This window comes from Myodes glareolus, chromosome 14, assembly GCF_982192425.1.
Source record: "Myodes glareolus chromosome 14, mMyoGla1.1, whole genome shotgun sequence".
In the NCBI taxonomy this organism is placed as follows: domain Eukaryota; kingdom Metazoa; phylum Chordata; class Mammalia; order Rodentia; family Cricetidae; genus Myodes; species Myodes glareolus.
In genome coordinates, this window is record NC_142039.1 from 57497512 (window position 1) to 57641690 (window position 144179).

The window sequence follows — 144179 nt, forward strand, 5'->3', positions numbered from 1 at the left end:
GGCTCTGGAGTTGTTTTGTGGACTATCCATCGGGGCTGCACCCCACAACTCTGCCTTTGATCGGTTATGTTTATCTGTGATGGTCTCTGTCTGTTGTAAAGAGAAATTTCCTTGATGAGAGATGGACTTGCCTGAGACTCACCATGTAGCCCAGGCTAGCCTAGAAAAGGGAGTCTTGATTGCTTTTTTTGCGGTCATGTCATCAGAATTTGTTTGGCTTGCCCTTTAAATCTGGTGTTCCTTGGATTCATTCTGCAAAGTCTTGACTCATTAAATCAGGTCCTCAGTCTGCACAGTAGGAGGGCTTGTGCTTGCTGGGTATGGGAAGAGCCTATAGATGCTCTTCCGTCTCAGGTTTATATTGCTCGATTTCATGGATCTATTTTTTCCTCTCATTTTTTCAGCACTCTTTAAAAGAAACAGTGCTGGGTGGTGGTAGTGCACCCCTTTAATCCCAGCTCTGGGGAGACAGAGGCAGACATATCCCTGTGAGTTCAAGACCAACCTGGTCTACAAATCAAGTTCCACGGCAGCCAAGGCTACAGAGAGAAACCCTGTCTTAAAAACAAAACAAAACAAACAAAACACACCAAGAGAAAGGGAGGGTGGAGAGAGACATAGATAGATAGATAGGTAGGTAGATAGATAGATAGATAGATAGATAGGTAGATAGATAGATGGATGGATAGATAGAACACATATAGTAGTACAGGGTTAGACAGCGGGTATGGTAAAACCAAGAATAAAAAGTGTGACAAGATGTGTAACTAGCAGCTACTGTGGCGTGAGAGGAGGGGACGCTGGAGTCGTTGGAAGCACAAAGGGACTGACAAAGGATCCACGAGTCAGAAGTTGGGTAGACGGGGCAGTGATGGGCTCATTTAGAGACAACTGGTTAGGTACCAGATCATGTCCTTGCCCCTGGGAATGCTGTCCAGGCAGAGAGCACAGACCCTCTCATGGCTTATAGTGAAGCAGGCAGTTGAAGGAAGAGACATGTTGGCCAGGAGTGATGGCACACACCTGTAATCCCAGCACTCAGGAGATCGAGGCAAGAAGATTGAGAGTTCTAGGCTAGCCTGGGCTACACAGTGTCTTAAGCCAGGCATGATGATGGATGAATATAATACCAGCACTGGGGAGGTGAAGGTGGGTGGGTCAAGAGTTCAAGGGTAGCCCTGTTTACATAATGAATTTCAAGGTCAGTCTGGGTCTCACGTGATCATCAGTGAAATAAAACAAAATACCCCCTCAATCCAAAAAATCAAACAAGGACAAGCCAATGTTAGATCAGAGAGGTCTTGCTATCTGGGGAGCCTAATCCCTAGTGTGCAATGGGGGGAAACCAAACACTCCTGCAAAGTGACATTCAGATTACATTTCATCAAAGTGAGTGAACACAGAAGAGAACGATGCGGGACTGGGCAATCAGTCTGGAGTCTAGACCAGGAAAAGGAGCCCAGAGAAACAGATTGGGAAGGAACGATGGGAGCCAAAGATAGCAGAGAGGTTGGAAACAGTACCCAGCACTCAGGGAGACTTAGCTGAAAGGGACAGGACCGTCTTCCCTACATGACTGGTGGCTGACTAGCAGTGCACGCAACCATGGTGAGCAACATCAGAAGACAGGGAATCTGAGGATGAAGAGTAAAAGCAACAGCAAGTCTGGTTTGAGGGCTATTCTATCCGTGATTGCAAGAAGGTGGTTGATAAGATATATGTTTGGAACTTAGCGCCTGTCCGAAGTGTAAATGCTGGATCTGGGATATTGTGCATAAAGTCGTGGATGAGGGCAAGTAAAGCCGCAAGAAGAGAAGACCAAGGTTCTAGAAAACCCCATCTTTAAAAGGGACGGACAAAAAAGAAGAGCAACAGCGGGGGAGAAACCCTGGGATGCAGGGTGTGCCAGAGTGAGGGCTAGGAGGTCATCAGGAAAGCAAAGAAGGATCCTCGAAAAGATGATGATGTGTGCAGGCTAGGGCCTCGCAGGAACACCCTGCGCCTTAACCTGCGTGCTAAACCAGGACTTTATCCCATTGCTGATAAACTTTATCCCATTGCTGAAGACTAAGCATCAGAAGCTCTTCTAAAAGGTGCCTGGTGCCCACACAGGAGCCCCAGACCTAGAAAATTACCCAGGAACTATGGCTAGGGAGATGCTAAGCCAGTAAATGCTTGGTGCCAGCATGAGGGTGTGACTTAGGCTTCCTAGAACCCACATAAAAGCCAGGTGAGGCAGTGCAGCCAACAAACCCAGTGCTGCTGGGTGGGACCAGGAGGGGAGTGCAGAGATAGCCAGTTCCTGGAGACCCCTGGCCAGCTAGTCTAAGCAGTCAGTGATCTCCAGTTCGGTGAGAGACCCTGCCTCCAAAGATAAGGTGAAGCACAATAAAGGCACCCAACATTGAGTTTTGGCCTCCAAAACTTGTCCTTTGTGGAGAAGCATTCACACACACACACACACACACACACACACACACACACACACACTTTTTTTTAAAATTAACAATGGACATAGTATAAATGAACTTCTAAGAGCAAAACTTTAGGGTAAAGGAATGAACTACCAGGAGGGAGTAGGATGTAACAATAGATCAATTCTGGTGTTGGGATTATGTACTAAACCCTCAGGCAGCATTAGCCTGAAGATCTAATAGATCTGGGGATTCAAAGATCCCGGTAGTGTTTGCAGGAAGGCTTGGTCTCCGTTAGATGTGAGCTATAAATTTCAGGACCACTTAGGACTTTCCTCTCCCCAGACTTGGAAATGAGCATGACTCAAGATATTCTTGTTTCCTTTAAATAAATGCGTGCGTTTGAAAAACTGTGGTCCCCAGTGTTTATTGTTCATCACTACCGTGATACCACTGCCTCTAGCGGCTTTCAGGGGGCAGAGTAAGGAAATAGTTCAGTGAACCACATGGTCATCCATCCCTGTTGGCACCATAGACTTCTCCCTTTCCTTCCTCACCCTTTGTCTTTCTTCTCTTCGTGTGAAAACCTGGCATCCAACGTTTGAATGTTAGTTCTATAAGCAGTCAGTTTGTATGGGAGTGGCTGCAACAACGTACTAAAGACAGTCAGGTTTAGCCACATGTGCACGCTCGTTAATCCTTAGAATAAATCCTATGGGAAGTGTGCTGCAATGATCTGGTTTCAGAAGTCACTTTCATGGTTTTTGTTTGTTTTGAAGGATATACCTAAGGTCAGGCTCATTTGTTTCTGTTTGTATTCAGTTTTCGTGTTTCCAGTCCATTACCGTGACAGAACAAAACAGGACGTATGTCTGTTTAAGAAGGAAAAGCTAGCCAGGCGGTGGTGGCACAGTTATTAGTTAGAAGATAAGCAGTTGTAAGAAAACTGGGCACTTATGTACATGCTATATCCCAGATGGCCACAAGGTGACACTGTTCTGCATAATTTCTCTTTCTTTCCTTCCTTCCCCTTTGTCTCTTTTGCCTTCCTTCCTTCCTTCCTTCCTTCCTTCCTTCCTTCGTTCTTTCCTTCCTTCCTTCCTCCTTTCCTTTTGTTCTCTCTCTCTCTCTATGGGAAAGTTACACAAATTTATTTAAGGAGAGGTTTTGTTTTCTTCATTCTTTTGATTTATTGGAAGTCTTCATATATGAGTACCCTGTATTTACATTATTCCCACCCCTGCTTCTCCCTCCTCAAATTACTCCTCTGTCCCTCCCCCCAACTCCCTCTAGAACTCATGACCTCATCTTCTAGTTATTTCTATTATATGTATTTTGGTATAGTGTCTCATTCTGTAATCCAGGCTGACCTGGAACTCACCAAATAGCTCTAGATGGTCTCAAATCACAGCAGTGTGTCTGCTTCAGCTTTCAGAGTGCCGGAATCACAGGCACACGCTGTCACACCTATCTGGATCTTTGCTTTTTTCTTTCACTGAGAATGGATTTTTTTCTCACACAATCCTGATTATGTTTCCCGTTTCCCTATTCTTCCCAGTTCCTCCCCACATCGTCTCCTATCCAGATCTACTTCCTTTCTGTCTTTCATTGGAAAACAAACAAGAGTCTAAGGGATAGCAACAAAATAAAATAAGATAAAATAAAATACAGTATAATAAGATAAAACAAACTAACCCATCTGAATTGGACAAAACACACTGCAGGAAAAGGGCCTAAGAGAAGGCACAAGAATCAGAGACACATTCATTTATACACTCAGGAAACTCATAAAAACACTAAATTTCTTTAAGTTTAAGACTTCTTTAAGTTTTTAAACACGAAGCCATAGTATATCCACAGAGAACCTGCTGAAGACCTGTGCAGCCCTGTCTGCTGCTTCACTCTCTGAGTTCAGATGAGATTCGTTCTGTTGATTAAAGGCCTTGTTTCCTTGGTGTCCTTCATCCCCTCTGGTTCTTACACTCTTTCTGCCCCCTCTTCTTCAGGGTTCCCTGAGCCCTGAGGGGAGGGATTTGGTGGAGACACCCCATTAGGGCCAAGTGTTCCATGGTCTCTCACTCTTTGCACATTATCTAGTTGTGGGTCCCTGGATTTGTTCCCATCTGCTGCAGGAGGAAGCTTTTGATGTTGACTGAGCAAGGCACTGATATTAGTATAGAAGAATGTCTGTCATCAGGAGTCATTTTATTGATACTTTTGTTTTTTAGGTCAGTAGTATTTGGTTTTATCCTGGATTCATGGACTATCTCATCTAAGTTCTTGGTCACTCACCCAATCAGTGTCCAGTATGTGTTCTATCTAGTGGAGTGGGCTAAGTCAAACCAGATGTTGATTAGCTCCTCCCACAGGCTTTGCACTACACTAGCATACTCGAAGGCAGGTAACCATTTTATATCAAAGGGTTTGTCGTTGGGCTGGTATTTACATTTCTCTTTTGGTATCACGCAGAGCACATTCCTATACCAAAGACAAAAGAGCAGAGGGATGAAGGCTCTATGTAGGCTTCAGCTTGTCCTCTGCTTGTTCAGTAAGCTGTGTAGGTGTTGTCTTCAGCAGTGGGGCCTTGTCCTCAGATTGTGGAGAGCAAGCTATAGTCTTGGCAATAGCCTAGGTTGTTTGGGGTTCCCCTGAAACTCCTTTGACCAACAATTCAATTAGACGCAACCCAATCCCAGTACTGGAAGCTTCACTTGATGACACAAGAAGTCCAGTTGGGGCTTGTTGGGAGCTGTGAACCCCCCAGATCCTGAATTTCTGGTAAACAACTTGTAATGCTTGCAGCTTCTCTGAGCACAAGACTCTCAGGAGTTCCTGATGGCAGGGGAGTGGTTTCTGGTGGGTTTGGCTGGGGCGTGGCTATCAGTTAAGGATCCCTATATAAGCTGCCCCTGAACACAATAAAGGGGGCATTTTTGGGGCATTCTGGCATCAAGGATGATCTGTGTCTCTGTCTGTGAGTCTTTGTGTGTTTCAATCTCCGGCCCCTTGCCCGGGTCATGAACTGTAGAGCGCAGATGGGCATGGTCCACTACAGGGGCTGATACCCTGTAGGTACACAGGTTCCCCATTTTTTAGCTTTCTATTGAGATGGAAAATCCTTGAGCTAGCAGCCTTAATGTTGTTTGCCGTTGCCCCAGGCTATTGGTTCGTCTTTGTTATCTAGGATACGGGCAACCTGCTGAAGCGGCGACCTGCTGAAGCAGCTCTCCAGCTATGGCGAGCTTTTTGAGCAAGCCCAAAGGTAGCAACTGCCTGCCAGAAAACTGTAGGCTCGTGGCCTCTGTCAGCTTAAAGGCATTTGTGTCTGGCCCAGCCTTAGTCATGGGCATGCGCAGCCTTTGCTCTGTTGGCACCGATCTGAGCCCCACATAACATTACATACAGCCTCCGACGTAAACCTGCCCTTCGCCCATCCATTTGTGGCAGGCACCTTTTGGCATCGCGGCGTTCCGCGCCTTGGCCGCCAGTTTCCTGGGACTCCAAGAGTTGTCAGCCGCAGTTGCGCAGCCTGCCGGAGTCCTGTGTACAGACCCTGTACAGTCTATCGGCCTCCGCACAGGTGGATCACATTCCGCCTAGCATGTAGCTCATTAGCTGCGGGTAATACCCAGCTCCATCTACGGCTTGGGGCTCAAGGCTGCTGCGCTCTCTTATTTTGTCAAAACTCTCTCTCTTTTTGGCTCTTTTGCCTTTAGTTACTCAGAAACTTTTAATAGAACTGTTAGACACACCTTTGAATATTTTCTCAGCCCGAGGCCCGCAGTTACATGGCCATCGGCTATTGCTAGCGTGCTTGCTTAAGCTGGGTCCTGGGTCCTGTAACCTTGGGAACGGATTTCAGCCGGGAGCTAGCTGCGCCCAGCCAGTTCTCTTTGGCAAAAATTAAAGTTCCCTGCGTGTGAGAGTCAGGGACTGAGTTTTAAAATAGTCTAAACAGTCTCTTGAGCTGTGTCATTTTAATCTTGGTACCTAGTCTCTTTACGAAATTTTAGCAGCTGATTTGCCCACTGGCCTTCAGCTCTGGATCAGACCTTTCGGCACCCATACTTCTAAAAATCAAACTCATTCACCCCCTTATCACACGTGCACAATTGCACATTACAAAACTGGCCAGATTCCGGATCGTGGGGGGACCCCTACCTCTTTGGGTTTCTCGTGGTAGATCCACAGACGGCAGAACGCGGTTCTTCAGTCCTTATTCAAAGCCGACCAAGGGACGCCATCTGTAAGCTTCCGCACTTTTCTGTGGACACCCGAACCTCGAAACAGTCCCACGAGAAGGGACGATTGTCCTAGGGGTTTGAACACATGACACACACACAAAGAAACCAGGCTCATCTGCCAAGGAGCAAGTGGCAAATGGCAGCTTTATTAAGCATAAGTCGGGTATATATACTGTGGGGCAGAAAGGCACCAGCCCCCCATCAGGAACAAGGAAAGAGAAAAGTCAGGGGGCCGCACCCAAGGTCGGAGAGCAGCTGAACAGAGAAAAGAGGAACCTTTCCTTCTCTGACCAGGGAACCTTGCCTGTGGGCGAGAACCTTGCTTGCAGGTGGAATTACCATGACAGTAGAGGGAGAGTTCTCTCTAAGCTACACCCTTGGGCTGTAGGTGAAATTAACATAACAAGAGAGGGCAGTTCTATGCTACACCCTCAAGCTGATGCAGTGGAACCAGGAAGCAAAACAGCCCTGCATAGCGCCTCGGAAAAATGGGGAACCTGTGTACCTACAATACCCCATTATTTGGTGATTTCATTTAGACCACCTTCATATACGTATATGTCTTAGGAAGTATTAGGTTTCCATATTACTACTTAAAAAGCCCTTAATTTTAGCTGTCTTTCCCTGTAATCCATCCCCTGTTCCCATCTCCCCTCCCACATAATCCTCCCATCTGACCCTCATTCATCCACAACTATCTATTCTATTTCCCTTTACTAGCAAGATCTATCTGACCCCCACCCTAGTCCTTTAGTGTATACATCACCATTGTGGTTTTACAAACTGTAGCTTGGTTATCACGGAGTTAATAACTAATACCCACACATAAGTGAATAAACACCATATTTGTCTTTCTGAGTCTAGGATCGCTCAGTATAATTTTTTTCCTAGTTTCATTCATTTACCTGTGAATTTCATGATTTTATTTTCTTTAAAGACCAAGTAATACTCTACTATGTAAATGTAACACATTTTCTTTATTCATTTCTCTGCTGAGGGACGTCTAGGCTGCTTCCAGTTTTAGAACTTTTGGTTTGGTGTTAGTTACTAGTATGAGATCTTTCCAAATTTTTTATGTATGCACTTAGTGCTATAAACTTGACTTTAAGAGATGCTTTCATTGTATCCCATAAATTTAGGTATGTTGTGTATATATTTTAATTCAATTCTAGAAAGTCTTTCATTTCTGTCTTGACTCATTTTACACTTAGTAGTGAGTTGTTCAGTTTGCATAAGTGTAATCTTTCTGTTGTTCTATTGTTAATATCCAATTTTAATCTGCATTGGTCAGACAGGATGCAGGATAGACTTCAATTTTGTTGTGTTGTTTGGGATTTGCTTTATGTCTAAGTATGCCGGCAGTTTTGGAGAATGTTTCATGAGGTTCTGAGAAGAAGGTATGTTCTTTTGTGTTTGGGTGATACATTCTTTAAATACCTGTTCAGTCCACTTGGTTTATTACAGTGGCTCCCAACCTGTGGGTCATGACCCCTTTGAGGCCACATATCAGATATTTGCATAAGTAGCAAAATTATAGTTATGAAGTAGCAGCGAAATAATTTTATGGCTGGGAATCACCACAACATGAGGAATTGCATTAAAGGGTCACAGCATTAAGAAGGTTGAAAAATGTTGTAGGAGGCCATTTTTTCATTTCCCGGCCACCCAGACTCCCAAAATAATCACTCAAAACTATATTATCTGCAACAGTGTTTGGCCAATAGCTTAAGCATATTCCTAGCTAGCTCTTACATCTACAATTAACCCATTTCCATTATTTTATATTTTATCATGAGGTTTGTGGCCTACTGGCAAGGTTCCAACTAAAGGCTTGCGTCTTTTTCCTCTGGCAGCTCCATGGCATCTCTTGACTCTGCCTTCTTTCTCCCAGCATTCAGTTTAGTCCCCACCCCAGCTCTACTCTGCCCTATCACACAGGCCAAGACAGCTTCTTTATTCATTAACCAACAAAAGCAACACATAGACAGCAGGCCCTCCCACACCAGAGAACTACTGGTTTATGATATCAGGGAGCTGCAGGTTTATGATATCTCTGTTTAGTTTTTGTCTGAATGGCCTGTCTGTTGGCAAGAGCAGGGATATTGAAGTCTCCCACTATCAATGTGTGAGGGCCAATATGTGATTTAAGCCGTAGCAGTGTTTCTTTTCTGATCCTCTCACCTCAGAGAAGTAGGATCACAAGCACACACCGCCACACCCCACTCACAATGTACCACACAATGTGTAATAAACAGCTAAGAGGAACGGACATGGAGTCGCCTTGGACATTTACCTTGTGCTTATGCATGTGCATTGAAAAACTTCTGTGCTCATTTAAAACTTTCAAGTCTATCTTCAACCTTAGGAGAAGCTTTAGACTTATAGAAAATCATCAAGTGTGCTATTGTGACTGTCTTAACATTTCTGTGACTCCCTTGACATGACTAATAGTGATACATCAACATCAAATAGACATTTTCTTTTGTTTCTCTTGTCTCATTTTTTTTTCTACACTTGCTTATTTGTCTCTGTGTGTTCCGTGAGTGGATGTGGATGCTAGAAGACAATTTTCAGGAGTTGATATTCTCTTTCCACTATTTCGGTCTCAAGGCTGGCTCACAGGTCATCAGGCTTGGTGGCAAATACCTTTATTGCTGAGCTATCTGGCTGACCACATATTTTCTTTTTTATTTTTTTTCTTAAAATAAAAAAAAAACCAAAAGCCTTTTTTGCACTTATTGTTCAGGGGTGAAGGAATGTGTGTGTGTGTGTGCACAGGGATGGAGGAGTGTGTGTGTGTGTGTGTGTGTGTGTGCACAGGGGTGGAGGAGTGTGTGCATGTGTGTGCACAGGGATGGAGGAGTGCATGTGTGTGCACAGGGGTAGAGGAGTACGTGTGTGTGCACAGGGGTAGGGGCATGCATGTGTGTGCACAGGGGTGGAGGAGTGCATGTGTGTGCGCACAGGGGTGGAGGTGTGCATGTGTGTGCACAGGGGTGGAGGTGTGCATGTGTGTGCACAGGGGTGGAGGTGTGTATATGTGTGCACAGGGGTGGAGGAGTACATGTGTGTGCAAAGGGGTGGAGGAGTGTGTGTGCGTGTGTGTGCACAGAGGTGGAGGAGTGAGTGTGTGTGTACGCACAGGGATAGAGGAGTACATGTGTGTGCACAGGGGTGGAGGAGTGTGTGTGTGTGTGTGTGTGTGTGCATGGGGTGGAGGGGTGCATGTGTGTGTACACAGATGTGTGCTGTGGTGTGCTTATAAAGGTTTGAGAGAAGCATTCAGAAGTCAGTTTTCTCCTTCTACCATGTGAGCCAGAGCATCAAATTTTAGTCATCCCTCAGGTTGGGTGGCAGGTCTCCTTTAACTGCTGAGCCATCTTGATGGCCCAAACTAAAGTCCATAGTGTTTATCTTATGTTTTCTTTCTGGTCTGGGATTTCATCCAGAACATACATTCTATTGAGTTGCATGTGCAAATTCTTCAGAATCAAGATAGCACTTGCTCTAGTAACTATTTTTTGCATATATTTAAGACACTGGATCATGATTTCAAACTGCTTTTCAAGGACATTCACTGCACAGACAGCAAAGTGCTTTTAAGACTTACAAAAGAAGAAATCCGGCTACATGCTACACATGGAGGACTCCCACTAAAGAAGTAAGCCAGTCACCAGAAAACCAAAGCCATGAGACTCCACTGTGATAGCGTGTCTAAAATACTGTAGAAAGAAGAATGGGCTTACAAAGGCTAGAGGGGTGTGAGGGATGAGGAGTTCTGGTTCAATGGTTAGAAAGTCTAAAAGAAAGTGCAAACCCTTCCCAAAGGACTTCTAAACAAGTCACTTCATTTCCCCCTTTGAGTAGGGTTTTCACTGTACCGACAGTGTGTTGATTCTTACTGGTGTTCATACTTGCTGTTGTTTTTTTTTGTTTTGTTTTGTTTTTGTTTTGTTTTTTTTTTACAAGAGCAAGAAGGACAGTAAACAGCATCCCCGCTGAAAGGCATTGCAGAACCGGGACCCTCCACACCTTTCTCATGTTGTTCTCAGGGGCTGTAGAGTCAGAGCGGGTCCATATTTAGAAGATCAAAAGACACAAGTCCAAAACACCTGGTAGAACAGACAAAAAACATCTGTAAGGGACACTCCTGGAATCTCAGCGGGCCTCAGGCGAGGGCTGGGAACCCAAACCTGGCCTGTCAGCAGCAGGTGCATCGTTGTCCGGCTCACCTCGTTCCATCTCCGGATCAGTCCCCGGGCTGTCCTGCTTGGGAGGAAGTCATAAATTATATCACATCAAGTATGTTGCTTCTGTCAAAAGGGCAGTGTGGAACTGATCGTTATCAACATGTTCCTAGGGCCATTGATTTTGTTTATGGTTTTGTTCATTGACTTAGAAAAATTTCCAGTAACGCGATATCCAGCCACTGCCCCAGAGAAAGTTCAAGGGCTCTGAAGTACGATTTTAAATCTGCTCAAGGAACGTGATGAAACTTAGTGACAGATGAAATGCTCGTTCTCACCCTTAGCCTCTCTGAGTTCTTTAAAGGAACAATTCTCGAGTTGCGTCATAATGGGATTTGTGGGAGATACGTTTTGAAGAAAACACCCCTAGAAACCTATGCGGCTCTTTTTCAGTGTGGAAAGTCACTCTGACTTTTACATTAAAAGGAATCGCTGCACAAGCCTTTTTGCATGGCTTCTATAGGATATCTTTATGAGGTTTTAAAGGTCTGTAATATTTAAGGACATTTATCGTCCTTTATGGAAGAAAGTTTATAGTGTTAACTATATACATTAAAAACCAATTCATCAGGAATCTAGGAATTCTCATGAACACGTGTAGAATAGAATGGGAGGACTTTAGACTCCGCCTCTCTAGACTCATTTTACTGGAGGATGACTGTTCATACAGAGGCTACTGTTTCCTTCTGGGAAACCCAAAGAATTCATGTTTAAAAAAAATTGAAATAAAAAGTCCAGTGAGATGCCAGATCTTGGGTACAGACTCTGTTGTGTTTTTATAATTGTGTGTCCAGGTCACCACAACCTTGGTCAGCAGATGGACTTGTCACAGTCCCCTGACATTCTTGGAGCCCGCGAGCTCTCACGTGCCTCTTCCTCTCTACCCATGACAACTCACTGTATAATCTCACAAGAGCCGACTCATAGAGCTTGTGCTCTTTTATGTCTCATGACTTTTCCTCAACACATGATTTTTGGAGGTTACCTGCAAAGCTGCGGTGAGCCGTAGCTCACTCTTGAATTCCCTGGTCCAAATTGCCTCTTGTTGGTCTGTGTTGGGTTAGTACAAAGCTGCCATGGTAACCCTTTACATATTTTGGGGAAATATATTTTTAATTGTTTGGGGGATGTCTCTGGAATTTCTGGGTCATAATGAGCATAGGTTGAATGGTTTAAGATGTCTGCATTGTGGGGAGACTCTGCCAGTCATGCTTAAGAGTTCAAGTCCTTCATTTTTCAATATTTATCATTATTCACTGCAACAAATTAGCCATTCTCCTGCCTCCCTCCCAATCCCTGCTTTAATTTACATTTTTCTGGTGGTCAATAGCACTTGGCCTGTGCATTTCATTTAATGAACATACTTATTGTTCTTGGATTTTGGTAAAGCGATGTTCAAGTGAGTGATGATGTCTATAAAAAGAACTTTATATTTGAGGACATTTCTTCCAACCTGTTGTCTACCTGCCCTGTGGTGGCATTTGGTTTTTGTTTGTTTTTATCTCAGCTCTTTAATGTTCAGTTCTAGCCTTTTTTGTTTGGGTTTTCTGGCTGTACGTATTGAGGGGGTGCAGCATGACAGTTGGGTTCACGTACACGCTGTGTAATAGCAGAGTTGGGGTACCTGGCACACACAGCCCTTTAGATATTGACCATTTCCTCATGCTGGGAGCCCTTTGGTGCTTCCTTTTCAGTTATTTGCAAAGCACATGTTAAATCGTTGCTAAAAGTCCTTCTAGAACCATTTCCTTGTCAGAACTATACTTAGGTATCATAACCAGATGTTTTACCTTGGGCATAGTGGCTAAACCCTAATCTATGCTATTCTAGCCGGCGACTGTGACACAGCAGTTTCTGGTTGCTTCTCTGGTAGATGCCCTGTAGCTCAGGGAATTCCACAGGCTAGGTGGGAATTCTGTTCCGGCCGGCACTGGCTCCGTTACTTCAACTAAATGAAGCTTTAACTACATCTCTATTATTCTATTCTTAAATAAAACTCTAGATCCAAAGGCTGAGGTGAAGACTTCCTACCTCAGGGAGGTTAAGTAACTTCTACCTAACCTTCTCTCCTTTCTGGCATCTGCCAAAAGCCCGTGCTTCCGCTTGCCAAAACAAGCAAGCAAGCAAGCAAGCAAGCAAGCAAGCAAGCAAGCAAGCAAATAAACAAACCTCCCCACCACTACTTGAAATCCCTTCCTACTACTTCCTGTATGTTGCTCTGTCTCTTCCAGACACCCTCTGATGCTCTATGACTATTTTCTGTCAATTAGTTGCTAACTCAGCCTCCTGACTCAGGGTTAATTTGATTTAATTAACTCAAATGCTAACTCGGGGTTCACAGTGTGATCGAATATCCCCCAACAACAAGATCCCTATTATTTTCCCTCTCCCCACCCCTCCTTAGACACCAGCAGCCGTAATCTTCCTTCTATGAAGCCCATGTTTTAATCTTCTACCTGGGAGATTGTTGTGCCCAAGTTGAGACCCCCCTCCCGACCCCCAGAGAGACCACTGGAATCCAGTCAAGTCCAGAATGCATATTGTTTGTTTGTTTGTTTTTTGTCTTCCCATGCTTTATTTCACTTAATGTAATACCACCTCATCCTATCCACCAAAGACAGGATTTCATCCTTCTGTGGTTGAGCAATGCTCACAAAGGATGTTACCACCTTTTCACGATCTGTCCTTCTAACAGTGATGGTCTGATCCTGTGGTTTAGCTACTGTGAGCAGCACTGCTCCAAAGAGCAATACAGGTCTATCGAGCTGACTTTGACTTTGTTTCCTGTGTGGTGACACTGGCTAGTAGAATTGGTGGATGGTGTGATCATCTTGTTATAATGGTACTAAGCTTTTTAAGGATCGCCTACACTGTCATCATCAGGGTCAGGAAGAGTTACCTTTCCGTACATGTATATGTATGTATATATAAAACATATACAGTAGTAACATAATGCATATAATAATAAGTAGAAATATTATACAATATCATTATATAATAAAATATAGCAACATTATGATTTATAATATTATGTAATTGTTATTTATGTATAAATATATAGTATATTATTTTTATGTAGGCATCTATTATCACATATAATACATATGATTATATAAGGATATAATTATATAATAATAGATGACAATATAATAATAAATGTATATAATACCTGTTATATATATATGTGTGTGTGTGTGTGTGTGTGTGTGTGTGTGTGCATGATTTCCCCTTTCTTTCCATCTGGCCCACGTCTCTTTTTGTTGCTGCTGCTGCTGCTGCTGTTTTGCATCTAATCATTCAACCCAGGGTGGGAGGAAATCCCATTTTGTTTTTTCAGATACTGAATATTATTTCATTTACACATTGGCCACTCTTATATCTGCTTTTGAGAAATGTTAGTTCATATCATTTGCTTGTCTTTAATCAGCTTGGCTTGCATCCCCACCCGTCTTGAGTTGTTAAAATGCCGAGGCTGTTCTGGGCATCCTTGTCAGAGGGACACACTGCGGAAATACTCCTCTGACTGCTTCTGGCCTCCGCTGCCGCGCGCACCTGGCCTGCAGGAGGCTTCTACTGTGGTTTCATCCCCTCGTTGCCCATTGTGACTTCCAGATGGACTTTTAAAAGGACTTCCATTTTAGATAGCTTCCCACTGAAACCCTTGTATCTTTAGTTGCTATGACTACCAACCCCCCTCCCGCGCCGTCTTTTCATATTTCTAACAGTTTTTTCAAAGTTCTCGTTGTTATTCCTAATATCTGTGACATCTTGGATGATTTTCTATTGTCAGCTTTTCCTTGTAGTCTTGAGCTATTTCCCTACTTATATACATTCCTAGAAATGTGTCTGCTGTCTATTATGGGTAACTGGTTTTACCCTGACCCCATCTATATTGGGACTGACTTCAGGGCCTCACAACAAGCTGGCTAAGTGTGTGCTCTGTGGCTGAGCTACATCCCAGTCCCAGGTTCTCTCAATTAAGGGAAAGCTGATTTTTGTTGTGAACAGTCACTTCTACTCTCAGTGACTCATTTGAAACTCGTGAATGTTTGTTATTATCGCTTTGTTCTGAGGTAAGATCTCACCTTTACAGGGAGTTGAAGGCCGATTTAGGCAATTTAGTGAGGCTTGTGTCAAAAGTATAATAAACTTAGGCCTGGTGGCACATGTCTTTAATCCAGCATTTGGGTGATAGAGGCAAGAGGATCTCTGTGAGTTCAAGGGCCAACCTGGTCCACACAGTCAATTTCAGGCCAGCCAGGTCTACATAGTGAAATCCCATAGAAAAATGGACAATAGATAGATAGATAGATAGATAGATAGATAGATAGATAGATGATAGTTAGATAGATGATAGACATGCAGACAAACAGATAGAAAAAGGTTTGAAGATGCAACTTAGTTGGCACCTAGAAAGGGGGTGGGACTTTGATGAACATTTGCATATTTGATTCATAACAATTCTGTGGGTGGAGCCACACTCAGGGTGATTATAGGATAATCTAAGTCGCATGGTCAACCTCAAAGATGGTAATCAAACCACCCAAACTGACGATTCTAAGTTCAGAGATTCCTGTGATACTACATTTCAGTGCCCAAAGCTGATGTGGTCTCCAGTTGCTGTCTCCTTCAGTACACAGACACCAACGAGAGGACGGTGTTTGGGTGGATCTTTTTTTATTGGATAAATCAAATTGGGTTGAGTTACTAATATAAAATTAGCCCTTTTATATTTTGTTATTAACAATTCTTATTATGTTGTCTCTGTCGTCTCTGTGTGTGTGTGTGTGTGTGTGTGTGTGTGTGTGTGTGCGCGTGCGCACACGTGCTGTGTATACATGTCCATATGGAGGTGTACTACAAGTGTGTGCTTGTACATGTGGAGGTCAGAGGTGGATGTTGTGCGTCTTTCTCAGCAGCTCTCCACCTTCACTTTGAAACAGGGTCTCTCGCTAAACCTATAAAACTCATTGATGAGCTCCAGGAATCCACCTGGTGGCCCCCAATGCACATTGCAGATGCTACTGCCATGCCTGACGTTTCTGTGGGTGTTGGGAGCAAACTCAGGTCCTCCCGCTGTGTGGCAAGCACTTTGCTGACCGGGTCAGCTCCCAGCTCTGCACTCTTTGTTGTTATTGTCATTTATTTTCTGAGGTGAGGCCTCACATTGTGGCCCTGGCTGGCCTGGCACTCACAGACTGACTTCCTCCTGTTTCTGCCTCTGCCTCTGCCTCCTCCTCCACCACTGTCTTTGGAGTGCTGGGGTTAAAGCTGTGCACCACCACGCCCGGCAGCCTTTAACATCTTAAATTACTTTTTGTCGGATATTTAGTTACCACCAAAAAAAGAAAGAAAAAAAAAGAAGAGAATGGTGATGATGAAGAGGAGGAGACTATGAAAATGTGAGAGACATTTGCAATGTAAATTGACCTTGTAGTGTGGGCAAGCTGTATTCAGTCATTTTAGGGACTTACAATAAAATATTGATGTTTCCCAGAGGAGAGAACCTGTCCCAAAACTGCAGCCTCAGATCCTGAGTATTCCTTGTCCGTCAGTCTGCCCTATAGATTTTAGCCTCACGGTCATTTTTAAGTTACAAAAAGAACAAAACAAAACAAAACAAAGGATCTGAACCAGGAAAAACAAAAACAAAATCAAAAAACCTTTTTTTTGTGTACTTGTGTATCACTCACACATAAACATGACACACCTGCGTGCATATATGTGCACATAGGTGCTCACCTTATGATGAACTTATACTCCAGTAGCCCCATTTTATATTGTAAATGTTCTGACAACACCCTACCCGAGCACCCTAGGTTAGCAACACACTAGAAGACAAGCAAGCCACCCTTAGGTGGCTTTACTGGGAGCTCAGGTCATGCTCAGTGTCATAAAAACTAGTCCCCAGGTATCTGAGAGCAGGAAAAGGACAAATTCAAAATAGAGCCATGTTTCTTACTGAATGCCTTTGATTGTACACCATTGTAAAGTCAAAACACTGTAAGTTGGAAACTATCCAGTGTGTGTGTGTGTGTGTGTGTGTGTGTGTGTGTGTGTGTGTGGCCTACTGGTTCTGTTTCTCCAGACAACACCCACCAATGCAGAATCTTCCTGAATTTTCTGATCTGAGTTGTCCAGGATGCCAGTCCATTAAGTGGTACAGGGGTTAGAGTCTGCTGGGTCTGATACCAGAATGACTTAGGTAAATCTTCTGCCTACCTGTCTGAGGTTTACAGAAAGTATCACTCCAGCTGTTTGGTCCTAGGTACCTTGATTGACAGATGAATTGTCCTCCACAGTGGGATAGCTCACTACGGCAAATGTCCAATCCAAACTGGAGAATTTACCCTTTGTAACAATGGACAGCTACATATTAGAATGTATTTCTACTTAATTTGGACTTTCCTCTAGGAAACATTCAATCAGTCCTTGGTCACTGGGAATTCCAGTTTATGCATCTGTACGATGTTGGATTATTTACCTTTTTGGACATTCTTACTTTATTTACCTCTATTGACTATATTTACCTTTTTGAAAACAACTTGGAATTTAAGTTTCCAGCTCAAGGAATAGTCAAATCAGACTGTGAGGTCTGACCAGTCAGCAGCCACTTTTGATCTACAATCTATGTCGAATTCCTGAGACTCACCTTGAATTTATTTTCCTGGCATTTGCACAAACTGACACAGGTCACTGGGGACATGGGTTATTCTGTCATCGCTTGCTACTCCCTTGGTTCAGTGACTGCCTGGCGGTGTAGCATTTCACAGACTCAAGGCAAGTTGTCCTCATCGGAGAACTGGATCTCCAGGGTGTCCCAGGCATAGCAGACAGTCAGATATTTCACACGAGGAACAGGAATGTTGCTAGCCACCGAATAGCTAGCAACAGGGCTAAGGACTACCCAACCCACCAGATTTGTTAGGAAACACAAACGCTTCCGTAGATTACCTTTGTGTGCTGTCGGTACTCCTTTATCCAAATAAGTTTGGTTTTGTTAGCACAGAAACCAGCAAGGCTAGTTGAAATGTGTCTAAACAGGTGCTGATTTTAATGTGTTTGTGTAGTGAGTTGCTCTTAGCAGCAAGTTACAGGTCTGAACATCTGTCCTGAGTGATTCACGAAACAGAAGCTGCCTGGTGGAAACTGATGTTTGAAAAGCCACCTGCAGAAAAGTACCACAGTTATTCCTCCTGCCTCTGCCTCCAGAGCGCTGGGATTACAAGGGTGTGTTTGAACAAACCACAACTTTTACCTCAAAGGAAATGAGAGATAATTTATTATAGAGCTACATATAAGTGACCATTGGGTTTTGCCCCCAATATCATGTTCCAACACGGCAGTAGCAGTTTAGGAATGCATAAATGAAGGTATTTGAAAAATACATTTGTGGAAACAACAAGTAGGCAAGTTATACGGTAAGGCAGAAAAATGCTTATATGGGCCCAGAAATTTATTTTTATGCTACTTGATAACATTTGTAGCCCTTGGGGCAGTGGAGACTTGGGGTCTGTTTGTACATCCCAGAAAGATTTACTCTACAATAAGTAATAAATGGCTACTAAGGGGATAAGGTCTCAGATCTGTCTTCAGGTCTGCAACATTTCAGCTCTGAACATTCCAGAAGTTCCCATCAGTTCACCAACATTGTGGAGTCTTTGACATGGGAGAAGCTTTGCATTTGTATTTTATTTTTAAATATACTTGATTTACGAGTTTATCAGTTGATTTATGAAAAAGCCTGTAGGGTAACAGAACACTTGCTAGGCTTCAGACATTTCTCTCCAAGTCCCCATTCCGAAGCTACTTAAACCGCCTCTTGATGCTGCCCGCAGCTGTGGGAAGTTCCCTAACCGTCTAAAATGAAAAGGGGAAAGGCTAAGAATGAGAATCGGGACCTTTGCTGGACCTAAGGAAAGTCAGGCCTGTGACTTGCAGGCCTCCAGCTCACTCTTTTGTTCATTGGGAAACTCATACTTCTAAAGCCTCTGTGGTGTGGTGGGTTTCAGAATGCTGTGCAAAGCTCCTGCATCCTGTCTGTCATTTCCCACTGATGTCCTTATGTCCTTAGCTTACCCTTAGACTAACTCTGATCTCTGTGTGTGTAGATATATGTGTGTATATAAAAACATACAAAATGAGTCATCTCAGCTCTTGGTAGTTACCCTTTTGAATGTATTTTCTTGCATGCACTCCATTATCATGGGGTGTGTACCCTGGAATCCTAAAATTCCTCACTATCAAAGTTAAAAGACTGCCCTGTCCTATCCAAGTAACCGATCACAGAGCCCATCCCAGACAGACACACATCCCATGCATCTGCTCCGTCTGTCCTGAAGGGATCTGCCTCTTGAGGAGAGGCCAGGGAGCATCTAAGGACCTGGCAATCTTCCAGAAGTTTCACGGGGACTCTCTTTGAAGGAGGGGCTGCCTGCATGACTGCATCCGGAGGGTCTAAAGCTTGCGGGTTGATGGGCATTGGGAGGTTTTCAGAAGCGTAAGTGCAGCTGGCGAGGCTGCTGACCTCCTGCATGCTGTCACTGTGTTTCAGGGCCGGGTGCTGGTAAGCCTGGTAGGCCACTGTGGTGGTGATCACGGTCTGCAGGGCCTGGGCTCCTGCTGGTGGCCTTGGCAGGTACCTGCAGGGCAACTCTGGGTTGTAATAAGGGCATGTGGTCACAGCCTGGCATTGCCCATACTCAACCCTCTCTTCAAGGCCAGGTTTCCCTTGTGTAGGTTTCCAGCCATGGTATTTAGCTGTGAAATCCAAGCTGCTCTCATAGCTGCCATGTGAACTGACATTATACTGCAGAGAGTTTAGGTGAACCCAATCTGTGTCGTCAGGGATACCGGAAGGATCTTTATAGAGGGTGGAATATGGACTTGGACCTGGACCCACAGGACCTGCCAATTCATAGCTCCAAGGTGGTCTGGGCAAATAGATGCTTGAATTTGAGTGTTTCTGAAAGGGCAGTACTACATCTCCTTGAAAGGTGGGGAGGTCACAGGTAACTCCGAGAACATCAGAGTTTGGGAAGTAAGGGCAGGACTGGTCTGTCATAGAGAAGCTGGTATCAGCAGTCATATCAAGCAGTTCTCTAGGTTCCGGGGCAGGCATGTTATTGAGGTTTCCACTGATGTCCTGAGGGTTTCCTACCTGAAAAAAAGGCATAAATACAGACATATGACACACGCCATGACATATAATATGTAAATGAGTTGAACATTGTCATCTACAGAAACAGCCAACCACATAAATAAATACACCTGCAGTTGGGCTCTGTGTAGTGAGCCATGCTTCTCTAAGGTTCACAATTTGGTCCTGGGGTCCAGAGGTTGCTGATGGATGTACTGAACTAGGAAGGTTCCCCAGTAGCTAGGCAGGGTGGGGCTGAGCAACAGATGGATGTGCCTGTTCTCATCCGAGTGCTCCTAGTAGTGGAGGTGCAGGAACCACTCAGACCTGTCTTAAATCCTTCCCATTCCTTCCCAACCAGACTGCTGCTTGACTTTCTCTGGGCCTTGGGTCAGCATTTTAAATACAAGTTTTAGTTGTCGCCAGCTCTTCAGGGGGGTTCTGTAGCCCTGGAGTGCATGAGTTCATAGATGAGCGCTTGGCCCGAGGAAGGGCTTGAACAATGTCAGGGGCTGCTCTGTTCAGGCTCTCTGCCTGCTCGGCATGCTTTGGTAGAAATACAAATTTGATCAAGTTGAGTAGGGAAAAACTTATCTGTTCCTTCAAAAACACTGCTGCTAGTACTTGGATCTTAAGTGTCCCCCATGTGTTTTATGCTTGGTCACCAGGGTGAAACCATCAGGAGATGGCAAACTCTTCAAGTACTGAGATATAGTAGGAGATTATAGGTCACTGGGGGAGTGTCCTCCACGGAGGTGTGAAGAATTGGCTCCCTCTTCTCCTCTGTTCTTCTTTGTCTCAGGTGATGAGGGAAAGAGAGTCTTCCATCATGCACTCCTCATTGTGATGACGAACTGCCTTGTCGCTAGCTCCAAAGCAAGGCTCACCAGAACCAGACTGAAACTTCCAAAACCATGAGCCCAAACAAACCTATCCTCTCTACACCAGTTTATTGTCGTGAATGTGTTGTTACAGCAGCAGAAAACTAACACGAAATGTGAGCAGCATTCTCAAGGTCACCCTATTGATTCAGTGTTGATATGCGCCTACAGCAGTCTCCCCGGAGCACAGTTTCGCTTTTCGAGGTTTCAGTTTTTGGGTCAATAACCCCCCACTCTCCCAGTGGACATTTCAAAAATTCATAGCTTTATAAGTTTAAAATAATTGAATTACAATGTCTTGCTCTAATTGTTCCTGTGTTATAATTATTAATGCACTGGTGCGCTGGTTTACAAATTAGTCTTTACTGTGGCGTGCCTGTAAGGGAACGCTACAGAATATTAGGGCAGATTCAGGAGTGCACTGGGAGAGAAGGGTGCTCCATATTTATTACTGTGGGACAACTACCTGGGTACAACTCGGCAAACTTCATAATGTCCTCGCCTGTCGGGATCACTCACCTATTTTAAAGATGGTATTAGAGCCCTGTGCTAAGTATTGATTTAATGACATATGTTAAAGACATGTAATTTTCATATGAAATTAAGCCTTTGCAGTGAATACATGGCATTCATCTTTCAGTTCTCTGACAGTGTCCCACAGGTGAGCACAGACCCCGGGTGGTGTCAGTCACCATTACCTCAGGCTCTCTGGAGCTCCTCTTCTGGGGTTGGTAGAAAGAGGCCATCTGCCTCTTGAAGGCACTTCTTCTAGCTTCAGTCTCGGACTTACTCTCTGGTCTGGGGTGATCGTGAACCCCTTTGGCCTGTGTTAATGAAGACATCCAATTGTCTGTCCGTTTTTCTAGAAGGAAGCCAGCTATGCTGGGAGCTGGTCCAAACCGGATGATGCCGTTCCCTGATTGTTCTATTTATTTATTTATTTGTTTATTTATTTATTTATAAACTTTTCTTCAAAACTGCAAAGTTATTCAAACTAAAACAGCACCAAATACTAGACATCGTAGCTGGGCGTGGTAGTTCCTGCCTGTTATCCCAGTATTTGGGAGACTAAAGCAGTAGGTTCAGCGTATGTATGAGGAAATCCTGGGCTACATAGTAAGTTCCAGGCTATCCTGGGCTATCTGTCAGGACCCTGTTTCTCAAAGGAAAAAAAAAGTCAACAAGGACAATAAGTATCTTAAAAGGTAACTGGCAACCCACTTATACTCTCAAATGAGTGCGACTGGGTTCATATATCTGACCATAAAGAGCACACCAAGTCATGCAAGGTGGCACATGGCTGTGATTCCAGCACACGGCTGGTTAAGATCATGAGTTCAAGGTCAGCTTGGGCTACCTAGCAAGTGCCAGATCAGACTTGGTTGTTCAGGCAGTCCCTGTCTGGGAAACAGCAAAGTCTAGCCAAGAGTCCATCACTTGATTTCTGGGAAACCAGAGAACTTACAGGGTATCGGTAGTTTAATCTCCAGGACAGATTTGTGGCAGTTTGGCCCACGTTGTATGATAGAAATATTCAGTACAAATGGTGTTTTGGCCCGCCCCACTTACCTGAAAAAATATTGCGTTGCCATCAAGTCGCCAGAAGTTGGTGACTGGGTATCCACTGTGCCCTCGGCAAGGAACCAGCTCCAAAGCTGAGTGGCAGTTGGGACAAGCTTTCTCTGCAAATCCCAGAGGGAGAAATGTAAAGCTCAACCCGCAACCCAGAACCTTCTGAAGGAAGCAAGGTGACATCAACCGGGAACAGAGAACCCAGGACTCCAAAGCCACCCTTCCTGCGCCTTCCCGCCCTCACTCTGCTGCTTCAGCCGGGCCTTGTCGCAGATGGCGGGCCGCAGCTGCAGGTGCGAGCCATCCTGCAGGGCGCAGGCGCGTGCACACACCACCACGCCCAGGCAGGACTTCTTGAGGATGTGGCCATTATGGTTGTTGGTGTTGCGCATAGCCCAGCCACTCAGGTGGCGCTGAGCCTTCTTCTCCTGGCTGCTGTAGATGAAGCGCACGTAGCCATCGGGCCACTCCCGGAAGTGGTCAAAGTGGGCTGGTTCCTGGGAAAAGATGACCAACAGGAGAGGGCTTAGGGAGCCCGAATCACAGGCACCCTGCCTTTAACTTCCTCCAAGCTCTGGAAGACAAAACAGGTTTATTTGTTGTTGTTTGTTTGTTTGTTTGTTTTGTAACTCCAGAAATCCTCATGCCCCCAAATTATTCTAGTATTCAGTGACAATCACCAACCACATGCCTGGCGGATCTTAAATAATGCATGTTTATGAAGTACTCATAGGGTTTCTAAGTGGCATATGCATATTAACATATCCGACTTTCATAGTACATGTGAGCATTAGAGACAATTATCAGGTCCATTTTATAGAATAAAATGGAGACCAGAGAGGTCAATTGACTTGTCAAAGTTCACGCAGCTACCAGGGCCTGCCTACAAATGTCTGAGGAGCCTGGGCTTCTTGTGGCTAACATTCCATTTTCTGGTGTGTTTAGATGCTGAAACATTTTTAAATCTTCAGAGTGCTTTCCTGCACAGTTTAATTTGTGATTATCTTGAGGTCAGTACTTTTTCTCCAAAAGTGCTTGGCACTCTGTTCTAAACCTGTCAATCATGCCAACCATGGTTCTGGGAGAAACAAACCTCAGGCAGCAAGCTCTTTCTGTACACTCGCCTTAGTTCTGCAAGCTTCAAACGGTCTCTGATGAAGGCACTAATCCTCAGAAGAAATTGGGAGTTTGGGGGGACTAGGGACCATGCCTGATACTGGACTACCTGCCACTACCTGAGCAACATAGAATTGCCATCCTCCTCCTCAACAAAGAACCATAGTTTGGGATAATGTGTCATATCTAAGATATAGATTATCAATTTAGCAACTGTGTCTGATGGCCTTTGCCTCATGCTTTATTTAAAATATGATAAATGTCCCCTTTTCTTTTTTGAGGCAAGCTATCATATAGCCCAAGCTGGCCTCACTATATAGCTGAGGATAACCTTGAACTCTTGATCCTCCTGCTTTTACACATTGAGTGTTAGGCTTATGGGTGTGGCTGTGAGCCACCACCCCCTTGACTTTCTTCATGCCCTGGAAGATAAAAGTGCACTTTAACTTCTGAATTTCACAGCTCAGCAAACGTCAAAATATAAGATAAACATTGTGCTTATTGAAAAGCTATTTTTTGGATCTACAGACTGCTCTTTTTTTTTTTCTGGACAACAGTCAATATTTAAACTGATGGCCCAAACCTCCAAGACAGAGGAAATGCTTCCAGTTAATCTCTTCTAGGAGCTATGGACACAGAACGCGGCACAAAGAAAACCAAAAGACAAGGCGGGAATGACTGGCTGCACATATTTTCTCCCCATGCATTGAACTGAATGCAATTTGGGGACATTTTTCTCCTTGCACAATCTCAGGTGATATAGAGCAAGGCAAAATTAAAATATTTACAACTGCCTGGCTGTTCTGAAGCTTTCAACTCTTTGCCTCCTTTCTGTATTTGAAAGACTGAGTTTATGCTTGTTTCTAACTGTGTGTGTGTCTGTGTGTGCGTGTGTGTACCTGGAATTAGGTTTCGTTTCCTCTAATATGACGACAGCAGTCACACACACACACTCACACACACACACACACACACACACATACACACACACATGCACACACACACATGCACACACACACATACACACATACACACACATACACACACATATACACACATACACACACGCACACACACACACACACACACACACACACACACACGGGATGACAGTAGACCTGAGGGAAATCTGAGGTCATTATCTAACGTTATTTAATTTCATTGCTTGAGAACAGGACAGCAGCCTGAGACTAACAAAAATTCAAGGTCTCTCTCAAGGTCACATAACCAGTTTTGCTCACTCACCCAGTTAGTCAGAAGGGTGTGTGTGTGTGTGTGTGTGTGTGTGTGTGTGTGTGTGTGCATGTGTGTAAGAGGGGGCTGTTTTGTTATTGCCATTTATGTTCCAGTTTGCCTGTTCATCCTCACATGCTCCATATACCCTTGATTAAGAACCAGATTCTCTGGACCGGTGAGATGACATAGCAGGTAAAGGACCTGCCTCGCAAACCTGACCATCCCAATTAAAATTTGAATCCCATGAAAGAAAGTGTTTACTCATGAAAGTCATCCTCTGACCTCCACACACACGTGCATCATGGCGTGAACATGCTCACATGTACATGTGCATGTACAGGATATGCACAATAAAATTCCTCCCAAAATAAAAATACTTCCTTTTCACCAGGACATCTACACATCTTTGAGGTCATGTCCTTATTGCATCATTTGGATCTGATTCACTTTCAAAATGCAAGATGAGATTGTTTCCTATGGAGATTTACGGTGACGCAAGATAGCAGCAATGGGACATGCGTACTGCAGTCTATTTTCAGAGCAGTTGCCCTGTGAAACACTAAAGAGCGCAAGCTGAATGCAAGCAAGTCAAACTCTCCACACATATGTACATAGAAATAATGCTGAATTCTACCAGAGGCTCCACAGCTTACCCACACACCTCTCTTTTCTGGGTATCACAGCATAGAGGTCAAATAAACACCAAGTCTCAAGCCCTGAACCTGGACTATACTAGAATCCACCTTCACAAATGCTAGGAAACCAAATCCTCTCCAGCCCCTAAATGCGCCTGTGCACCCGTGAACACTACACACACACACACACACACACACACACACACACACACACACACCTGCAGGACTGACTTGAAAGTCATTAGTTTTAACCAAACACAAGTTGCCTAGTTCATTTCCTGAACTTGGCTCTGATAATGAAAAACAAATTCACCCTGAATGGATGATGGCTTAGCCAAGTGAGTGTGGGACCAAGATGGCTTCACGGGTGGCGGAATACTTTCCGTAAATTACTCCAGTCTGGATATTTGTTTCCGACTCCAGTCACCTCCCAGGGTCTGAATTGGTCATGTGAGAATCAGTGATCCTTACATTTGCTGAGATTTCTCCAGAATTCTCTCTCTTGAACTTTGAATAAGCAAATAGGAGTGGATTTTTGTTGTTTTGTTTTGAAATGAGGTTTTGTTAAGTAGCCCAGGTTGGCCTTGAATTTGTGGCAATCCTCCTGTGTCAGCCTCCAAGAAAAAGAGACTCGGTTTCTGCCTTGGCTCAGAGAATGGAGGTAGTGGCCTGGCGTGACCGCTTAGGAACATAGATCTGTATTTCTGCTGCTTTTGTTTAGAGTTTCAGAGATGCGCGAGTAAATTGTTCTAAGTAGACACATCTCTAAACTGAATTCTGCTTTCTGGAGAGTCCAACTTCCCTGAGTATCTGAAGACTCTCAGAAGTCTGTGTGAGGTCTCATCATGAATTAACCTGCAGTTTCCCTTCTTGCTGGACAGTGTCACTGCCACAGTGTCCCCCTCACCTGAGGCATCTGTGGATCATTGATGTCCCACGTGAGTTTCATCCCGTAGGAAAGCAGGGAGTCTGCGTCCTGAGTGGTGTCTGCTGGCATCTGCAGGGGCCTCCAGGGCTCTCCAACCAGGATCCTGAAAAAGAAATAAAAGCAAGGAGTACACAGGGTGACTCCGTCCCCAAAATGAGAAGTGGACTGAGGGGGGTGAGTGAGAGGAGGAGGAGGAATAGAAGGAGGAGGGAGGAGAAAGGTGAGGGGGCAGAGAAAGACAGACGGGAGGGGGGGAGAAACACAGAGAGAGACACACAAGACAGACAGACAGACAGACAGACAGACAGACACACACACACACACACACACACACACACAGAGAGAGAGAGAGAGAGAGAGAGAGAGAGAGAGAGAGAAAACCCAGGTGGTGCCTTGTCCTTGGTTGGTGCTGGAATGTCTTCCTCTGAAGGCCAGCATCTTTGAACAGGTTCATATCTGACCCACCTGGTTGCTCTGCCTCTACAGGACAACCTCTCCAGCACCTGAAGCCCCAGCAGCCAGCAGCAGGCTTCTCCATCTAGCCAGAGCCAAGAATTCAGGGAGAGTTAAAGTGAATTGCCAAGCGAAGGGAAACTGAAGCTAAGGAGGTGACCGAGGGGAGTAAGTAGGACAGCTTCATTTTTGCTGCAAACCATCACCGACTGCTGTTAACCACTCTGCTACTTCTGGAGGGGGCTTGGATTGAGGCTCTGGAAGCAAAGGGTTCCAACAAAGTCTCCCCAGAGCTTTGTGCAGTGGGAAAAGTGAGGGAGCCTGGAGAGGCAGCAGTGGACACCTGCAGCCTAGGGCTCAGCCTCCTCGGAGCTCTGGGTTCTTGCAGAAGTTGCTGTTCCCAAGTCTGCGCTGAGCCTTGCTCAGAGAGTAAGTTTAGTATTCCAGTGAGTTCTCAAGTCTAGGCACAGGTCAGGCTGGGACAGTCCCAACCGCCAGTAAAAGTACTGGGAAGTGAATCTGGAGGCTGGGGTCACGTGAATGTAGGATAGATGGGGAGGGCGGGAGGAGAGTCAACTCTGCAGCTGGAGCTCTGAGCCCCTCTCCTCTCTCTCGGTCAGCATTCACAGTTAAAGAGAGAGACCAGGGGTGTGTGAGCTCTCAGTTGTCGCCCATAAGAACACCCATGTTAAACAGACTGTATCGCCACCGTCATTACTATTCCCAAGGTATCATCTTTATCCTCCGTGGCTTTGGAGGACCAGAGAACCGTTGTCTAGATTGTCTAGAAAGCTTAAGGCTCCCCCAATCAGGCCACTTTTCTCTTTTATCTGTCTCTTTTTGATTGCTCAAGCACCTGGGACACTCAACATAAGAAAACCTCTCTCTCTCTCTCTCTCTCTCTCTCTCTCTCTCTCTCTCTCTCTCTCTCTCTCTCTCTCTCTCTCTCTCACCACTGCTGCAGTGCAGGATCCCGGACCACGAGCAAAGATGGGCTTCCAGAATCTCCTCTCCCGGCTTGCTTTGCAGCCGGCACGCTTCCATTGTCGTCCGCAGCCAAAACAATGAAAACGTAAGTAAGTAAATAAGTAGATAAGCAAATAAAGACATAAAATTAAGAGAGCAGATCCCACAGGTCGCTGTTAGAGGAGGTGTTCCCAGCTCAGGTGCTCACTGGCATCTCAGACCCAGCAACGCAGCGTGAATTCCACTTTACTTGGGCCGTGCCAGATAAGCGCCTCCGGCGGGATTCTGTGCAAACCCCGAAAGGGCTGATGCGTTTTACCGCCGGCGTTTCTGTGCTATAGCCTCAAAAAATAGGGATCTTGCAAGATCCAGGGCCTCTACCTCCTAGTCAAGTGCTTGCTCAGTAGAAAGTCAGTCTTCACCACAGCCTACCACGGGTCAGGACCGGGAGTGAGAGAAGCGGGGAGGCGCCCGCTGGGAGCATTTCCTGAGCTTTCTTCCTCTGGCTCCAAGTTGGATTCTTATTTTAAATACAAAAGGTCCTATCCAGATGTGATTTATCAATCTTCAGGACGTCTCACCGAAGTCCGTTTCTAAAAGTCGCTCTCGCAGGGGACCTTACTGAAGTGTATCTGGGGACAGCAATGTGTCTCCGCTTTTGGCCCTCATATTACCAACGGTGGAGGTCCAAGCCACTTCTGCCATTCAGTTGCTTTATTTGTTGGCTTGTCTTTCAAAATTAAGTTTAAACCATCGATTGTTTTAAAACAAATTTAAACCTTCAAATTAAATGTGACAGCTTAAGACAGTTTATGTTTCTGAATATATTAAAAATAACTTCAAAAGTGGCCATTTAACACGACCGCTGAATCTGGCCACACGGTAAATATCGTTAGAATGTTCCTTCGCTCTATGCTTTCGGAAGATTGCTAGAGCCGATCAAAAACATAAATGATGGGCCCACGAGTCAGCTTAATGGATGGAAGCACTCGCTAAACAAGCTGAAAGGTCTGAGTTGGACCCGGCAGAAGAGGAGGGAACAGACTCCTGGAGGTTGGTGCTCTGACCTCCGCCACACGAATAGAACACGTAACTTATATGTTAAAGGCAGACTAATTTGTTTGGGAAAAGCTAGGAAACAACCCCCCTCCAACGTCCTCAGCCCAGGGTGATGGTGCAATCCTGTAATGCCAGTAGCTGAGAGAAAGATGCAAGAGGATCAAAGGTTTGAGGCCGGAACAGGTTACTTGAGACCTGGTCTCAGAAAACAAAACGCAACAGCAAGAAGGTATTTAGTTTGTGAAGAATTCAAACACGTGCTACACGTTATCCTATAATTGTGTGGGGGCAAAATATATTAGTAAAAGAAGCTAATCAAAGTGAAAATACAAATAAATTATGGTGTATTGATGTTTTGCATTGCTTTCAATAACATCTGAAGATTGGGATGCATTGCCACTGTAGGATTCGGGAGTATCTAATTTCTCCCAAATTCTGAAAATGATATTTCCTGTCTAATGTTAAAAATTGATTTTTATTTTCTGAAGTGAAATACATTTCAGTTGGATTTTGATCACCGCTTCTTAGAGATGATGCTTTCTTCCCCATGTCGGTATTTGTACTGCTGTAAGATATTCTGCCTTCCTGTCTGCCGCATTCTTGACCGCTATTTAATATGCAAGAATCTGTTATTCTTGGAAGGAGCAAACCTCTGAATTTGCAAGGTTTAGGTTAAAATAGGAAAAATAACTGCAGTGTATTGATATCACATTTTCTGGGAGCTGATCTGTTCGGTACTGGTTAGATAAACTGCCACGCTTTCAGTTTACACAGGGATTTAAACAGGGATTATAGATTCACGTGGTTTTTGTTCAAGCAGACAAACGTCTTCTGTAGCTTCGGAGTCAGATGGAGCTCCGGCCGGATCAGTCTAGAGTGCAGAATGAGACCCTGAACTCAAACCAAACCCAAGCCCCCACAGAGACTCGGGCTAACAACTCGGTTAGATTCCAGAGGGCAGTAAACGTCACTGGCTTCAGCCACAAGGGTGCGAGTTCAGAACTTCTGCAGGTGTGCGTCCAAGCCCACAGCCGGATCCTGTTGTTCTAGTTACACGTGCTTTCTAGAATCACCGGAGGCTTGTAGAGTTCAAGAGCAGGTTCATCAAATTGGAGTTCTTGGAGAAGACTGAGCTCCAAGAATCACCGGCGACTGTCTCTCGCTTTGATCTCAGTGGGGATCTTGGACCATCTGAGGCAGGAGTGGTAGTGTGGGGCTGGTAGAGTAGGCACTGCGGAGGAGGCAGCGTCCCTTGAAACCTCGAGATGCCAGAGGTGAGTGACATCTGGGGAGGAGCCCAGCCTCCCTTTCTGGGTCCCAAGACTGAGGGAGCATTGTCCTCCCCCGCACTCTGCTAGGCAGCTCCCACGGGCGAGTGCAGTGGCCCAGCACCTTGCGTTTAGCGGTCCAGATAAGTCCTTGGGGGGCGGGGTATCAGGGTACCCTGGGGCGCATCAACCGCTTGGGTTTGCTTGTCGCTGACTGTCAGCGTTCCGAAAGGTGGGAAAAACAACAGGGATCCTGATTCCAGGCTCAAAAAGCCACTGGGGAGGGAGAATGGAGACCTGGAACCACACAGCTCCTTTGAAAGAGCTATGGAGCGCTTTTCGCTTCTACAGACCTCTTTATCCCTTTCCGGGTCTCGGTAACCCAGCCACCACTAAGAAAAGGACAGTCCTGGCAACAGATAGGGTCTTAATTTCCCTCGAGCGCCCGCTTTTCAGCTCTCGATTTCCTGCCACTGACTGTGAAAAACTTCAGTCTTCTAGATGGACACGGGACTTTGATTTCTCCTATTTATACATAACGATGGTAACAAAACTGCAAAATACACTTGACATTCATTAGGGATTTTGATTAAGTTCCTAGAAATAAGTGTTATTCTAAAGTAGATTTTTCTTTTGTCTTATGTGAGACGGGGTTTCGTTTGCCCAGGCTGCTGTAGAGTTTCCACATAGCTGAGGATAATTTTGAACTCTTGATCAATCCCCCAAGGGCTGGGATTACAGGCGGTACCACCGCAGCCAGCTACAGGTGACTTAAAAAGAGCCGTTTAGCAGAGATTTATCTTGTGTATCCTGTACTTTCCCATGAAATTGTCAGGGGCAAATGAAGAGGCTGGGGGCTGTGTGTAAAAGCAGAAGCATCGACCAGGCAACACCCCTTAATGAAAATGTGCCAGCTCACTTCATGCTTGGAAATCTCTTCTGTGTGCTGTGGCTCTTTGAACCTTGAAATTTCGCTACCTAAATCCGAATGTTAAACTTTATGTCATAACTATAATGACATTTTGAATCTAATTCCTTATTATGACTTGTAATATGAATTTTGAATGTGAATTTGAATTTAAACATGATTTTTTTAACTTAAAGCCCCTTTCTAATTTATGGTGCTCTCTATAAAGTTTATGTTTATCCTGTATGGATATTTATTCAGATTTTTTTATTTTGCTCATGAGATGGTGCTTTGTTTACATAGATCATGTCAAAGGAGATAACATTAAAAAACAACATTATCTTATTTAAACCCATGACTAGTGATAGGTACAAACAACAACAAACTCTGCCCAAAAAAGCAACATAAACGTTTCTTTTTATTTTTAGAACTTTAAATATGCTTTTGACTTTTATGTTTTTAAAGACTAACTTTTTATTGCACACAGGGAAATGAAAACCCTCTGCAGTCTGTTAAGGAGGGTACTGGAACTGACAAGATCCAAGGTGCTTTCTGGGTAATGATAAAGCTTACTTTCTTTCTATATGTGTTATAGCTGGGAGTCCTGGGTGGCTCCTCAGCACTATTGTTCATTAAGCCTGGAGCAGAGAAACCTTGGCTTTCTCTATTGTGGTACGACATTATAACCATGCCTGTGGGACTTCACTTGAATTATCCCTCCAGAACCCTATGGTAAATTATTCTGTGTTTAGCACCTATTCCAGGTAGAAGTAGCCAGCTCTGAATAAAACAAATTCCATGCCTATCCTCAGGGAACTTAGAAACTGCAGAGAGCCAAACAACAGGTGCAGAAACCTAATAGGAGCAGGGTTGTAGGGCAAGAAAGCATCTGAACTGCTTCATTTAAGGTGGTCCTGGAAGCCCTGCTTTTAAGTTGGTACTTAACCCGCTTCTGGGGCAGGAAAGTGAGCTTCGTTAAAGGGATGGTGGTAAGGATGGGGAGTCTGGATATTACTGTGTGAAAAGACTTGAGGCAAGGAAGACCTTGCTTTATTCTAGATATTAGTTTTATTTTTCTTTCCTCTGTTGTTTTTCTGACCTTTGGTGGGTGAGCCTAGACTTGAATATTTTGGTTTAGACTCTGCAACATTACCGAGTGCTTTCACCTGTTTTCCTGTAATCAAAGCACAGCTTCCCTCCAGTCCATAGTTCTTCAGCTCAAACAGAGTCCATAGGGAGCCTGAACTATTAGGAAACTCAGAGGAGGTGCAGTTGCTGCAGCAGTCTCCAGCCCCGCGCCTGCAGCCTCTGCAGGAGCCCCACCAGCCCCGCGCCTGCAGCCACTGCAGGAACCCCACCAGCCCCCCCCCCCCCGCACCTGCAGCCTCAGCAGGAGTCCTCCAGCCCAGCATCTAGAACTTTTGTCTGATGCTAAGGAAGGCTCTGACATTTTGATAAGTAATTATCAGTAGACTATTTTGCTATTTTGTAGTTTCCATGTCTAGACCTTTTGTCTAAAGCGAATGAAAACTAACATCTTATTGAGTGCTTGTCAGCAGACACTTTGCTATTTTCTAGTTCAAGACTGATCTCTTAATTGTATTTTTGCTCTATGTTGTTTCACACTAAATTATAATCATTATTTGATTTGATGGTGTTGCCACAGAGGGTCTTTCCCACGCTAGTTATGTGTTCTACCACTAAACTATATCCCCAGCCGCAAAATTACATTGATTCATTTCTTTGGTGGTGCTGTGCCTTGAACCCAGGTCCCTGCCTGTGCTAGGAGAAAGTTCTACCTTTGAGCTACATCTCCAACTCTCAGAGAACCTTTGTTGAGTACACCATTATTTTGAGCTATCGATATAAGGCAAATGTGCTTTGGAAAATTAGTAATCCACAAATCATCTCTTTCCCAGCTTCAGTCTCTTGTTACTGATGCGTTCCATGACAAAGAGCTTCATGTAATAGAAGAATGTCTGCAGCAGAAAGAGAGCTATGTGCCTCAAAAATATAACCACCTCTTCCTACACCATCTTGACAGATCAATACATGAGGCAAGTGGTTTGGTTTGTCTGGGGACTGAAACCCCAATGTATGCACAACCGGGAAGCATTCTGATTTGAAGTTGCTGTGTTCTGATGCCCAGGAACTGGATAAAAAGGAGTTCCAGAATTGTTCCCTGCTGCTGAAATGTATCCAGAGATTCCTTAAAGATGAAGAGAGCCAAAAAGAACCCTTGTTAATTCAGCAAGGACTGATCCCAAAGATAAGTGCCCTTCACAGTTAGGAGAGGTGGGACAATTTAGAGAATCAGTGTGAGGAACTGAGGGTGCTGCTCAAGAGTGGGAGGGAACACTTGCCTAAGGTGTGCCAGGCTCTGGGTGGGGGCTGGGTGAGTAAAATAAAAAGTAGTATGCTGGGGAGGTGGTGATGCATGACTTTAATCCCAGCACTTGGAGGCAGAGGGAGGAGGAACTTTGCGTTCAAGGCCAGCCTGGTCTACAGAGTGAGTTCAGGACAGCCAGGACTACACAGAGATACCTTTTCTCAGACAAAACAAACCCAAAATGAGAAGCTAGTATGAATTTAATTAGGTAGTTTGCTATTTTTTTCTTCCTTTGAAATCAAATTGGAAGAAAAAAATAGAGTCCATACTTGTCGCTTCTGCCCCATGCACTCATACTGTGTGGAGCATTTCAGTCATCCTTGTATCTGAAGTTCTGGGGATTGAACCCAGACTCTGCATAAGCTAGGTAAGTGCTCTACTACTGAGCCAAGGCCTCACCCCCCAGGCAGAGCATTTTGAGGACATATGGAATCACGCAGTTGTGTAATGAATGGCTGCTGTACTTGATAAGCCTATGTAGTGGTGGCATTGTGCGAGGGGAGAGGGAACAGGGTCGACTTAAACCAGGCTGGTCTCACACTTGATGAACTTGAACTTCTGCTCTCCCTGCCTCCAGCTCCTGAGCAGGGTATAAAATATAAAACGCAAGACTTTCTGCATGATACAACTAGGTCATTTCTCAAGTTCCTCTTTGGTTTGAAAGTTGTGTCTGTGTGCAGGTACCTGTGGTATTGAAGGTACCAAAACTCTGGAGCTAGAGTTCATGGGTGGTTTTGAACTGCCAGATATGGGTTATGGAAACAAACTCTAGTCGTCTGCAAGAGTAATTATTCTTATTGCTGAGCCATTTCTACAGCTGTCTGTGTATCTATTTCAACATATTCTTAGGAGACAGATGCTTGCTTACAGCCCCAGGCTAGCCTCAAACTTATAGCAGTCTTCCTGCTTCAGGCTCTCAAGTGCTGAGCTTGCTGTGTGCTTCTAAGCTCAGCTGGTAATGGCATGCTAGGGATCATTTTAGAGACTTTGGGGAAGATGAGGTGAGCAGGGAGCGAGTCTCTATTTGAGTAGACTTCCTGAATATGATCAAACAGAGAGAGCGCATCGAAAACCCCCATTGATCTCAACACACCTCACCCTTCATTCTTTCCAAATCCTCCATCTAAAAAAGCAAAGAAAACAGAAAATGGAACAAAGATATTTTTGCTTATTCACGTCACATGAGTGACAACATTTTACAGCTTTCTCAATTAGCCAGGTAACGATGGTGAGTCTGTATATTAATGGCAGCCAGAAGCAGAGCCATTTGGAAATCTTACTGCAACCCTCATCTCTACATAGTGAGGTTTATGCTGCCCTATTTATAGGAGAGAAGGTGGGAGGGAGAGAGTGGCTAAAAGCAATCAGGAGCACTCTCTTTTTCTACCTCCTGGGGTGTCTAGCTCTTAGAGTTTGCTGAGATCTGGTTGGGCCAAGAAGGAATCATTTTAAAATAAACTGCCACACATTCTGGGGCTGTCCCTCCCAGGGAAAGAGTAAACTGCAGGTTTCCCCAAACTCTTCTCTGGGTTTTTAAATTGTATTTAATATACAATTAAAAATACAATAAAAATGAGTGTATGTTGTGTGTCTAGGGAGTGTGTGCATGTGTGCTGCTGTGTGTGTGCATGTGAGTGTGTACATGTGTGCCACAGTGTATGTGTGGAGGTCAGAGGACAGCTTTTGAGTGTTCTCTCTTCCCTCCAAGGGTTCTGGTAAGGAAACGCAGCTCATCAGGCTTGATGGCAAACAATTTTGCCTGCTGGCTTTTGAAATGTTACAGAGGACGTTAAAGACTATGCTTTAGCTGGGCCCAGTGGCTCAGATCTGGAATCCCAACTATTCGGGATTCTAAGGTGGGAAGATTGTAAAGTTAGTCTGGGCTGCAGAGTGAGTTCAAGAGCAGTCAGGGTGCTTAGACATTGTCTCAAAATAAAAGGTAAAAGCTTTTCCTCCCTTGGGGCGTTTCCCACTCTTGGGAGTTCTTTATCATTTTTTCCCTAATAAATCTATGTTAGCTTTTTCCAACAGTAAAAGAAAATAACAGGTAAAAAGAGAACTAGGGATATAATTCAGTGGTAGAAGACTTGCCTAGCATGGGTGAGACCCAATACCCAGGACCAGTAAAAACAAAAGGCATGATTTAATTTTGTGTTTGATATTCCATAACTCCTGATGCCCTGACTGGTGCAGATAATAGGGGGCAAGGAGGAGGAGATGAACCTCAAAGGAAACAGAGCAGACGTGTTCCACAAGCACTCTGGAGTCTAAGCTGATTGCTAGGGAGTTGGGAATTGGAATACACCCCAACCTGGTTTTCCTAGTTAGGTCTTAAAGATGATGCTAGATATTTCATTTATTTCTATGACAAAATGCCTTAAGCAAATTCAGGAAGTGTTTGCTTTGGCTCGTAGTTCTACGGTAACATCCATCATGATGTGAGTCATGGCTGGAGGAGCTTGTGGCAGCTATTCACTGTACATTCAATCAGGAAGCCCATAAATCTGAATGCTGGTGCTCAGTTCTTATTGCTTTTATTGAGCCTAGGACCCCAGTTTGTAAGACAGTGCCATCCACGTTCATGCTGATCTAGGACCCCAGCTTGAAAGACAGTGCCAACCACGTTCATCTTTATCTTCCCTCCCTGGTTAATTCTTCTGGAAATACCCTCACAGGCACACCCAGAGCTGTGTTGCCATGGTGATTCTAAATTCAGTCAAGTTGGCAATGAAGGTTAAGTATCACAAATGTTTTCCCAATACGTAAAAATGGGGTCACATCAAATCCCTACTGGATTTTGAAATGGAAGTGTTCATGTTCTATCCAAACTCTCCTTGGTGATGAGATTGTTACAATTATCCGGTGCCTTATGAAGGGTACATTACTTCATGTGTGTTTTGACCAACTAGAGCAGACAGACATTTTCAAGGAGAAAGGGATGCTTGACTCTATACTGTAAAACTAATTGTAGGCTCAGCACACAGTATACTTAGGAATTAATTCTACAGAGAGTAAGAATTCCCTGCAGAAAGCTTATATGTAGTTCTGTCCCTAAGATCCAGGGGAACTCGGCACTGTATCCCTACGCCATTGTTATTGTCTGGTCAATGATATACTATTGGGCACAAAAAGGGGATACAGAATACTTTTTATTCTTAAGTATTGATCAACTGTACAGTACCACCCCTTTCCAACTGTATTCAAGAGTTGTCCTTCAACGGTTTATGTCACTAATGCTATGTTCAGCTGATTATTTATGCATGTGTTTTCTTACCCCTTCTGTGTGTGTGTGTGTGTGTGTTTTTTACTAGAGATTGAACCCAGGACTTTGCATTCTAGACAGGTGCTCCGCCCCTCAGCTACATATCCAGATCTGGTTTTTTATGTTTATGGGTGACCAGTCTCAGCAAAAATAGTCCAAAGATGACCCACACTTTACTAAGTACATATATTTCAAGATGTCACAAAAGTTATTTCCAACAACTAAGCACAGAAGCATAGCATGAAATTGGATTTATATTCCCATGGGAAAAATAATCCAATGAGCCAAAAGCTCTTGGAAGAAGAAAGATAACAAGGCCTGAGATATATTTTCTATAGCCATGCATATATTTTCTATAGCTTCTGCTGCAATGTCCAGACAGTTCATCTTCTTACTTAATTTGATTTTTTTTGAGAGGATTTTTTTAGGCTGGTCTTGAACTCACAGAAGTCTTCCTGCCTCATCTTCCCAAGTCCTGGGCTTATGAGCGTGCTCCACCACACCCAGCTCATCTTTTTTGATTGTTTGCTTTCTATAGCTTACTTCTCAAAGCCACGCTATTTGCCCTGCTCTGCACAGGCTCACCTCACCTTAAGCTCTTTGCAGCCTCTTTTGTGGGTGTCTTGGCTCCAATCCTGGTCAACTGTCCCATTCTTACTGCTGTGTGTGACCTTCCTTATGGTAATTCTGGACCATATGCATCCTCTCTGACTTGCTCTTGGTGGATAGGAAGCCTGTCTTATGTGAGAGAAAAGGTTTTCAGGCTGCTTTTTTGGAGTAAAAGGAGTGGTGGGCTGCGTCCTACCTGGCTCCAGGCCATGCGGCTAGCTTAACCCCCAAAATAACCACACAGAAATTGTATTCATTTAAACACTGCCTAGCCCATTAGCTCTAGCCTCTTATTGGCTAACTCTTACATCTTGATTCAACCCATTTCTAATAATCTGTATGTCACCACGAGCTCGTGGCTTACCGGGAAAGATTCAGCATGTCTGACCTGGTAGCTTCATGGCGGGCAACTCTCTCTGACCTTGCTTTCTTCCTCCCAGAATTCAGTTCTGTCTACCCCGCCTACCTATGTTCTGACCTATCAGGCCAAGCAGTTTCTTTATTAATTAACCAATGAAGGCAACAGATAGATAGAAGAACCTCTTACACCACTTTTTCTCTAGCAGGAGATTATCTTGTAAATCTTGTGGAGTAGGTGGTACTCACTTGGACCATGTGGTTCCATCAGCCTCTCTTCTGTGCACATGGTTTCCTGGTTTGAAAAGGTAACAGGATTTCTGATGACAAAAGACACCGCCTCAGATGCACTGCTGACAAAGGTGTTGGGAGACTTCTTCGACACTGCACTGGTAAGGACAGAAGCACTTCGAGGGGTGATGCCAACAGTGGGGGCGGGAATCGAAGTGATTGTAAAACTTCCTTCTGTCTTAAGTTTGGATTTAAAAAAGAAATCTTTTGAGAAGTTGGCTTTTTATAAGATGTGAAGTTGGCTTTTTATAAGATGTGGATTAAAAAAAAACCTGCCACATTTATGACTAAGTCATTGTGTGAAAGAGTAACAGACATTAAAATATTCAACCAATGACATAGGAAACTGAGTAGTCATTTATATATTCAAATATGTTGTTTGTTTGAGTATAGGGAATATGTTCATTCTAATGAGGTAACTGATTCAGCCTTCTAGCAGATGTTTTCCTTGTGTCTCTGTGTTCAGTTTCCATCAGTTAGTAGCCATGCCTTCGTGCTGGAATGTGTGATGCTTTGGAATAACGAGCTGTACTTTTCCTTCCTTTTATCAGATCATTTCCAGGCACAGCAGGAAAGGTACGTATATGAGCAGTTACTAGTTGGCTGGTTTTCATCAATAAATACTTTGGCACTGATGGCTTAAGTGACAGCAAGGGTGAAATTGAGACACATCTGGGTTGACCAACCTCTTGACATAGTCCTACTGCGATGCTGGACAGTGTTCTGTTGTGAAGCGTGTCTCAGTTTTCTGCGATGTATTTTGCTTAGTGGCTCTTGTCACTGCTGTGTGACTTTCCTCTATTCAGCTGATGGAAGGCCGCGCTGTCTCCAAAGCAACAAGGGTTTAGCTCTGGTTTGGATCTGGTTTCTGCCTAGGTTCACATGCTAGAGACCTGGTCCTGTCGAGCCTAATGAGAAGTAGATCACTGTGGCAGAGCTCTGAGAAGGGTTTTTAGGTGTGGGGCTGGACTAGAACGCATGAGAATGGAAACTAATCACTGAGTTGTAATTACTTATTAGAAAGAGTTGACCTGTTGCCTTTTGCTTTCGTCCTCTCTGCTTCCCACGTGACTCCTTCCACACTGGCTGTGTCTCTGCCACTGTGACTCCATCCACCATAGGTTCCTCCCCAGAAGTTACAGGCTATGCTGCCATGCTACACCCCAAAACACAACATTTATTTAGGCTCATGGTTTTAGGGTTGCCTGGTGTATAAACTCAGGTAGAACATGGTGGTAGTTTTGAGTATGTGGTGGGGGTTTCCCAAAGGCTCTCTCTCAGATATCACACTGCGGGGAATGCTTCGATGTGAAAATTGGAGAGGAGACAATGACAGTTCATAGCAACAACTGCTCACTGCTTGGGGCTCACTCTGGCCACTCGGGTGGGTGAGGGTCTAGCTTTCCTGTAAGAGGCAAGTTCTCGCATGTTATCTTTGGCAGTGCCCTGTCAGATTCTGCAGAGTGGGTGTCTAATTCCCACCATCTGAGGCAAAAGATGTGTCTACTGGCCACATCCCCACTATCTCCTGCCTCTGTGGGATTAATCTCTCTTTTATTCGACTAGTATTTGTATCATTTTATCGTGCATGTTCCATTTTGGGGGTTCCTTTGAGCATTGCTGCAGGGGTTGGTTGTGTTTGAACACTTAGTTCTTCTCTGGTGATGGGCGTGCTGTCAGTCTAGAGTTATCCCTGTGGTTTCCTTAATCCACATCAGCATGATGCCTCCCCACCTCTGCTCCTTTAGTACGTGTTCATGCTCACATCCATGTGTTTTATCCTGTCTTCCCTTCAGTGTTAGGCCCATATCATCTGTCTTTGTAAAATGACTGTCCTTTTTGCTTGATACAACAATATTATTTACAGGAGTTAAGATTTTTTTTTCTCCCCAAACCTTTTATTTCAAGAACTCTCCATTCTCAAAATTTGAAATTATTTTCATGGCAATGGGGAGTAAACTCATAGCCATCCTCTTCACGCAGGCTAGGCAAAAGCCCTGCCACTGAGACCCACTACTGGGCTGACCTTGACCTGGAACTGTCTCTCAGGCCAGCCTCAGACTTGTATCTTCTCGTCTCATCTCTCTGAGGAACTGGGAATTTAGGGCTATGCCGCCAAGCCTAGCTTCGCTATTTTTGAAAACTTAAATTCTGTGTGTGTGTGTGTGTGTGTGTGAGAGAGAGAGAGAGAGAGAGAGAGAGAGAGAGAGAGAGAGAGGGAGAGAGAGAGAGGGAGAGAGAGAGAGGGAGAGAGAGAGAGGGAGAGAGAGAGGGAGAGAGAGAGAGGGAGAGAGAGAGAATGAATGAATGAATATATCTCTATGTAAGTGTGGGTTCCTACAGAAGCCAAAGGTGACAGATTTCCCTGAAACTAGAATTATAGGTGGTTTGAGCAACACCAAACTGCCGTGGATGCGGGGAACCAGGCAGTGGTGGCTCACACCTTTAATCCCAGTATTTGGAAGTCGCATATCTCTAATCCCAGCACGAAGGAGGTGGAGACAGGAAGAGAGATGACTGGGTGAAGAGAGGAATATAAGGCGGGAGGAGACAGGAGTGCATTACATTCAGTTTGAGGATTCGTAGAGCCAGGATCTTGCCTATTTAAGAACTCTAGTAGCTGGCTGCTGCTGCTCTGATCTGCCAGCTTTCCTGCCCTAATATTAAGGTTGTGATACATTTTCTCTAGCTCCTCTCAAAATGAAAACACTATGCTTGGCATTTTTGCTAGTTAGTAAGATATGTACAGACATGTACAGATTGTTGCTGGCCAGTTGGGCTTTGTTAGAACCTTTGACTCTAATCTGGTGGGCACAAGGCCTGACTGAGTTTCTGCTTGTCTCAGTTTATCTACTCATGCTAGTGTGGCCTGTTTGAACTGAAGACGGCACTCTTATACTTCCCTGTTTGGTCTCCTACAATTTATGAATTATACTGGAGTAAATGGTATATTCTTTGTGATAAATAACTTACACATTGAGATGATACAACTGAACCTACCAAAATTATACTCTGACTTGGCATTAATTTTTTGTTGTGTTCACTATTATTTCCACTTATTACCTTAATGTGAGTCCAAAACTGCAAAAGTTGCTCATTTAGTTATATATAAAATAGTATTTCTCATTCTGTTTTTTTCTGATATATAAATAGCTGTGGAAATTTCTATGGTTTATTAATGAAGACCAACTTATTTAAAAGTTTCTGCTTCAGAGTTATAGACCGTATGGCATTTTAATCTGTATAGTATGTCTAATATTTGAACTATAATATAATACAAATTCATATAAACCACGTAAACAGCACAACCCACATGCTGGTACTTAGAGCATTGCCCATCGTGGACAGAAAGTGGCTTAGTTCAGGTTACAGTCCTGACGGTGATGCTACCCACACTTTGCTCGGGCTGCTGTTACAGTCCTTTGTGGGTATTGTATAAACAAGTCTTGTAACCTGGGGGTTACTGTGACTGTAGCTGACTGTACTGTGACTGTAACTGCCTGGCTGTAACCTGCCCCTTGCCTAGACTGTCATTCCCACACTGGATACTGCTCCCAGCTTGTACTCATTCCTGCTGCATAGGAGTCGGCTCCGACTCCTTCCAGCGTCCATTTGATGCTTTCACAATTGCGCTTTCAGGAACAATCCAGATGTTGGATTCCTTCGTACTTAGTTTAGGACGGCTGGTGGCAGACGGCACCATGGAGCTCTCCATTCATCAGGAGGTGAGTCGTCACTAAACGGAGAGTTCACAGTTGCCCTGGGAAACTCAGAGCAGGCACGGGCGACTTTTCATTTTGTTCCTTTGTGGTGCATGAATCGTCCCTTCCGATTCTGAACAGGCCCTGAGTACTCTGAACTGCATTTTGGACGCTGCACCCCGGGAAGAGAGAAGAAAGCTCTCTTCAGCAGAAGACACGTGCAGTCTTATGTAAGTGACCTCACACTCAGGTGGTGGTGTAAGCCCCAAATCTCTGTACTGTTCTTTATCCTCCGCATGCCCACCTATGCCATTCCTTCCTTCAGCGCGTGCCTTGTGAGCTCACCCATTATTGGGCTGGAAGGGACTGAAGACCCAGGGATAGACTGTGCCCGATTCTGTTCTTAAATGTGCAGGTTTTCTTTTTTGTTTGTTGTTTTGCCTTTGGCAATGAATCTGTGGGCCAAAATGCCTTCTCAGCTGGTTATGTAACTGTTCACGGTGTATATACTCTTTTTGATATCTGTCTGTATCCTCCTTGCAAGTATTTTATTGGTTATTTTTGAATCTCTGTTCATCAGGGATGTTGGCCTACAGTTTTCCTTGTGTGTGTCTACTTTATTTTGGTATTAGAGAGATACTGACTTTGTAGAAGGAGTCTGTATGTTCTTCTTCTGTTTCAATTGTCTTAAATAGTTAAAAAGGACTGGCTATAGATCTTTAAATATTTTTAGAATTCTGCTCTGAATCCATGTAGCTCTGGACCTTTTTTTTTCTGGAAGGCTTTTTATTGCTGTTTTATACTTCTCATAGTTATAGATCTGTTTAGATTATTGATTTTTTTCTTGGTTTAATATTGATGGTTTAGCTGAATCTAGAAAAACAGTTGTTTCTTTTAAGTTTTTTCAGCTTAACAAAGTAAATTTTTAAAATATTCCCCTACAATATTATAAATTTCTTTGCTGTCTGTTGTAATGTTTCTCTGTTCATTTCTGATTCTGTTAATCGAGTTCTCTTTTGGTAGTTGGGCCAAGGGTCTGTCAATCTTGTTCATCTTCTCCAATTACCAGCTCTTAGATTTGTTGATCATTTTTGTATTATTTTCTTTGTTTCTATTTTATTAATTTCTGCTCTGATCTTTATTATTACTGTAGACTGAGTTTAGATTTAGTTTGTTCTCCCCCCCCCCATTTTCAAGTTGATTAATTAAGTCACTTATTTGTGTTTTCTCTGATATTTTAATGTAGGCACTTAGAGATATGATGTTTCCTCATAGGACAGCTTTCAAGGTGTTCCAGAGGTTTCGATGTGTTGTGTTTTCATTTAGTTCCAGGAAGCTATTTCCTCCTTGATTTCTTGTTTCACCCATTCATTGTTTAGTAATAAGTTGACAGATCTCCATAAGTTTGTGTATTTGCTAGCATTTTTTTGCTATCAATTTAAATTTTTATTGTATTGTGTTGAGACAGGACATAGAGAGTGGTTTCAATTGTTTTGAATTTGTAAAGATTTGTTTTGAGCCAGGTGGTGGTGGTGCAGGCCTTTAATCCTAGCACTCGGGAGGCAGAGGCAGGTGGATCGCTGTGAGTTCGAGGCAGCCTGGCCTACAGAGAGAGTTCCAGGACAGCTTCTAAAGCTACAGAGAAATCCTGTCTCAAAAAATAAATAAGTAAATAAAAAAGATTTGTTTGTGTTCCAGGATGTGATCTATTTTAGGAAAGTGTCTGTGTTATGCTGAGTAGAATGTGTGTGTATTGTTTGGATAGAATATTCCACAGATAACTGAGATAACTATTAAATCCATTTGATATGTAGTGTCAATTAATTCTAAAGTTTTTTCTAGTTTTCAAATGACCCATCTATTGGGTCTCCTACTATTCATTAATTAATTCATTAATTCATTGATACTAATCCATGTCTTTACTTTCAGTAGTAGATTTTATAGTGAAATTGGGTGCCTCTGAGTTTGATGCATATATGTTTCAGATAGAAATGCCTGCTTGTTTACTGTCCTCTTGGTTAGAATAAAATGTGCCTTCTTTATCTCTTCTGATTAGTTTTAGTTTGAAGTCCGTTTTGTCAGATGTTAGGATAGCAATGCCTGCTTGCTTCCTGGGTCTATTTGATTAGAGTGCTCTTGTCCGTCTGTTTACTCTAATGTGGTGTCTATCTTTAAAACTAAGATGTGTCTATTGTAGGCAGCAGAGAAGTGGATTTTGTTTCTTGAGCTACTCAGCCAGTCTGTCTTTTGATTGGTGAATTGAAGCCACTGATATTTAAAGTTATCACAGAAAAGTGTATGATAGCTGTGCGTTATCATGTTGCTTGTGTTCTCAGTGGTATTTTATCTTTTAGTAAGGATGGCTTTGTATTTTTTTTTCCCCATGATCTTTTGCTATGCTCTTTCCTCTCTTCAACCTGAAATAATGTTTCTGGTATTTGCCTTAGGTTTGGTTTACTGGGCATGAATTTTTTAAAGCTGTTCATGTCATTTTCTTTTCCTTTTTCTTTCTCCTTCAATCACGGTAGATAGTTTTGCTGGGTGTGTGTGATTTGGGACCAGCTACCGTCATCATTTAGGACTTGGACTGCATCGCTCTTTTGGATCTCAGTCTACATCGGAAACCAGCTGTTATTCTAATGGGTTTCCTTCTCCGTGTGACTTGTGTTTCTTTCTTGCAGCTTTGAATACACTTTCTTTGTTGTGTAAACTTGGTGTTTTTCCTGGGATATGCTGTGAGGATTTTCTTCTCTGGCCTTGTCTATTTGGTGTGCTGTGTGCTGTCTTCTATCAGCATGGGGTCTTTAGGGAAGTTTAGTTTAGGGAAGTTTTCTGCTATGATCCTGTTGAAGAGCCAGTCTGTGCCATTGATTCAAATTATAGGCATAGATGAGGGAGAAGAAAGTCTGTTTTTTCATAGTGCTCCACATTTCCTGTGTGTTCCTTTTCTGTGTTAAAAACTCATTCCCTTGTTTATTTCATCTGGCTCCTCTATTTTACCTTTGAGATCCAATATTCTGTCTTCTGCTCAGGTCACTCTAGTTCACTCTAGTTGCAAGTTTCCTGTTGGGTTTTCTAGGTGGGCTCTTTTTTTTTTTTTCCAGTTCTATCTTCATTTCAGCTGGAGTCCACTTCAGTACTTCCATCTCCTGACTGAATGCTATCTCAAGTCGTGGGTTGTCTTGCTCACTTCCATCGGCCTTATATTTGTGTTTTCTTGGGCCTCACTCAGGCATCTCTCATTCTTAAGTTCTTCCTCTTGGATTTTATGGAGCTGTTTCTTTGTGTCTTTAAACTCCTGACCTGGATTTCATCTAGGCAGTTCTCCTTGCAAACATTTCTGTAGGACTGGTGGGCTCTGGAGAGAAGATGCTGGTTTGATCTTTCATGTCGCTGGTATTCCAGTGATGAGATCTGGGCATGTGCCATTTCTTTGCTAGTTCTGAGCTTATTATGGACGGGGCTGATTGGAGGAGAAGATGTGGGGGTGAGGGTGGAGGTGGCGTGTGTGGGATGAGGTCAGGTGGGCAGAGGGGACTGGGTGGTATACAGGCTGAGCTTCCTGTTCCAAGCCCAGACAGAAATGGGGTACATGCCTGAGTGGAAAAGTTACATATGACATTGGAGAGCTCTGTGGTTCGATGGATTCATAGCTAGACTACTGGCCCAAGTCTGTAGCTCTTTTGTAAGGCAGGCAGGCAGGCAAGGTCCCTAGGCTAGTGGGTTGTGGGACCCAGGCTAATTCTGGTATATGGTGGAAAAGGCACGGATAAGGAAGCCAGGGGTACTCACCAGGCCAGCACCTGAAGGAGGACATGGGACATTTGAGTGGAGAGTAGGGTGGTAGAGACAGTGCAAAGGACCCTGCATGGGTGGATGCAGGTAAGGCAGGTCCTAGTGGGAGCTCAGAGTCGGCTGCACGTTAGAGGTGGTGGGACTATGCAAGACTGGGAGTGTCGGACCCCGTAGAAACCTAGAGTTGGATGCTTTTCAAACTTGAAAAAGATGTCCAGACTAGGCCGCATCACTAACTGTGGGACCCTAGCTAGATATGGCGAGTTTCAGGAAAACTGTGGGGTGGTGAGGGCAACTTACCAGGCTAGACCTTAGAGGAGAAACATGGATGTCTGTTTATTTTTAATGTGGCTTCTATAGCTAGAACTCGGGGCCCTATGCTTGTGAAGTGTGCTCTTCACTGCCTAAGCTTTCTCCCAACCCCACAAGACATCTTTATTCTTTAAAGTGAGTGATTTTTCCAACTGTGGTGGTGTGGTGTACCTCTGACATCCCAGTCACTCAGGAGACTGAGACAGGATCATCAGGGTAAGGTTGGCTTGGGCTTAAACAGTGAAATGGTCTCAAAGCACCAAGGGCTGTGGATGCAGCTGAATGATGCACCTACTTAGCATGTACAAAGCCTTAGGCTGAGCCTCACTGCCACCCGGCCCGCTCCAGCCATACACAAAGAGTGTCAGATACTAAGGAAAATAGTGTGTTTTAGTGTTTGGTGGACACACTAGAGTGGATGGATACACCCTAGCACACTGGAGGAGAATCTGAGATTACAGTGTAACAGCAATGTAAAATGTATTCACTTACTTTCATTATGTTTCAAAATTCAGTTGAGTATTGCGTCAATTTCGTCATAGGAGAGGCACAGGACCAAATGTCTAAGCCCCATCAGGTTCAAGCTGTATGTATGATGAGTAATCCCACGGACTGCTGATTGGTGAAAGGGAACAACTAGAAGTGGCTCATGCCTGTAGAGGCTGAGGCAGGGGGATTGCTCTGAGTTCAAGGTTAGACCCCCCATTGCGGGGGGGGGGAACCTTCCTACCCCAATTCCAAAAAACTCTAAGAAACCTCAAATTTTAGAAGCAGATCATCCAGTGTACCCTCAGATCTTAGGAAGCTAAATTTACTTCATGAAAGAAGAAATGAAATCTCAAAAATATGGTAACTTCTAGTTTCTTTGAAAATGTATATCAGGGGGTTGGAGAAAAGGCTCAGTGGTTAGAGTGCTGGCTCTTCTTCCAGAGGACCTGGGTTCAGTTCCCACCACCCACATGGTGACTCACAACTGTCTGTAACTCCAATTCAATGGCACCCAACACCATCACATAGACACGCATACAGGGAACCAATACATATAAAATAAAATAAAAATAATTATTTAAAAAAATTTTAAAAGTGCATATTGGTCCTCAATATATGAACTTGAAGAAAATTCCCATTAAAAGGTATTTATATGCACATTGTGGAAATTCTGATACTGATTTCAAAAATATATATCTTGGTTTTAGTTTAGGTAAGGCTTTACCTCTTGATGTTCATCTCAGTAAAATGTAGTTTATGTAAATATTTCAGGAAAGAATTGGCAAGGACAATCTTGACCGTGGGAGGTAAGAAGTGTTTAAAAATTTAAATGCCTAGAATATTGAACACTGGAAGATGTATGAGGATTAAATTCCATTTGCAGATAAAAAAATTAAGATTTTGCTATTACTTCTGAGAGATTCTGGCCTGCTGGGAAATCATAATAACTAATGGACACCTCCTGGCCAGTTCTGTCACATTTTAACATCTCACTACATGGGCGTCAGTGAAGATTCTTTAAAGTAAAAGCCATCAGAGTCACAGGGAAATCCCTCCATGCCCATGTCCCCTCTTCCTTTGACTCGGAGGTTTTTTTCCATTCTCAAACATAATTTTTATCTGCATAAGAGTTACACGATTGTTTTATAGATTTAAAGACAGTATGTGACTGCCACCACATCAGTTCATCTGATTACACCCCTCTTTTCACCTTTATTTGATTTGAGGATTGGGCTATGGATGCAGCTTAGCTGCTAGAGTGCTTGCCTACGTGCACAAAGCTCTGGGTTTGAGCCCTAACTCCCCATCAGCCAGTGTGGTGGCATGTCTGCACTCACAGTGTCTGGGAGGTGCGGGGGCGGGGACAATCAGGAGTTCATGGTTATCCTTGACTGCATAGTGAATTTGAGTTCATCCTGAGCTACAGTAGGACCTTAAAAAAAAATAATTATTTGACATTTGAGTATGTAGTCTAACTGCAGTAGAATACTGTAACTTTAATAAGATTGTTTTTGCTATAGAACTAATTTAAGGCTATTTGATCTAACTTCATATTTAACAAATGTAAAACCTATATATATATATAAATATATATATATATGTATATATTCACATTATTAGGGATTGAGCTCAGCACCTTGTACATACTATACAAGCAACCATTCTACCACTGAACAGTATTCCCAGTGCTTAGAAATGGTATTTTAAAGATGTTCTCCATATGAAACCTATTCATATTTCCCCCTAGCCATCCTTGAGTATACTTTGGATGGTCATAATGACTCTGAATGCATTTCGTTGCACTTCACTGAGTGCCTTAGCTTTAGACTAAGTGACTTATTTTCTGTCACTTTGTACCCAGAATTTACCTATGTCTACTGTGTTTTGACTCTCTAGATTATAATCAGCAGGTTGCTCTATCCGAGGCATTGTGTAGAATGACCGTCGGAACACTGAGGAATGAGCTTGCTCTTCAGTGGTTTGATGATGCAGTCCTGGCTGAAGCTTTCAAAGAAATTAAGAACCGGGAATTTGAGACGGTGAGAATTCTGGTCATAAGAGTCTCTGTATGTAGTGAGGATCCTTTCATAATTTTTCTGAGTTTTATGCTTAGGGGAAGATTTAATTTTCCTAAGGATGAAAAGAAATTCATTGTGTGCATTTATGTGTGAAGGAGAATGTGTGTGAGGGCAAGCGCTGTTGGAAGCCAGAAGATGGTGCTGAACCACCGATATCTAAAGTTACAGGCAGTTGTGAGCCACCTGCTGGACGCACTGGGACCACAATAGCATGATCTGCAAAAGCAATACAAGTTCTTAACCACAGAGTCACCTTCCCAGTCCCTCACTGTTTAAAGTATGGCCAGATTGCAATCCTTAACTTTCTGTTCCCCCATATCAGAGAAACAATTTGAAGGTGGCATAAACAAATACTTGGGGACCACATGAGAAGATGCACTTCCTTAGAGGAAACAGGTCAAGGAAACAAAGAAACAAACTCTATTTGATGAGTCCAGGAAAGGAAAACATTTAGGAGCAGGTGGAGATCTTAAATGGCCCTTGCAGAGTAGGGATACAATTGGAGAAGAAAGAGCAAAGAATTGGAGCCTTGAATAGAGAGGCTCTGACCGCGGCAGGTGGCTGGCACTGGCGTTTGTGGTAAGGATCATAGAGTGGTTATGCTGGGTGCCATCCAGCCGCTGCAGTTTGGAGGCACAGAGATTTGTGCGGGGTTGGTGTGTGTTTGTTTGTCTTGTGAAGTCTTAGCTTACTGTGATTGTTCCTAAAGGAACACAACATAGCTTTTAACTTTGTTGTGTATCTGTCTTCTACAATTGCTAAAGTATTTTCTTTATTCTTTGCAAAATATCTTTAAATTAGGGTTAGAGTCTCAGCAAAACGTAAAATTCATCTCAAGTGTTCATTTTAATGAAGTCTTCTAATCAAAACCCTTGTGCAATCAGGATTATTCCATGATTCACATTGTATTATATTTGAACCTTTGTATTGTGTATCTTAGAGTCTAAGACTGGCAATATGCACAGAAGATATTTAGCCAGATGCAGTATGTTCTAAATGTAAAAGTCAGGATTCCAGTCTCTTTTGGCCAACTTGAGTTTTAATTCTACCTCAAATTAGAGTTCCATCTGCCTGACTTAGGTGATATTTGCATAGATATAGACAAGGTCATGGACTAGCGATGTCTTAGAATTTCATCTGCGAAGTGGGAAGAAATTTCACCTTAAAATTAGGAGTTTCTTAGCGTAACTATTGCGATGAAACGCTGTGACCAAAAGCAAAGCAACTTGGACAAGAAAGAAAGGGTTTATTTGTCTTACATGTTCTGAATCACAGCCCATTGAGGGGAGCCAAGGCAGGAACACAAACTAGACAGGAATCTGGAGGCAGAAGCTGATGCAGAGGCCATGAGAAGATGCTGCTTACTGGCTTGCTCCTCAAGGCTTGCTCAGTTAACCTTTTTTTAGCATCTAGTACCACTAGCCCAGGGGGTGGCACCACCCAAAGTGGCCTGGGTCCTTCCACATCAATCACTTAATAAGAAAATACCCTGCAGATTTGCCTCTAATATGTTTGGCAGACATGTGGGAAGATAAATATAGGATTTCTTTAAAGGAAACTTAGCCAGGAGACAACCTGAAATTTTGATGGGACTTATGGAAGCAATTTCTCAACAGATTGGTCCCTTGTTTAAGACGACTTCAGCTTGTATCAACATAATATAAAACTAGACAGTGCAAGCAGAATTCACCGAGAAATTGAGAGTGCCTGGGATGATGTGAGCAACCAGATGCTCCCTTATCTGCCTCTGAAGACGATGAAAATAAAGTAATTAACCTTGTTTTTAAAATCGTCTCTCCAACTACCTCCCAGCCCATCGGCTTCTCTTTGGAATGGATTTTAGAGGAAAGCCTTATGCTGCTCATGTCTATTTAGGGCCAAATATAGCTCTGAAGGGTGAGAAACAGTCCACTACAACAGCCAGTCTCTGGAAACAAAAATGAGAATAAATCCGGACCCGTGTCTCGTTGTCCTTAGAATATCAGGGCAATGTATTCAGTGATTGTTGCTTAGGAGAATCCTAGAGGTAGTTCTTGTTCTTAGAGTATATGGCATAGATGACCTACAAAGGAGAGGCATGGGAAATATGAACACATGAATTCACCTAAAGTTAATAGTTTATATGGCTTATGCTAGGCAGGTATTAGGAAAGCGTGTGCTAGATCGGTTAGTCAAATCCTGAACTCTAACTCAACAGGGAGATCTATTTTTCTTGCTCATTTTTTTGCTCAAATGAATCTATCATGTACTTGACTTTTGAGCCCTGGGTATTCTTCATCTGAGTAGGCAATGCTGGGGGTGCAAGGAAGCGCACCTACAGCCGTCTCCTTGCGGACAAAGCCTTGCTAACATAAGAGAAGATTTAGGGTTGTGAAGATTTAGGGTTGCTTAGGAAAGTAGTGAAGATAGTGTGCTTTTGAATTAAAGACTTGTATTGCTTACTTTAGGACTGTCGCCAGTTTCTCAATTTCCTGAATAACCGACTTGGTGATGAGAGAAGGTAACATGTATCTTGAAATTATCTTATTGACTAGCTGCAATCTGATACAGTTTTTTTTTAAAAAAATAATGTCTGGGATCTTTTTAATTTTAAGAGAATATAGCATTTTACTGATAGAACTAAGTGCTTAATTGGTTAGAAATTTAGGAAGAGCTTGGTGTAGTGGTTCACATTATAATCCTAGCACACAAGAGGCTAAAGTGAGTGGGGTTTTCTTGTTAGCTTTTTTTCAATTCATTTATTTTATGTGCATGAGTGTTTAACCTCTGTGTATGTTTAGGAGGTGTGTGCCTGGAGGGCATCAACTCTCCTGGAGTTGGAATTATAGACAGTTGTGAGCCACAGTGTGGGTGTTGGGAACTGAACCCAGGTCCCCTGTAAGAGCGGCAAGTGCTCTCAATCATTGAGCCATCTCTCCAATCCTAAGAGTTCCTGAATTTCTTGAAGAATAATTTTGAAAAGACTAAAGGTGTTTGAGGATAGGCATATCACTGGCAGGGTTTCTCAGTGTAGCTTTGGAGCCTGTCCTGGAACTAGCTCTTGTAGATCAGGCAGGTCTCGAACTCACAGAGATCTGCCTGCCTCTGCCTCCCGAGTGCTGGGACTAAAGGTGTGCGCGTGTTATAGACTCCTGCTGGAGAGGTGAAATCTCCCTAGAGTGGATCTCTGCTTGCAGAGTTGCAGCCCTCTTGTGTCCTGTGTAGACGATACTTCACAGTTGTGAAAACTTAGTATAAGACATCTGCAGGTCGTTTTGAGTTTTAATTGTAAGATGTTTTGCAGGGTCTATTCATTCCCGTGCTTGGCGGCTTTTGCTGATGAGCAGGAGGTAGGTCTGTCTGTCTGTCTGTCTGTCTACCTGTCTACCTCTTCTCTTTCTCTAAAGAGTCTTAAGGGTAGTGTGAATAAAACACTATTAAGTGTTCATGGTTAGGACAGACCTGTTGCCAGTACTTTAAAGGGCAATTTACGTGTGTGTGTATGCTCAACATACATATGCATGTATGTTCATGTGTACATGTGAATACATGTAGAGGCCAGAATAACTCTGGGTGTCATTCCTCAGGTCCTGGGCATATAGGGGCTTTTAAAAGAGGATGCTAGTTTCTCTTAGTGGTCTTACCTTCACACTGATCTGACCATGTCATAACCAGGATGCATTTTTCAGAAAGCTTAAGGGGTTTGCGTTTACACCAGGAGGGAGGATTTCAGAGCTTGGTGTCTGGGAGTATCAGTCCCTTGTTTCATTTTAGTGGATGATACTTGAGGCTTAACACCTAAGGTTGTCATCTGGCTTCTACACACTTGCATACCTACACACATGCATATCTACACCACCCCCACCCACATAAACACATATGCACACAAAGGGAAAAGTCCAATGGCCATGGTGATGGCTCATTGGATAAAGGAACTTGTGTCAAGCCCAAGACCCAAGTTCAGTCCTTGAATTATGCATGGTCGGAGCAAACTGGCTCCTGCAAGCTGTCCTCTGACCTCCACATACATGCCACAGCATGGATTCATGCACAAGCAAACATACAATACGATGGGGAAGAAACTTAAACTACCCCACACCTGTCTTCATGCAAGGCACAGGTAAAACACAAGTATACGTAGGCTAGTGTGTAAAATTCCCTTCAGGAGGCGAGTGTCAGTTTGTTTGCTGTATGAACAAGTCCGCTCCCCAAGGTAACTCATTGTGGGCATGCTAACATTCCAAAAGCAGAACCACTCTGGTCTAGGTATTTCAGAGGAGCGGTGCTCGCCCTGCACTCCCTGGCATTTGTCTAGAAAGCATCTGGGGGAGGATTAGAGACATTGCTAGTGGAGCCTTTGGACAGAAGCCTGTGGGGAGTCGGGCAGAGAAAACATCTACTCTTTCTAGAACACCACATTGCTTGAATCCTCGATCTTTATTCTATGTATTTATTTTATAATGATAAAACAAAAGTAGTTTGAGCTCGAGTGTCAGCTGGTCTCTGATGGTCAGCTGGCCACTAATTTGTCAGTGGTTTGCTCATAGTATCTTTTTTGCTAGAAGTTTCCATCTCTCTTCAATGTGGTTTACTACCGTTTTAACACAAAACAGGTTCCCCCTACCTCCATGAATTCACCAAGAAAAACAATAATGTGGGTAGAGCCATGTGACACACTTAAGTATCTATGAAATATTGAGGACAATAGATCTTCCCAGGAATGGAGTGTGAGACAGACCCACTTTCTGATTCGCAGAGGGTTCTGTTAATAGGAACTGCGGTGGTTCTGCTCCAGGATGTTCGTAATTTAGATTGCACCCGTTGACGTGAGATTCCTGTGTAACTTCTGCTGAAATATCCCCCACAGTTGAGAAAACCAGCAGATGAAAAACTAGAGGAATTTTGGATTGATTTCAATCAAGGAAGCCGGAGCGTGACTTTTTACATAGATAACGGAGAGGTAAGGGACTCATTCATTCCCCAGGAGCCCTAAGCGGTGAGGAATTCTTTGTATAAACACTACTGTGCAGTCACGACGTTTACTCTGTCTTTTTCTCAAGAGTGCTTTGTGGGAGCCAGTGCACCTTCCGAAGGAAGCAGTGTTCAGGTTCAACATAACGGGTAAGATGATGCTGTAAACGTCTTCCCCCAGAACTTTCAGCGCCGCTTCTGTTGATGTTACAGCATTTAGTTAATCCTAGAGCGGATTTTGATCACATTCTTATTTGGCGTCTTCTTTTCTAGTTCTTTATTTTTTAAAGATTTCTTTGTTTATTTATATGCTCGTGTCTGTCTGTATCCAGGAACACGTGCATGTGTACCAGTGCCCACAGAGGCCAGACGAGGGGGTCAGATCTTCTGGAGATGGAGTTAGAGGTTAGAGGTGTTTGTAAGTCACCTGATGTGGGTACCAGGGACTGAACTTGGGTCCTTTGAAAGAGTAGAGTAAGCTTTTCACCTCTGAGCCATCTTTCCAGGCTCAGAAGAGAGGCTTCCTTATGTGGGAACTGAACCCAGCCCGGGGAGATCAGAGTGCCAAATCCTATGCACCAGACCATCAGGGAGTGCTTAAAATTTTCTACTAACCTTATTAAATCAGAGAGTGGATTAGTCTCAATTTGCAATTTAACTGACTATTTGAAAGATATTAGCATGTAATTAATATAAAAATGATTGTGTTATTGTATTTCGGTTTTTTCCCTATTGTATGTCCTTATCTGTGTTAAATCTTTACAGTCTGATATAGGTGCTATACTAGCAGGTCATGGTGGTTTGTATGAGCTAATGGTTTCAAGTGGGCTGCCATCTTGATAGCCCAGGTGGAGGCTGGTCAATCTTTCCTTTCTTTTGACTCTGGTAGGCAGGAACTCTTGGGTTTGCCTACTCTTTCATGAGCTTCCTGTTCTTTTGTGACCTTCCTACTCTTTTATGACCTTTTGTGACCTTTCTGTTCTCTAATTCTACCTAGTTTGGACTTGTCATTTTTTTTTCCTGAAGACTGAATTTTAGGTTTAAGTTATTTTCAGTTTTGAAATTGACTGCTTATTTTCTGGTTGGATCGTGGAAGGGGCTGTTGTCTGAGACCCGGACATACGAGTGGGTGCTTCCATTTCTTCTCTTTAAGAGGTGTCTACTGAAATGGATATTGGCATATTGGAAACTGAATTTTAAGATTATGTGGGATTTCAGAGAGAGAGAGAGAGAGGAGAGAATTTTGATTAGTATTTTTTAAACTAAAATACCTGTTGTATAACAAAAATTCTCTCATAAAAACATTGAATAGTGTTACTCAAAATGACATTTATTTCTTTACTAATAAAACAAGATCAAATAATCAGCCCCTAAGTCACATGTTTTGTGTATATGTAGATAAACATTTTGAAGTCATTTCTACTTAATATGACTTCATCTTCTCACTGCAGAAAATTCTGGACAGTTGACAATAGCTTTTATCATACTGATGCACCTGAAATAACACATCTTTTTGTTGTTGTTGTTAGAAAATGATAGGATGAAGATGCTCATCGTTTTCCTGAAGGAGCCAATTATTATCAGCAAGAAAGAAGCAAAGACAATTGAAATCCACTTTGACAGGCAACTTGACATATCACAAGCTTCACTTCGAGCTTTGGGAGGAGACAAACAGGTGGCAGCTCTCTCTCTCTCTCTCTCTCTCTCTCTCTCTCTCTCTCTCTCTTATTCACTGTGTTTGATTTTTTGAAAAAGAGTTTTTCTATGTTTCCCTAGCTACCCTGGAACTCACCACATAGATCAGGCTGGCCTTGAACTCATGGAGATCTACTTGCCTCTCTGCCTCCCAAGTGCCTGGGGTTAAAGGCTACCATAAAGGTTATGTGCTACCATACCCAACCTCGTTCCCTTTGATTATTTGCAAATGTGTTTTCACATCTCTTCAGTCTCCATGTTGGGCTTAGGTGTATTCTTTGGCCAAGAAGAAGACTTGAGAGTTCTGGGTTCTAATCCCAACTCTTCTTCTTGTGACACTGCCTTAAATATGTAGGACACAAGAGTTCTTCCTGCCTTCAAATGCATGGTTGCATCTCCCGTGGACAGTGTGCAGCTTGTCTGAGGCGTTCTCATGTCCTGAGGAGACCTGCCAGGCTGCTTGACCCTTCCTCCTGGCCCTGGGGGAATTCAACAGGGGGTTCCCCCACTCTGTACTGGTCTTTTCTGATAGAAATGCCTGCACCTGCGCTGGGATTCTGTGGTCTCCATATTGACCCCACTTCTTACGCACACATAAGGGTGTTTTTTTCATCTCGGAAGTGGGCAGGGCAAAGAAACTTGTGACCAAAGGACACACAGTAATAGACAGAAAGGGACTGAATGGGAAGGCCAGAGGACAGGAAAACAAAATGTGGGCTTCCTTTTGCTTCGAGTTACCTATTAGAGCATCTTATTATAGCGGTAAAATACTCTGCAGATATAGTTTCCAAAGCTCTCCAGAATGGCAGTGAGGTGGGAGATAGTACCCAATTGGGAAAAAGCCTCCTCTGTGTTGTTACATCACAAGTTAGCCTGGTGTTCTAAGTTTGCCTTTGCTTGAGAGGACCATCAAAACCACACACATTTCCCCATTCCCAGTGTGAATAAGATGGTTTTGCTGTAGAGAACTGGAGTCTGCATGGGACAGAGTCGCAGTTCCTGGAGTAGGCAGTCCCGGTGAGGAAATGGAGGCTGGGAGGACCATGTGGGTCCTCACTGCAGACTCTCACTGAGAGACAGCCATATTTCTGAGGGAAGCATGGATTAAGTCACCCCAGAACTTAGGACAACTTGAGCCAGAAGAACAGAGGGAGGTCTTCCAGCCTAGGTGGCAGCGGTCTTGAAGCTCTGCCTATGTGCCCAGCCCTGGCTCCTAAAGGTCACGCTCTCAGAACTGCACCAAGGAGAGGGTTTCTGACATCCAATATTTGAAGAGTGCATTCAAGCCGTGGCAGATGACTGATGTGTTACGACCATGAGCGTGACTAAGAACAGAGCAACAGAGAGACAGAGCTAGTCCTAGAAGGCGGTGGTTGAGGGAGGGATGAGTGGGTGTGGTGGACAGTAAGCCAGAAAGAGCAATGTACAAAAGAAGATGGTGGATACTTGGCTCCTTAATTTATCAACAGGCTGGGGGCTGAGCTTTAAAACCTTTTTTTTTTTTTTCTAAGATTACTGCTTTGAAAAGTTATGTGGCCTTGGCTTTCATTTCAGATTCCTGTTTTGATACAAGTCTCCCCTGGCCTTGAAAAAGAAGATGGTGAGATTCCTAGTGGCCCCGAACAGGAAGCAGGTATGCTGAGAGAATTCTGACTCTTTCCCTGAGGAAGCGTGAGGCTGCCTTGGAAGAGGTCCTCACACTCCGAGGTCACGTGGCAGCGTTACCTGAAGAGCCGGGCACAGCCTAGAAGCTCCTACTCCATCTGCCAAAGTCCTCCTTGGCGACCCAGCTGGAAATGACCAATAAGAAAGGATGTTGGGGGTGGTGGGAGGTGGGACCCTGCAGGGCCCTGCCTACTGGCCCAAAGCCTCTTCTCTTGAATTTCCATTTCAAGGGCTTTAGCTTTGGATTTGCGATTTGAGGCACAACTTCACTACCAGCTCTTACCACAAGGTGGCAATATACCAGAGCCACGCTTGCCTGACAAGGGCAGAGTGGCAGCTTGGCCCATGGAAGGTTATCGTTTAAATGCTCTTTTTCTTATTGAATATAGAGCACGCAGAAGACTCCACCACCCTGCCAGGGTTCGTGGATGATGAAGATGACCATTGCATAATAACTCGCAGGTTAAATGCTCAGTCAGAGCTTGCTGTGAGTAAAGGGAACTGGGAAAAGGTTGGGAATTTGTGGCCCCCAGGGTAGAGAAGCCCTTCCTTTCTTGTATGAGAGCCCATTTTCTCTTCAGTAGCTGCCTGCCCTTCATCTGTCTGTCTCCCTTGTCATATTGCTTTCATCCCTCGAGCTGATGTAGTCTCCCTGTTCACTGACCACGGCTGTTTCCTGAAAGGCCTCTCTGCCTTGTCCCCTCATTTGGGATCTGGAGGAAAATGTCCGCAAATTAATGGAGGGAAGGAGCCTCGTGCCGAGGGTCAGATGTGGTTTCCCTCTCTCGCTGGGGGCTTTTGGACATGTCGATTCATGCTGGTCTTCCTGGGGCGTGGTATCCATCAATCAAGGTGTCCTAGTGAGGGTTTCTATTGCTGTGATGAAACACCATGACCAAAGCAACTTGGGAAAAGGCATTTTATTTGGCTTGCACTTCCATAGCACTGTTTGTCATCAAAGGAAGTCAGGGCAGGAACTCAAACAGGGCAGGAACCTGGAAGCAGGAGCTGATGCAGAGGCCATGGAGGGGTGCTGCTTACTGGCTTGCGCCTCATAGCTTGCTCAGCCTGCTTTCTTATAGAACTCAGGACCCCCAGCCCAGGGACGGCACCACCTACAATGGGCTGGGTCCTCCCTGATCAATCACTAATTAAGAAAATGCCCCACAGGTTTGCCTGTAGCCTGATCTTATGGAGGCATTACCTCAGTTGAGGGTCCCTCCCTCTCAGCTGACCCTAGCTTATGCCAAGTTGACATAAAAGTAGCCGGCGCAGAAGGTGACATCTAGCTCTTAGGTCCGGCCTTCTTAGGATTTAAAGATGGGCATTAAGTTATAGATTGGCTGGGGCAAGAAGGGTTGGTGTGTCGTTTCCCAGTAGGCCGATTGGGTAATGATGATGCTGGCAGAAAGGATTTGGGGTGTTTTCTCTGTAGGGAAATAATAAATGTCTGCGGCCATACACGCATTTGACTTGACTTGTCAAACTTTTCACAATGAAGACAAGGAGGAAATTTTTACATGGTACATCGTATGTGTCCAGTTTCGTGTGCGAATTTAAAAATTAAACAGTATTACAGAGCACCCTTGTGGCTTATTTAAGCATTTATTCCTTGTTTCCTCATGTGAACACATAGTACGGAGGTGTGACTGAGAATGATGCCAGGATTTTTATGTTTAACAGCCAGAGATTAGAGAGATTATTAGTCTTTCAAATTGTCACTTTTATTTTGTTTTGTTTTTTATTTTGTCTCTCAAGTCAGGGTTTCTCTGTAGCTTTGGAGCCTGTCCTGGAACTCACTCTGTAGACCAGCTGGCCTCGAACTCAGTCTGCCTCTGCCTCCCGAGTGCTAGAATTAAAGGCATGTGCCACCACCGCCTTGCAAATTGTCACCTCTTAAAGTCGCCATTTAGGTGTCTTGGGAAGGTGAACCCTTGCCCCTAGTGTGAAGCTCCTGGAGACACCCCTGTAGTCCTTCCTCCAGACCTGTGACATACTGTGGTCATCTTTGATAGAGGCAAGTCCTTGCTTGTTCTTTGGAAGTGACCATTTAGGAACACCAGAGCCACTGGCAGCCAAGTTGTGCTCAGCTGTACTTCAGAGGTGGAGTGGGTCCCAAAGGCTGAAGACTGAGCTTCCCTGACACCATAGTAACTTCTTTTTTCTTGCCGCAGACACACACAGAAGACCATTCACCTGAAAAACTCAAACCACAGGACCCCAACCAAGGTACCAGGGAGTCTTCTCCACTGTCACTGAGTGATCTATTTGAAGGTTTGCCCAAGATGCTTAAAGACATTTTATTTTTAACCTTTGGTCCTTAGAAATTACTTCAAAACACGAGTATCCTTCACATGTGCTAGAGTCACCAGTTCAAACTCCGGCTTTTCAATTAGATGATGCGAAGTAAGTGACTATCATTTTTAACACATTTATTTTGTTTTTGTATTGTCATAGCAACCATCCGCATTGATGCTTCCGAGCCTGTCTGTATCTGTAGTAAATGACATGCATATGGAGACGTTATGATGCATCCATACATGTGTCAGCTCATGTTTATGGGAGAAAGAATGAGTTTCTTCCATACAAGTACCATTTGTGTAATGATCAATGAATAGTTCTTGGCATATTCACCTTAAACATTCATCATCTCTGTAGTGAGAGCAGTCAGAAGCCTCTTGTTATTTTGAAATGAAAGAAGTATTACTAACTGTAGCTATCCCTATGTGATGCCAACACCAGGACCATTCCTCACGTCTAGATGTAATTATGGACCAATTGCACCCCATGACACCCTCTCACCTAGATCCTGGTGACCACCATTTTATGTCCCCCTCTATAGGTTGGACTGTGCAGATCCCACATGACAGTGATGTCATGCAGTTCTTGTCTTTGTCCAGCTGGTTTATTTCACGTAGCAGAATGTCCTTCAGTGTTACCACGGTTAAGAATTTCAGGATTTTATTCTTGGTGACTGATACGTATTCCAGCATATATATGTGCCATATTTTCCTTATCTGTTCATATCTTGGTGAACATTTAGGCTGATTCTCCATTTTGGCTCTTGTACAACTACAGACCACACAGATGATTGCTCATGTGAGTACTACATGCCGGCAGTTTAGAGTTTTCCCTTTCCCCTAACCAGTGCCATCTAAACTCCACGTGATGATTTTTGTAGAACAATCTGGATTGTGTTGGCAAACTCTCTTGTCCTTCAGGCCCCTGCAGGCGTACCTTCAGAGTTGCCTTGAGCAATGTGCTTTCTGCTGAATTTTAGATTAGACACAAGGTCAGTGTACAAAACTCAGGCTTCTGATTGAAACACAAAGCAGAACCATGTGTAACAGCATATGATATACTTAGGTATTAATTTGCAGGGTGCTATTAGGTCACAGCCATAAAAGGACTATTCCAGAGCACAGTGAAAGATCGAAGTGGGTAAAGAGATACTGTGCTCAACAGAAGGACACTTTATTAGCAAGATGTCAATTCTGCTCAAATTGGTCTAAGTATTTAATATAACCTCCAGTTTTAATAGCATCCACTTTAAAAAGAAATTAGTGAGCCATTTCTCTATTCCTTGTGGAAACTTAAAAATCTTGGGGCAATGAAACATGTTTTCACAAAGGAGAAAAGTGACAGGGCTTCCACACTGTCTGCTCTTCAGACCTACTAGAAGCTTCCTTAACCAATAGTGAAAGGATGGTGTGGCCATAAAGATATGGAAATAAGATAGCAGGGGGCCAATGAAAGATTTGCGGGTACATGAATTGTTGGCATATGATGAAAATGCAGAGGTTGTTCAGTGGAGAAAGACAGAGTTGTCTATAAAAGAGGTGAAAACAACAATATATTTATGCAAGAAAATAAATGACCTCCCAATCTTTTCACTGTGGAAAAATTAAAATGTGAGTCATAGCCTTATATATAAAACATACTTGGCCTGGGCAGTGGTGTACATTGTTAGTCCCAACACTCGAGATGTAGAGCAAGGTGGATTTCTGTGAGTCTGAGGCCAGTCTGGCCTATGGAGCAAGTTCCAGGACAGGCACCAAAAACTACACAAAGAATCCCTGTTTCAAAAAAACCAAAAATCAAACCAACATACAAACAAAAACCCCAAACAACAACAAGAAAAACAAAACAAACAAAAACATACTGGGAACAAATATGTGACTTTTTCATGGGACAGCCTTGAAGATACCAAACCAAAAATAGCCTGTAAAAACTGAACTTGTTGTAGAATATTATTTTAAGGTGTGTTACTTTTGTTTATGCTGTGGAATGGAACATTTGTTTAATGATGTAAAAATGTGTTATTTTTGTTTATGTGGCATTTGTTGAACTCTGTGAAGCTGTGATTCTTTGCCTGTCTAAAACACCCGATGGTCCTAATAAAGATCCGAATGGCCAATAGTGAGGCAGGAACAAGGACAGGCGGGGTTGGCAGGCAGAGAGGATAAATAGGAGAAATCTGGAAGAAGAGAAGGAACAATGTAGAAAGAGGAGGAGGATGCCAGGGCCAGTTACCCAGTCCGTCACGGAGTAAGAGTAAAGATATATAGCGGTAGGAAAAATAAAAAGCCCAGAGGCAAAAGGTAGTCAGGATAATTTAAGTTAAGAAAAGCTGGCTAGCAACAAGTAAAGCTAAGGTCAGGCATTTATAAGTAAGAGAAAGTCTCCATGTGTGTAATTTATTTGGGAGCTGAGTGGTGGGCCCCCAAAGACCAAAAAGAAAAAGAAAAAAAGGGAAAGAGTAAAAAACAACATGAACCGATAAACTAGACTTCACAAGATGAAGCAAGCCCACGCCATCATTGAAAGACATTGTTAGAAAAGACCAGCCATAGCCTTGTTGAAAATATGCGTAAACATTTGCATCTGGCCTTGTAGTTAAAATTTTCAGGGGTAAAGACCCAAACCAATGAAAACACATTGGCAAAAGATTTAAACAAGTTATGTCCCGAAGGAAAACACGGAGGTGGCAGGTGGTCACGAGAACAACTCAGTGCCGCTGGTTACGAGGGGAACGTGCGTCAGAGGACGGCGAGATACCTTGCCCATCGTCAGGATGGCTAATCTTAGACCTGCTGTCTATATTCATGACAGTGTGCAGAGGGCAGGACTCTCGAGCCTGCTGGGAGTTTTAACGTGTTGAACATATACCTACCCTCTGGGCCGTTTGTTCAGTCTTGTGTATTTGCCAGGATGTCTATCAGCATACGTCCACAAAGACAATGTGTCATGGCAGTTTTGTTTAGGACAACCATCAAATAGAAACCATTCAGATGCTCAACAATGGGTGACTAGATGAACATATTTTGGTTAAAGATAAGTATCCCCCATCTATATACCTGGGACAAGAAGTTTTGGGGGGCTTAGACTTTGGAATGTTTGTGTGTATGCAGTGACATATCTTGGGAGTGAGACTAAAATTCCTTTGTCCTTTCCATGCCGGATGCCACGGGGCGATGTTGGTTTTGTACGGTGTTTGAGTGACCTGCAGGTCGCTGACCCATCGCACAAGGGCAACCATGGAGGTTTCCGCAGGTGTCACCTTATTTGAACTCGGGATGTTTTGGATGTTGGCATTTGGAGTTTTCTGATTTGGAACAGTCAACTTGCATGTCAATGTCAGATTTCGCAATCCCTTTGGCTATAAACCTAAAAGTGAGACTGGAAACTCATGGTGTAGCTCTGTCTTTATTTCTGCTGCGTTGTGTTATTTCCAAAGACACTGCCACCAGCAGCCCACACAAGTCCCAGTCACCCCTCGACAATTTATGTTAATAGCCTGGATATCTGATGAGAGGTTAACTTACTGTTACGCATAGACAAGAAACTTATGGAATTTAATAAATTTAAAAAAAAAACGTGATTGAGAAACAGGCAACATCTCTCCACAGAAGACACATGAGTGACCAACTCATGCATTACCAAAACTCCAAAGCTAGATTTGGTTTAAAGCACCAAAGCAGGTCTGGCGTGGAGCCAGCCTTGGGAGATCCCATTTTTGAGTGGCACCTGTGCTGGCAGGCCACTTGCAAATCCTGCCCCGCCCCTCTGCTCTATGTCTGAGGGATGAAGGACCCCACAAAGGTTCCTATTCTGTGGAATAGCAGTATCCTCTTCCAGAGAATCTATGGAAATACATTTGTCTGCAGAACTGAGGACGTCCCACAGGGTGCACCCATGATCAAGAAGCTGAACCTTTGCAGGGAGGAGGGCGAAGGAGGTGGTGTCTGTCCTGTTAACTTGATATGCTTTATTTCAGGGACGATTCTGCCTTCAAGAGGGACAGAGAACGAGACAGGAGGATACCGGTAATGTAGGAATTTCTATTGTTTGAAGGGAGCACGTCTTGGATGTCTGCCATTTGTGTGCCATCGTCAAACTAGCTGCAGCTCTGTGTTGTCTACAGTTTCCTCATATTCACTATACAAGAGATGACTGCAATTTCAAACGTAAAGTCAGTCATTTCTAATTGCGGGTAGACTCCCAGACAAATAACAATAGGAAATAACACTACAAATCTATTGGTATTACTTATTTTTCTGTTGTTCATCATATGCTATAGGCTTTATGAGCTATTAGCTGTGGAAAGGCCAATCTGCAACAGCCTCATCTAGTTAGATAGAGGAATGAGATCAATCAGCAAAATTAGAAGAGGGGCAAATTTCATGTTCAGTCCTTTTTGTTGGTAACTAGATTATGGAAGACTTAGGACCGAATCCCTTCAGTCCGCGTTTTGCTCAGTAGTATGTGTCCACGAACCTTCACAGAAGAGGCCCCTTGCACCTTGGTAGATGAGAGGTGATAGGTTCTTTCTCTGGCTGTGGCCCAAACAGGCACATTGGGCAGAAATGGGCATTTCTCTGGTGACTTACGTGAAAAGCCAAAGTGATCTATCAAAAGGGCAGCACTGATTTACTCCTTAGCCAGACCCTGCTTCTCATAGGCTGCACCCTTCTTGACAGTGCCCAGAGAGGGGAGCAAACCTCCAGCACAGGAACCCTTGGGAGAATGTTTGGGATTCAAAATGTAGCAATTGCCAACCCCCAATGCTTTCTTGTGTGTAACCAAACGTAAGAGCCATTTTTTTAAAACATTTCCCACGTTTTGGCAAATAATTTCCAGTACCCTTTGTTGTAAAATCCAAACTAGGTCAACCTTGCTCAGTGATTTTTTAAATTAGATGCTTTGGGTGAAGGGTTGCTGGTTCTTTGTGAGCCACTGGATTGAAGAGTTCTTGATGAATGCTGGAAGTGTGTGTGTGGGGGGGATTGTCTTTCAATTGTTTTTTTTCCTTCAGTGAAGAGTAAGATGTAAGTAAGGCTGCCTGCCTGTTCCTCTTAGGACCTACCTTCTCTGTAATCAGGGTGTCTGTAATGAGATCACCGGTAAGAGGAGCTATAATCTATATGCACAGTTGAGACTGGTCAGCGTTTCCAAAGTGGACAATCGGGCCATGCTTAAGAACATGGGTAAAAGATAGGACAGTTGAAATAAGCCAGGCACAAAAAGAATTCTACTACATGTGAACCTAAAATAACTGAATACACAGCAGCAGAGAGGAAAATGGTGGCTACTAGGAGGAGTTGGGAGATTGGAGGGGTGGGGTGGACAGAAAATTTCAGTTAGGCAGTTGATTCAAAAGATGCATGGGCTGTGTGATGATTGTAGCCAATAGTGTTTTACACGTGAAAATTACTATGAAAGTAGTGGGATGGTGTTTTCTCTATTAAAATATGCAGAGGAAGTAACACACGTACTCATTAGATTGATTTAACTGTTCATAATATATAGGTCTATGAGAACATTTATATGCAATAAATATATGCAATATTTGTCAATTTAAAAAGAAGTGAGAAATGGCCTTCTTTGCAAAATGCTGAACTGATGAACATTTTGAAGGATGAATTTGTTTTGTAAAACATGAATTCAAGTTCACCATTGCCCACCTTCCATGTTATGGTCATGGTACTACAGCCAGGGCTGAGACTGGTCCAGTCCTAAGCTAGTGACAGCTGTGGAGCTAATTCATGTTTCAGATGGGTCTGCATTTAGCAGCTTGTTCAATTTCTTGTTCACCCCCTACAACTCTGGTAGCTGCTCTTACGTTTCTAACCATCGACAGTCCAGGCTTAACTTCAATATGCTTCACAGTGGTATTCTTGTTTGCTTTCAGTTCTTGTAAAAACAAAACAAAACAAAACAAAAAATGTTTATTTAGAAAAGACATCCCCCTGCCTCCCTTTGACTCATTGTGGTTAAAACTCAGGGTTATACATGCTAGGAAAGCACTTGGCCATGGAGCTACAACCCAGCTCCTGGGAGGAAAGTTCTCACTCTTTAAAATGTCAGTCTGTGCTTAAAGTAGTGCTGTTGGTGCAATGTGGTCTTGCAGCTGCTTTGGGACAGCCACCAATCTCTTTCCAGTTCCAAATACTTGACTAGAGAGAATTGGTTGTCCTTTGCTACAGCCCCTCTTGTGGGAACTGACTCAAGGAACGAGTTCATTCTCTTCTCCCCCGGCTTCAGCACCTTATTATTTTGGGAGAAAACCTAGGCTCATACCATGAGGGGTTTCTTCCGAGACAAACCATAGTGTTTAGTGTGGGGGTGGGGTGGGGGAAATGACGTGTTTAATTGTATATAGATGGTGTGGGTGGTGACATGTTTAATTGTTTGCCACGTGGTACTAGTGCCCACTTCTGGTGTTCTCATTTGTCTGTTTTGGAAAAGCTTAATTATAGGAAACATCACTTTTCTGAGAGTAATGAAGATTCAAGTTCAAGTGCCAGCGAACAATCTTGGACCCAGAATTACAAACGGAAGTCCCTAAGAACGTATTCCCAGAGAAGGAAGCCAAGAGTCAGGTCTCTAAGGAGTAAGCTGGGTTGCTTATGTTCTTTTTGGGCCACTTCTCGGTTAAGTCAATGGGTATTCATGCTTCAGTATGTGATGGAGGGGGGTGGAAGGTACCAGGAAAACATGTGGTCTTGGGGACATCATTCCCTGTATCACACGAAGTGAGAATGTTTGTTCATGAACCCGAACGTGGGATCAGCCTACAGTTGAAATATGAGGTAAAGTGGAGGGCAATCAGGCCAGAGGAATCTGGCATAAGCTGGTACCACCTTCTGTAAGAAGTGGGTGAGTCTTGAGCTAACTCTTGGGAAAGAACAGGACTTGAAGAGCCGAGAAGTGGAGTCATTGGCTCAGTGAAACCAAAGCAGGAGGGTGATGGCCAGGGCAGGGGTGGAGCAGATGAGGCTGGATGCCTAGAAAAGGCTCCAGATCGCCTCCATTAGCGGAAATTCGTAGTGTACCCATGCACGTGCGCGTCTCTCTCTCTCTCTCTCTCTCTCTCTCTCTCTCTCTCTCTCTCTCTCTCTCTGTGTGTGTGTGTGTGTGTGTGTGTCTCATAAGGAAACATGCCCATTGTGTGCTCACTTTCATTTTTCAGTCCTACCGCTGTCCCCCATCAGCAGTGACAGAGCTCGTGAGAAAGATCAGGTAAGAGCACTCATTGGCTGCCCTGGGTCCTTATGGGTCCGCCCACATCTTTATTCAGGACTATGAGACTAACAAACCAGCGGTCTCCTGATGTGTCGTCTGCTAACGTAAAGATCATGGATGTCTAAATATTTGGTAAGAGTCTCAGGTAGATTTAAGGCCTATTTTGGCCATCCTGAATGCTGCTAACCGGTCTTTATTTAAACACCTTTGCTTTCCTGAATTCCCACCAATGTGTGCTCTTGAATTTCCATTTCAAAATGAGCATGTTGATTCTTCTTTAGTTTTCAAATATAAAAATAATAATTTTAAAATCACATTCAAAGATTTTTTTTGATGATTTCAGCATTTGTACCTGAAGTTTACAAAGTTGAAACACCTTTAGGTTCATATAAAATTTTATCCATAAAGGTATAAAAAATTTCCCATTTCTCTTCCTTTATTCTTGTTTTATATCAAAGGACTTAGGAATATGGACACCCGTTCCCTGAAAAGGAAGTGGATAAATGACTTCTTCTTCTTTAGCAGCTGATTTTTGTTTCTTGGCAAATCATACACACACACACACACACACACACACACACACACACTGCAGAGTATGTCACTGGTTCATCATAGTTTAATAAGGAAAAGCTGCTGGGATTCTGAGGGTACTCTACCTGTTTTTGCAGAAATAGAATGGATGCCATTGACACTTTAGCCCCAGCTCTGGCTGTTTTATTCTTCAGCAAGAAATAGGCTAAAGCTTTATGTCAGAACTAGTGTGCTTGTCCCTTGGTGTCTGAGACAATTGGTTCTGGTACCCTGCTTGGATACCAAATCTGCAGATGATCATATGCTCCCTAAAACAGTATGGCATTTACATATGACCTGTGCGTCCCTCCTGTAGACTTGAAATCACCATTCGATGGCTTAAAATACCCAATGCAATGGAATGCTATGCACATAGCTGCTGTGCTGTATTATTAAAAGAGAAATAACCAGAAAATGGTCTCTATATATATTTGGTATAATCATATTTTCTTGAATATTTTTGATCCAAAGTTCAATGAATTCATGGAAGGGAAAAAATTGAATATTGGCAACCATCTTCAACTTCTTGTTGAGTAGTTCAGCCCAGAATAAGGAGTTATTAGTGATAAATGGGCCAAAAGAAGATATTCAAATAAATACAACTTTGATTTTAATTAAGCCCGAAGAAGCACCACAGACTCAAACCTAATATATTAAAATTGTAAAACAAGCAAGAATTCTATATTGGTTTTTCACTGAGGGTGTCTGGCTGATTTTCCATTCTCTGTGTTGAATTACAAGGAAGTAATTTGAGGCAAGAGCTAGAAAATATTTTCTGTTAAGTGGAAGAGAAGTATTGGATTCTTTGAACCATAGATTCGCCATGGCAGCTGCCATCTCTGCCTCTCTAGTCAGAAAACTACCTTGGACTGAAAACAAATGGGTCAACTGGGCATTTATTTCTAAGAACTGGCAGTGAGCTGCAGCTTGTCAACCCCCACATAAGGTCAGCAGAGTGACCAGGACTTGGTAGGAACTGGACCCTGCCCCAAGTTTCTGAGTGAGTAATTTGTAGGTAAGAGTTGAAGATGTGTATTTCTGTGTAGTTCCTCCGTTGCTGGTCATCTGGTCTGGACCACAGTTTTGGGACCACCAGGCTGAAATTATCAGTTAAGAATTTACTTCAGTGTTCTTCCAGTGTGGGGATGTTAGGGTTTTAGTGTTTGATGTTTAATGCAGCAAATAACACCCAGTCTTCTTAAAGGATATTGAAAATATCTTGAGAGGTTTTTTTTTTGTTACTTTTAGTGTTTGAATATTAGCATTTAACAGGTCTATTCTATTTTAGGTTATGCTAACACCAAGATGGAAAGGCATCTCCAGGCAAAATGATACCATTCTTCCAACATTTTCTGAAACAAAACTACGAGGTAGTTCTGTGCTTTTAACTCCTGAGGCATCTACACTGAAAATAGGTACTTAATTTTCGATTATTTTATATTATAAAAATTATATTTGGGGATAATGGTCTAAAACAAACTAGTTTTTGACTTTGTAAAATTGGATATGTGTTTGCGGGGCGGGGGTGCATGTGTGTGACAGCAACCATGTGGCGGTCAGAGGACACCCTGCAGTGATTGCTTCTCTCCTTTCATGTGGGCTCTGGGGACTGAAGTCAAGTCCTGTTTTGTCAGACAAGAAAGTGCCTTCATCCATTAAACTCTGTCCCCTGCTCAGTCTGTGGACAAGGGACAGCGCTTACTGTTTCCATTAGCTGAGGGTGGAGGACACAAGGCTTTACCTTTGTTTTGATACTTGAGCTCGGCGTGGACAAGAGAATCTGGGACTCCTCTTCAAGACAGGGACACTTAAGTGGCGACCAGCAGAAATGCTCACTAAACATTTAAAAGGACTGAGTGTGAATAATTTTGCTTCTTGACCCTTGTTTCTGTTTCAACTGTTTGACTCTACAACCACAGAACAAAGGCAACCACAGAGAAGCAGCGGCAACCAACCCTCCCAGTGAGGAAAGGCAATGGGACTCGATGGACTTGTGGTTGAATTGTACCTAGCACTTAAAGACTTCGCAACAGAATTTCTCAAACTCCAAGAACCAAAGAGGAGATAGCAGTCTGAAATGTACCTCATGAGGCCAATAGCTCTTCAGTTATCCAAGTTAGATAAGGAAATGGGGCATGGGGGGTTACATACGAATATCCTTAAAGAATACAGATGCAGTACTTCACTGGTGTGCTGGCTCGTTTTCCTGTCAGCTTGACAAAGGCTGGGGCCATGTGGGAAGAGGGAACCTCAGCTGAGAAAATGCCTCAATCAGATTGTCTGTAGGTAAGTCGATTGGGCCTTTTCCTGATGGACGAATATGTGAGGGCCCCCAGGTCATTGTGAGCAGCATCAGCCCTGGGCAGGTCGTCCTGGACAGTGTGAATAAGAAGAATGAACAAGCTGCGAGGAACACACCAAGCAGCGTCCCTCCGTTGTCCTGCTTCCAGGTTCCTGCCTCCAGGTTCTGCCCTGATTCTCTTCCTGACTTGACTTCCTTTGATAATGCACTGTGATGTGACAGTGACATCCTAATTGACCCCTTTTCCTCTCCCAGTTGCTTTTGGTCATGGTGTTGTATTATAGCAATAGAAACACCAAGACAGCCATTAAACTGATCTCAGCAGCACCCTAAAAGCACGTGCATCACAAGCAAGTGGGATTTATCCCTGCAGGGCAAGGATGGTTCAACTTACGAAAATTGATAATGACATTCACCACAGTAACAAAATGAGGACTAAAAGTCATAATTTCTATAGATTCAGAAGAATATTGGAGAGAGTCTACATCCTTTCATGATTTAAAAAAAGACTCAAAAGTTAAGTATATATAGAATATACCTCAGCATGTCAAAGGCTGTGCATTGAAAGTTTACGCCACATGTTAAGGGGTGAAAATGTTTTGTCAAAGACCGAGAAGAAGTTGTCAAGGTGTCCACTCCACCATTTCGTTCAGTGCAGTCCTAGGTGCCCTCACTAGAACCATCAATAGGACAGAAGTAAGCAGAATGACTGAAGATACCATTTGATAGAAAGAGAAATCTCCAAAATGTTAGAGCCAATGAACTCATTCATTAAAATTAAACAAAAACCAATATATAAAAATTATTCGTGCCTTTCCCTGGTGACTTATGATTCAAGGTGTCTGATTGAAGAGGCTCAGAACAGAACCCAGGTCCTCCACAGAGGAGACAGGGAGTAGTAGGTACCCTGCCCTATATGAGGTGAGCACTATGGCAGAGGAAAAGGGGTAGACTGCCCCTCGTCTAGGAGTTTCAGGTGTTCTCCCTCTAGGATAGAGGGTGTTGCCAGGTGTATATGGACTTGTGCCAGGCAGTAAAATGGTTCCTGTCACCTCTCCCTCAACTTGTGCTGAGCCCAGGGACCTGCTACTGGCAGGGTATGGGGAGGACACCTAGATTGTCCTGCTGCCATGTCTACAGTGATTTGAGGAGTCTTGAATGAGTCCCTTGATTCCAGCTAAAATCCCATGCCTGGACTGATAGGCATAGAGGACCTTCCAGAGGAACCTTGCCTAGCTCTGCCTGTAGTCTCACTACTGGGCATGTAGTCTCGAGGAAGGAAGAATGCCAGTGTTTCTGCTACCTATTTTCCACCAACATAGATTCTGCTGCCACTACCTGTTGTGCCCAGATCACGACCCTCAGAGAGAGACCACCAGAGAGGCCCAGACTGTAATAAGCAAGGTTTAATCAGCATAATACAAACATGTTTGGAATTCATCTCCATCCCTGTGACAACAAGGTAGAGAGTTGTATCTCCTCTGTAAGGTAAGCTTTTAAGGCATAACTACAAAGAGAATCTTTGAAGATGCTTTGGCATGGGTACAAGGACTTTTGCTCCCTCACATTTTGTTAAGTAAACTTTTTTTCTTGTTTTTAGCAAGGCCACTGCTCTTGAGTTGGGCCATCTTTATCAGCCTGTACCAGGTGGCTGGTTGGGCTGAGCTAAGTGACCTTGTGCTCAGAATATCCCGGGTGGGAGAGGGGAAGGCCACTATCTTCCTGGGAAAACATTCTGCTAGAAAATTTCGTCTTGCCCCTTTGAGAATAAGGGGTGAGGGTCCCACATTCCCCACTCCTCTTGGTCCTAAGAATAAGCTCAATCATGAGCTGGTTTTGCTAACTTTGGCCAAATTGTCTCTTAAACTTAGAGTCTTTTTATGTTTCTTTTGACTTAGCATTTTAAACAGGGGTTATTGGACGATGTATTCTTTTAACTGCTTCCAGCTGACTTTGGGGCATCGTTGTCAAGGGTTAACAAAGGTGAAATGCTAGTCAAAAAGAGAAAATCTTAGGAACATTTGATTTGTGGACTTTGTTGAAGAGCCAGGAAGCATTTATATCAGCTACATTGGTTCATATCAGACTTTTAGCAAGTCCATGGTCCATGGTCATTTGGAACAGGTTGCAGTCAGCAATTAATGTTTGTTTGTGTCCACCAACCAAGGGGAAACCTGTTGAGACAAATTTAAGCTAGGAACAGAAGTTAATATATTTGAAACTTTTAGGCCCATATTAAAATCCATATTATAGAAATAGCAATTTAAAATCCATATTATAGAAAGAGCAAATAGCAGATATTTATAAAACAGTAAAAATGGACTTATACCTTTGAGTCCCAGCAAAAACATAGAAAATCCTGAACTTGTAACCCAAACAGTATGTAGTCATTGTTTTATTGTTTATTAGTACTATTTAAAATTATTTTTTAAATCCTTAATGTTTATGAATATTTATATCTTTAGACCTTTATATATAATGAGCTACAAGCTGGCTGTAGCTTTGTATAAGGATCTGGATATCTTTTTTGCTCTTAAATTGATATTATAGCTGGTCTAGCCATTAAATACAATCAGAGATCTTAGAAGGATAAATAAATTGTACTTAAGTACAGACAAAACAGAAAAATGACAGAGCCCAGCCCATATACAGTCATACCCAGGTCTCCATAGCATTGGAGGCAGCAGTATCAGAACAGCAGGCTTTACCAAGCCCATAGAGTGATTGGTTTCTGTGGAAGAGGGACATGGAAAAGACTGACCTTATTTTGTCTAGGCAAAAGTGGTGCAATCAATTCTCCAAGGTCCTGCTGTTTGTCCACAATCTGAGTTGGGTCCTGGCAGCAGGTCATAGCATTGGGGCATTTTGCCCAGTGGTCAGCGTCGTCGTTATCCAGGTGGAGACATTGTGGTGTCCCATAGTCTTCTTTGGAGACCTTGGGTCACTGTTAGGATCTCTGTCTGATATAAGCTTTTTAAACATTATTTTAAAGGCCATTTTTTATAGATCTTTGAAGTATTTAGGGTTGTCCAGGTGTCTCTGATTAGACAGACTTTATTATTAAAAATTATTTGTTTTAAGCTTTAAAACATATATAGGGGACTAAATAAAACTTATCCATGTATTTATATCAATATTTGAGGATGACTGATTATTAATTTGTATTTTTAACAGTCTAGAACTATATATCATATTTTTGTTAGATTGAGCCTTTAATGATTTTAGCAAAGACAATGAGGCTAAAATCTAAATATTAATAATATGAAACATTTTATAAACATATATGTTTTATAACCTACTTTATTATAGTTGACATTTTTGGTGACTATTACCTGGCATTGGTGGTTTTCTTTGTAGCTGTTCCCCCCCCCCCTTTTGGGAGTCTAATCCCAGATATTTTCTGTGGTAACTGACTTTTTTTTATATCAATAAAGAACAGCATAAAACAGTTTTAACTTATCTATATCAAAAAGACATTTAAATTTTTGTGAACCCAAATCTAATGACCAGAGCTCAGAGAAAAATTACAAGTACGAAACTTATAATTATCAAAGACTAATTTTTTAGCAAAATAAACACATATTTTTTTAAGAAATAACCATGACCCTTTAACAAGACAAATAAAGCTTTTTAAAACCATAATTAACCATTAAACAGTTAGGTACAAGAAATTATAGCAAACATCCTTTGGTCTTTTAAAAACCTCTATTAAAAACCTTTTTAGACAATGTGTAAATTTTTATTAAAGTCTGTTTTTGTGATTTTATTTAGCAGAACATTGCATAAAACAAAAGCAGAAATATGCATCTTAATAAAAGGTGATCAGTATTTGTAACCCATATAGTTCCCCCCCCCCACATGGAAACAAAAGCATTTTTAAACATAATATATCTTTTGACATTTATTTTAAAATTAACATTTTTTAAAGTTACAGGTTGGTATAATTGAAAACTTCTTATAAGCAGTATCAGGACAAGAAAGAGTTCAGACGGGAAACTGCTGGCCAGTAGAAGAGACCTTGAGTGTTATCACACTGAAGAATTTGGTTCAGAAAAGAAAAGAGGGGGCAGCAGCAGTGGGCACAGAGAGTGTCCTTGGCTGTCAATGCTTTCTTTAAAAAGTTTTTTGTTAACTTTTTTTGACCATGATCTCAGATTTTTTTGTTTTACATTTGTACAGTTTTTTTTTTTTAATTGCAAGTGGTCAATTCTCTGTCACCTGCGTGTAGGTCCCTCCCTTCTGCCTAAGGCAAAGACCCTCAAGATACAGAGAGAGAACAAGGGAGAGGTGGCTGCCCTGTTCTGCTGCTGCTGGCCTCTCTCAGTCATTAGCTCCACCGCCTACCTTTTGAAGAGGCCAGGTGCATGATGATTTTGCCTTCCGCTCCATCTCAGCTGTCCTTGCTCCCTGGCCTCGGAGTCCCCCAGCGCCCACGCAGATCCTCTGCCATATTGCATTTCCCGCAGTCTCAAGGCTTAGCTCTCAGCACCCAAAAGTGTATTCTCTGCCCTCAGACCTGGCTCAGGGCTAGGGATACAGACCCTAGATGGGCTGCTGCCAGAAGAAGAGCCCTGCATGCTGTTCATGCCATAGCCTGTCTCCAGGTGCCACCTGTCTCCATGGATCACCTCAACCTGTACCACTGACTGTTAATGAAGTATCTCTTGTAGTTTTTATATAACAGACCATCTCATTCACTTTAAGCATTTCTGGTTTTCAAAGTTTCAGTTTGTTTATTAATTTTCTTCTCTTTTTGGATTTTGATTTCCAACTCACTGTTAGATTCACTTTGGAGACTGTCTTGCCAAGGTCTTGGTTGGGATAGATTTTCTTCATCTGAATCTTACATGATCATTATTCTTTTAAAAACTAAAACTCTGAATTTGTTCTTAGACATGTCAGGAGTTTTGGACTCCCCTATACAGGTTTTTCAGGAGGGGATGGCTCATGGGCAGTGGTTACTGTCATATTCTTAACAGCCTCTTTGAAGGCACACTAAGCCATTAAAGTTAGGAGAAAAGATTTAACGACATTGAAACAAATGAAAGTAGAAACACAACCATAGCAAAGCTTGTGAAATGCAGCCAAGCTAGCATCAGGAGGGAAATATGTGGGCTGGAGAGATGACTCAGTAGTCAAGAGCATACTGGCTGTTCTTGCTGGGGACCAAGGTTCATTCCCAGCATCCACATGGCAGCTCACAGCCATCCTTAATTTCCACTTCAGGGCATCTAGTGCCCTCTTCTGGCTTCTGTGGGAATCAGAGATGCATACACTATATACATGCCACCGACACACACACACACACACCACATTTTAGAAAGAGGGACGCCAGTAAAGCACAATGTCTGCTCTATGTGCTATGGTACTGTACAGTCCTCAAGCAAGGAAAGGGGACTGGAGATTTAAACACACAAACACACAGAGACAGAGACATAGGGACACAGGTCATCCTTGAAACAAGAATGCCCCTTTTATTTTGTTCTAGGGCAGCTTATATAGGGATCCTTAACTGATAGCCACGCCCCAGCCAAACCCACCAGAAACCACTCCCCTGCCATCAGGAACTCCTGAGGGTCTCGTGCTCAGAGCAGCTGCAAACACAGGAAAACAAGTTGCTTTGCTCAGAGCAGCTGCAAGCATAACAAGTTGTTTACAGGAAATTCAGGGTCGGGGGTCCACAATCCTCAACAGAAGCCTATGGCAATTAGTGTCTAGATCCCCCCCAAAAATGTTTAAGATAGCCTAAATGCATTTCAATCAAGAGTGTAAAAAAACCAAACCCGTAATGGACAGATGTGAAAAAATAACAAAAATTAGAGCAGAATTAACCAAAATAGGAACAAAAAGTAAAAAGTTATACTTTAAAAAGATAAAACAACTACATTATTAGCAGCAGGTGACTCACATATAGTTGGTGATGATGGGGTATTGTAACCAATACCACAGTAGTACACAGATTATTACAGATACTTCCAAAAAAACTATATCAACAAATTAGAGGCTTAAAAGAAATGGACAGATCTCTGGACGCACATTCTACCAAAGCTGATCTGTGAGCACAAAAACTAACCTAAGAAGCAATGGGATTGGAGCACCAGTAAACAGTTTCCCCTCAAATAAAAGCACTGGAACCGGATAACTGTACTGCTGAATTTCTACCAACTCTTAGAGAATACTGAAAATCCTCAAATTATTCCATAAAGATAAACATAGGAAATATTTCTAATTTCTTAAAAACAATCGGTGCACGTGCACGCATGCACATACACTATGTGGTGCTAGTCCTTGCTTTCTCATTCTTTTGACACAGGATTTCTTGACCGCTGCATACATTGGGCTAGCTGGCCCGTGAGTTTCGGAGAGTCCTCTGCCTGTGTGTGCCACCTCTCTTTCCCATGGCCACGATGAGGTCACAGATGTTTCTGCTATTCCATCTGCCTTTTATGTAGTGTCTAGGAATCTAGATTTAGGTCTCCAGGCTTGCATAGCAAGCACTGTAACTCAGTGAGTCGCCATCTTGACCTGTTACCCAAATGTGATCAGGGCACAGCAAACTATAATGCAGAATCCCTGGCGATTATATATGAATTCTTAACAATATGGCATCAAATTAATTCCATATATCAAAAAGATTTTTTTCACCATTACAAAGTTAGATTCACAGCCAAACATTAGACAGAACTTGGAGACAACTGCAGAAGAGGGAGAAGGAGGACTGTGGGAGTCAGGGGTCAAGGACACCACAAGAAAACCCACAGAATCAACTAGCCTGGGCTCATGGGGGTTCACAGAGACTGAATGAGGGGGCCTGTAGAGGTCTGTGCTGGTTCCTCTGTGTAGCTTTTGAGTCTGTCCTGAAACTCACTCTGTAGACCAGGCTGACCTCAAACACACAAAATTCACCTGCCTCTGCCTCATGAATGCTGGGATTAGAGGCGTATGCTGCCACCACCACCTGGCCATACCTTGGAGTTCTTGTGGAACTCCTAACAGAGAGCAGAGGCGGTATCTGACTCTTTTGACTGTTTTAGGACCCTTTTCCTTCTGCTTGGTTACCTCAATCAGCCTTAATGTAAGGAAGGTACCTAGTCTTATTGCAACTTGATATGTCATGTTTGGTTGGTGTCCCTGGGAGGGCTGCCCTTTTCTAAGGGGAAATGGGTGGTGGGGAATTGAAGAGAGTGCCTGGGAGGAGAGGAAGGTGGGGAAACTGCAGAAATGATGTAATGAGGGAAGAACTTTAAAAGACACTATTAAAAAGTAAAGTTGCTTTCATTTTAGGGATGCAAAATGCGAGAATGATTCAGGGGGAGAAGGGTATGCGATGGAATTAGCCACTAAGGAAAGAAGTATTGAGCCTAGACTAAGTGGCAGGGACTGTAGATCAGTGAACGAGCATTGAATGATGTGTGCGGGCTTGGTCTTTAGCACAAAAACAAAACAAATCTAACTGTAACAAGAAATCAGCTTACCCAGTTATGACAACCTATTTTAAAATACTGTTGGCAACGATGTGGACAATGGGAACTCTTATATGCCAAACTAGTGCAGCTCTTACAGAGACTCTTACAGAGTTTCCCTGGTTCCTTACAAAACAGAATAGACTTAACATATGGTGCAACTGGCCTACTTCTCTGAATGCGATGAAAGGGAATGAAATCAGTGCACCAGAGAGGGAAACCTTCAGGGTGAGGCTTAAGTATTAGCTTAAAAATGAGCTAAAATACGGAATCATCCCAGGTGCTCCTGCACAGAAAGATACACAGGTAGGAAAAAGTATAGCTTTTGTATGACATGTTGTATTCAGCCGTAGAGAGGAATGGCATTTTGCCTTTTGCATCAAAATGGATGGAACCTGGAGGATTTGTATGAAATAAGCCGAACATGGACCAGTACCGTGTGTTCTTTCTCATTTGTAGAAGTTAAATTCCTCTCGGCAGTAGACGCTGGACTACTAGAAGTTGAGGGTATGTGGAGTTGGGGAAGGTTGACAAAAGATGATTGGCTTTAATCAATGCATGCTATTTTGATGTCTAGAACCATCACACTCCATTAATATACATAATTTGTGTGAATTTTAAAATCTGTCACCTCCTCTATGCTAGAAGAGAGTTACCTGAAATGAGATTCAAAAAAATGATCCCGTTTATCATGAAAAAGATAATAGGCGAGAAGGTGAAAGTTCTGTATGCTGAAGAAGAAAAAGAGACACTAACAAAAGTATTTGCAGAAGGTCTGAATACATGGAAAGCTTTCTCATCTCCTGGACTGGAAGAATTGATGCTTTAAGAATAGTACACCATGCAACATAATTTGCAGTCTATGTGAAGTCTTTGTCAACATTCTAAATACATTCTTCACCGAAATAGAAAAAGCCTAAAGATTGTATGAGACCCTGGAAAATCTCAAACTGCCACAGCAATCTTGGGAAGTAAGAGAGTATGGAAAGTAAAGTTGATACAAAAAGATACAGGCCAGTTGGATCAAATACAAACACCATACATATGGTCAGCTAATCTTTGCCAAGAATGCTAAGCTAAATGATAGGGAAAGAAAAGGGAAAGAAAAAGTGTTTAATGAGTGTTATGAGGAAAACTGGATATCTACATGCAAGAGAGTAGAGTAAGACTTAAAAAAACCCTCAAAATGGATTAAATGTAGCATTATAAATTATCACAGCATGACTCACAGTAACCACGTTATGGAACTAAATTAGGTTGTCTATCAACAGAGGAAAGGATAAAGAAAATATGGTAAGGGCGACAGAGATGGCTCACTGGATGCTTTTCCAGAGATCCTGGGTTCAATTCTTAGTGACCACATTGGATCTCACAACCATCTACAATTGTAGTTCCATGGGATCTAATGCCCTCTTCTGGTGTGCAGGCATACATGCAGATGGAACATCCATATGCGTGAAGTCTTTTTAAAGAGAAAGATGTATATATGCAAAGGGCTTTGATCATGCACCATGTCGCTTTCAGGATAATGGCTGCAATGGGAGCTAATCAGATTAAATGATGACTCTGTGCCAAGTTAAAAGGTATTTTTGTTTTATGTGTCTGACTGTCTTAACTCCTTGTATGTATGTGTGCCATATGTGTACCTGATCCCCATGGAGGCCAGAGCACTGCCATATGGTGCTGGGAATCAAAGTGGGCACCTCTGGAAGAGAAGCCAGTGCTCTTAATCCCCAAATCATCTCTTCAGTCCCTAAATGTCCATATCTGTGGGTCCTAGACTTTATAGTTACATCAAGTCATAGAAACATATGACATGAAAGTAGAAGGAAAGTTGTCTGTAGAGCAGAGGAGACTAATAGGCAAGTGGGTATTGGGGCAATGCATTCAAAGATTAAGACATCTGTGCGTGAAATGGCCTATGGGACCCACATAAAACAAGGGAACTGTAATGTTCTTGAAGTAAAGCATAGGGAAACTGCTTCTTGACCTTGGCCTTGGCAATGACTTATTTAGACATGACACAGAAGCAGGCAGCAGAAGTCAAGACCACATCGACAGGAAAGTGATTGTATGGCCGAGGGAATGTCTGACCACTTACAGAGAAGGCGTTTGTATATAACTGGTCAATTGTTGATATTCAAAACCTATAAGGAACTCACAGTTCTGATGTGAAAAAAATTAAAAATGGATGAAGCACCCAAATGCCCACCAAATCTATAAAAATGTGCTCAGTGTCATTAACCCAAACCCATAGTAAGATAGTAACAACTTCAATGTCTTCTAGTGAATGGGTGGTTGACAAAAATGTGGTGTGCATATGATTCTATCCCATGTTCTATAGAAAAGGAAGTCTTGCCTTTGTGTAAAAGATGAATCTAAATAATGTTTCACTACATGGAATGAGGCAAATGGAGAGAATAGTACACCATGCAACATAATTTGCAGTCTATGTGAAGTCTTTGTCAACATTCTAAATACATTCTTCACCGAAATAGAAAAAGCCTAAAGATTGTATGAGACCCTGGAAAATCTCAAACTGCCACAGCAATCTTGGGAAGGAAGAGAATATGGAAAGTAAAGTTGATGCAAAAAGATACAGGCCAGTTGGATCAAATACAAACACCATACATATGGTCAGCTAATCTTTGCCAAGAATGCTAAGCTAAATGATAGGGAAAGAAAAGGGAAAGAAAAAGTGTTTAATGAGTGTTATGAGGAAAACTGGATGTCTACCCTTACCCATGTGTGGAATCTAAAAATTTCAAAACCCTAAGAAGCAGAAAATAAAATGATGTTTACCATGTGGGTGGAGAATTGGAGATGTCAAAGCATGCAAATCTTATTACATCTTCAGATGAACAATTTCTGTAGGTGACAAATGATGTGTTAAGTTAATTTGTGGTAATTAATGATGTAGTAATCAGTAAATGATGTCTGGGCATATCAAGTCACCACACACAGGAAATAGTAACCAAATAAAAGAGGCAATTAAAAAGAGAGAGAAGCAAGGTTGGACAGAATGATTGTCCATGTTCTTAGGGGCAGATGGGCAGTCACTGAGGCAGCTGGTCAAACCGACTATTCATTTTATTTATGTAGGGGCATGCAAGCCCCATGAGTATCCATGCCCCGAGAGACACAAAGCTTTTGTGTTTAGGACTGTTCCTCATCTTTCAATGATGAGATCTGATACTGTAGTCACAGAATGCTACATGTCTTCATTTCTTATTCTATTTACTGAACTTGGAATTGTTTTCTCTAATATTTAGAACTTGGAAGTCCTCATCCATCGGGCAGTTTCTCTTCCTTAGAGCACCCAGAAGTTGAAGAAAATGTACCTCAGGTACAGTTTATTCTTTTGGTTTTCTAGAATTAACCCTAAAGGAATTGTTTATTGTGTTGACATGACACTACAGTACCACTTTCTTATTTTACAATTATGTATGTGTTCCAATTACAGATGTCTGTATTTTGTGTTTTAGATTGTGAGCCAAGAATTGTTCATGGAAAACAGCTTCAAACACAAGCTGGAAAATTCAGAACACAGAGGTAGTTGAGTAATTCATTTTTTTTTAACAGAAAAAAACGTGAAATTAGTCTGGGCCATTTTTCAGATTGCACCAGATAAAAATCGTCTTGCATGTGTTCCTTTCATATGTGTTTTACAAGGGGATGTTATTCTTTGATTTCATGATCTAATTTTTCTACTTTACCTTCAGGTCCCAACATTTTCTCTTCTGCTTGATAATTTCTGATTGGGTAATTGGGCTTTTCAATTCCAGCTTCATGTCATCTTGGATTCTCTTCAGTATTTCTATCTTTTTATTGTAGCCACTTTTTGATTTCTTACTTGTCTTTATCATTTCATTCAGCATGCTTGTATTTTCTTGGGTTTCAAGCAGGAGTTTTCTCCTCTCCCATTTAAGTTCATTTGCACGTTCTTATCCTCTTTAAACTCCTTGAATTCTTTGATCATATTGTTGTTTGTTTGTTTGTTTGTTTAAGTTTCATGTCATTGGGTTCATCTCGGTAATTCTCCTTAGCAAAGATGTCTATAGTTCTTGGGTCTGGGGAGTGTGAATGAAGACTGTGCTTTCATTTTCTGGTCAGCCAGACCCGAACAATCACACAGAAACTATATTAATTACAACCCTGTTTGACTGGTGGCTCAGGAGTATTTCTAAATAGCTCTTACATCTTAAATTAACCCATTTCCATTAATCTGCATATCACCACAAGGTTGTGGCTTACAGGTAAGGTTCTGACATCTTTCTCCTTCGGCAGCTACATGGTGTCTCTCTGACTCAACTTTCTTTCTCCCTGCATTCAGTTTAGTTTTTCCACCTACCTATATTCTGCCTGGCCATAGGCCAAAGCAGCTTCTTTATTAACCAATGTTAATAAAACATATTCACAGCATATAGAGGGGGATTCCACATGTCCTCACCTCTCATAGTTTGTGTTTTGTGATGTGACCTGGGCATGTGGATTTATTCGACTGGTTGTACATCTGACCAGCCTCTATTGAGTGCAAGTTTTGGCTATTGTCCAAGACTGGTTGCCTTCAGATCTGGTCTGAAGAGTTTTTAAGTCAATCCTTCGGGTGTTTTGCCTTGAGTTTTGACAGGGAGATTGGGTTGATTCTAGTTCACTGGTAACAAAAAAGCAAGAGAATTTGGCTCCAAGCTTGATCTGAGCATAGAAAGGCTGTGATATAATGCACCAGACCTTGGGCTGACTTACTGGTAGACTATGTGTGTGGTGGCTCTGCCTGGTGAGTAGGGGGGACATGCCTGCCTGTTATGACATTGGGGGCTACTAATGCTCAGCCTGGGAGTAGGTATCCGATGGACTCACCCTGCTGCTTCCTTCCTGTACAACTCCAGATGGTCCTATGTGGAAGTCTGGGGAACTTGCCTGGCAAACTTTCCCTGCTGTGCGATTCCCAATGGGCTGGAGCAGAGAGGAGAGGTGGTCTGGCAAAGTCACTCAGACCTGCACAATTTTAGATGGACTGAGAGTTGTATGGGGTCTACCATGTTTCCTTTAGTTAGTTCACCTGCTGATGAACACATAGGCTCATACTATAACTTGGCTGTTTTGAATGACACCTCAAATGGATGACCTGGTGTCTCAGTAGTATGCAGACTTAGAGTCCATTGGATATAGGCCCAGGAATGGTGTAGCTGTGCTGTATGGTAGTTCTGTTCTAAGTGTTTTGAGGACCTTCATACTGGTGCCCACAGTGGTTGCACTAAATATATTCCCAACAACACTGATCAATAACACCACCCCATCCTTATAGTATCTGTTGTTCACTTAATGACTGACGTAAGATAGAATTTCAGTGTTTTTTATTTGCATTTCTCTGGTGACTAGAACTAGCATGTGATTTTAAAATATGTTTACTGACCATTTATGCTTAATTTTTTGAAAACCATCTGCCCAATGTCTCTGTTAATTTATCGACTGTATTATTTGTATGTGTTTGGGGTTCTTTATTTTCTTTCTAAACACTTGCCCCTTGTTGGATACATAGCTGGGAAAGACATCCTCTCATTCTAAGGTCTCTTCATTCTTTAATTGTCCCCTTTGCTGTGCAAAAGCTTTCAGATTTTGTGCAATTTCATTTTTTAATTCTTCCAGTGATTTTGTAAGCAACTAGAGTCCTTTTTAGAAAGTCCTTGCCTGTACCTAGATCTCAAAGTGCTTTCCCTGTTTTTTTATCCCATAGTTTTAGAGTTTCGGATCTTATAGTGACATCTTTCATACAATTCAAGTTGACTTTTGTAGAAAGTGAGAGTTTAAGGATCTAGTTTTACCCTTGTATGTGTGCCTATCCCCCAGCACCAATTGTTGAAGAGGTACTAAAGGCGATCAACAGATTCAGTGCAGACTCTATCACACTTTAGGGTGATACTCTCCATAGAAGTGTGTGTGTGTGTGTGTGTGTGTGTGTGACCTTAAAGTTTATAAGGATGCACAAAAGACCTAAATCACCAAAGCATCCCAAACAGGAGGAGAAAAACTGAAGGTATTTCACTGTACCCAACTTCAAATAATTCCACACAGTAACAGAAACATTATGGTACTAACACAAAACACAGAGGTCGAGGGATGGAATGGAGGATTCACAAATGAAGCCACAGCTACCAGCGTCTGGAAATAGTTTTGCTGTCCGCTCTTCTGGCTTTATTGAGAACACTATGTTTAGTGAGTCTGTCTGTACCTTGTGAAGCAGAGAATTCCTAAATGTGTCTGAGCTCATCAGAGGGATGTCTGTGACCAAGTCCTCCTTCAGGCAACAGTAGACACCAGTGCTTTGATGCGTTGGCGGTGCTTGGTCCTCCTCATAAACAATTAGTAACGAGGAGGAAATGAGGCTCATTTGTGCTGTATTGTGTTAGATAGTAATTGGCAAAGAGAGGTTCACAACCAGCGGTAGTGCAATAAATAAATGACTGCAGGGGTACCCACCCTCAAATGGGAAAGCCACAACACAACTCCTACACCTAAGACTCAGGGACATCCCACAAGCGGAGGTGGGAATGTGTGGGAGAGCTCGAGGCCTGGGACTAACGCTGTGTAACAGTTTCTTCTGCACAGGACAGGGTTGCTACCCATGAACTTGCGGTAACATGGCTGCCCGCACAAAGACCTGCAAAGACCATACCAGTTGACACACCATCATAGATGCAGGAAAACCTCACAAGGCCCACCCTAGGTGAAGAGATACTGGACCCCAGTGGCTGCTGAGGGAGAGAGAAATAATTTTTTTCTTTGAGGGATTAAGATCTTAATCCCAAGGAGTCAGCCCTAAATGCATGAATATAAACGCAGTGCTAATTGAACTCTGTAGGATGTTCTTATGTATGTGTGAGTGTGTCTGTAGAGGATATAAGTATAAGAGGGGGCAGACTGGGCGATGCAAGAAGAGTTGGTTGGGAGGAGGGTTGCAGAAAACCCCAAATCAGCATAGAGCAGTGCAGATACAGTGGGCGCATACGTGAATTCCTAGAAGAAAAGAGGACAAGATGCATCTGAAACAAGAGAAACATGCACCCAAGAGTTTCATCGCAGTGCTGTTTATGTTTAGAGATGCCAGATGGAAGTGTTGCTGCCCCGAAGCAATCAAGATTCGAAGATGCTCCAGGATCCCCCGCTGTGACAGGTGACTCCCTGCACCCAGCCAGCAGCTAAGGGAGGGGTGATTGATGTGTCTGTTCTTAATGTACCAATGTGAATTACGAAAGCTACATTCTAAGATCACCAGGGCTACTGCAGCCTGCGTGCTAAGCATTTTGTTCTTTCTGAGATGAACAAATTGTCCCACAAATTGTAGATAACAGCAAGCACCTCCCATTCTAGCATTTTGAGGTCTGCACCATAGCTCCTCTCTACGATCTGCAGGGACTAATATTAGAGACTTCTGTTTAGTCGATAGTTATTACATTTGTGTGCATACATAGTTTATAATCAAAGAGAGTGACCTCGCATGTGTATGTGATCTTGGCCAGCTTTCGGGATAAATAGTACTTTGTATTGAAATGAAGGGCTCCAAAAAAAAAATGAATTGATTGGGAAGCTCAGAGGCATAGGGTTATGATTTGAGATAACCTGCATTCTATTTCTGGAGCCGCTGGCGTGGACTTGCAGAAGTCATGTGGTGTCCATGCTCCGTGTGAATCCTAGAAGCACCTACTATGATTTTTGTAAGGAATGAATGAGTTGGGGAATGCAAATCCTTAACAGAGATCTCTTATATGTGTAGGTAAGTCTGGCACCCAGAGACTCTGTTGGGCTGCCCCTGTTGGCGTAACCTGCTCTAGCCTCTGTTATTTATGGACATACCTACACATGCTCTAGTGCACGTGTGGGGGTCAGAGGACAACTTTCGGGTGCCAGTTTTCTCCTTACACCATATGGGACCCAAGGATTGAACTCTGCATCAGGCATGGTGACAAGTGTCCCCCCCCCCACTGAGTCATTTCACTGTCCCCCCTGCTGTGTATTTCTTGCAACTTCCTGTAATATCCAAGCCTTGTTCACAGATACAGTATCAACTGAGCTGATTTAAGGTGCTGAGAAGGTTAGGATGGAATGAACACTTGAAAGAGGGTGGAACTTGGTGGGAGGTAGCATAAAGTGCTTGTCTGACTCATTCAGTATGAGCTAGCTAGTGTGGTCCTGGTCAGGGTCAGCCATGTTCCAGAATCAGATCCAAATAGCTAGCTGGGAGTGTGTATGGTTTAGATTTGTGCTTCTGAAAAAGTGGTCCATCCTCTGGCCCAGCAGATAGACCAAGGATGTCTACCTGAACATTTTTTGTTATCTGTAATATTTTATTTTGTTTATCAGGTATTTCTACTCCATCCCAAGAAGATATACCAGACAATGCAAACAGCTATGCTTTGAAAACAGCCCTTGAAAACTTCACTACAGATATGAAAAGAAAATTTGAGGTATCTGTTCACTAAATCAGGAAGTAGAAAGCGAACCAGAAAAACACTGTATGATCTCAGCAATATATGTAATATGTACAAAACTTGAATGAGAAGGCCAAGTAGTGGAAGAGTGGAAGGTGGCTAACAGGAACTGGGGAGACTGGGGAGAGGGGGGATGGGCAGGTACCGGTCAGCAGGTATAAACGGACTGAGCGATCTCTCCAGTTTCATGTTTTCAATTTGTCATTTGTATTGCTCAATAAAGCTGGGCAAAAAGGCAATAGAAAGAAACTCAGTTCACTCTGAATTTAACAAGCCACATTCCTTTTGTTCTTCTGTACAATCTCCTTCACGTATGAAGGTTTCCTGGGTGGGAGTCAGGGGCATTCATCTTGGCTGTGGTCACTGATTTTTATCACTATTCTGCACTGTAATTTGTATTGATAAGACTATTCCCTGTCCATTCTCTCCAGTGGGACCAAATGTTCTTGGCATGGTTTCACTGGTGGCATTCCCAGAAGGCAGTGATTTGGCCACAGGGACAAATTAAGGAGGGGACCGTGTGTGGGAGAGCAGACTCTAAGACACAGTGGGAGGGGGATGTGGGAGGGTGTCTGTTTAGTAACAGCAGATCTTTGAGGCCCTGGGTGTAAAAGCCACCTCGGCCTTGTCTGTGTGATGCGTATCACAGCAATTTCAGGTTACTCTGACCTTATCCTATGTGAAAGTCCCCAATGATGTCTAGATCAGCACATTTGAGAACAATATCATCCCCAGCCAATATCTCTCTAATAATTTAGGAGACCTCTAGAATTCCAGAATCCTGCCAATGTATAATGGGCACATTATATGTCTTGTATCAGTAGTACGGATACAGTGTTTTTTATCAATAGTATGAATATAGTACATATAAAGAATGAATGCATTGTATCAATAGTATGAGTATATATATATTTATATATACACATATATAATACAGTATTGTATCAATAGTATGATTATAAGGTTTTCTAGTTTCTCGAGTTCTTTATCATACCAAACCCATGGAAATGCCTGGAGTGTACACAGGATGATGTCATATTGAAGTCTCTTGGTAGGAATGTTTCTTTCGAGCATCACTGTGTGCTGCCAGTGCCTTGCTAATACAGCAAACACTCAACTTATGTACCATGTTTACCCAAATGCCATTAGTCTGTTCTTTTGTGTGTTATGGCTTTAGCTCAAGCAGAGAGAAATTCCACTTTCTTCAGAGAAGGCGAAGGAAGTGCCAGGCTGCCTCGTCAGACTTTGGAACCAGATATACACACGCAGGTAAATACTGGATTGAAAAGCAGAGTCATGGGAGTGAAGCAGCATTTATCTTGGGACCGTTATGTGTGTGGGGGAGGGGCTAAGGAGGTACAGTGTGAGGGGGAGGTGAGAAGAGAGCTGAACTCAGCATTCTCCTCCAGCCTCCTCATGATCTACCAGCGACCAGTACTAAAGCAGGCATCTTTAAACATAGTAGTCTACTTGTGAAGACAGTGCAGGCCCGGGGAGCCATGCTAAAACAGACTGAAGTGTGGTATGTCCCTCCAACTGACTGTCACCCAACCAAAGGAAAAAACTCATGTTTTTAGTTAAGATATGGTTGGTCATACCACTCTCTCCCTTCCCTTTCCTGAGCCTCTCTCTAATAACCTCCCTCTGTGTTATCCCTCTCTCCAAAGGATAGCCTCCTTTTCTTGGATTATTATTGTACATGTGACACACACCAATGCACATGCTAAACATGAATAAACCTTGAAAAAATTATCCTCAGAGAAAGATGCCAGGTCCTAGAGGGTGAATACTGCATGGTTCTGCTTAAATGACAGGTACCTACTGAACTAAGAAATTCTAGAGACAGAAGACACCAGAGAGGCTGAGACTGCTATTGTTTAATTAGGGCAGATTTTTATGTTTCTCATGACAAGAAAACTTTGTAAATGTGTAATGGTGAGGCCGGCAGAGTACCATGAAGAAAGCCTAGCACTTTGAATTGCCCTCTTAAACATGATTAGAAGGGTAAGTTTTATGTTATGCTGTGATAAGAGGATATAATACATATAACACCCTTATGACTAAGTCAGTAGGGAGTGCCAACATGCCTGCATTTCAGGGAGGTGAAGAAGGGTTTCTGTGTAATTAGAATTTGTTTAGAAAAACAGCCATGGAAGCTCTTTTTGAGTGAGATCTGGGAGCAAAGATTTGAGTGGCGTGGAGAAGAAGAATTTAGAGATTGTTCCATGCTGGAGAGAATGCTTGAGATGAGGGAAGAGGAGGAGAGATTTGCTTAGCTGAAATAGAAACATTCTTGGGATTAAAATGCATTATTTGAGTGAGAATTTACAATTTTTTTTCAAGTTCTCATACACATGCAATGACCAGGCAAAGTCATGGAGGACTCTGGATTTGTGAAGTTCCTGTAGTATTTTAAAGGCCCTACTCTCAGCTACATATCCACTCAGCTAACAAACACTGAACACTAATGCCAGGTGCTCACTCCATGCTTAGTGTGTGAGGGCCAGCTGTGAGGGCCAGCTGTGAGGGTCAACTGTGCAGGCCTCTGAGGTAACTTTCTGATTACTAACAGATACCCGAGGTAGCCAGGCATGGTGAGCCATGCCTGCAATTTCAGCACTTTGGAGGCTGAGGCAGGAGAATTGCCATGGTTTTGGGTCAGTCTGGCATATGCAATGAGTTTTAGATCAGGCTGAGATTGTGCAGTGAGACCCTGTTGCAATAAAACTAGGCCCCATGTGTACATGTGTGCACATATTTTGACTCATGGTTTTGGAGGATGGAATCTGTGATAAACTGGCCCTGTTTCTTGGGTCCTGTGTTAGGGGAAGGAAGGTATCATGGCAAGAATGGGTAGGAGAGAAAACTGTTCAACTGACAGTTAGGAAATAAAAATAAAAGTCTCACACCTCAGAGACACCTTTTAGGATGTTCATAATGACATTATACCTCCCAGTAGACCCTACCTCCATCACTTCCTAGTAATGTTCCCCTGGAACAAGGATTTTTAATATTCTACATCCAAATAAGCAGAAAGCTGCAGGAGATCTGTTTATATGGAGCATTGGGCCTAAAGGAAAAGAGACAGCATGCCAACAGATGAGCCATTTAAATGGTGGTTAGTCACAGAATGGTGACTGTTGGGAAGTGGGTGCTGGAACCTACCTGACCACGGCTCTCACAGCAGCGCAAAGCCAGACAGGAAAGCAAGCAGACAGTAGCAGGAGGGACAGCATTCGGTTTCCTTTCCTGGGACCATCTCTCCTATACTGTGATGACGTCGTGGCTCCCTCTGGGCGCTGCCAGGGGCTCGGGAGAGTTCACTGAGTCTCTGAGATCAGGGATCACTGAACATGGAAAGGTGGGAAGAGAAGAAAGGTGCCAATATGTTTTTAAGGCAAGACTATGTGGTGAATGTGTTCTCGTGGGAATATTCTGTCACACCCAATTGGTCCCACTGAAGGCTGTTGTTTTCACGTTTGGCAGACTGAACAAGCTGGAGAGGTTTCACAGTTTGGTTCTTCAGGAGCTGAGCAACTTGGAGGAGAATCTTCAGGGTCTCAAGCACCTCGAAAAGGATGCTCTGGCAAGTTCCTTGTTTGTCCTGTGTCTGGGAAGAAAGAGAACATTTTCTAGGAAAAAAGAAGCACCAAGTGTTTAGTCAAAAATCTTCATTCCATTTTAGGAGTTCTGGGAGAAGCAGTCAACTGACTTGCAGTCATTCTGTGATCAGCAAGAGCTGAGGTACCTTGAAAACTAGTCTTTCTAGAAATATCTTTTTGTTGCTGTTTGTTAGACATTTGTTTGTTAGGGTTTCAATATAGAGCCCTGGTGGTCTTAGAACTCACTATGGATTCCAAGCTGGCCTGAAAATCACAGAGATCCTCCAACTCTGTTTCCTGGGTGCTGGAATTAAAAACATAAACCATCACACCTGGCTCATTATGGCATTTCAAAAATGTAATATTTTTATTTATTATGTGTGTATTATGATGAAGGATGTAGCTTGCATGTCAGCACACACATTTAGGGGTTAGGCGACAATTTTGTGGGATTATTTATCTCAAACTCAGGTTGTCAGGCTTGAATAGCGAGCATCCTTACCCACTGGACCATCTTGTGGCCCCAATGTGACATTTTCACGTACGTACAGAACGCACTTAGCTCAGATTTCCTCCTGTCACTTTCTCTTGTCCACCCTCTGTGCCTGCTGGACCCCTCCTTCTCAGGAACTAGCTTCCACGCCTTTGTACAGGAACATGGGTAAGGGCTTGTTTGCAGGAGCGTGGACAGCTGGTAGGGGCCACACCACTGTCTCTCCCCATTTTGTACCTGCCTTAGCCCTGTAACTGCTAGGGAATACCACAGCATGGTGGTACAGTTGCAATAATGGGAGAAACAAATAACTTGTTAATGTTACCTCAGAGTTTTGACTTCCCAGTGGGCTCCTCAACCCACAGTTTGAGAGCAGCTCTGCCTTAAGTCTCAGAGAAGTCTTCTAAAACAGGAAGGGCTCGTTTATTTCAATTATCCCCAACTCCCAATTTAAGCAACCCACTCTTCAGTTAGCATTGTTGGATAGTAATTATTGTTTCCATCTATCTCCCTTTGATTTAGACCTCTGGGGGAATTTAGAATGTCTTAGGGACATTCTTCCACTTGTACAGCCTTAAGCTTTCGGTTTTAATCTCTTTTCTTTCTAAGGCAGAAAAAGGCTGTCCCCTGGCTTGCAAATGGCAGATAAGAATACTGCTCTTAGCCCACACCGAGTGATGGCTGGGCTCACTGCTCTGGGCTGAGTGCTCAGTGTTGAGTAGTCCTACAAGAGGTTAGGGAACTCAGTCAAGATCACACAGGTATCCAGTGAGCGCCCCCCTGTCAGGAGTTCATCTCAATAATAGCATCATCTCTTTTTCTGGAGATTTGCCAAGGACACCCTCAACCTCTAGCCTTGGAGTTAAGGACTTGAGGGGTGGTGAGTGCCATAGAAGTATGGGCTAGTGGTACTGACAGAGAGAATTCCTAAAATAGACTGAAGTGGAAAGATTAATGAATCTTTTATGTTGATAAAAGAGAGTAATTGGGTTGACACAAACCCTCTCCAGCATTGTCATGTAACAATCTACAGACTAAGCCTGTGATACATATGTAGATATATGTTCTTGTTTTTAACATGCCTAATATGAATGTAATAAGCGATGGACCAATTTTTTTTCAGGTTTAACTCAGCTCAGCCTTTATAAGGATAGCCAAAGCCTGGCTTTATGACTGCACCCCTCGGGTAAGTACAGACATTGACATTGTTCAGTTTTTGTGAATTAAGTCCTGAAAAACCTGATGCTTTTTACTTCCTTTCTGATCTGAGCTTCCTCCAGCCCTACAGTTAGGGTCTTGGGTCAGTCATTCAGTTTTCAGAGTTGTGCCTGCCCCAATCTGTCAAACACTGCACTCAACACAGAGACGCAGTGGCTGATTAGTACACAGATACATTCCTGACAAATCAAAGTTCCAAGCCAGTGAGATGGCTCCATAGGTAAAAACATTTGCTACTGAGCCTGAAAACCTGAATTCAATCCCTGGAACCCACATGGTGGAAGGAAAGACTCCTGAAAATTGTTCTCCAACCTCTGCACATGTTACACACACATGCGCATGCACACACATGCAGACACACACATGCTGGCACACAGACTCATGTTGACATTCGTATGTACGTGGACACACACACACACTCGCTGGCATGCAGGCTTGTACTCACACTTGTATGTGTGCACACACACATACACACACCAAAAAAAATTTAAAACAATAATTTGTTACTAGAGAGATGGCTCAATGGTTAGGGGCTCTGGCTGCTTTCCAGAGGTCAATTCCCAGCACCCACATGGAGATTCACAAGCATCCCCAATCTCAGTCTTCTGGACTATTTGGGCACTGCATGCATATGGTGTGCAGACATGTCACATGTGAGGCAAAACTCACACATAAAATATCACACAACAATTCCATCTACAAAATACCTTATGTTTGGGTAAGTACATTGAATCTGATAAGTCACAGCATTAGGAATATATTCATTTATAGTTTATCTTGCCTAAGTATGCGGATTGGTTCCTCATCTTGTTTCCATTCTCTCTGCTTTCTTGCTAACAGTTAAGCATAGAACTAACTGAAGGGCTGTGTTTAAAATTGGGAGCTCCCAGAATGCCAGAGTCATGGACACAGCTCTCAAAAAGGAAAGGAATGACAGTCTTGTTGACTGTGAGTTCTAAGGGCCCAAGAGGTGTGATGTTAGTGCCTTGGCCAATCACTGTTTCTCCGTTTCCTTTTCCACCAGGACAATAGCCTGAGGAGGGAGCTGGAGTCTGTGGTGCCTTGGCCCGAGCGCTGTCCTTCATGCCTATGCTCAGCTCAACCAGCTGCTGAGCCAGGGCGTGAGAGGGGGGATGGGGTGGGTTCACAGTTCCTACTGCATTTATCCATTTGTTCACAGAAACTAAGCCTTTTATTCAGACGTGGCCTAATAATAGAAAATTCCAAGATGTTCAGCAGTTTCAAGTGGTTTACTTTTCATGTAATTTAAGAAGAGTAAACTTTATTTTAACTCGAGAAATGCCTTCGAGTTTTGTGGGAGCCAGACCTTTAGCGGCAGCATCTGCCGAGAGATTATTTCGTAAACCCCTTTAAAGAAAAAGTAACCTGAAAACGGAACTCGAGGAGATCAGTTTGACATGAAATTGTAAGGGGGACAGCTTTGCCCTTCAGGCACTTCTGCTTCTCTAGCTCTCTACTCCACGCATGCTCAGTAGAGGAGAAATATTCCCCCCCCCTCCGGAGGCCACTGCTAAAGTCCCCCATGAAGTTTGTGTGCAGAGGGCTGCACGGACAGTGGGGCACCTGAATCTATTTTAGAGAATTTAAACAAAACCCATCTCATCTAAGGCCACTCATGAAGTCAGATGGGTTGTGGCTGGACCAGTCGGGACTGTGTATTGAGCGATATGTTCTCAATAAAATTTGGTGAGCTATGCTATTGATTGCATACTAATTTGCAGTTTTTTTCTAATACAAATGTGTGTGATCCTAATTGAATTGTCGAGGTTTTTTTCTTTGTAACTTTTAATGAGAAAAGTTCTAGTCTCTAGTGCATTGCTATAAGGTTTTGCTTATAAAAGCATATGTATTTTTTAAACTTAATTAATTTTACAACCTGGCTGCAGTTTCCCCTCCCTCCTCTCCTCCTAGTTACCCTCACCTTCCCTCTGTTCCACTCCCCAACCCACTCCTCCAGACATTTCTGTTTAGGAATGGGCAGGTCTCCCATGAGTATCCACAATACATGACAGATCTAGATGGTCTAGAATCGCAGCTGATCCATAGCAAGAAAAGCCACTGTGTGAGATTCTACATTGATTTGCTGGCTCCACTTACAGGCCGCAGCTGGCTGAGAGAGGGCTCATGCCAAGCTCAGCGCAGTCCAATCTGGCGGCAGGCAGCTGAGCCAGGGGGTTCTAAAACCAAATATCGGGCACCAGATGAAGGTGTAAGTCACAAAACCAACCCCACACCAGTTCAGAATTATGATAAATAAAAGGGTTATTTATTTAAGGGGAAAAACTTACAGATCACTCTCCTAGACAACAGCCCTCGGCACAACCAGGAACAGAGTCTAGCATCGGAAGCTGGAGCTTGGAAGCAAGAGAGCGAGAGCAGGGCTACTGCTGCTTTTTAAGTCAAAAGAGACCACACCCAAGTGGGCTGGTATCTCAAAGGCTATTGGCTGAAGGAGCAGAGGGAGCTCCCACAGCAGGTTGGCTACTCTCTCTGTCTCTGGGCCACCCTTACCCCAGCACATCCCATAGGCAGGACAGACTATAGATCAAAAGTTATGTGACTGGCTTCATTTCCCACTCGCTCCACTTGAAGTTTTTCCTGGTCACAGGAGATAGACAGTTAAGGTCATGTACCTGCTATTGCTAGGAGTCTTAGCCAGGGTCATTCTTGTAGAGTCCTGGGAGATTTCTTTGTGTCAGGCTGTTCTTTGTTGTTGTTGTTGTTGTTTTGGTTTTGGGTTTTTTAAAACCTAACCCTGTAACACACCTCCCATTCAGTAAGTAGTCTCTTTTAGTACTTTCCCCACCACCAGCCTGATGGCTCATGTTCCCATCCCCACCCGCCCTCGATGCACTCACAAAATCTCTTCTATTTACCCTTCGTAGGAAGACCACGTCCCCCCTCTAATATTCCTTGTTACCTAGCCTTTCTGGGTCTGTGGATTGTAGCAAAGTTATCCACTTATGAATACATACCAAGTTTGTCTTTCTTGGTCTGGAATTCCACACTCAGGATGATTTTTTTTCTAGTTCCATCCATTTGTTTTCAAATTTCCTGATGTCCTTGTTTTTAAACAGCTGATAATACCCCATTGTGTATATGCACCACATTTTCTTTATCTATTCCCCAGTTGAGGGACATCTAGGTTCTTCCCAGTTTCTGGTTGTTACAAAGAAAGCTGTTGTGAACAAGCTGAGCAACTGTCCTTGTGGTGGGACTGAGCATCTTTTGGGTATGCCCATGAGTGCTATAGTTAGGTCTTGTGGCAATCTTGATTCCCGGTGTTCTGAGAAACCACCACATAAACTTCCAAAGTGACTGTAAAAGTTCACACTGCCACCAGCAGTGGAGAATTCCTCTTGCTCCACATCTCCTCCAGCATGAATTGTCACTTGTGATTTTGATCTTAGCCATTCTGACAGGTATAAGGTAGAATCTCAGGGTCGTTTTGGTTTGCATTTCCCTGATGGATAAGGATGGTGAACATCTCCTTGTTTCTCAGCCATTTGAGATTCTTCAGTTGAGAATTCTCTGTTTAAATTTTTTAAACTGGATTATTTGGTTTGTGATATCTAGTTTCTTGAGTTCATTATATATTTTAGAAATTAGCCCTCTGTAAGATGTGGGGATGTGGGATTGGCGAAGATCATTTCCCATTCTGTAGGATGCTGTTTTATTCTATTGATGGCATCCTTTACCTTACAGAAACTTTTCAATTTCATGAGATCCTATTTATTAAGGAGCACATGTATTTTTAAGTACAGAAAAATAATGAGTTGTGTGCTAGCAGGTGCATATACATGTGTACACGAACAGACATTATTAAAAATAAAATTTTTCAAAAAGATCAACTAATGAGGTTAACTGCTCTTACTTCATTTAGGTCCATCCAGTTCAAGGCTCATCACTTCTGATGATAAAGTATGGTGTGGGTATCACTGCTATTACTGGTGAACACCTAGAGAGTACATGTGACTCCCTTTAATTAGGAAACACACATGTGAGCACTATTCTCTAGAAAACTCTTGAGTTTAGCTTATAGGGAAGAAGCTAAGATGCATAGTGATATGTGACTATAGATGCTAAGGACTTGTCTCAGGGGGACAAAAGGGCATCCAGGAAACTCCTGGCATGTGCCATACACTCTCAGATATAACTGACGCTGGCCAAGTCACAAGGAAAGAGGTCATTTTTTACTGGGTAATCAAGAATGTCTTACTGTAGGAGTGGTACTATTTGAAATACATCTTCCAGGATAAGGATGGTTTTCTTAGGGCAAAGAAAGAGAGATAAATATGGCTATATGAACCACAGTAGAAAAACCAAAAATTTGTTCGAGGCCATGAAACTATAAAGTATTTTGGGGAACCAAGTTCATCTAGACCCACACTAGCCTTCCTTTACCCACATGACTGGAAGGACTGATTCCGCGGATGAGAACTTTTGGCAGGGAATGAGGAAGTAAATGCAGTGGCTCAGGAAGAGTAGGATGTATGCCGTGGAATCCAGGCTACTGAAAGGCTGCTGCCACGGCGGAGGCTCTAACTACAGCTTACTGAGTACATTAGCTACGTTGCATTGTTGTGAGTGTAGTAGGTGACAGGAAAGCAAGGTTAACCTCGGCTATTGCTTAGAGGATTCAGTCCAGGATGGAGGGGAGAGCATGGTGGGACTCAGGGGAGGGGGGCGAGCAGCAGATCTTCCCTTCTCACTTCATATGAGAGCACAGAGAACATTGAGAAATATGGGGCAGGCTAAGTCCTTCACAGACCCAGCAGGAGTGGCTTGCTTCTATCCATAGTGCCCCATCTTCTCAGGCCCAGACTGCTGTCGTTTGATTGCAAAAATGAAACCATGAATATTAGCCTCATGGAAAAGTATGTAGAATTTCCTGTTATCTTGACTTTGTATTATTTGGTGTTTTCTGTCCCTCTTTTGCTTAACTGTTATTCAAGAGTTCAGTCTTCTCTGGATGTGTTTGTCTTTCTCTTCAGTAATTTTTTTTCAAGTCTCTTCAGTAGAGCTGGATTAGTGGTTATAAATTTCTTCAGCCTATTTTTTTAATGGAGAGTTTTCTTCCAATTATGACTGATAGCTTTGCTGGATATAGTAGTCTGTATTGGCAGTTGTTGTCTTATGAAACTTGAAAGGCACTGTTCCAAGTACCTCCCTGCTCCCATACCATCCCAGGTATCTCCCTGCTCCTGCATTATCAATGTTTATGTTGGGTGCCAGCTCCCTAAACTCCAGATTCAGAAGGTCGGCTATAGCAGGCAAAAAGGTCTGAGGGTAAACGAAATAAATTAGCTCACATAAATCTTTTCGTCATGCCCCATTTTTTCTTCCTATGTTCTCCCTAGCATTCTCTCCGGGGCTCTTTTGATGTCCTTTCAATGATCTCTCTTGATGTATCTCTTTTGCTGTTCCTTGCTGTTCCCTTTCAATGTTCCTCCCAATTCTACAAGGTTTCCAGTATATATATATTTACATATAGTTAGCAGTTCATAGACGATAGCAATGGTACCAAGCATGTGTGTCTTAGGACTAAGAAGATGGGTAAAGACTGACAAAGTAGGCACCAGTTGTCTTACTCCTGTCTCAGAGTGGGTATGGCTGTGAAACTCCCCTGTGGATGCCAGAAGGTTTAGTTAAGAATGAGGCTATAGAATCAGTACAGAATTCTAAAAAGAGAAAAAAGAGAAAAAAGTCTGTATACTAAACTACATTTCTTAAGTGTGAGCAGTTAAGCTAGAAGTTTGTGATCAATAATTGTAGAGAAAAACGCAGTAGTGCTGTTGTACTTTCTAAACACTTCCTCTTTCTTCCCAGGCAACTGGGAGCACAGGCTTGTGGTTACCATGGTAACCAGCCGAGGTCGCCCATTGGGCAGGAATGGTGCTTGATTTGTATGAGCATTTTGCTAACTGAATTAAAGGGAATATTTTTGGAGCCTGCTGCTTCCAACCCCTGGTAGAATGCCTGCTGGCACTCAGGTGGGAAAGACTTCCTTTCTCTGGGGCTGTTTTAGTGACCCAAGCTTTTTTCCTGTATTTTTTAGGGGTAAAGGGACGAACAGTTAGTTTCCTAGACTAAGACCTTGTATCAGATGAAAGATGAAGGTAAGTGTAGAATAGTAATAGCTTGTTAGGGTAAAGCAAAGGTCAGGAGGCTGTATTTTCCTAAGTTGGCTGTTGGAGATTTTAGGGCCGTCCAGACCATCAGTAAGGGCAGATGTGCCGTCTCTCCTGCTCAGTGCCTGACTTCTGAGGTTCCTACATGGTCAGTTAGCAGGGGTCCCTCTCTTGTTGGAAGTCCTGTCAATAAGGATAATTGTGGGGGACTAGGTTTATGAAGATTTGACTATGAGGTCAAAGGTTTGGCTGAGGGAATGCTTTCACCCCAGGGCCCCACAGTGTGGGAGAAGGTCACCCAGTTCCAGTACAGGAAAAGTCAGGCTTAAGGAATGATTTATTGAATACTGGGATATTTTGGGATGACAGCCACTATTCAAAAGACAGGTGTTCCCAAAGCTCTGCAAATCAGGGCCCCTGGTGGATTTGTCTGTATGTACAGATCATACTCCGGTGGGTTTGTCTATGGACCTGTAAGTTGTACTTTTATTGTATAATGCTTGCAGCTCACATCACTGCGTCATTCCAAGTGCCTCCCTGCTCCTGCATCATCCTGAGAGCCTTCCAGACCACTGCAGCCTTCCCTAGTTTCTGTTGAGAGTCTCTGGTTACTCTGATAGGCCTAGGTCTGTCTCTGTTATGTGACTGTCTTGTTTCTCTCTAGCCACTATATCTTTCTATATCTTTGTTTTCAGTAGTGGGTTAATTATGACATGAAGAGGGGAAGTTCTTTCCCCTCCAGTATCTACATAGGCACCTTTTTTTTTTTGCCTAATTTAAGGAAATTTCTGCTGTGGCTTCATTTAAAATGTTTGCTATTCCTTTAGAAGGGAGTTCGTTTTCTTTTAGGTTCATGATGTGGTTGTTGTAGAGTATCCTATGTGTCGTACAAGTTTTATCCATTCCACTTGACCAATTCATCTCTGTCTTTATTTGGAATGTCCAACTCCCTCATCTTGTCTTCAAGTCCATATTTTTATCCTCCCCTTGATCTATCATTTTGGGGAAGCTTTACACAAAAATTTTTTCAAATTGTTTTTTGTAGCATGAAGCGCAGCTTGGCTTGTTGGGGTTTCTGTCCCACCCGGTACCCCACAGCCGGCAAGTCCCAAAGAAAATTACACAAACTCTACATTAGGTTATAAACTGATTGGCCCATTAGCTCAGGCTTCTTGTTAACTCTTATAGCTTATATTAACCCATTATTCTGATCTATGTTAGCCATATGGCTTGGTACCTTTTTCAGCTGTCAGCTCACATGTTGCTTCTTCAGTGATCTGGGCAGGAATGGCGGAGGGAGCTTCCTGCTTCCCAGAATTCTCCTGTTCTCATTGCATCACCTCTACTTCCTGTCTGGTTTTCCCGCCTATACTTTCTGCCTGGCCAATCAGCATTTTATTAAAATACATGATTGACAGAATACAGATAATTCTCCCGCACCAGTTTTTATTGAGCTATATCTTTTTCTCTGCTCCCCTCCCTTCCTCTCGCCTCCCCTTCTACTTTCTCTCATGATCCCTATGCTCCCAATTTACTCAGGAGATCTTGTCTTTTTCTACTTCCCATGTAGATTAGATCCATGTATATCTCTCTTGGGGTCCTCTTTGTTGTCTAGGTTTTCTGGGACTGTGAATTTTAGGTTGGTTTTTCTTTGCTTTATGTTTAAAATCTGCTTATGATTAAGTACATATTATATTTGTCTTTTTGGGTCTGGGTCACCTCACTCAAGCCTGCAAATTTCAAGATGTCATTATTTTTTCTGCTGTGTAGTACTCCATGGTGTAAATGTACCTCATTTTCCTTATCTATTCTTTGGTCGAGGGGCATTTAGGTTGTTTTTAGGTTCTGTCTATGACAAATAACGCTGCTTTGAACATAGTTGACCACATGTCCTTGTATGATTGAGCATCCTTTGGTATATACCCAATAGTGGTATTGCTTGGTCTTGAGGTAGGTTGTTTCGTAATTTTCTGAGAAATCACCACACTATTATCCAAAGGGGCTGTACCAGTTTGCACTCCCACCAGCGATGGAGGAGGGTTTCCTTTACCTCACATTCTCTCCAGCATAAGTTGTCATCGTGTTTTTGATCTTGGCCATTACTATAGGTATAATATGGAATCTCAGAGTTGTTATGATTTGCATTTCTTTGATGGCTAAGGATGTTGAACATTTCCTTAAGTGTCTTTCAGCCATTTAAGATTCCTTTGTTGAGAGTTTTCTGTTTTGGTCTGTACCTCATTTTTTAATTGGATTATTTGTTCTTTTGATGACCAATTTCTTGAGTTCTTTACATATTTTAGAGATCAGTCCTCTGTCTGATGTGGGATTGGTGATGATCTTTTCCCATTCTGTAGGCTGCCGTTTGTCTTGTTGACCATGTCCTTTGCTTTACAAAAGCTTCTCAGTTTCAGCAGGTCCTATTTATTAGCTGTTTCTCTCAGTGTCTGTGCTGCTGGCGTTATGTTTAGGAAGTGGTCTCTTGTGCCAATGTGTTCAAGTGTACTTCTCATTTTCTCTTCCATGAGGTTCAGTGCAGTTGGTTTTATATTGAGGTCTTTGATCCATTTGGACATGAGTTTTGTGCATGAGAATAGATATGGATCTATTTTCATTCTTCTATATGTTGATATCCAGTCATGCCAGCGCCATTTGTTAAATATGCTTTTTTATTCCTTTTCATTTTTTTGTTTCTTTGTCAAAAATTAGGTGTTTGTAGGTGTGTGGGTTAATATCTGGGTTTTCAGTCCAGTGCCATTGGTCCTCCCTTCTGTTCTTATGCCAATACCAGGCTGTTTTCAGTACTGTAGCTCTGTAGTAGAGTTTGAAGTCAGGGACTGTGTTGCCTCCAGAAGTTCCTTTATTGTACAGGATTGTTTTGGCCATCCTGGGTTTTTTGCTTTTCCATATAAAGTTGAGTACCGTTCTTTTAAGGTCTGGGAAGAATTTTGCTGGAATTTTGATGGGCATTGCATTGAATCTGTAGATTGATTTTGGTAAGATTACCATTTTTACTATGTTAATTCTACCTACCCAAGAGCATGGGAGATCTTTTCACTTTCTGGTGTCTTCTTCAATTTCTTTCTTCAAAGATTTAAAGTTCTTGTCATACAAGTCTTCCACTTGTTTGGTTAGCATTACTCCGAGATATTTTATGTTATTTGTGGCTATTGTGAAGGGTGATATTTCTCTGATTTCTTTCTCAGCCCATTTATCGTCTGTGTAAAGGAGGGCTACTGATTTTTTTTTTGAGTTAATCTTGTATCCTGCTACATTTCTGAAGGTGTTTATGAGTTGTAGAAGTTTCTTGGTAGAGTTTTTGGGGTCACTTATGTAAACTATCATCTTCAAATAGTGAGGGTTTGATTTCTTCTTTTCTGATTTGTATCCCCTTGATCTTTTTTTGTTGTCTCATTGCTCTAGCTAGGACCTCAAGAACTATATTGAATAGATATGGAGAGAGTGGACAGTCTCGTCTTCTTCCTGATTTCAGCAGGATCACTTTGAGTTTCTCTCCATTTAGTTTGATGTTGGCTGTTGGCTTGCTGTATATTGTCTTTGTGTTTAGGTATGTTCCTTGTATCCCTGCTTTCTCCAAGACCTTTATCATGAAGGGATGTTGTATATTTACACAAAATTTTTATTTGACTTATTCTATTTTGTTTTGATTTTCATCTTCCTTTTGAGTTTTTCTACATACACCAGCCTTCCTATTTCATTCAGTGTTGTATTTTCTTGGGGGTATTTTTAAGAGCCTTTTCTTTTTATTATTTGAATATATTTATAATCCTTACTTTTAAGTTCTTTTTCTGAGATTCTATCTAACTCATTAGCATTGGAGGCCATTTCTGTAGGATTAACTTCGGAAGGAGTTGGATTGCCTTGATTTTTCTTTATTCTGTGTCTTCATGAAGGGAGCCAGGTCATTTGTTGAATTTATTAGGCTTTATTTATTTTAACTGATTTTTATTCTTTCAGAGCAAGTATTTAAACTGTTGGTGATGTCCTAGGTTATTGGTATCCCTGGAGGGATGGTAGGAAGGGGAGTGAAACTTGGGGGCCTACTGAACTCACCTGGGCAATGGGTGGGACCTCTTGGGTACTGTTCTTACTGGAGTGATGGGGGGCACTGAAGCATCCTGGACACATTAACCTCACAGGATTACTGGGAGGGCTGCGCTCTACCAGGCAGTACATGTGGCAGGGTCTGAAGTCCTGAAGCGACACTGACAGCACTGGGGGCAACGGTTTGGATTTAAGCTTTCTGGATACACTGTGCTCGTCAGAGCACTTGAGGCTGCAGCCTCTTGGACACGTGGGGTAGAGACAACCTTGGGCAGGCAGGACTTGAGACACACAGATGTACAGCTCACCTGGGTGACAGGTGGGGCTCAGCTTTCTCAGGCATGGAGTCTCCTTGGGAGAATGGGCAAGTGAATAGGTGGCCCTATGTATTACTGAAAAGTCTCAGTCCGCCATGGGAGGTGGCATCCCCTTAGTCACATAGATGTAGGTCCTGGAAATCTTATGAAATACTATTTCTTGTTAATTTAAATTCTTCAACCACCAAACTAAGTTTGGCACTGATTACTTTTGGAAAGTCGTCTTGGTGTAAACCATTTCTAAAGTTTTTATAACTAAATGCTCTCTCCCAGGATTCATCTGGATCCTTCTATAGCTCTAGTCCAGTATGTAACATTAATTACAGCATAGATTTGAGAAAATACTTTATTGAATATGAAATTTCAGAGTTAATCCAGAAGTCTTAGGGCTAATCCAAAAATCTAAGTCTAAACTAGGTTTGAAAAAAGTAATGACTTTGGTATGACTTGGACATACAATGTCTCCCATAGGTTAATGTGTGAGTAGTGTGTTTTCAGCTTAAGGCGTGGTTATAGGAGATTATGGAACCTTTAAGAGTTTGTACTTTGAATTGGGAGGTAGTGGTGCATGCCTTTAATCCCAACGCTAGAGAGGAATATAAGGCAGGATGAGACAGGAACTCACTCTTTTTCAGTCTGAAGATTCCATAGAGGTAAGAGCTCTCTAGTGACTTGGCTGTTTTGCTTTTCTGATCTTCAGGTTGAACTCCAATATCTGTCTCTGAGTTTTTATTATTTGTGCTACATGCAATAGCTAATTTCTCATAAAAAATTTGGGTCTATATTTTTTTGAGACAAGGTCTTACTCCATAGCCCAAATTTTCCAGGAGCCAAAATACTGTACTCTAGAGTGGCTTTAACTCAGCAATCTTCCTGCTTCAGCTTCCTCTGTGTTGGGATTGCACCCTGCCTAGCCTTTTATTTTTAAAAACAAAGTTTTAATGAGACAATCCCACCCACAGCTTAAAATAATGAAGTGAAGGGGGCTCTTTAAAATGTCCAACCTCCCCCTAAACTCTCCAGGTTCCTTCTACCTCCACCCCACCCCCTTGCCTTCCTAGTTCTCCTGCCCAACCCTTTTCTACCTTGGGATGTGAGTTGACTTCGGTCAGACGTTGAGCATTCCTATGGAGGCTACTACCCTTTATGCTGGGGCCCTGTGATCTTCATCATTTTGGAGACTGTAGCCTCTGATGACAAATGGCAGATGGTGACTCTACTTCTGATCCTGAGATGAAGTGGCCACTTCCTCCACCTGGGGAGACACTGTAAAGGTCCCCGGGGTATTGGTAATCAGTGTCATTTGTACTCCCAGTGTATGGTGTAGTATGGCTTATGGTAGAGTATTTATAGTACAGCAGAGTATACTGTTACACTGTATAGTAAGTAGTTTCTAGTAGACTCTGCTTATCTAATTGGTATTCAATTTTCCATATGAGTGACGAACTTCTTAGTTTAACTTGGTATATAAATACTGCATTAGTAATGTCACATAACATCCCACTGCTTGTTGAAATGAATTAAAAATCTAAGATTCATCACTAAAATATCACTTTATTGGTAAAAATAGTCTCCAAATAATAGACAACTTGGAATACCACATAGGCTCACATTTTTAGCTTCTTTGAGCCAAATAAGAAAAATTGTAACGTTTTAGCATAAAAATCAATTTATTATACAACAATCACACAGAATTCTTTTTATCTAAAAGAAAAATGGCTTCTGCCTCCCTTTCTCCCCAGTCATGATACTGTGTTCTTTAGATGCAGTACTTTCAAAGGAAAACAAAAAGTAAAACCTTCAATTTTCAAAGAAGTGACCTCTACTGATGTTCTTAAGTGACACAGGAATGTTGGCAAGGACTAGAGAAGAATGGTCTCTAACATATAAAATGCTATTCTGCCCATTTTGGTAAAAAAAAATTCTCTGATGTGGGAAGACAGGAACTTATCCACCACTATGTATAAATATAATTCTGATGGGTTGACATTTTCTATGCTTAATTACATTCAGTAAACATTCCATTTTATTTTAAAAGCTGGGGAAATTAAGGTTTTGTAGTACCCAAGTACTTTTGTTCTCATGAATAAAAGGGAATTTACTTGGGAAACCATTTTATCAGATTACAGAGATAGACATTTTTATACTTCTATTTTAGAAAATTCACACTAAAAATAAATGGGTTAAAATATTTACCAGATCCCATTTTGCAGCTTAGGTTTCTTAGCTCTGCATGTCTCGCTGGCCCTTGAGTGGTTTAAGGCTTAGTGTTGTACTGAGCTTTGCTCTGGAAGGATTAAAGCTGGCTGGTTCTCTGAGCTGCCGTTACTGAACTGCTACAGACGGTGTCCTCTGTGCTACACAGATGTGAAGTCGTGCAAACATCTCAGCCGCAGGTGTGATGCACAGTGGGACTTCAGTGCCTGACTGGCAAGTAAGAGCAACATGGGTGCAAGGACCATGACGCCTCTTCTGCCTCATTTTCACCCAGAATTCATTTCAGTAACAGATTTGGAACCATGTTTGAGAACTAAATATAAACTCCAGTTTCACCAAGGAGGTTGCTCCTTTGATTAACTTGTGTCTTGTCACAGAAGAACACTACCATACTCAGAGCTGGTTAAATGAAGTCTTAGGAAAGAATAATATGCTTGTTTGAGTCTAAGTCACTGGATTTGGTGGTTAGGCACCTGAGAGTTTGAGAAAATGAAAATCCTGTAGAAAATACATTGACAGGAAGAATCTGAGCATCAGGATGGCAATGGTGAATGCACAGGACACAAAGACTGTGGTGCTCACCAAAATACACCGAGAAGGGCATGTACTTGTGAGTTTAAAAAGTCAGCACAGTTTTTAAATAGGAAAAGTTAAAGTGGGAGCTTGCCCAGGAAGGGAAGACAGGGATGGGCAGGCACTATCGTTGGCACTTAAGAAAAGCCTTCCATGTGCTAGATGCCAGAGCCATGACCCAAGTCCAAGTACACATTTGCTAAAACGGAGAGAACATAGAGTCCACGTTACTAAGTCATGTTTTGTGTAAGCTGTAGAAAATGTACTGTTTCATGCTTGGTACAGTTTAACAGTGGTGGTCGGTCCATCAGCTGTAGGGAAGGAAATGACCTGGGCCTTGGTCTGCCTCTGTACTGGCTTCTCAGCAGAGACCACGGTTCTGAGCATAGAAAACATGTGCTGATTGGGGCATACACATTCTCACTGTGCCTTACTCCCAGCCCACAGGATCTTTCCAAATGACTGCATCCTTTTCTGTTTTCTGGAACTTAAACTTATGAAGATTATAGCAACCACTTGGGATAATAATCATGAGTAGGCTCAGAAGCAACAGCTGACAAATGTGAGGTCTGTTTTGTCCCTGGGGCCCTGTTGACTATCATTTATAAGTATTCCAGTTGCATTTCTGTGCCAAGGAGAAATGCACTTGGACTCCAGCCTTTGTTTAGAAAAGGCATGGCAACTTTTGATATGGAGATGTAGCTCTATGAATCTAGACTAGCAAGGGAGGTAGACAGGAATGTATAAGTGAGGAAGCCAATTGAAACAGAGACTGCTCCTGCCGAAAGCCCCTGAGTTATGACCATTTGGCAAAAGATTTTTTTTTTATGGTTAAGACAGGGTCTTCTTGTGTCCAGGCTATCTCAATACTCAAACAATACTCAAACACTTGGGATCACAGGTAGATACCACCACACCCAGCTTAAGTTGTTCACAGAATGAGTAATCTTCAAACTGTTGATGATGAATGAATCTCAGTATAACATCACTAAATCTAGATTCAGAGTTGTTAAAAACTGTAGCAGACTCCCTGACTAGAGAGAGGGAGAGATGATGCTAGATTCTGTCTTTTGCTGAGGATCCCATTTAAACACTTCCTAGGGTTGATGCCTTAAGGAGCAAGTGGATTGATTATTAATTTATGCATTGACAGTTATTGCTTGACATGGACTAGAGCAGACCCTGGCATTTAGAATATAATTAACATTTTATTTTACACATTTAATCTAAAGAAAATTAACTCTGAAGACTTGCCGTGAAAACAAAGCCCGTGTCTCCTGGTTTTCTGCGTGAATAAGGCATTACAAACAGCTCAGGAGAGGGGGCGCTGCACCTGTTCTGAGGTTTGTAGAGGTCGGCATCGCTTCAGTTAATAGAGTAACCTAATAGCAATATATTATAATACATTCTTGGTACAAATGATTTACAAACTCAAAAGGAATTATTTTATGCTAAAACATACAACTTTCAATTCAGTCTTTGCTCTAAAACAAGCTCATCTATCTGGGGGGCTGCTGCACTGTCTATGCGTCTCCCATCGCTTCATTTATTGCACCTTCTTGTCTGTTACACCATTAGCCGCAGCGAAGAGGGCTTTGGACAAACCATTCTTCACCTCTTTCCCTGAAGGTTGCTCGTGCATCCCTTTCTTCACTGGCTTTTTTCGGTATGTCTGTCAGAGTGTAGACAGGAGAAAAAGCAGAGATGTTTTAGTAATGGAATGTCTCCAATCCTCTGACATTGCATGCAGTTAAAGCACTACACAGTTTTCCTCGGCACTGGGCCTTCTAATAACAATTTGTTTGTTTTTAAGCCTCTTGCTATAAAGCTCAGGCCAAAAAAAAACAAAAAAGGCAAATACATGAATGTCAGTATAGGTCATTTCACTTTATCTGTGTTACACCATAATTTGCTTAGCATTCAAAGCAGCTTATATTATTCACTTGGAAAATATAATTCCTTTAAAATTCAAGATAAAAGGAGCTGTTATTTTGCATTTCTATTTTGAGATTTTAATTACAACATCACCTGATTCTGGCAGGGTTTTTAAATGTCCTCTTTTGTACTGAAGATATAAAGCAGGTTCTAATGTATATTAATTATGTCATCTGTCACAGAACTCCAGCCCTGTGTGTCCCTCTCTTTCATTCTGATGAAAAACCTGATCTGTCATTCTGTCACTTTTCTTTTCTTTTCTTTCTTTTTTCTTTCTTTCTTTCCTTCCTCTCTCTCTCTCTCTCTATCTATCTATCTAGACAAGATCTCACTCAGCCCATCTATCTATCTATCTATCTATCATCTATCTATCTATCTATCTATCTATCTATCTATCTATCTATCTATCTATCATCCATCCCTACCTATCTACTGAGACAAGATCTCACTCAACCCAGGCTGGTCTCCAACTTGCTATCTAGATCACAATCACCTTAAACTCTTGATTTTCCTGTCTCTACCCCTTCAGTGCTAGCATAACTGGATTTTCACTTTTTAAAAAGCAGTTATGGCATTAACAAGGGTCAAGACCAGAACAGTGTAAAGTCAGAGCTAAGATTCAGTCTGAACCAGTGTAGAGAGAGAGTTTTCGTAGCCCTTGCCTAGCACTGCTGGGCTACCGTGAGCCCATGCCATTCCTTTTGAGCTCTGGTGTGCATGTGTGGATCAGTTTGGTTCCACCGATGTGCCTTTCTTTAGACATCCTCGAAGGAGACTGATCTGTTACAAGGAGCAGAGGCCAGCAGTCCAGTTCAGAAACACACACTCTGCAAAGCAGTCACAGGCCCCGTTCCCACAGTGAGCCTTCACATCAAACCACTGTGAACAAAAACTTAAAAATGAGAGCAATTGTCTGGGGAAGAAAATATAGTTGAATAGAATTTCAAAAGTATGGTTTGAATATACATGATGGTTTTTCTTTTTTGTTTGAAGCAGCCTTTCCACTTCCCTGGCCCTGTCATTTAAAATGCACAACCACCTGAGACTTTGCTGCCACAGCCTGTGTGAGCTCTTAAAGTCACTGTGAAGGACTTTCTCATTGAAATTCTTAACTGAAAGGAGAATATCATTTGCTTGACAAAAAGCGAGCCAGCATGCCCTGTTCATGCTGATTTTGCCAGAAAGGAATTTCCTCAAATGAACCCTGTCTCCATACATCAGAGCAGCTAATGGAAGCTTACTAAATACATTATTAAACACTAACCACTACTGTTCCTAAGTTTTTCTCCACTCAAGCTCCCTGGGTCTGTGTTGCTACACCGGTTCAGCTTTCTGACGTCAGATTTGGGTGGTCATGGGGCAAATACACATGTAGATATAATGTAACTCAGTCTTTCAGCGCAAGTTCTCAGCAAAGATCACCTGGACTGTGAGCTGGCTGTTCTTGGAGGATGTGGAGAAGGGTTAGGAATGTGCCCTTTACTTCCGCCTCTGCATACCGTTATCTTAAAGTCACAGTGAGTGCACCGGGGCAGTCTGTCACTTACCCCTGAACGTCTGCATCTTACATACCTGAACATAGAAGTTTAGGAACAGGATAACCAGTGTCATCATATAGGAAGACTGGAAGATGAGACAGCCAAAGGGGAAGCCGCAGGGTTTCACCACAGCACTGAGTGTGTGCGTGATGGTGAGCACAAACTGCACCTGGAAGGCAGAGTGCTGCAGGTGAGGACAGCCTGTGGGAGGTGGGCCCTACGGCTCTACAGCATACTGTCCCTTGCTATATTCTGCAGAAGCGAATCAAAAAAAAATGCCTCAATAGTCCACTACCCTGCTCAGAGACTTTATTTGAAGTTATGTAAATATAGAAATTTGTCTATTTTCTCATTGAAAACTAGCAGTTAGATTTTAATAAAAATGATCTAATATGTACATTAACTTCAAAAACTGTTTATGTATATTTCAAACCAGAAAATTTCCGTTTAGAAGCTAACTGCAAACACGCAGATACTATAATGGCAAAGCATGATTCTTCAAGGCCATGTTAAGATAAAAGGCAGACTAGTCACAGAGCCTGAACTGCCTATTCCTTCTCTGTCAGAGCCACATGGAGAAGCAAAGAAAGAACAACATACCAGTTGAGCCTGTGTGAGGTATTTCTTCCACCAGAGGTACTTGTGCATGGATGGGAACACAGAGAGGCCGTAGTAGGAGTACATGAGAATGTGAATAAAGCTGTTCAGGGTTGGTCCAAAGAAGCCTAGGACAGGGAGTATATGAATTACTTCTCCCAGAAAGTGAGGTGCTCATCCTCCCGCATTATGTGATGGTCTCTGTCCTGAATGAAAAGTGCTAATGGTATAGACAATCACGTAATAGCATCACATGGAGGGATCCCCAGCCACTACCATCATTCCAGGATTCAGCACAACCTCCTCGACAGAGGTGTAAACCACGAGAGATGTTCAGCCAATCAAACCAGCTACTCCGTATTGCAAAGGGCTTACTGTCACTACAGTGGGTATTCTTCCCACCTAATCAGGGAGGCAGAGAAAGGTGAACTTGAGTCTGGCTGCAGAATCCCGCTAAAGGAGAACTGACTTTTTCTCCTAAACCTCGATTAAGCCATGCTGGTGACAGAGCTTCCTGTGGCCGGAGGAGCAGCACCGTCTTTGCCTAGTAGTTTATGTTGTCTTGAATATGCTGTGTAAGCTATTTTCTCGTTTGAACCCACTGGAAGCTGTGGTGGAACAGAGAGAATGTCCTGCTAAAGAGTACTACCTACTACTTCTTAGTCAATTTAAATTCTTTAGCCTCCATTTCTCACCCTACATTAGTAACCTAGATAACTGGAAAGCAAAAGGAACAATGTGATGCATACAGTATGTTTTCAGCAAATACTGGCCAGTATGCGCTAGGACGCTTGGGTTTCTATGGAAACAAACACTTTGAAGTACTCAGCAGTGCAAGATTCGTGACATTTACTTGCCCATCTGGGTTCTCATTTCTGAGTAGCTCTGTACTTATCATTTTTGTCATCATCTTGGAGATATGGCCTACAAATATTCACAGGACCATCTCTGAATTGTGCAATTGAATTTTAAATGCCTACTGAAACTATTAAAACTGAAAAAAAATCTTCAAAAACCTACTCCTCTGACACTCACTAATCTTCCTCCATGCCCACAGGGAGCCTGTCATCTGGGTGCAATGGCCATCTGTCTTCTGTGCATTTTCATTCCTCGCACTGGAGTTTCACTTGACAGCCAGGGATATCGTGTAACTTAAAGATCTTCCAACTTCATGACAGGATCAAAATGATAGACATCTGGTGGGAGCCGCACTTGCGCCTCGACTGCTGACCTCTAGAAGCAGTGGTCTAGCGCTCTCTCTGGATGGTGGGTGATGGGAATGACTGCAGCTCATTCCATAGGGCACCCAGGAGACAAGGCTGCTTCACATACACCTGTACTGCGGCTGTGATGGGGTGCTCAGCGGGCTAAGCACGTCACATGCTGTTTTAATTTAAGGTGCTTACAATCCACAGTGGGTTTACCAATTCGACTCTTTGGTATGTCAGGGGACATCTGCATCCCACACATCCTTGGCAGTTTCTGTCATCAAAACAAAAGCCCAACTCCTAAGAAAATGCAGGTGTGTGCCACCACGCCCATCTGACGCTTTCTCCAAGTCATCACGCGGCTCGGTCTGGTTGGGCACTAGTGATGGGGCGTCCTCAGACATACTAAGAAGTGCTCCACCGGTGAGCTACACACTCGACTCTAAAATCCTTTTTTCCTGTTTTGTCCTAATTTTCATAGAATATTTTCAAATTCATGGGAACACGATGGTTTAAATAAAAGCACTGTTCTCTTTAGTTCAGTCACGGGAGCATCCTACCCACTCACTAAGGGCTGTGGAGTCAGTGTAAGCAGAGGTCATCAAGTGCTTATAGTCATAGTAAAACAGGGTCAAAACAAGACACCACAGTGTTCCAACAAAGCCAGGGTCCACAGAACCTCACAAAGCTGCGGCTCTATGCAAAGTATGTGGTATGAATGAGCACACTAGTTTACTGTATTACATGTATCGTGTATGGTGTACACAGGCAGACATGGACATGTGCCCTAAGACAGGATCCTGTCATGCTGTAGCTCCTCCTATCCCCATCTGTTAAGTGCCAAGACTACAGGTGTGTACATCACATCCAGTTTAAAATCTCTTTCTGTAGTTGTCATTTCTAAAAAAGGTGAAAGCTATTTGCTTTGATGCAGAGAGCGCCTAGTTTTCAGAATGTGAAGTCGAGACTCCCTAAGAGCTGAAATGATGGATGTGTATCACGTGACGTGGTGGCTGTGGCAGCTGCTTCTATGGCAAGGGTTGCCTTCTATGAAGTCAGGTGGCTCTGGCCAAGGCCTGTGCCTTTCTGCCCATCTGATAATTGGTACAATTAAAAATATATTTTTTTTAAAATTTAAGGTCTTGCTCAGATTTTTTCCAACATAAAAATCCAGAAACCCAAAAGCCACCAGCAAATGTGCTTTCTGTAGTGACAAGGGCACCACCTGAGGGTCCCCATGGCTCCTAACCAGCACATGCTGGGTGGACTAAGAGGTGTGCCGGTGCTCTTGTGGGATTCGTCTCAGAACCAAGAGTTAGCAAAGGACTTACTTTGACCACAAGGTATCCAGTTCAGAACACACCACCAGATGTTAAACATCGAGGCGTGGTGATAGACGTGAAGAAAGGTGATCTGATTGGTCTTTTTTCGAAGAACAAAGAAGACCGTGTCCAGGAACTCCACTAGCTTGGAGAAGTAGTACCACCACAAGACCTTGGCCACCTACAACAAATCCAAGGGGAAAAGTGACAGTGTACCCTACCTGGTACCCCGCTACCTACAACAGATCCAAGGGGAAAGTTGACAGTGTACCTACTGGGGTACCCCGCTACCTACAACAGATCCAAGGGGAAAGCTGACAGTGTACCCTGCCTGGGTACCCCCACTACCTACAACAAATCCAAGGGGAAAGGCTGACAGTGTACCTACCTGGTACCCCCGCTCTGCCCCGCGCACAGCATCCTGCCTTCCCTGTGCTTCCTTCAGACCGCAGAGTGTGCTTCTCTGCTCTCTCCCTCCAATTTCTTCCCATTCCATGCAATCTACCCTCTCAGCTGAAAGACGGGGTACCGTTCCCGAACACGCGTCCAATCAAGTTACTCCCCCACACCCACAGGTTATGTCCATGATTCCCCACCTAAGGACAGGCTCTTCTCCTTTCCACCAGCACCCTGCAGGGCTTCTGTGCACCCTAAAAATGATCTCTTCAGCCTGTGTGAACCCTGAATCTCCCTCCCATCTATGCCAAACACTCTTCCTGCCTCAGATCACATTTTAGTGTGTGGCGTGAATCACCACAAGTGGATGCTCTCTTGCTCAGGTGACAGTTTTACAAAGAGATGCATCATGTCTCTGGGCGATGCAAAGTGATACCCTGATTCTACCATGACTTACATATTTTTCTCCAGTAGGGAATTTTCCATCCTTGTGTATTTGGAAATTCACATAGAAAGACATGGTGTATGTTTAATTATTTTCCTTAATTTCTTTCTGCAGTGACTTGGTGCAGCAACCTTTGAAAGGGAGCAGTGAGACTCCTTTTCTTTGTAAGATATGATCTCCTGTCATCCTTTTAAAACCTGCACTCAGTGCGTCTCTGCTCATCGCAGGCAGTTCCTATGTCCTGGATAGCCAGTGAGAGGGAGTCTTTCAAGGTGGTTCCTGTAACCATGCACGACCCCAGTAGTCATGCATAGCTCCTTTGCTGAGGGTCACAGAGTCATTGTAATCACATTCCCTATCCCTAATCTAGAACTCGTCTTGCCCCTGAGAACCCTCATCCCTTCTGGTAGATAGCAACTCTGTAAAGTCAAGCTCGGTGTCCTCAGCTGTCACAAACTAAAGGGGCCGTTTCTACAGGTAAGAGAGATGAAACAGGGTCTCTTCCATAGGGTTAATTATGACATTTCTAATTTACATCTACTGGGTTTAATTTTCACTACTTTGTGCCTCACTGATAAAAGGCACCAAGTCACATGGTTAACACAGACAAGAATTATGGGCTAATTTAAGTTATAAGAGTTAATAAGAAGCCTAAGCTAATAGGCCAACCAGTTTATAATTAATGTAGACCTCTGTGTGTTTCTTTAGAGCTGAACGGCTGTGGGACCAGGCGGGACAGAAAACTGTCAATGAGTGGTGCCAACGCGGATAACTATATCCACATAAAACCTGAGAGAACTTGGGAAGTAATTCTAGACACAAAATAACAGAGTTAAGCATGGCTTCTTAGTAGCATTTTCTCAGGTGGGCTTTGTTTGCTAGAGGCAAATGCACCTCCTTTAAGAGAGGCTTCCTGATTCAGCTTTAGAAGCAAAAACCTTGCAGCTCTTTTAAGAGCCCCCACCACCAAATACTTAAGTAGTGACTATGAGTAGCCAACAGCATGCTTCTTGACATGTCTATCACTAAGGCTTTCCATCAGACCCAGAAGCTCTCCTATGTAATCCCAGATTCTAACTGTCCAGGGAAAGGAACCGCGTCTCAGGACTCACCCGGATGTCACCTTCTCCTGCACTGTCCAGGTTCTGACACTGCAGGTTGTAGCCTCCTTCCCAGCTGGAGAGGATGAGCTGCCACAGCATGGAAGGGAGAGAAGTCAACACAAGAGTGTGACAGCGCTCAACAGTCTGACCAGCTTCTGCTCAGAGTGAGGGCAGAAGCGCCCAGAATCTGACCATTTGTCCTCAAGCGTCAGCGAGGGGCTAGCTCCTGATGCTGCATAGAAGCCAGGCTCCTGTCCCTCCACTTACTGCGCTTCTAACCATTCAGACCAGAGCTTCCATGACTTTAGTATGAATTAGTGAGCTGTCTTAGAATTATAAACAAATGTGAGGAAAACTACACTAAAATATTGTCTCAATAAATTTATAAAACATGCATTGTAATTTTATAGCTGTAATTTTATATAGGGGTCAGAAAGTTCTTAAAGCAGGTTCTTCACTGTATCTGTGCTACTTGATAATCAAATTGTGTGATTGACACCTACCTTCTCCATTATTCTCTAATAAAGAGCTGCCAATTTTTAAAAGCCCATCATCTAGCCATCCCTGTCCCACTCCCAGGAGGCACTGAGCATCAGTAGTCCATGATGACTCATTTGCTCAAGCTGCGCAGCTAAGGAGTGGTGTGATCGTCACTACAACTCAGAGCTCCTGACTCATTCTTTTCTGGTCTTTCTACAACATGAGAAAACAAATCTATTAAATTCATCATTAAAAATTCTACTAAAGCAGCTCTCTCCCTACAACAATGTAAAATTCTAGAATATAAGGTTTTCCAGGCAAAGGCCTAGACTTTCTTCTGCCTTTCAATACTGATGACTAAGTAACTGATGTTTGGAAGCTTGGGATCATTTTCACAGTTCTGATGTAGTTGGAGTATCTCTTATCTAACAAAACCAGCTTTAGATAATGTAAATATAACTGAGGGTTCTGAGGACAAACGGGTCCAGTGAAAGCAGAACATCTGGGATTTCCCAGTGTACTCCTCTGTCTTGAACTGGGTCCCAGCAGCCTCCTGGGCTTTATGCTCCTGTCCCAAGCTCCACACTTGTGGCAGGCTGGAGACCCAGGATGCCTTAAAGGATATAAGGATAAGTTCATTTTTGGGGGGAGGGATGCTGGTACAATTTTTAGACTAAGATATGTTGTCCATAAATATCATTTAACACATCTGCAGGATGAAAGCTGTACTTGATGGGTTAAGCATGTATTTCCTATAGTAACCGTACAATTGTGGGGTAGCCCCTTAGTGAGCAGGGCAGATTCTGTTTGCCCAGGGCATGTCCTGTGTTAAGCATATTTTCAGGCTGTCACCAGTTCCGTGGTACCTACCTAACCCCATAGTAACTGTGTAGCAGAATTAAGCAGCAAGCCTTAGGAAGCTGCCTTCTGGTCTATTCATAATCCTCTAACTGGGTTATATACCAAAGCCATCTAACCTTTGTACTGAAGGAATTAAACAAGGTTGTCAGTAAGATTAACGTGAAGCTGCTGTGGACTGAATAACTCTAAAGCTCACTTAGAATCCACCGGCTTCAGTCCAGCTTCATCACCTAACCCGGCTACTTGCAGCTGCAGCCTGTGAAGCTGTGTGCTCAGTCTCCTGGGAAACTGCTTCCAGCCTTGCTCCTGATCAACAAACGTCTCTTTCCTTTCAGTCTTGTGAAGAAGCTAAGTCTTCTGGGCGTGGTGATGCACATCTTTAATCCCAGCACTTGGGAGGTAGATGGATCTCTCTGAGTTCATGGCCAAACTGGCCTACATAGCGAGTTCCAGGATGTCAGAGCTACATAAAGAAAGCCTGTCTCAAGAAAAAAGAAACTAAACCCATGCTTTATCTGGCCAACTCACACCAAGCATGCTAAGCACACTTTAGTGAAGATCCTAGAACTGTCTTTTAGCGTTGGAAAACTTAGCGGTCGCCTGTGATGTGATGCTGAAACTTTACATGCATTCCTCATCCCAAATCCTTCCCATCAATGCTTCGTTTTGGTCACTTGGCAACAACAAATGGCCATTATTAAAATGATGCATACTAGCTAACACATGAATTAAAGTCAGAGTAAGAAAGTAGCATTTTTAGATAAAGATTTGCAGTCTTTTTAAATTTAAAAACAGCAGGAAAAGTCCTGCTTACGTTGTTACTAGCCATTTATAACCTTTATGGATGATTTTATCCTAATTTTCCCTTAAAATGATTGTTTTTGTCCCTTTTAGTCTTTTACTTTTGCCAGAGGGAGTTGAATACTACTCTAGATTTCTCCTTGTATTATGACAAGAACTCTCGGTTGTTTTAGGCAAAGCAACCATTTTACTTCTTCCTGAGGTTGAAAGGGTTGAGTCGAAGACCTGGTAGGCAGTTAGAGCCAACAAATGTCAGCTCAGGCTTGCCAGTAGTCTAGACTGGGTGGGGCTCTCCCAGGGAACATCCACATTTCTGTATAAAACTGCATGTGAATCATTTAATGCATTTAAATCAGGATCATAAGGTATAAAAGAAAAGAAAAGTATGCAACACAGTCTTCAAAAGTCCTTTCAAACTAAATCATGGTTATAGCTTTAATTTGGCTAAGGACTACAGAAACAGGCCTACATTCAAGTCAGAAACAAGCGCTTTGGACTCTTTGGAAAGGAAGAGTACCAATGCGTGAACAGCTTTCGCGGGTTCTTACAGAGTGGTGCCATGGTGGACACAGGTCCGGAAAGCTGCAGCTGACCAGTTCTCAATCAGATGCTCACAGCCACACACTCACCTCCACCAGCATATATGCGGAAAGAAGCGTGATTCCGAGGTTATACAAGGTGAGGATTCCCCTGAGAGAAAGAGCAGGCCTGTTCTTCATGTATTTGTTACCCAGCCATATTGAGAGCAGGTATATAATGGTAAGAATGAAGGTTGGGAGATAAGAGTCCAACAGAAACCACCCTCGAACTCGAGAATCTGGAAAGAAATGCATAAGGTGAGGATCCTGAGGGGCAAGGCTCCCACAGTTAGCAACACTGACACATGGTCGTCCGTGCAGCAGGCACCCTTATCCAAGGTGGGAGGTTCCAGGGTCCCCGGTGGACAGCCGTCTCCTGTTCTCACTCACCATTTGAGATGCACTCACATACCAGCTCAAGCTGCTTCTCCCTGAACAAATCCACAGACACTCTGGTTCTTTCTCTAGACCTCAGCAACTTCAGCATTGGGATTTTTCTTACTAAGTTGGGAATGTTCAACTTAAACTTTTCATTTAAAGGAGGAAGTTTATGGTTTTCTTTGCAGGAACCAAATTGCCAGTACCACTGCTCTTGCACCCATGTAAAGCTCTGATACAAAGCCCTATGCTGCTGCACAGTTTTGATAACCAGAAAGCTAGAGAATAAGTAATGGTTGGGTAGATACACATCGCAGGAATACTAGAGAAAGCGATAGTCCAAGTTCCAGATAGGACAGAGAGGTCATCATTCTACTCAAAACAGTATGTAATTTTAAACACACAAAATGTTACTTTTGGAATTTTCCATTTAGTTTTTTGGGACTATAGTAGATTGTGGGTATCAGAAACTATAGGAACAAAACCTCAGATAAAAGTAACACACACATACACATGTGTACACACACACATAGCAATATGATGCTGAACTCAGCACCTGTAATCTTTATTGTTTGTCATGCTGCCATCCATACATGATCGTAACTGCTGCAACTAAAAAATAGATCAAGTGTTCCTGTGTTGTTTCTTTGGTACCTGACTAGTGTTACTCTTCATCTGCATCTGGCATATCCCACAGGATACTGATAGGATGTGCATAAGATCAGAAAAAGCTGGGGATGCTGCTGAGGTCACTAGGTGTGACAGCCGCTGTAAGTGCAGGTGACCTTTAGGAAGGGACAAGGATCTTGATGTGACTGTAGTAACCCAATTCAGAGTGTTGGTTTTATAATCTCGCTGCTACAAAGGGAGAACCCACTGGATGGCTGCAGCACAGCAAACAACTGCGATCCTCTCCATAACAGATCCCGTGTGTCTACCTTCATTCCAGCTCCCACTAACCTACTGACAGCACAGTTTAGTGTGAACTTAGTTCACGGAGATCAAAGTTTAACTCTCTGCTAAGAGAATCAGAAAGCTGTAGTCCCCAAGAATTCATGGCTGCAATGGCATCCTGCCTAAGAAAGAGGCCATGCCCTCTACTCTGGGCCAGTTCTTCCCCACCTCACTAGAGCTGCAAGTAGGGAATGTAGAGATTACAGACAGACACTGCTGGCCCAGCACAGAGACTCCGCTCAAACTGCAGCTCCTATCAACAGCAGAAGTCACCACTCAGACTACGTCTCAGAGTCTTAGTGGAAACTGGGAGATGATCCAAATAATGTCCAAATTTGTGTAGAGGCTGTGAGAAGTGGGAAGACCTCAGTCCCTCCTTCCTGTCTTTAGTTTTGAGGAAATGACTTGTAGAAACCAAGGATTTCCCACAGGCTTGTCAAATAACCAGGCTCAAGTGAAACAAAGTATTTGTTTAGACTTCATCTAGTCAGAATATCAGTCCTCTGTCCCCAGAGCTGTCTGTACCTGTGACAGACGGCAAACAGGATCCTGCTCTCAAGAGACAAGCGGTCATAGGAAGCCTGTGCAGGACAGAAATGGGGAGACTAAAGTAAGGAGGTGCAGTAGAGAGGAAACCACCCAAGACAGTTCACAGCTGGTGTCTGCAATAAGAGGAGCTGACCAGGGAAGAAAGAGGAAGACATAGCAGGAAGAAATTCCAGGTGTAGGGAAATGGCAAACACAACAAGTTTACATGAGGAGTCAAAAGCTGTCTGGAGTGACTGTGTCCCTATGAGTAAGGAAGACGGCTTTGGCTGGAGACTGACAGGTGATGGAGAAAGCAGAGGGACCACCAGGGTCCATAGCTCCTACCCTGGAAGAAAATTTACATTCACCTGCCCCTCCATCGCAGGAGACACAGCGAGGCAGACGGAATGCAGAGTCTGTTATTCTGGGAAAGGGGTACCCTGTGCAAGGCAGTTTACAGTCCATAAGGGCAGAGGCCACACACTGTTTTCAGAACCCCAGAGACAGCAATCCTTTCCTACAAGCAAATGCTATTCTTTCTGCATGTTCCCAAGCAGGCCACTTACCTCGTGGTCCAAACATGTTGTCCAAGAAAGCATTAACTTCATTATCAAAGGCCTTCAGATGCTCCTAAAAGAGAGGGGATAAGTTAGGCAGGTTTTTCCTTTTTTAAACTCTCAAGCCACCATCACCAACCTGTAGCTGCTAAATTTGTGAGGGAATCAGCTTCCGGGAATGTGACTACAGACTTTAGAGTGGCCAGGAAGCACAGCCTTGTCGTGTCCAGCTTGCAAAGACTGGAGGGAACAACCCCTCTTGTGTCTCCTATGGTAAGAGTCCCAAAACAGATGGTGGACTCAGACGGGGTCACGCACCTCAATTCCAGGCACCTCTAGAATGCTTACTGGCCAAGCTGTTCTGTAAGCAGCTTCTGGGGTTGTCATGAAAGCTGCTGTAGGGAATGGGGAGTCTGTGCCTATAGGACATAAACAGTTCTCAGCAGGGACTCAGCAGCTCTTAACAAGGCTTGCTTTTCTAGTCCAGACAGAAAGTGAGCATTATGATGAGCTATTTTCTATTACCTTTATGTTTGCACATCAGCGCTAATTAACAGTAAAGAATGTTACCTGGGTGTCCTGGGTTAATTCTTGTCATACAAACTCAGACTGGGGCAAGCTGGCAAACACATTGGATACCATCATTTTTCCCTGCCCCTGCCCTTGCTGTCTGCCCAGAACAGTCTTCTACCCTTACACAAAGTCTAGAACACCTTTTCACGCAATGTGGGGAGGGGTGAAGACTGAGCAGGATCTAGGATTCTGGGCAGGAATTTCAGATGATGACTTTGGCAACCGCTGGTGTGACGGCCTCATGACAGCCTCATGACAGCCTCGAATGAGCTCCAGATGCAGAGTAGGGTGTCATGATCCCCTGTGCACCTCCTGCTCAGACACTGACAGGCCAGGCTCAGGGAGGAGAACTGAGGCTCGGACTGTTGACACCTAGTACCACTCCCTTTGATCCTGAAATTTCAAGAAAAAAGATGAGTCTTTAGTACTCTGAGGAAGCTTGGGAGGGAGGCCGGGGAGTAGATGGCACTCATGAGCACCCGCTACAAGCCAGCCAGTGAGTTAGGGACTTTATCTTTCTGCTTTCATAACATCCCTGTGAAAAATGCTTTGCTAAGTCAAGCCTGACTCTGGAAACCACTGTTTCATCTTTGGCTTCCATGTGGGGCATCTTAGAACTCCAGAATTGAGAAAGGGCAGTGATGTGACATCTTGGAGGAACAGAATGCCAATTCTATGGCTGTTGCTACGCAAGTCTGTATCAGACACCCCATTCTTCAACAGAGAAAAATATTAACCTCACAGACAGACTCAAGGCGGTTGCCACACCATAAACAAATCTGAACTTTTTTGGTTTGTTTGCTCAGGTTCAAAATTCATTAAATTTCGAGAGCTAAGAAAGCTCTGATTGGATGGCTACAAACTCATTACCGCTGTGAGGCTGCGGAAATGTACTTACAACATGAAGACAGCACACAGGAAGACAGGGAGAGGAAGCAAAGAAAGAAAAGGAATAAAAGGGCACCCAGTCTTTCATTTCTTGCCATTCACTAAACACTGATGCCAGAGCTTTGTTAGATGCCAAGTTCCAAGTCAGCCATACACAGTCCTCATCTGCATAGAGTTCTCAGTTGAGAGAGTGCTCAGAATTCCAGGGCTAAAAACATTATGAGGCTCTCAGAGCTGAACTGGAAAATAGCAAAGGTTTTAATTTAGATATCCTTGAGAAACACCAGGAGGAGATGAGGCTCCTGCTGAATTCTAACCCTCAGGAGAGATAGGCGTTCAGGAGAGTCACAGATGCAAGCACACCCAGGTACAGCTAGCTCATCTAGGAAACAGTGACAGCAGGGTCTCTAGTGACTCAAATGGTAAAAATGCAGGCAATGCTGGGAAAATAAACTACAGTGGTAGAAAGCAGATCAGGTTTGCTTGAGGACTGCCGGAAAAAAGTACCCTTCAAAAACCAGGGCTAACTGAGGACACTTGCACATTCACATAAAGGAAGTCTGCAGCCAGCAAGACTACTTCAGAGGATGCTGAAGACATCGTCAGGCTAAAGGAAAATGACACTATATGGAGAGTAGAGTTTGGAGGAAGCCACAAGCACCACAAGTGAATCTAACTGAAGAGCCATAGCCACAGCACGCTCAGCAATCTGGGTTGCCCACCCAGTCATATCTACCAGTAACACAGCATCCCTTGTGCCACCTCCACCACCATATTCACCTCCGTGAGCAGTGGGGCAGCACTGCCTAACACCTGCTTCTACTCGGTCAGCAGCTCCACCACACAGGTTACAGAAACCTTAGCAACTTTCTTGGGACATGCCCTCGCCCTAGTCACTGGCTTCTGTGAGCTTTCTTGGGGAACAAGAAAGAGTAAACTTAGTTTTCTGTCACCATGGTACCAACTGGATGCCAACCCATCCCTAACTGCGCCAATTAGAGGGTCAAGTCAAACCAGGTTATCTCAAATGGAGGCTCTTTTCTGGTCTGTTCTGGAAACCTATGGTTTCTGGGAATAGTGCCACATCAAGCACCTCACTGACCTGGGTTTGCCTCCAAAAAGTCTTCATTACATTTAGTTGCTACCATGACAATAAAGAGCCATTCTGTAAAAGCAGAGGCAGAAGGCCGAGAGAGATGAGTCCCATCCTGCCCTGTGAATCAGGACTGCAGATCTTGTCCCGCCTCTTCCTCCTCTTCACTCTATTTCCCCTTTGTCTTCCTCTTTCGTACTTCTGCCTTGTGTCTTAGGGATTTTACAGGTGTGTACTGTGTATGTGCACAGAGAGAAAGAGAGCAAAAGAGAGAGAGAGAGAAAGAGAGAGAGAGAGAGAGAGAGAGAGAGAGAGAGAGAGAGAGAGAGAGGGAGAGATACAGAGGACAGAGGGATAGAGAACAACGTGTGGAAATCAGGTGGTTCTCTCTTTCTTTTGACAAGGCCCAGTTATCAAACTCAGGTTGTCAGGCCTACTGAGCCATCTCACTGGCTCTATTTTGTAGATTTTTAGCTTTTTCCTATGGTAGCATTATATTATATTTTAAAAAGTAACTCAGAATCTTGGTGGGTTTTTTTTATTAGAATTTTAAAGGATGGTTAAAAGACAAGCATTTTCACCAGAAGTTCGCTGCCTTTCAAAACAAGAACATTAAGATACAAAACAGATGGTTACATTTGAGTGTAACACTGTAAAAATTTTTACTTTTCTTTTTACGTGTTTCCAAATACAGTAATGCTGAAAAATACATTGACAGCAAACCAGGAAATGGGGTGTCACTCCAGAACCAGAAACTTCCCAAGAGCCTCAAGCCAGAGCTAAGCTGTAGGGAACTCGGAGAAGGAGATGTGCCCTCAGGGACAACGGACTGTGAAGCGTATCTTTACCTTGTGTCTAGGGCTCAGGATAACTGTCAGATACAGCCTGTTGGCTAACTCCTGGACATAATTCTTACTCTATCTCCTACTCAGTGGATTACAGCACCAAGGGCTATTATACGCAAATAATGCCAACCCCTTGACATCCAGCTGGCCATTCCAAGGGCATTTGGTGGTGCCCTGCTCTACAGACCAGGCTGACCTGGAACTTGGAGTTCCCTCACCTCAGTGTCCTGAGAACAGTGACCTGCACTGTCACACTTGGCTCGGGAACTAGCATTCTTTCTTGGCATAGAATGTGGAGAATTTTAGAAAATCAAATAATTGCTATTAACTCCTTTGGCTGCCTGGGCCAGATTCCGTGACCTCCAGAGTTTCTCGGCCTCCCTGTGACCATGTCCTCAGGTGCACTCTGCTCCAGGCAAGCCTCACTAAGGCGTGAGCCTGCTACACCAAACGCTTCCCCCTGCCACTGCCTGGACTCTGCTTGCTAGTGCCTGGATGCCTCTTGAGTGCATTTTGTTTTCTCTGTATTTCCCTTCTCCCAAACTATTCAAAAGCCTCTTTGTCTGGAACACACTAGGGGTTCCATAGTACTTGAGAATTTTTCTCTTAATGAATGAGTTCTCCAGTCACCCTAGGACTGGGGTTAGCAAACGCTATTGGCTCCACTTTTGCCCTCTCTCTTTTGACTACACTCTCATCCAGGTTTGACCGTAGAAGGACTGGACTTTAGGAATTTGTCTTTGGCAAGTGAAGAGTGGGTCAGAGAGGGGAGAGGCACCGCAGAAGCTCCAGCGAAGCATTAGAGCAGTTTGCTGTGTTAAATTAAGGAATGGAAACTGCCAACGAGGCAAGCTCTGAAATAAAATGTATTTCCAGGATCAGAAACTGAACCCAGGGTTTTCTAGATTTGTGGCAAGCCCTCTACTATTCAACAATGTTTATGGCTCCCAGCCTTTTTATTTTAGATGTTATAGCCATCAATGCTCAGCATAATCTCAATAATGGGCTTTAAAGAACAGTTTAGATGAGTGTGACCGGGCACGTATGCATCCCTCCATCTGCTTCTATCTGCATGTGTTAGAGTGGGAAGACTGGCTCTCTCTTGCTGTCAGTGAACGGGTAGGACAGTCCACTTTGCACAAGAACCCAAGCAATGTTCTAAAATGTATTCAGCCCAGAGAGGTTGGACTGATGGAGTGGCCAGACACTGCCCTCTGAGTGTAGAACACAGGACGCCAAGGAGTGATGTCAAGGGTAGCAAGGCTCTGTTTCCCAGAATCCCCATAGCTGCTCCTCTGGGAGCATGAGCAGAGAGAAAACAGTACTCCAGAAGAAAAGGAGACCTAGAAGAGTGCAGCATGTCCAAAGCCCCAGCACTGGAGCAGCCGAGGAAGGAGGAGAGTCAAGTGTAAGGCCAACCTAAGCTACATAGCAAGACCCTGCCCAAAGGATGAAAAGAAAATAATGTACTTACATTTACAAAGACACTGAGTTTGCAAGAAAGAAATATTTTACAATCTAAGAATAACAACAAAAAAAAGGATGCAGGCTTTTCCCTCAACCTCCATAAAACACTGCAAGCCGTCTGTTATCAAGGACTCTAGGACCAGTACCCAGAAGAGTCAGGGGCACTGGGCAGGGTAACAGCTTGTCAACACAGCAGAGTGCAGCAACCAAACAGCATCCATAGATGGAGGAGACTGTGGACATGGTGCCTGTCCAGCAAAGGGGGTCAGACCAAGAGAAGATGACCACCACTATAGATGTCACAAAACAACAGGCCAAAGTCAGCCAAGCCTAACCCTTGTGGCCTCCTTCAAAGAACTGATCTGGTATATGTGCCTCTGAGCACAGAGCACTTAAGGGAATTTTTGAAAGCCGGGGGTAAGAACAGGTGAAACTTATTACACATACCCAGGGTCACAAGTTCACATCAAGAGGCTATCCATGGAGTGCAGGATGGTGTGTGATTATCAAAGACACGCCTAAGCTGAGCTTACTAATATATTTTTATTATGGGGCATATGCATAGTGGGTGAGCACTCTACCACCGAGCAACAACCCTAGACAAAAGCAGACTTCAAAATATATTCATAAGGCATAAATGATTTATGCATTAACTCAGCAGTTAAAGGTATTTTATAAAATATATGTCATAAAAATGAATATACTATATTGGCTTCTTTTTAGTCAATTTAAAAGTCATGGCTCTGTACTGGCTATCAGAGAGATACGAATCAGAGCTCCAGCGGCTCCTCCTCACCTGAATCAGAATGGTCTTTAAGAAAATCACAGATGCTGGTGAGGCTACACTGCTGACGGCTGTAAACTACTTCAGCCACTGTGGGAGTCAGTGTGGAGATTTCTCAGCAAAACAAAGCTAGAGCCACCAAATGACCCAGCTGCAAGACTTCCGGGGCTTCCTGAGGACAGCCAGCCAGCACTGTCACAGAGATCCGGGCACACGGTGCTCCCTGCAGCACTACTCACAGGGCTGAGTTACAGAACCCATCTTGGTGTCCAACAACAGAAGAGAGAACTAAAAACACATACAATATGTATAGAACGACCTTTTCTAGCAATAATAAAGAACAAAGTTATCTGCAAAAAAATGAATGTAACTGGAGGTAATAATCATATTAAGCGAACAAACTCAAACTTGGAAAACCAAAAATTAATGTTTTCTTGTTATGGTAGATTTTACATTCGTATGTAAAACTGTTTATACACACATGATAAGAAAAGAGAGGTGAGACGCTAGGAGAAGAAGGCAATTAGGAGGAGGAGGAGGTGGGCTGAGATGGGAGAACAGGGAAGATGAGGGGGACATGCTCAATGTATGATGTATGCGTGTATGAAAATGTCCTTATGTAGCACAATACTACGCTCAGTGAATATAAACAATGAAATCAATTTAAATAATTAGAAAATGCACATAACTGAAAAAAGTTAAGGTCTTCTCTCCAAGAGAATGGGGATAAAACATTTTTCTTGTAACAGTTTTATCTTATTAAACGATATTAAATAAATTGCCTTAATGTTAATTGTGTAAAGTGAAATCCACTACACATTAAACAATCACAATCAGCAATTCTATTAGGTCAAAATCTTTGCCGCAGCCATCACAACCTCTGCTTCCACAGGAAGTGTAAGCTAATATAAAATTCCTGCAAATCAAGCCAAAGCCAGACTCGGTCCTCAGAACAGTCGGGACACGGAAGAATGAGGCTCTTTCACAAGCAGCAGCGGTGATGAAAGGGAATTGTGTTCGCGTGTGCTCTGGTTGTCAAGTGCTGAGCAGAGGGGAAGCAGGTCGGCGCTTCTCATGGACAAGTGCTATCCCTTTGAGTATGAAACAAAGCAAAGCTTCTAATGATTTCATGGGAAAATATGGGCCAGATTTTATTCCTAATTTTCCAGACAAAGGTCATATCTGCATTATTTCTAGATAGAGCTATATATTATAAAGATATCTACAGTATGTCAATATATTTTTTATAAAGTCAGATGTACTCTAACTGCTACTTCCTACAAGAGAATGCAAGAGCCATGTGGTTGATCTAGTTGGTATTTTCCCTTAAGCTGTGAGACCAACTCATAAAGGGCTCTGTTGAGGAATAGGTTCTAGCCGTGCTGAATGAAAACCTTAGACACATTCTTCTGTTGGCAGCACATCATCACTAGAGTGGCAGCTGACCCCTCGCTGCAGTCTTTGCTAGAAGGTGAAGGAGTGGTACACCTCTGCCTTAGCTTTTCCAGTATCAGGTGAGAGCCATTAATGGTTATTAAGAGGACTGCAGACCATCAAAAGGCAGGATGAGCTTGGGCTGTGGGAACAAAGACTGGAAATTTCATTCTCTTTGGCCTCTGTGACAGAGACTGCAAGCTAGCTTCAGGTACTCAGCTCCCACCTATTTAAGCATCATGAGGATGTTAACAGTTCACGTTCATTTGTTCAATACTTAGTAAATCATTAGGCAATGAGGCCAATGGACATGACGGGGAGGGGAGGGGAGGGGAGGGGAGGGGAGGGGAGGGGAGGGCAGGAAGAAGTAGTGCCAAAGTGTCTGTCTATAGATGTTGGGAGCAGAAGACAGAAATATTATGAGCTACAAACAGTGACAAAGCCAATGCCTTTGCTAACATTTAGTCAAAATAATATAAGTACAAGACTTTAATCCTTGTTTTCAGAATTCAGCAACATCAGAAATCCTGTTTTGGTTTTCTCTTGGCTCCTGTTCCAATGAAACCTTACTACCTTTTTTCTTACTATCAATATTTCTATCATTAGGCAGTAGAAATCACTTTGCAGTACAAAATGATCCTAATTAAATGCAATCATTTTATACCTCTTATTCAGTCTCTGGAGGCTACTTTTTAAAATTACTGCACAAAAGTTATTCAGTGTTATGAGTAAGTGCTCTCTGAGGCCCTCTGAGGCTTGAAGTTTTAAAGAGACAATCTAATAAGTGTTTGCTCTCCCTTCCTCTTGTTCTTTCTTCTTTTCCAGGCTCAAAGTTGGTAGGAAGAGTGCCAGATTCATACAAAAAGAACTCTAAGATATTGCTGACCAAATATTGGCAAGCTGCAAGCACGAAATCATCATGGATTTTGAAAAAAAGTACAAAACTCACAAAAGGAACCTTGACCAAATTAATGATCTATGTGGAGAGAGGCTGGTTAACACGAAATGTCTGATAAGTTTGTTCCCAAATCCCTCAGGCAAATGTTTCAATTTCCCACCTAGATATTCCAGAAATATCAATACACAGCTTTCCTCTGTACCTGCATCTTAGAAATTCAGAGAAGAGAGGGCCTCCCACCGTGGGAAGAGAGAAGACTTCTGTGGTCAGCAACAACTGATGGTTTTGCAGACGTTCAGTGACCTGCAGAAATCCCATCACACTCCCTCCTCCACCAATCACAAGGGAAAGTTTGTATGTTCTAATTTTCTTCAAAGTGCTAAGTAAAAACAGCTTTATAATAAAAGTCTAGATGTTCAAAGCCACATGTATAAGAGAGTACAACCAAATTCCTTTTTAAAAGTGTGTATCTCAATATGTTCCCTAGAGAAACTACTAGAAACTATCTGATTTCTACAAAATAAATATTAAATTATACTAATTTATATGTCATGATTTTTTGGTTTTGAAAATATTTTCTAGGAAGAATTCTTCATCTAATTTTTCAACTCTCAAAACTTACTTTTCAAATATCTATCAGTTAGAGCATGTGACTACTGCGGTTAACACTGCTATGAAAGCTTTGTGGTGCTTTTTCTTCACCTTGTAAAAGAGAAGACAGAATACATCCAGCGACATCAACAGGTGGTGGTGACAGACATGGGAGGGAGGAGAGAGAACCCTGCCTGACTCTTCCTTCAACAGAAATACTTTCAGGACTGGGAGCTTTGTGGTGACAACATAGTCTGATCAATGTTCTAGTTTTTTCTCCAGTAGAGCCAAATTAGTCTCTGGAGAAGCAAGGTCTGGAAGTTTCCATCTGGCTGGGTAATGAAAATGTGTGTTGGGTTTAGGCATGTTAAAAAAGTCACAGAAAAAGATGTTAGAATGAATGCATTTTCAAATCACTGCTGGTGTAGAAAGAGAAAGTCTAGCTTACTTGTGTAGCTTTAAAGCAGCCCGAGGGGTGGAAACATAGGTGGCTGTGGCAGCCAGCATCAGTTCCGGCAGAGACGTCAGGGCGAAGCTTGGTTGGGGCTGCAATGGTCCACCATGGGTATCTGGAATCTGATTTTAAGTAGGGAGCCTCCTTTGCTGTACTGACAGGCAGGCACTGTGGGAAGATGCAGCTGCCCACTGCACGGTTGACATGCCCAGTGTCACTAGTACAGGGGTGCTCTGTCTACTAAAAGACCTAGGAAGAAAGCCCTGGCAACAGCCACAGAAGACAGTCATGCAGTGCATACTCAGAGTCGCTTTTCACCAAATTGTTCATCTTATTCTGCTGTTCTCCAGGTCATAGACTCCTCGAATGGAGGAACCACTCAACTTCAAAGAAAGTCACCTGACCATGCCAACCATGGTTACTCCTCCCCAGGTAACATCATTCGGAGTAAAGCCTATCTATATTAAACCCAGAAGACTATCAGCTCACACGCACTTAATGGGAAGTCAGGATGCAGAAGGCGGCAATGTCTCATATATTAAATAAAATCCTACTTAGTCAGATGGCCTTTCCCAATTCCGCAGAAACCTTAAAGACGGATGTTTCACTACACAACAAGGCAGGGAGCACCAGGGCAGGACTCAGGAGACCCAGGCTCTTCTCTGGATGCTCACGAGTAAAGGCTGTGTGGCCTTGGACTTCAGTTATCTATGCCTCCTTCCTGTGGTAGTGGAAGTAGCTGCTGCTAAAACATTTCTCACCAGAACTGGATTTTTTATTAAGAGTTCATGAACACTGATGTCCATCACAACACCCACCTCCACCTTCAGTCACTAAAGGAAGGACACTCGTGTGCTGTCATCACACGAGCTTCTAACGTTGCTGGTGAACTCATCACACCTGTCCGGAAATGGAAACTCAAATGACAGGACTGTCACCAGTCTACAGATGGTCGGGCACTCCAAGTGAGCTTTACATGCAGCATTACCACTAGAGCTAAAGATTTACATCCTTACATTCAGTTTTGTACTTTGAATTTATAATTGATAAATAAAAATTGTATGTTAATAGTGTGTGACATGCTTTGAAATATACATACATTTTTTAAGAGGCCAAGTCAAATCAACTTATACATTCTCTCACCACTTTTTTGTGGTGCAAACACCTAAAATCTCTATTTTAGGAATTCCCAAGTATGTAATTATTAACTATCATGAACATGTCATTCAGCAATCTCTTAAGTCCTACACTTTACATTGCTCATCTTCTAACAACAAAGACATCTGTTGGTAACAAGCCAAAACTGAAAAATTTTTGGTATGAATGCTTAAGCATTTCTTAAGCTTGCCTTTCAAGAATATATTTTTGAAATGTAACTTTAAAAATATGAAAATGTCAATTTTATTATACTTTTTCTTTTCATATAAATCTATAATTTGGGCCTAAGAATTAGCTGTGAAACATATAGCTTTGTTATGAATAGACACGAGCTCACAAAGGAGTGATTTATGAATAACTTTGTCACTGACTTATGCTGTACATGCCCAGGTCAGAGGACGGCTTCCTGGGCTCAGCTCTCTCCTTCCACCTCGTGGGCTCCTGGGCCCCTGCTCATGTTGTCAAGGTTGACAGCAAGTGCCGTAGCCTGCTGAACCATCTCACTGGCCCTGGACCGATGTTTTAAATGCCAGATGGAAATGGAAACTGCTTATGGACAGTTACAATTCACAGATGTCTAATTCAACTTCCCACCCAAAGCTGGAAATGACTGCATCCACCAAAGATGAAGGTAATCTCCCTAACTCAGGAAAACCCCAGGAGTGCATTCTGTTTCCAGGGTTTCTCATTCACCAAGAGCTGCAGTACTCCTCCCTCCCCCTTTGTCATGACTTGTACATCCCATTCTTCTCACCAGAGTCACACAAACAGCACTTTTCTTCCCCGCATGGGGGCTATTGGGCTGTTTGGAGAGGAGGTGGTTCAGCTTAGTTCCTGCCTTTGTAGCCAATCAGCTCCAAAAGTTCTGCCTCCCTCCCTCCTGCCCCTCCCCCCTGCACTTGTCAGTGATCTGACCCAGCTTCCCTTCCTTCTAACTTCCACAGATGTGGAGATCCACTGAGTGTGAGATTTCAGACACATGCCTGCCTATGTAGTAGTCTCAAGATCACCTCACCTTTGGCAGACCTGTGGGTCTCAACCCCCTTGGGGTTGCATATCAGACATTTACATCATGATTCACAACAGTAGCAAAATTACAGTTAGGAAGTGGCAGCAAAACAATGTTATGATTGGAGGTCACCCCAACATGAGGAACTGTATTAAAGGGTCTCAGCGTTAGGAAGGCTGAGAACCGCTGGTCTAGAACATTCTCTTCGGGTTTTTTTTTTTTTTTTTTTTTTTTTTTGACAGGGTCTTACTATGTAATCCAGGCCGACCTGCCTCCACTTCCAGAATTCCGGGATTTTGGACAAGTGTCACCATGCCTGGCCAGCATTTTGCTCTCAATTCTCTCTAGCTGTCAACAATGTAAGTGAACACTCTCAGAATGTGGATGAACTACCAACTCTCTTACTCTAAACACCGCATTTCTATTGGTAGAACCAATCCCTTTTTCCTGAGCCTAAAATTCTTTCCCTAACATTCTTCCTTCAAATGAACCAATTAGGACTAGGCATGGGGCAGGTGTGACAGACACACATTTTGCTCACATCATCAAGCAAATGACAGCTACAGAGCTGCCCTGGAACTCCGTTGCTTCTCTTAGAGGATGGCTCTTCCTCGGGGATTTGGTTCCTAGCTCTGAATCTGGGTGCAGCATTTTAACTCTACAGTAGATTAAGATCCACTACTCTAGGAAAGAACATCCATATCTTCCATGATCAGCCATGGCCTCGCTTCATTTCTCTGAGCCTTATGCTTACCAAGGAGGACTTACAGCTGACCAGAAGCAAGAACGGTCCCAGCCCAGAGCAATCATCTCATCAGACAAGTTGGGCGCCCCTGCAATGCACTAATGACTGGAGGATTTGCTCTCCTTCCCACATTTTCACCCTCTAATAGCTGACTTTGGGTTTTTATTATTAAGACCAATTAGAATTTGTGCTACACTCCTCTCTACAGCTTACCTCGGTTTCCCTATCACTAACCAACTCCCAGCATGCTGTGGAAGTGAGTGCTGGCAAGGATGGCTCTTATTGCTGAGAAGATGAGGGTAGCTACTTGTGTATCTGGTCACTCTCTTTCCATACAGGGACCACCAGTTTATCCTTTTCCCCACTGCTGGCAATGTCCTTCAGTTTCTAAAATGTCCCTTCAGATGTTGATTCGGCTAAGAGACCAGATTAGGGTCCAAGGAAACAAAAAGCAGCCTCCTGGTTCTGACTCATCCTTCTCAGATATGATCATACAGGGCAAACCTTGGACCTTAGACACTAATACAGATCCTAAATATAAACTTGGCAGAGTCTAAATTTAAATTTTAACTTGGCAGAAATATATAAATGTATTAAAATGTAGAGAATAAAATATATCAAGGCTGGGGCAATAGTTCAGTCAGTAAAGTCAACAGGTGTGGTAGGGCCCACTTGTAACCCTAGCACTAGGGAGGTGAGGCAGGCAGATCTCTGAACTTGCTGGTCAGTCAGACTAACCTGCTTGGTGTATTCCAGGCCAGTGAGGGACCATATCAAAAACAAAGGCAAACAGCTCCCAAGAAACAACACTTGAAGTTGATCTCTGATCTCTCCACACATGAATGCATACATGTGGACATGCATGCATACATACACAGAACATAAGCACAAAATATATCTCAAGCATGTGCTTAAATTCTGTCATATTTGCTTCAAATCTCTTAACATTAATCCAGCAACTGTTTGAGTCTCTCTGATAGGCTAAGCATAAAGATAGGAACACAAGTAATTCCTTCTGCTTAACTCCCCAACCTGGGTCCCTGTGACAGACCTGATGTGACAGTCACAAAAAGAAGGTGTGTGTTTTTGGAGGCCTTACACACACTGGAATAGGTCATCATACCTTTTTCTGTAACTTGTTCTATCATTGAGTATTTCATGGGGTCTGTTCATGGTGAAACCTAGTTAATTCATCCACAGGCTAAATTTTATCATAGGAATCTAATACATTACATATTTCCTGATGGATATATTAGGTTTTTCCAAATTTTTGGTTACTATAAAAACTATGGTTTTCCCCATAGCGCATCTACCGCTAATGTGCTGTTTATTATTGTCTGGTAACTTTCTATATATCACAAGTATGAATTGACACACCTATCATGTGAATAAATATGAAACAAATAATTATCATAAGTATTTGACACATAAATAAATTTCAAGGAAATAGTATCAAATGGAAAATAGTATTAAATTAGTTGAAGGAAATTCAGGATTTCTTTACAAATATGTTAAATCAAGCCAGGTGTGTGATACATGCTTGAAATCCTAGCACTTGGGAGGTGCTGGCAAGAGGGTAAGGTATTCAAGGTCACCCCCTCAACTATCTAGTGAGTTTAAGGCCAGCCTGGACTATGCTGTCTCAAAAATTGAAACAAACGAATATGATACCCTCCCTCCCACATCAACCTGGTTTAAGGAAAACTGAGTTTGAGAACTTTTAATGCAATGCTTGTCAAACAAACTGAATAAATACTTCTCGTCAGGGTTACGAGAAAAGTGGGTATATACAACGCCACAAGCAGTGGTCTGTGGAAGAAACACAGGCATAAAGTGGGTTTGAGTCCCCAGTCTACCACTTGCTAGTTACAAGCTACCACTTGCTAGTTACAAGTTACAAAACGGTTTTCAAGATACCCCTCCCACTAGCAAGCAGGGCTACTTTAGCACTTTGTTTTTAAGATTCTGAATTTGTAACCAGACTTGAGTCTTTGTATCCTCAAACATGGAAAAACAACAGATCCGTTTATCAAACAGTTATTCTCTATGTGTCTCCTGTGTGCAGGCTCCACTGTGGTCTGGAGTCAGCAGTAGAGATGGCAGGGGTGATGCACACCCTTATAGACTGGGTGGTGGAGAGAGACTGAAAACAGCAAGCATAACAAACAAGCTATCAGCTGAACAGATGATACTGTAGTGTTTCTGTACACTAACATATAAAACAAACGTATGGTGCTGTAATTTCATGTTTAGGGCTGGGTTGATCATAAACAGAAACGGTGTTGTGAGTGTGCGCATGTGCATGTGATGCATTTTATTTGAAAGGGGGTGGACAGAGAATCAAGCCATGACAGACTGAGTCACTCCACCAAGTAGTGAAGCACTATGCAGGGTAGTGAGGACTTTGTCCAGACACCAGAAGCTTCAGGCTGCATGGTTCAAAGTCCCGCCAAGCCTGTCTTCCACCAGTCACTTCTCCAGCCAGGCTGGGTCCCAGCACTTGCAAATCCTCCAAGATAACATAGTCTTTCATTCTCTGCTTATTTTGTTCTCACTCATATTCTTAAATGTCTCGCCAATTTTCATAACCTCCAAACTGACAAGAGAAGCCGTACACTCTAACACACAAATCCAATGATTTGCCATGCTTGGATTTAATAACGGAAAGATTGAGGATGCAGGGCAAGGCAGAGAATGGAAGAAATATTTTCTAGTAGGGTGGTTTTCGGGGTTAAGGCCTTAAGCTAAGCACCATTAAGAAGCTCAAGTCAGGCAATTTGATGTGGGTGGTTGAGCAAATGGCTGTGGCTTAATCTGATTACAGGAGGTTCTCTGGATTGCCTAAAGCTGTTGTTCAAATCCATGGCAGTTTTCAGAAAGCAGGCAGTTTGCTAAGACATGAGTGCATCTACAGGAAGAACCACTCAATAAGAAATGGTTTTTATAAAAGCACATGCGAGCTGTGTTTCAGGTTTTCCTTTTCATTAATCACTTTAATAGAATTCTTGTAGCCTCAGGGATCTGAGGATGAGACAATGAAACCTTGCCACATTTTCATTCCTCCCGTGGTGGGACAAGGGGAGAAATCCTGACTATTAAATTTAATATTTCCTTCGTAGGAATATAAGGTTTTTAAAATGTAAATGTATTTAGATAAATCAAGACGTTGAAAACCTCTCTAGTCCACGCATACAGGAAGTCACAGCTGTAAAGACGGGTAAGCCTGAGCTTCTGTAAGCAATCGCCATCTCCCTGTTGGGAAGGGCTTTACATACACTGTCTAATCTGGTCCAGTCTTCACTATGTATGACAGTCTAGGAATGAGAATGTGGGGCTTCACGTGGCTAAACAACTGGGGAGACACAGAGATCAGATGCTCGGAGCTCAGTGCGGTAACTATGTAACTTTTCTACACACAGTCTCCTCCTGCACACCCAATCTTCTCTGCCTCCTTCAAAGTCTTAACTAGAACCCCTACTCTCAAGTTTAACACTCATCCAAACCTGACCCGAGCCATCTCTCGCTGTCACAAAGCTCAGTGTCCACATTAAAGCACCCACGGAGCTGTCCTCACATGGACTGGGATCTGTGAAGCAGCCTTGTCCACGAAGGATGATGCTTCCCAAATCTGTACCTTCTGGAGCCTTACTGGCTATTTCCTTTCCCTGTGAGGTTCTGATCGGTTCTACATCACTGATTTCACACACACCCAAACAGACCCAGTCACTATCCAGGGTGGATCCCAAGTCCTTGAAGCACACACTGAACAATTTTACAAGTACCCCTCTTTCTTTGGGCTTCAGAGCACTAGATTTCAAAGTTGTGTCCACTTGATTCCTGGCCTGCAGAGCCCAGGCTCTTCCCTCAGGAGACAAGGTATTTGTATATTTCTTTGAATGCAGTTTTAAAGAGTAAGTTACTCAATACAGAGAGTGGATTTCATTTCTTCAAAGGAAGCGCAAAAGCAAACTATTCATTCCAAAGTCTGGTCTGAAGACTGTTACAAAGGTTTGTTCTGCCTATAGGAGGCAAGTGCTGATAAGATTAGCGTTGTCTGCAGAAAGCCCTAACCCAGGGACAGTTCCACTCAATTTTCAAATTGAAAGAGGAAAGAAACTTAGGAGCCAGTTAGCCTAATTTGCAATATGAACTTAACAATATCTAGCTGCAGTGGTAGAACTTTCCAAGTGGCTGGTGTCTGAGCATGCTACAGTTTAGTGAGAAACGTGGTCACAAAAATCACTGGTGCTTTGGTTGCTTTGTGCTTGGCATTTGAAACAGACTTCAGGTTGTGAACTGCAAAATGACTTGCGATGAATGTCGTTTCTTTTTGGAATCAGAACACGAACACACACACACACACACACACAGGCCAGAAAAGGAGATGAATACCTTGATGAATCAAAGGAGTAACAACTGCCCAGCCTTTGGAGTAGGGTGTGAGAGAGCCCCCCAGAAACAATTTAGATAGGACGCCCTAGTTAGTGGCATTTCTCCAGAGCAGAAAACACCCTCCCTCCCAAACTAAATTCACCATTGATTTTCCAAGGGCTAAGAAATTTAATTTCTAAGCCAAGAAATTTGTGGGTCAGTTTAAAGAAGGCCTTAAGAACAGAGCAGAGGGGCGCAGGCACAGAATGCTCCTCTTTCCAGACACAGAGAGAAAAGCCAGCTGAAGGGGACTCTGAAAACAGCTCGCCCGCCAGTGTGCACACCTGTCATCCCAGCACTTGCACTTAGGCTGAGGTAGAAGGGCAAGTTCAGTCAGCCTGGCTTGTAAAGTGAGACCCTGCCTCAAAACAGAACAGAGCAAAACATACAAATACTGTTTCTGCAATATAGACACATTCATCTTTGAAGGCACAGTGTTCTGAGCCTGCCAACTAAATAAGGGTCTCCGAGTAGTCCTAATGCCTATGGAATTCAAAGATCTCACTAATCAAGTTCTACATAAAAGTACATTTACATATTTAAATCACTGCAATTAAAACTAAATGATAAATTCTTAAGACATAAAACATGTGATTCCGCCACTGTCATTTCTAGCAGTCTTACTATGGCAGTCACTCTAATCCAACTGGAGACGACCTGATGCTGGGAAGCTGCCCGTCTACCCTGTGGGTGCTTCTGTCACATAAGGAATAAGTGCATGCTCCAGTTCTGATATACATGAAGTGAAACTTTAATGTTTACATATTTAAGTGTGTGCATACATACATATTCAGGTTGACTAACAAACATTTTGAGTGCTAACATAACGCCATAATAGAATATTCCACACCTGACTTCATGCTATAATCAAAATGTAAGAATATTAAAAATGTGTAAAATGACCTTTAGGCTGTGTGCTATGAAAAATAAATGAATTCTGTGTTTAGAATTACCATGCTCAAGATATATCATTGTGTAGGATTTGTGTCTGCAAATACTTCAAAATCTTGGAAAAAGCTCCAAGCTACTTCTGTTATAAAGCATTTCAGGGAATGAACATTCAACCTGCACAGGTATCCATGTGTGTATCCATATCTATTCACCCATGTAACTCATAGGGTGGAAACTACATGCTTTGCCATTCTGTGTACAAAAATTGGGCCATATTGAAATTAAATGTTGACTTTTTATAAGTGTGTAAGAAAGTACATTCGTACTGGCCAGTGGGTAAGGTACGCAGGAGTACTGAAAAGGGTATCTTGAACAAATCATTTATCTTCTTTGAAACTCAGTTTTCTTACCTATGATGTAGGCTTAGTGCTGTAGGATTCTTATGAGGGAAACTTCAAATCAGTATGCATAAAAAATACTAAAACAACATGATGTGCTAGCTGTATTAAAGCCTACTCATGTTTAAATGAGTACAAACAACACATTCACGGTACTTGCCAAAGGGGCAGGGGCTCACGTCATCCTAGGGATGTGCACTGAGACTGTGCTTCCTCCCATTTGGAGACAGGGCCTCTCACTGAATCTGTAGCTTTCCAATGCACCTAGACTGGTTGGCCAGCAAGCCCAGGGATCTTCTCATCTCGACCCCCAGCCCCTCAATACTGGGGTTACAGTACTCAGCACCATGCTAGCTTTGGGGCTGTTCATTTCTATGTGATGCCAGGAATCTGGAGTCAGGTCCTCATGCTGGCACACCATCTCTTTACTGACCACCCTCTCCCCAGCCTGCAGTGTGTTTAAGTTATAATAGCCAACTACTATAAATGTATATGAAGTGAAAAGTTACCCAGAAAATTCATGGATCATAGCTTTGTCTATATTAAGAAAAATATTCATTTTTAATTTCAGTCTGAAAATAACACTATAAATTTTATTATGTATAAATAAGAACGTAACCTGGCCTCTTTTACAAAGTACATTAGATACAGTTACAGAAACACATGTTTTGGTTTTAGTAAGAATTTGTAATTAAATTACAGATTTGGGGTTTTAAGGTAATAGTATGATCACAAACATGGCCATGAAATGCAAGTGCAGCTCCAGGGTAACACAGGCCTGGCTGCACTGTGGAAGAGCAAACGCTGCCGGATCCTATGACATGCCACTGGCTGGAGGAGTGTGTGATTAGCCCTTAACACACCCCTACAGATAAGAGGATGAAAAACAGCAGTGTGGTGTGACTTGGGAGTTCTGGCCTTCACATTCTCAACATGCAACAATGTTAGTGCCTGTGATAGGCCAGCATCATCCCTAGAGTGATCACCTAATATTGAGATACATATTGACAACACAGACAGACAATGTTGGTCCTCGGGAAGTCTGAATTCAGTGAGAGGTACAAAGGCAAAGGACACCATTACTAAGTACAGGATCAGAAGGGGCCGAGAGTACTCGAGTGGACTGTTAGGTAGTCATGCTGATGCGTGAGAGAGTCTGGTGTGTATGGAGAAGGGATGCAGGCTCCAGCTTTCAGTGCCGTGGTTTTGTGAGGTCTAATCACAGTGGCGGTAAGAGACAGATGCACAACTCCCCGGGGGAGAGCCCTGGCTGAGTCCCATCTGATGCCAACAAAATAATTGTATGCAAAAGATGAACCCCACTTAGCAAGTGGGTAAACAGTGTGTCAGAGTGACCTCCCCAGGGGACAGAACTGGTGGTAATCCAGCCAGCACTGAAAGCTCACGGGTACAGAGGCGAGCGCTCTGCTTCTCACCACGTATCCGACAGTGAGAGGTTGCCACTGTCATGGTCTCGGCTATTACTATTAATTGGAGCCACTGATGTCTCTTGAAAGATTAGATGAAGCTCATGTGCAAAAAATGCTTTTAAGGTTCTAAGATCAATTTTAGCTTTTCTTTCTGCGGATTATTTTTCTTTCCTCTCCTTGGATGGATCATTTTAATGCCAGGCTGTCATTTAAAGTAATTTATTACTTTTTGAATATTAGAAATGAGCTATAAAATAGAAACCATTCTGATTAAGCATGAGAAAAGGACTGAGGAAAGATTAAGGAGATGTGGAGTCCAATGATTTGGAGAACATTATTTCTCAGCAGAGGCAAGAAGTTAAAAATCAAGAGACCACAGAGGTAGAAGCCTTGTAGTAAGGGCAAACATGGCAGAAAGAGAGCCGGAGTAGACGTGAGAAAAAGAAAAAAACAAAAACAAAAACAAAAAACCCATTTGCAAACAAAACCCTGAGGCTATTGGACAAAAACCAACATGAAAGAAAAAATATGGACCAAGAATCAGGTGTCTGACACAGTAACCTAGAGAGCTGGTGGAATTACCAGCAGCCTGACAGAGGCTGAAAGGTGAGTGCTTTCCTTGTCTAGTGTTGGGTCTAAGGTGGCAGCGCGCTTCTCATGAGTGGAAAGGGTCTCAGAGATAAGAGAGAAGTTTGGATGTGTGTGCTACCGAGAGCGGTTTGTCCAATATGATGATCTCCAAAGCATGAGCAACTAAAATACAGCCACCCTGAAAGTATAAATACACTAAAATTTAGGGGAAAACTGGGAGGTTTCTTTCTTTTAGGTAAGATCTCCTTTTACAGCACAGGGAAGGCTTGAACTCAATCACAATCCTTCTACCCGATTCTCCAAGTGTTATAATTGTAAGAATGCACCACCATGTCCTGGACATGATTTTGAAGATTTTGTGTGAAAAAGATGTGTAAGATTCCTTAACTTTTTGTGTTGGTTGCATGTGGATGTAACACTTGCCTAGAGTGGGTTAAATGTTAAAATTAATTGCCAGAGTCTCTGCCTTTTCAAATGTGCCTACCAGAAATTGAAAGCTTTACATTATATTTCTATTAGATATAGTGGACTCATAAAGTACATGATCTTATTTATTCCTCCCCCAAATCTTATAATATCGTATCTTGAAACAGTCGCTATTGCTCTAGCTGGTTCTGTGGCTAAGCCAGGCTGGGCTCAGTCTCCAGGCCCTCCTACTTTGGTTGCCCACATACTAGAAATACAGGCATGCATTTCAATGCCCTGCCATAGTATCACTTTCTATGGAAGAAAATTCTGAGATAACATAGTTAAATGTGGAGCTGAGATTCGAACTCATGAATGACACCAGATCACATCAACTTCAAAACAAGTCATGCTCTTACATCACTAAACAGCTAGATTTCAGATTTTAAACGGCAAAAGTTATAATTCATTAGAAAAACCTTGTCAGAATTAGTGATGGCTTAATCTTATTATTCATAATTAAAAACAAAAATAGGTAAATGTGTGACTTCTGAGGTATGATGAATTACCAATGATGTGCACACATTTTCACTCTCCTGGGCTAACAAAGTCTCCACGGCAGCTTCGTTCCTTGGTGAGCACCTACTCATAGCAATTCCACACCCTCCACCAAGTTAGATGGCCCATATCTAATTGTCCAGCAGAGGAAAACCATCACCGACATAACCCAGAAGAGCCCTGCTGTCTGAGCACAACCCAAATACATGGCACAGATGCACTTAACACATTTCCAGCAATCTTCCAGACCACAGCCTTTGAACCTCCCAAAGACTACAGTGCATTTCATTCAACCCTGTACCAAAGAATCAAAATGTTCAGCTTACCCAGCTGGGTAATTTAAGCATACATTGTGCCTGGTATGGTGGTTCCATCCTGTAATCCTAGCACTCAGGAGGTGGAGGCAGGAGGGTTGAGATCTTGAAGCTAGCCTGAACTAAGAGATTCTGTCTCGAAAAAAAAAAAAATTCAAGAAGCAAAATCTTATTTTCTTACTTTTTGCTAGAATCCTAATAGTAAAATCTCCTAGAATGCAAATTGAAATAAAAAATGAAGCATCATTAATTTATGTTTAGTTAACTGGCTTTAATTTCAAAAACAAAGCTGCAGTTTCTACTACCTGAACAAGACTAGCTGAGGACCACCAGTTGTCCAATCTTAACTCTGTTATGTTCAAATCTTCTCATGCCAACGCCATTGGCAGTTTGTCTCTGATTATGATAACCACACTTTCCTAGACCGACGACAGATCACCGGCGAACGTTTACACTGTGCAAATGGGGGTAAAGGAGCTGGAATGGCATTCTTTGCGGTAAGACTGATTGGCAGAGACATCTTTGGCGTGGATATAGAAGAGTCTATCAACTGACCCACTTACTTATGAACGCGACCCCACCCTTTCCCCTCTACCCCATTTCTCAAAAGTGGAACTGCTCGATTTGGACACAGATTTGAAAATGCCTATTGAAAAGGAGCTCAAAGAACACAGAAACAAAGATTTTTAAAACTTTTCCTTGACGCTGGCCCATTGACTGCATCGTTGAGTTCAATATTCTTGGAAGTTTTCCCTAACTAAAACCTATATATTTTGTAACAAAGGTTTAGAACCGAAGGGTGGGGAGGGGGGAGTTAGCGCTAAAAAAAAAAAATGCTCTGTCTACTCAGAAGATGTCAGAAGACTCAAGTGGCAGAGGCGGTCACCAATATTCTGATCGGTGAGTCTCTCCTGTACAACAGCAGTGTGTGTCTTTCTTTAGATTCTTATCACCTCTGTCAGGCCAACAGTTCTCGTAGTGATTCACTTCAAGGACGCTACTGTCTCCTGCTTAGCACAGCACAGAGTACTTTCCTTCGCTGATTTTGTTTGCTGGCTTGTTTTTGTTTTAAATAAATGGTGTGTGTGCCATGCACTGTTGACAAAGACCGTTCACCAAAAACTTGCATTTTAGTGAGGGAGACATTCAATACACTAAATAAAGCAACAGATTATACCATGCTTAATAGAGAAAACAAAATTAAGGAGGTACGGAGACTAAGTGACGGGTGGGCCGGAATTTTAGGACTAAGGTTTCATCATTCAATCAAGTAGCGAGTACGCGGGAGGAAGGGGACAATCTAGGGCTGATTGGTGTCAGATGGGGCAAGAAAAGCGGACAGGCGCTTCACATATTTAGCAAACCCTGAGGTGGAGGCGAAAAGACAAAGACCAATGAAGACAAATGCGGATTTGAAGACAAACGCAGGATTTACGGACTTCTTTTCTTTAGCGGGGAGGTGGATTTTTTTTGAGACGGGTGTCTCACCGTGGCCCAGGCTGGCCTCGAACTCGCGGCAATCCTCCTGCCTCAGCTCCCCTAGGGCTGGGATCGCTGCCTGCCCAGGACCCGCTCTCTCCAAGCCCAGCAGCACACAATCTCCGCCTTTGTGCCCAGGCGCCTGGCTTCGCGGGAGACCCTCGGCGAGCGGCTCGAGGAGAGCGTTGGGCCGCGGCTGCAGTGCCGACACGCCCCCGCGCCCCGTTACTCTCCGGGCGCCCAGGGCCCCGCGCTCGCACACACCCCCCGGGCCCCAACGTCCGCCGCCCGCCCGGACGAGGCGCGCGGCCCCACTCACTCACCATGGCCGCGCGGCCGCGATGCGCTGTCCAGGGTAGCCGCCTTTCTCTGCGCCACGCCGCGCGCCGCCCGCGCTAGTCACTCGCCCCCGCCCCCGTCCCCGCGCGCCGCCCTCCTCCCCGCCCCCTCGGGCGCGCGCCGCGCCCTGCCCGCTCCGGGCCGTTTCCTCCGCCCCGCGCCGCTTGTCCTCCGGCGGGGGGGGTCCACGCGGGGGAAGAGCCCGGGCGCGGGCAGCGAGACCGTAGCCCCAGAGGCCTGCGCAGCCCCGCTGCGCGCGCGCACCCGCCCGCGCCGACGCGGCGCCCCCTGCCGACCGGGCGGGGATTTGCAAGTCCAGCTAGCGTCGTTGGCTCGTGCCTAGGCGCACCTATGACCCAGCCCCTGGAGAAGCCACCTGCAGCTCCTCCACTCCCCATGACCCGGTCTCTGAGGAAGAACAGGGCGAGGCTAAGCTAAATGCCAGGTGCAGGTGATTTAAATTGGACACGCAGGTTTGCCCGATGTAGGTGGTATAATAGATACAGATACAGGGGACATGCGGGGTGCACGGCTGCAATCCCAACACTTGGGGAGCAGAAACAGGAGGAATAGGAAAGAGTTCAAGGTCAGCCTTGGGTTCTTAGTTCGGCACCAGCCTGAGCTTCATGAGATCCTGCTTCAAGTAAGTAAATAATAATAATAATAATAATAATAATAATAATAATAATAATAATAAACGAGAAGCTGTATTCTTTTGGGGTGCCACCAGGAGAAGATTAGCACCAACATTCAGTCCAAACTGGCTTTTTCTGAAGAGCTTATTTCCGGACAGTGTCAGGGGCTCAGGCGGCTTATTCAGTGCTTCGTTAATAGTGAACAGAATTAGATTCCAGGCCTTTGTGTGTCACATGACCGCTTTTCAGTTTTGACTTCAGAATGAGCTCGTACTTTTCTTTGACGGCTGATGTGGTAAACTTGAAACACACGCACAGGTGTTAGGTATACCTCTATGGGCAAAGAGGTGGTGATCATAAAAATACTAAGAATCCGAAGCCTGAAAATACAATCTGTTGGGGACTACGGACCACCAGACCCTGAATTTCTCATCAACAGCTTGTTTTCCTCGGCTCTGGGCAGCCTGCAGCTGCTCTGAGCACGAGACCCTGATGGCAGGGGCGTGGGTTCTGATGAGTCTGCAGTTGAAAGATCCTGAGAGCTGGGTCCCTATAAGCTGCCCCTGAGCACAATAAAGAGGGCTTTCTTGGCACTTTTGTCTCAAGGATGTCCCTGTGGTCCAGTCTGTCTGTCTGTTTTAAATTTTCAGCCTAGTTCCCATAGCGCGTAGTGAGTAGAGCGCAAAACGGAACTGGTGTAGTTTTACACCAGTCCTTTTTTCTTTCTTTGTATATTTTATATTTCATATGGAAAGTGTATCTGAGAGAAGTTAGGGGACTGGCAGCCTCTAACCACAAGTTAGGACTGACAGCACAAAACCACAAGTCCCTGAAATCCTGAGCCAGTATCCATGTGCTCTCCTTGGCCATCCAGCACCCACCATGGTCAGAAGTGGGAAGTATAGGCACTGGCTGGTGTCGCGCGCGCGCGTGTGTGTGTGTGTGTGTGTGTGTGTGTGTGTGTGTGTGTGTGTGATCTGAAGATCCCCTTTCGACACCTCCTGTGATGGTTCACCTTTACCGTCAGCTTGACAGGATTTAGAACCAACTAGGAGACACACCCCAGGGCATGTCTGTGAAGATGCTTCTAGAGAGTTTCCAATGAGGTGGAAAGAAACTCTGAATGTGGATGGAGCCATCACATGGATGTACAGAGAGTGATCTAAAGACTAGTATTTGTTTTCCCCTGCTTCCTAATTGTGCACATAAAGAGATCAACTGCCTCGCAATCTCACTACCATGATTTTTCAAACATAATGGACCATGAGCCAAAGTAATCCTTTGGTTCCTGTCTTAGGGGTTTCTATTGTTGTGATAAAATTCCATAGCCGTTATCGACTTTGGGGGGAAGAAAGAGGTTTATTTTACTTACAATTCCTTCTCACAATCCATCATCGAAGGCAATCAGGGCAGGAACCCCTGGAGTCAGGAACCGAAGCAGAAGCCACATAGGTGTGTTGCTTACTGGCTGACTTCTCTTGCTTAGACTGCTTTCTTCCAGCAGTTGGGACCACCACCCCAGGGGTGGCACTACCCAAAGGAAGCTGTGTGTTCGTACCACAATCATCAGTCAAGAGAGAAAATGCCCACAGGCTTGCCTGCAAGCTAGTCTGGTGGGGGCATTTTCTCAGTTGAGGTTTCTTCTTCCCAAAGGACTCAAATTTATGCCAATCTGACATAAAACCAGCCAGCACAGAGGTAAACAAAATGAGATGAGTCTTGGTGTATGTAATTAACATTTATTGTCCAACAAGTTAGTGACGATAGAGATGAAAAAATGCAATGGCGTTCAGTGGTTTAAAAAGCCTTGTGGGTTGCCTGCTAGAACTAGATGGTAAAACCCCGTTGTTGAAGACGGCACACTCTTGGGTTGCAAAGAAATCAAGCCGGAACTCTTCTGGAATCTTCCTCCCCTACTGGCTAGCTTTCATAGCGCTAGAATGTACTGCTGTCCATGCTGCTGGGGGAGAATAACTCTCTATTTCTCTGATCTTTCCAAAAGGTGGACCTGGGCACCACAATACTGAATCTCCAGGCAAACTGTGACCGCTCGAGCAATAATGGCATGACTGTTATAGGGGAACTACTTTCTGATTTGATCCGAGGCACACTCCGCAGGAATGCATTCATACCTGATATTGTAAATCTTGTCCAAAGCCCATATCTGGGGAATTCATAGGCCCCAGGGGAGAACCTGTTACGGTTGTTTTGCTAAACATACACGCTGTGCAGCTGCCTTCTGCATATTTGTTTATTCCCACATATCAGCCTTGGCCAGGGTTCTAGTTTGCTTTGTGTTATAGTAAAACCAATGTGGGGAAAGTTTATTTGGTCTACATTTCCAGGCCACAGTCTATCGCTTAGGGCAATCAGAGAGGAACAGAAGCAGAAAATATGGAGGGATGCTGCTTACTGGCTTGTTCTCCATCTTTCTCAACCAGTTTTTTTTTTTTTTTAACATATCCCAGACCCATCTACCCAGGACTGAAGCCACCCAAAATGAGCAGCTCTCTCTAACATCAGTCACCAGTCAAGACAACCTTTCACAGATGTTGGCCACAGGCCCATCTAATTGAGGCAGTTCTAACTGAGGGTCTGTCTTCCCAAATGACTTTAGGCTGTGTCAAGTCAATAAAACCTAACTTCTGCCCAGAGAAGCTTCTTTGGTCAGTGGCAATGGTTGGTGGAGAGATGCATAACTGCTCAAACTGCTGAGGAGAGGTAGCTATTGAGTACCCAGCCCTCAATGTGACATTAGTATTGCTCCAAACCACAACCAGACCCAAGGCCCATCGCAGGGGAGGGGTCAGAAGAACGTGAGTGCCGGAGGATGGGGAGGAATGCCGTGACGTGGTGTCTTCTTCTGAACATGCCAAGACCGTTAGAATCTCAAGCTCACAGCAGCTGGTGTTGCCTGCACAAGACCTGTACAAGATCCCAAAGTTGAGCCCTTCTCCGCGCATGGGGGAGGGGCTTCTGAGGCCCCACCCCTAGCCACGGGTAAGAAGACCTTGTTTCAGTAAATAAACCCACACTCATGTTCACTGAGCCACTAAAACAAAGGCATGAAAGTAGGAAGGGGCTATATTGGAAAGAAGTCAAGATGGTGGAGGGGAATGACAGACTGATGCATAAGAGAACTCTCTTAGAGCTTCTGTTGCTGCGAAGAAACTTCATGACCTCAGCAATTCTTACAATGGAAAACATTTAGCTGGGGCTGACTTTTACTCTCAGAGGTTTAGTCCATTATCATGGGGGAGAAGCCTGGCAGCACGCAGACAGACATGTTGCTGGAGAAGGAGCTGAGAGTTCTACGTCTTGATCTGCAGGCAGCAGAAGGAGAGACTGGGTCCCACTCTGGGTGTGACTTGGTCATATGCGAGACCTCAAAGCTCACCTCCACAGTGACACACTTCCTCAGATAAGTCACACCTACTCCAACAA

The 144179-nt window shown here is 43.2% G+C and overlaps 3 protein-coding genes across 4 annotated transcripts; 1 reads left to right on the forward strand and 2 right to left on the reverse strand.

Annotated features, from left to right (window-relative positions):
- Nucleotides 1-19132: 19132 nt before the first annotated feature.
- Nucleotides 19133-26481, reverse strand: Gcm2 (GCM transcription factor 2). The gene is made up of 5 exons (XM_048430522.3): nt 26392-26481; nt 22742-22994; nt 22495-22607; nt 21624-21749; nt 19133-20065 (listed from the first exon to the last, which is right to left on the reverse strand). The coding sequence occupies exons 1-5, from the start codon at nt 26479-26481 to the stop codon at nt 19133-19135; spliced, it is 1515 nt and encodes a 504-aa protein (XP_048286479.3).
- A 6458-nt stretch (nt 26482-32939) lies between these two features.
- On the forward strand, nt 32940-91412 carry Sycp2l (synaptonemal complex protein 2 like). Its single transcript, XM_085698889.2, has 29 exons — nt 32940-33122; nt 33215-33334; nt 37970-38074; nt 38525-38549; nt 41613-41698; nt 41816-41904; nt 47042-47076; nt 48167-48309; nt 50796-50848; nt 51632-51677; nt 53195-53287; nt 53388-53448; nt 54828-54973; nt 56548-56626; nt 57048-57145; nt 58833-58887; nt 58983-59064; nt 62936-62984; nt 65407-65551; nt 66131-66180; nt 68042-68168; nt 79791-79864; nt 80004-80070; nt 83618-83692; nt 84880-84983; nt 86185-86276; nt 88494-88751; nt 90226-90288; nt 91345-91412. Exons 1-27 carry the CDS (start codon nt 32940-32942, stop codon nt 88666-88668), a joined length of 2457 nt encoding a protein of 818 aa, XP_085555015.2. The 3' UTR covers nt 88669-88751; nt 90226-90288; nt 91345-91412.
- A 10976-nt stretch (nt 91413-102388) lies between these two features.
- Nucleotides 102389-140148, reverse strand: Elovl2 (ELOVL fatty acid elongase 2). 2 transcript variants are annotated; one of them, XM_085699415.2, is made up of 8 exons: nt 140085-140148; nt 117335-117398; nt 114960-115147; nt 112198-112275; nt 110254-110425; nt 107718-107842; nt 107152-107286; nt 102389-105316 (listed from the first exon to the last, which is right to left on the reverse strand). In XM_085699415.2, the coding sequence occupies exons 1-8, from the start codon at nt 140085-140087 to the stop codon at nt 105191-105193; spliced, it is 891 nt and encodes a 296-aa protein (XP_085555541.1). In that variant the 5' UTR covers nt 140088-140148; the 3' UTR covers nt 102389-105190. The 2 variants fall into 2 exon arrangements, with proteins under 2 accessions (XP_085555541.1, XP_048276693.1); XM_048420736.3 differs by lacking the exon at nt 140085-140148 and adding an exon at nt 118039-118225.
- Nucleotides 140149-144179: the final 4031 nt, after the last annotated feature.

What these genes read in the sequence shown, in the direction of transcription:
- Gcm2 (XM_048430522.3), bottom strand. Translation starts at nt 26,481, where the DNA reads ATGCCAGCAGACACCACTCAGGACGCAGACTCCCTGCTTTCCTACGGG. An exon ending in GGCCCGGCTGAAGCAGCAGA is followed by an intron (nt 22,608 to 22,741) that starts GTGAGGGCGGGA and finishes TGGGATTTGCAG; the next exon opens with AGAAAGCTTGTCCCAACTGC. An exon ending in GCAACGCAATATTTTTTCAG is followed by an intron (nt 21,750 to 22,494) that starts GTAAGTGGGGCG and finishes TCATTAACACAG; the next exon opens with GCCAAAGGGGTTCACGATCA.
- Sycp2l (XM_085698889.2), top strand. Translation starts at nt 32,940, where the DNA reads ATGTGCTTTGGAAAATTAGTAATCCACAAATCATCTCTTTCCCAGCTT. An exon ending in TTGACAGATCAATACATGAG is followed by an intron (nt 33,123 to 33,214) that starts GCAAGTGGTTTG and finishes TCTGATGCCCAG; the next exon opens with GAACTGGATAAAAAGGAGTT. An exon ending in GGAAAATTCAGAACACAGAG is followed by an intron (nt 80,071 to 83,617) that starts GTAGTTGAGTAA and finishes GTTTATGTTTAG; the next exon opens with AGATGCCAGATGGAAGTGTT.
- Elovl2 (XM_085699415.2), bottom strand. An exon ending in CCGCATATATGCTGGTGGAG is followed by an intron (nt 112,276 to 114,959) that starts GTGAGTGTGTGG and finishes ATGCTGTGGCAG; the next exon opens with CTCATCCTCTCCAGCTGGGA. An exon ending in CTGGATACCTTGTGGTCAAA is followed by an intron (nt 107,843 to 110,253) that starts GTAAGTCCTTTG and finishes TCCCTGTCCTAG; the next exon opens with GCTTCTTTGGACCAACCCTG.